Raw genomic sequence first — 144,179 nt, 5'->3', positions numbered from 1 at the left:
AACTTTATATTATTCCAGTCATTTTCATCAAAAGGTTATAAAGATCATTAGAACAGAACAGTGATTTTCACCTACAGCTGTGAGTTAGAATCCTGATCTCTGTACCCACTGCAGGTGACTTCCTCTTGCAACTAAAGAGATGTTTATCTTCCTAATCCTTGGTACATTAATCCCTACATTAAAAAGTGATACCACCGTTGTTATCAATCTAATAAGCACTGTAAGAATACAGATATTTGTAAAATGCTTTGATGAAAATGCTTTGCCATAAGGTGCTAAGTAGAACAGGTCAGATAAAGCACACATTTGACAAACATTGGCAGTACTTATGTTCATCAACAGATGGTAGCTTTTAAAAAAAAAAATTTACTATTATAAGCTATGCAAAAGTAGGCACCAAACAGTACCTGTATTCAACATCATGCAAGCTGCTTTGATTGGACAGATAGATCACGCACTTCCCAATTAAATAAGGATAACTCATAATTTAAGACATTTTAAATGCAAATTGAGTACTTGCAAAAAGTTAATCTCAAATGCGCTGTTTCTAGAAACCTACTAGGAAGGTTATTAAAACAGTAAGAGGAACGTGAAAGGGTCACAAACACAGAAAACATCTGTGTTGGAAATATTCATAGAACCCCCTTCCTCTCCACTTCCACTACCCATACAAGTCTAGTGAGGCATTACAGTCAACACAAAACTTCTGTAAAACAAAGTATCTACACATGAACTGCACTGGCCAACAGAGGCTATTAGTAAGCCCAAGTCTAGCTTTTATAGGACCAGCTGCAGTCTTTAATTTAGGAGTACTGTTATCTTATCTGCACATCCTTTTACAAACATTGTTTCATTTTGCTTAACACTAGTTAAGCAAAACCTATAAAACCAGTCATCCATTAAGGTGAAATTGTAAGAGAAGAACATACACCAATTTGGTATTTCACAGAAGGCACCAGTTCAACAGCTATGAAGGTTAAGTTAGGTTATTTATAAGCATTCCTTACATCTTCTCTCCCGCACCTTCTGCTATGCTCCTCAACTCTGACCCACAGGGCAGAAGCCAGGCAACTCACTTTTGTCTTACGAAAATCCCAAGCAAACCATGGCAAACGTCCCGTTGAAATTCTATGTAATACAGGCCAAAATACCCTCTACGAATTAGCATCGCTAGACTCAATAACTAATGGTTAAGCAAAAGCAGAAAATGAAGCAACACCTTTTACATGCAATAGTTTAAGAAACACTGCTACATTTAGGCAATTACATATAGTACATCCCTACTAGATATAGGATGAACAGATTCATCTTAATTCTTGCTTCATGTGTCAGTAACACCTAATGGAATGTTTGAAGGTGTTTACAAGTCCAAAGTAATAACGGATCATTCTTAATTAACACACAGTAAAAATTTCACTAAAGTCTCAGTGGAAGAAGGAGGTTGTTAAAGAGGTTGCTTCATATCTCAGTCACAGACTGCCCCCTCCTTTCCCTCTATGAAATGGAGAACAAGTAGGTTACAGGTTGTGAGAAACCAAAATAATAGGCTCAGCTACACAACATATAAAGGTAATTAAAAAAGAATCACACATTTTTCTTCTAATAATCTCTGAAACCAAGAAGAGTGGAAGTTGCGTTTGAAAAACAGAATACTGTTTGAAGATGCTTCTAAGTACTGAATGCTGAATATTGAAGACAAAGCACAGTAGCCTTATACTGGCATATGCCAGATAATACTAGGCAGATGAGTCAACTCTTATTTTAGAGTTCTGAGTAAAAATCAGGGTTTATCCAGAAGAAAACACTGTTTTCCAGTCTTCTCTCAATGTGGGAGAGATTCCAGATTTTACCTTATTAAGCATTAACATTCGTTCTAACAGAAACTGTAACAAAATTTTGTACTGTCCTCTGTAGTCACGACTTAAATACATTCAGTGGTCAAAGATTATGATAGAATCATTCAAACCTCAAGATATTTATCACACAAACATTCAAAAAAGCACATCTTCCCTAAAAGCCAGTATATCTTTTACAATTTCAGAACATAGGAACAAAATGAAATACTGAATACAGAAAGAATGGAAATCTCCAAACTCATCTTTTACAGGCAATAGCAAGTTCAATATTGTGACTATGTTTTTCCAGAAGCAGATTTATTATCAGTTTTCAACAAAAAGGCTACCAGGGTGTTTAGCATGGAAGAAATCAAGAGCACAAGGAGACGGAAACACAATGAAATTCCTACTGACACTTCATCAACCCACTCCATTCTCATGTGCAGCATTTGAGCAGTGTATCTTTTCTAGCAGGTATCGTCCTGCCTTTTAGCACTAATGCTAAACACATGCTAGTTTAAAAATGTAGGTACAATGTTCTCCACTCTCTCCGCCTGTTTTCCCTGTCCTATAGACAGCTAGGAGTCAGTGTCAACACAGATAAAACTTTGCAAAGATCCCCATACAACTATCAAAATACACTTGTCCTTTTTTCCACTGCAACCAGCATTAAAGTCCAATGACTTTAGTACTTTCATTTATCATCTCACCTTAGTGAAACCAAACAAAACCAAAGAGGAGCATCAGGATTACAATTCAGTCCTACCCAAAAGTACCAAGTAGGTGCCACTATTCTAGTGAGTAAAATTCCTCCTAAGAGGAATAGCTCTCCAAAACTAAAATACACAACTGAAACTTATCCTGAAAAGCAAGTAACAAGCACACACATTTCTGAACTGCAGCCATGTGCAAAAAACTCCTATTAGAATTATTTTGGATAAAAAATACTTTCAGTCACACCTACCAATCAAATGTCTATTTATAAATTTGTCTATATAGAACTGATGCTGGAGAGGAGAGAGACTAAAGCCTGGGAAAAATGCTGAAAATGTTCATTCTTTAAATGTCTGAAATAATGTTCAGTTCAGAATGTAACTAAGTTCACTTAATTAGTTTCAACCTTTAAGACTAAACATTTGATTCAACACAAAACAACATATTCTGTTTCTAGTGGCACTCTAATGGAAAAATGCCTCAGCTTGGTGTGCGACCAACAGTTACCTAGCTATCAGAGAGTCTATTACACCTGCAATTCTACTTAACATGTAGCAAAACCTAAGCACAGTGGCATGAGGCAGAGCCACACACAACGGGTTTACACAGAGCGTAAGTGTTCTAGCAGCAGCAGTTTATTTATCCCTGCCATGTAACTTTAACAGTCTTTCTGTGTGGATGCTGGCAATCACTGACTTCCATTGTCTCCCAAATTGTCTTAACAACATTTTCAGATGCTTTTCACATTTAGCAGATAATAAAACATAAAATCATTATCTTTTCCCATCCTCTTTTGATACTCTCCTCAAAAACTAACCTCCCCAACTCATAAATTACTTTAATAATAAAACTATATTCCTACGAGAACACAGCTACCTCAATTCGGAGCATCCAGACTCCTGCAGCCAATGAGTTTTCAAAATCCAGTGGTAAGGATTTCTCATCAGTTTCTCTGCAAAATGCAGACATTAAAAATAAATTATGGGTGTGGATGTGTCGCCTTCCCAGCCCCTCTCCGCACCACGTGCACTTCCACCCACAGCTTCTTTGCTGGTTTTCATGCAGATTTGTGCCAGACATTCAGCATCCTCATTAAGTGCTGTCTGGCAATCTGCCCAAGTTTTAGTGGGTTCTGGGAATGCCAATATATTAACCAGAGGACTTTTTGCATACCCTAGAGAGATTTTATTCTAGAAAAGTCAACCATTTGGCACAAAGAAAACTTACTTCAAATCTAGGAAAGCTTTTCATTGGCAATAAGAAGAGAAACTGCATTTAGAAATTAAGAAGAATCTATCTCCTACCTGAAAGAAAAGTTTGTTGTAGAGCAAGATCATCCCCAAACACAGTTTAAAAGGTCAGAGTGCTGTCTGTAGTAGGATTTTAGAGAAAAGAAAGGCAGATAGGAACAACACAGACACAGCACAACATCAAGAAAATTATTCATTTTCATTCCCTTGTCTCTTGTGACCAAAACAATCTTAATCAGGAAGATTAAATTTACCCGTTATTATGCCGAGTGATAATGAATGGTAATACGGGTACTTGCAAATTTCCATTGCTTAACTAAACAAAAAGAAAAAGCATTTAGTAAAATGCATCTACATCTAGCATATTCGAAATATGCTAAATCAAGGCATGCGCTACTGAAATGCATATATTAAATAAATACAGATGATGAACACAGAGACATTTTGCCAGCATGAAGTACAGAACATACTGTAATGTTGTGATCACTCTTATTCACCTGCAAGCATTCATTCTACTGCAGTCCCCTTACTGTTACTATTACTCAAATGACAGTCTCAGAAGTAAGCAAACAAAACTCCTCTCTAAAGTAAAGAGCTTGTATTTCTCTTTCAAATACAAGGTTCAGAAAACCACAATGGAAAAAAAGGTCAACAGCTTTCCTTCACTGGAATATTCTGCCTGTGCAGCACACAGAGAAAGTTAAAGTACACTGGACAAATGTGTCATTATTTCATTCTGAAACTGGTTTTGCAGCTTTATATACCTAAGTCAATCCCATTCATTTCAAGAATTTATTCAGGTAATCTGCTATCATTTAGATATTGCTATCCATTATTATTAGAAATTGCTTCCAACTGACATTTACTTCAAACTCATCATCTTGGTTTGCGCAAAAAATTGCCGACTTCCTGACAGCAGCTCCAAAATGTCACGATCCCTTTATAATGACCAATTAGCACCAAAGATTTAACAAGAATCAATTAAAATAAATTCAATTTAAATGTTTTAGTGTACATATTAAAGTCTGGCAAAAATAAGATTATGTTTGGTGGGAAAGAAATTTTTAGCATCTAGGCTGCCTTTGCTTAGATATCAACCTTCTAGGCAAGACGGCTATTCTTAAAAATAGCTGTCAACTGAGAAAAGAAAATGTATATGTGTGAATCATTTCACTACAGGGTTGGATTCCCAGCAACTGATGCACCACTGTTCTGGCATCAGTGCCTTTAACGAACAGCTGATACTATCTTGGTGCCATTGAAGAATTTCACGGTTACCACAGAACCAATCTGCAGAAAAATGCATCTCTAAACTCCTAGAAGTATTTGTATTCCATAGCTGGCAATTCACTTGCAAGGAGCTGTTTTAAGGCATCAGAAACTCCAGGCAGAAAAAAACTTTTCCAAGACCACTCAGAAGTTAAATGCAACAACCATTCCTGTCGATGCAAGAGTTAGTGGGCAGGCATGCACTTTTTAACACTTCATTTCTCTTAGAGATTATACTGAGTTAAATTACTTTTAAGATATATTTCAATAATCATTTACTTCTTTCTGGCGCATCACATCCTGAAAGTATTTCAAATTATTTTAGACAACATCACTTAATGCAACCAGTTCTTAATGGAAGGGCAGCAGCCACCAGACAGAGTAGTGTAGGGCAGCTGTGAAAAAGAGAACTAAATTTTGGTCAAGAAAATCAGAGAGAAACCTTCTCCACCCCCCCCCCCCCCCCAAAAAAAAAAAAAAAGACAACAGAGTACTTTCACTGCACAGAAAACTAACAACTCATCTTTTCAAGTCTCACCTTCAATGTCCTATGCAGAGAAAGCAGGATTTTTTCTACTTAAAAATAACAAAGAGACAGATTAGTTCTAAATTCTTAGGTTAAGCTACTGTTCGATAGTTTTAATCTTACCAACTTAACACAACTGTGCCTCAACCTTGAATCCCAATTTCCTTCTACTTCCACAAGTTTTCTTGTAACAAGTCTAAGATGCTGAAGACTGAATTCAAACTTCATCAGCCAAACACTGCCTAGTGCCTGTAATGTTTCAATTAACAAAAAACAATGGTCTGAAATATACTGTCTCACATTGTTAACTCATTCTGTGTTACACATTTATCATCATTTAGGCCCACATAGGCATCTGAATTTACTGGTGAATACTGATACGCCTTATGTGTATGCAACAATAGTCTTCACGTACCTAAGAGTCAGAATTAAATATACTGCTATAAACACAGAACGTATAAAAAGATGTATTTTTACTTCTATACACAACTGCATATAGTTGATGCATTCCAGTATAAGTTCTCCTCACGCTGGTTGCTTTACGTATCACAGTAACTTAATACCCAGGGCTAAAACACCAGTACAGACATGGATGTTTAAAGTACCATCACTATTTCAGCTAACACAGACAAGGGGATGTTGCTTAGACTGCTTCCCACCAGTGCACTGGTTTTCCAGCAAAACTTCCCTTTTATTTTCAGCCACGAAGCCATAACATTTATCTTCTCATTAGTGGAACCACACACGTGTGCACCACACGCACAGTTATTCAACTCTACTCAACGGTGCATCATGTTATTTAAACAACTCTAGATTCTTGCAAAGAGTAGATTTCCCAAAACATTATGCTAAAAATGAAATTGGAAGGCAGAATAAAATTTTTGTCTAACCAACATACTCAGGGGTTGAAGGATGAAAACCAAAAGACGCTTTCGAGAAAGGAACGTTACTGTGTGTTTATGCAGCATCTGTGTTCTTACCTCATCTCTGCCTACCCGTAATTGCCCCTCGGGCTTTCTTACTGGCAAAAACTCTCCCCCTTTTTGGCCAGCCTCAGATGTATGACGCTGCATACATTTCACTCCTCGTGTTATGTTGTGCACCTTTCCAGTCCACGAAGATTTTAATGCAAGAGTTTTTTGTTTGTAAGAACAGACAAACCTCTAAAGAGTTTTCCTTCCTGACATGAAGATGACCATGTTTTAGATCAATAAACTTTCTTAACACCGAACACTCTTTCTAGTGCCATATAAAATTATTCACCAGATTTCTGTTCTCTTGCACAACCATAATTTGCCATTCAGAAAAGGTTCTGAGCAATAAAGAAAAAAGTCCCACTAAAACCTTTATCATTCTAGGTGTTCAGTTAAGATCTCCTAACAAAATATCAGTTACTTTCGCGTTTTACCTGTTTATTCTTTAGTGAACTTAAACCTTCACACAACGGTGGTTTGTCTCTTCAGCAAGCATCAAATCATAACCCACGCGTAACTACCTACCCACCTACATGATGGAAAACCTGGCACACCACTCAGAAATTTGGGATGCACACGTTCAATGCAAGCAATGCAGGCAGGTGTCAGATACAGACAGGCAAAGCTAGACTTCGGCTAATAAACTTTTTTTTTTAAAAAAAAAGGCACTTCATCAAATATAGGCCACTCGTGCGTGAGCCCGGCAGCCACACCGCTGCTTCTCCTTCCTGTAAAAGTTGCCTGCTTGGAGCCGGGCGAACGCCGCTGCGCAGACATCCCCGTTAGGCTCTCTCCCGCGGGGCTGGGCTGTTCCGCCAGCGTTGCCCACCGAGCCCTGTTACATCAATCCTGAGGCGAGCTAAGCGTCCAGGCGGAGCTGGAAGCATTTACTTCGCGGCGGCCGCAGAGGACGTGCCGCACGCTCCGCGTTCCCCAGCGCCCTGCCCGCCGCAGCGGCTCCCCAGCCCCGCTCACCTCTGCCTCCCCTGCGGAGATCCGGCGGTCTCCCCTCCGCGCCGCCGGTCCGCCTTCTCCCCCGGCCACGCGGAGCAGCACGGAGGCGGCGGGGAGCGGCGGGGAGCGGCGGGGCTCCCCGCGGCCCGGGCCGTCCCCCGCTAACGGCGCTACCTGTCAGCGCTGCCCCTCGCGCCGGCCAACGGCCGCCCGACGCCCCCCGCAGGCAACACCCTCCGCGCCCGCCGGAGCACCTGGAGGGGCAGGTGGGCGACAGGCGCGGACGAACGCGCTCAGCCCGGCCCCGGCCGCAGCTCTGGGGGGCCCCGGGCACCCACCGCCGCGGAAGGGAGGGCGGACCGGGCGGGAGCCCCCCGGCAGCGGCCGCCGCCGCCTCGTCCCTCGCACGCTCCCAGACCTTCAACTCGGGCCTCCCCGCACTTTCCCCGGCACTTTCCGCCGCGGCGACCGCCGCCCTCCCCCGGCCCCGCCGCCGCGTGCAGCGGGCCGCTCGCACTCACCTCCCCCCGGCCCCCGCCGCTCGCCCCCGCGCCGGGCTGGCCTCCTCCGGAGCGGACGGGGCGCCTCGCCGCCTCCCCCTGCCTGGCTCCGGCAGCCTCTCTCCCTGCGCTGAGGCTGTGCCTGCCTCCAACTCATCCCCAGCCTCCTCCTCCTCCTCCTCCCCCGCCTCCCCCCCGCCCTGCCCGCTCCGCTGGCTGCCGCCTGTCTGCAGCGAGTCTGGCTCTGGCGGACAGGCGCGGGGGCCGCCGCCGGCGGGGCGGGGGGGGGGGGAGAGGGAGGGAGCGGGGGAGGGGCGGCGGCGCTCCCTCCCCTCCGCGCTCCCGCCCGGCTCCGCAGCCCACACTGACACCTGTCGGGCGGATGTGCGCGGCGGCAGCGGGGCCGGCCCCGGGCCGCCGCCAGCTACGGGGCGGGCTGGGGGGGGGCGCGACGCGCGCCCGGAATGACGGTGGGGCGTCTCCTTCGAGGAGCCGCTGCCGCGGGGAAAGGCCCGCTTCTCCCGTGCTGCTGCGCCAGTTCCCAGCAAGGCCCTGGGCGTGGAGATAGAGGCACGGGTCGAGGTGTAAGTTAGGGCGAGGAGGCAACCCGCCCCCCCCCGCCCGTGGGGCCCGGCCGCGCCCCTCCGCTCACCCCCGCCGGGCGACGGGCCCCGCGCCCCGCCCGCGGCCCCCACGGGGGCAGCCACGCAGAGGGCCCAGCGGGCACCCACCAGGCCAGAGGCAGCCCTGCTCTCCGCACCGCTGTTAGGGACGGGATCGGCGGGGAGGGGAAAGCACAAAAGTAGACTCTGTGCCATGCAGAATGAGAAATTTTCTGACATTTCAAAAAATGTTGCAAGACAGGAAAACCCAGTTCTAGTCATGGCCCAGCAGGCACGAACCCAAGGCCCTGCCTCCCTTCGCCTGCAGACACTGTCCATGTCAGGTTCAGTAACATAGTCCCATACAAAGCGGTCAAGCTTTCCCTTGCCATCAGTCTCCCCCTCGCTCTGGGAATAGCCCTTTGGATGTAGGGCTGTGGTACAGATTGTCAAGTAAATTGGACACCTTAATCTCGTTGAGAATGAGGATAACAAGGGGAAGGTGTGATTATGTGTTTAAAGGTAGAAATACTTACAAACACCATTTCCACAGAAAAAAAATAATCCCTAGTTGTGTTAATTCAGATCATCAGCCTCTGTCCACATGCCCATCCATGATGCACTCTGAAAACTTTTTCTGCCCCAGTTGTACCTACGACCCTAAGAATGACCCTAAGAATGAATAGAAGAAATAGCAGAGAGCAGGGAACATGATGAATTGTAAAGGTTGGTAACTTTAAGCATGCGCACTTTGGACTCAAATGTGCTTTTTAAGCGTAGTTTATTTCCCTTCTTGCCTCACCTCTCCCTAGTTGGAAGTAAGATGCAATTCTGCCTAAAGGACCCGGGAATCCGCCAACCCAGAATTAAGAGCACCAAACCATGAAGATGGTGGAGGTGACTTGTCCTGAAAGTTGCAAAAATCAAAAGGTCACAGGGTTAATAATCACCATAATCAACTATTTATAATCCATAAATTGGTATTTACAACCTCACAAATTGGGAGAACCTTGATTTCAAGTTAGCTCTATAGTTAGCCGTCAAGAGTCAAGTGCTCCATTTCCATGAGTGCCCCGGTAATCTGTATATGCTTCATAACAAACGAGTTTGACATGCTTCAGCTGTGTTCCCTTCAATGACTTCTCAGGGAAAACAAGTAGTGATTCACTTCCATCAGAGATTCTTGCCATGTGCAGAGGAATATCCCTAACCCATGGAAAACTTCGTAAAGCATAACAAAATCATGTATCAAGTAACAAATTATTTCCATACAATACCTCTTGAGTGGAAAAATTTGCCTGGCAGCAATTTGGGATATTTTGGGCATGTAGAAGGAGAACAGCAAAAAACAGTGAAAATGCACAGACTCATGCACATGCTCAGAAAGCACTATGTATGGATCCACATCTGGAAAGTGAAACACAGAGAACACTCAATGCTGCTGGTACTCTTGTTCCTATCCAAGATACCTCTGGAAGAGACAATGTGCAACCTAATGTACTAGCACCTGCCAGAGGACAACAATTCCACAGATATATAAATTCCTTTACCTTTTAATCACCAAAATTACCATTGTAAGTTCTGTTCGGTGTCTGGCTCCACTTAACATGTCTGAAGAATGTCAGTATTTTTGAAGCTTAAAGAGAGACCGTCTAAGAGGAGTGTTAACATTTATCTCCTGATAAAGTTATAAATCACAGGAGATCTTGGAGTTGTGTGGAGGTTTCATTCCAAAGAGAATCCCAGAGAGAGCTTGGTTATATGAAGAAACTTATCTAAAAAAACCCAAACGAACCAAAACCCACAAAACCCAAACCATCTCTTCAGTGAAAGCAATACTCACAGTGTCACAATACTGGGTTTTGAGATCCATGATACTGCACAGGCATCCTCACAGCTTGTTTCCTGGATAAATAAGAGAAAGTTTTTATAATTGATTTAAGGTATAAGCAGATCTGTGTATGATTTTCTTTCTTTTCTTTATGCTCCTCTCTAAACCCAGTAATGATACAGTTAATATTTGGACTGTTGGGGGGGGGGGGGGTGTTTGTTGGTTTGGGTTTTTTTACTTATCATTCATCTGGTAATAAAAATGACTTCAATGTTACTGGTAGACAGCATGGTGCTGTGTTGCTAAGAGTGTATCTTAACAACAGGAGCAGCCACTCACCCCTGCCATGTCCAGAACCCCAATGCAAGAACCAAGGAAACCTGGGAGACAGGTTCTCTGCTGGCTCTATAATAAATACTTGGCCCAATTGTGCTATTAGATATGGTGGGAGATAGACAACCTGGTGAAGCACGGGCCCTGGGTGTCTATATCTATCATCACTGGTAGGGCCCCTTCTCTGGGCTTATTACATATGCTGTCACTGCTACTACCTCTTCCTTTCCAGTCTTGCAGTCCACAAGATGTGCCACACTGCTAGGGAGGAAGCCAGTGGAGAAAGCAAGTATTTGAACAAGTAGACTGAGAGGAACAAATTTGAATCCAAGGACATAATAGCTCTTGGGTTTAGTTACTGGTGACTCATTTCCCACCAGGAAGCCACAGACCAGTGTATTTCAAGTATTACTGATTCCTATTACCTGTTACACTGAAAGAACAAGGAGAAGGAAATTAAAAACATTCAAACTGCAGTAAGAGCATAGCCAAATAGCATATGGGCACATGTAATAAGCCAGTCTTACTAAACTACATGTAAAAGCATGCTACAAATAAAACAACACCTAAAACTAGTTGGAAGAGTATTTGGTAAGGTTTTTTTATCCAACAGGTCAACCAGATTCATCTCACAGCTGTCCACCATGAGCAGATAAGCACTGTTCATAATCCAAACCTGCTGCTGTTTTGCCGAAAAAGACTGCAACCTTACTAGCACCTTGCAGTACATAGGGACAGAAAAATCTTTAATATGCTAACTTCCAAAAGACACTACTCAATCAAGTCCCTGGGGTGGGGGTTTGGTGGTTAGGGGTTTTTTTGTTGTTGTTGGTTTGCTTTTTTGTCATGTCAGAATCTAGTGAGGGAAGACATTACAATAGAGAAAGAGCTGACAATTCTCTCTCGCTAAAGCCAGGAAGTTATATTCTTGCTCTTGGATGATTCCCAAGAAGGTCATTCCTTTCAAGGGCTTCCACTGTCCTTCCTGATTAGGCTTAACAAGAGTACTTCAGGGAAGAAAATTTCTATATTAAGTGATTTATAGAACTAATGGCAAGCAAACAAACCTCCTCAAAATCTTAAAAATTAGTAATGTACAAAAAACATACCACAAACTTGCCAAAATGTTTTTTGGCCATTTCAAAGGAAAAAATTCTGTCAAATATTTTAATAAAAGATTCTGAAATTTGCCAAAGTGGTTCAAGATCTCAATGCAAATTCTAATGTTTCAGTCATAGAGGGATAGAGGCCTCAGCCTGCACTGAGCTTCAGAGTCGGTGCAAGGCCTTGACAGGCACCTCAGTGTCTAAGCAGATGTGTGCAGATGGACATGGAGAGCCCCTTGACCACACACACAGGGTTCCAGGACCCAGACTGTATTTCCAACAGCGTGTTACAGTGGTGTGCAATTGTGTCACGTTAGTGACTACGCCATCACAGAAAAGGACCATTTGGCATGCCTTGTTAAGTAGGTGGTAGGTATTAAAGCAATGACGGGGAAAAAGTATGTAAGGCAGGCAGCACAAGGAAGATTACTTATAACATTTTGCTATTGTACCAAATTCTGTGTTTTTTCTAGTCATTCACTGAAATTAGACTCCAGCTAGTTTTTTGTTCATGGGTGCACACACACACTCATTCTGCAATGTGTTGTTCATCTGTCAATTCTACCCACACACCTGCAGACCCCTCCACTAGATGTCAATCTCAGTTTTAGGTAATCACACAAACCTTAAAAGATGCTTTGGTTTTCTTGTCATGATGGACATAGCTAAAAAGGTTTTCATACTAAATAACATGCAATGTCAGACTGTAAACTTAGAGAGCACTATGATTATCTGGATTGCATCCTCAGGTTTTAACAATAAGGTAACATTACAGAGCATACGTTTCTTTGTTCTCGACAATAAAAAGGCTTGGAAAGGACATCATTAGACAAAGTACTATAGAGATGGCAATCAGCTGAGTCCAGACTGGAACTCTCCCAGCTACCGTACACAGTAATCAATCTAAAAGTTTGGGAGAGGCATGACAAAAATCTCAGTTGGACGCACATTCTACATCTCTTGTTGAAACTTCAAAAACTGTACTGTTGGTCATGATGACATTTCTAGAAGACAGCACCAACACACTGGTGAATTTGGAGCTTGTAAAAAACTCTGGCCACTCTTACTATCTCAGAATTTACACAACTGACACAGAGCTAAGAGAACCAGCACTCCCAAGACTTTCCAAACTCTAACGGCAGTAACGCTCTCCTCGTTTTCCTAAAAGAAGGCCTAATGCAAAAAAGCTCCACTGGGAATGAGCATAGATCAGGTTGCCAAGTCTACCTTTAGCTTCTAATAAATCAGCGAAGAAACCCTCTGTGAGGAACCAAGAGAAATGGACTGCAATCAGATCATATCACATAAGCTACCAAACACCACATACACTACCATAATAAAGAGAGAAATTTCATTCCCTGTTAAGAGGGGCTGGGATGACTGAACAGCAATCAAAATGGAGTTCTGTAACCAACGTCTTTTTATAGAGTAGGTAGCGATTAGACAATATTGATCATCAAATAAGAAACAAATTCATGTCTTAACCTGCTTATTCTTCTTTTACAAAAGAACCTCAAACCATTTTTCTTGGAGTTAGCAGATCCTTATGGATGCACCAAGTGTCTTATAAGGCAGCGTAGATTGAAAGAACAGAATCCTAACCTGAAACAGAATTTTTCTTTTTGGCAGCATTGCTTTCAAATAAAAATGGCATCTACAGTTCTGAATTGATTCCCTGACTTAAAAGTATTCGAAATACCAAACTGTCTAGTTTGCTGAAATGTCAATAGCACTACCACATTAAAATAGAAAGATATTTAGTAACTTCCATATGCTTTCACATCCATTTATCTGCTTTACAAATTAGTCAGTACATTTCTCAGATCAGGGAAAAAAGCCTCCAGTATGCAGATTAATAATGATAATAAAATGCTATTTCCAAACTCTCTCACAGCACTAACGCACTTTGGACAATTCTTCAGTAATTTAGCATATGAACTAATACACAGGATGTACTCTGTCATTATCAATTTACAAATAGATGTATTTTCTGCTTTGCAAAATAAAGTCTTTGCCAAGTGAAAGATACAAGATTCTTGTTTATAATAAAATTTGCAACTATGTTCTTATTTTTATTCCCAAGTCTCAGACTGATTTGTGTTGGAGGACAAGCCTTAGATTCTCTATCTGTATCATGGAAATACTAAGTCATAAAAGAAGTATGATTTGCCTTAAGAATGAGAACAGGCAGAATTGTGAACTGATCCAAATTCTCCTGTTTTATTCTACAGCATTCTATCTACTGGACCACAAAGCAGCTATTTGCTGCTTGTTATTCTACAATTTTTTATTTTTAAAGTACTATCAAAACCCCCTTTTTCTCCATAAACATAACCAGAATTACTTTCTTAGCTACCAGTCCTACTGTACTACGTTTATGTTAGTTGTGACGGAAGTAATTAGTTTGCAAGGCACTTTTAAATGAAAGAATTGCCTAATATTGTTGGATAAGATCCTAACTCTTTTCAGATCCACATCAGAAATCCCACTCACTTCAGTAGGACCAGGATCAGACTCATTTTACACACACAAAACCTATAAAAAAAAAGTATTCGATAAAGAATGCTGTGACCACCTAGTAGTCAAATGAAGCCATGACCCAAAAACCCCCAAACTTTGGATAGTCTTACATGAAAAGAGGGAAATCATATGAGAAGGATGCATAATAGAACCAATTATCAATAACAGCATCATCATCTTATGCTTATCTGTAATGGGAGAATCGGTATTAAAATCTGTAAGCTTCTGTCTTTTCTGTTCACTAATATAATCATTCCTACTCTGCAGCCCATACTCCTAGCTTTCAAATCCTTCCCAATAACTGGACACATCCACATGTGTTTAAAAGCGACTCTATTCTTCTTCTTCTTTAGGGCTTCACAGAATAATTCTATCTTTTTATTTCCACACTTCAAAAAAAATCCCTCATTTTTTGCGGTAAGGATCATCTTCACTGTGTACCTGGTACAGTACAGAGCACCTGGTCAATGCTTAAACTTTAAAATATAATTGCCTTCATTTTTAGAACCCTACGTTGCAATACATGTCTTTTAGTTCTGCCCTTCAGCTCTCCCCAAGGATAAAGCTGGAGAGCTCTGAAGTTCCCAGTGTCCACTTACAACTACTTCTTTTCTCTTTCTCCTTTTTTTCCCCCTGCTTTTGGACTCCTTTTAAATTAAAGCCTTTGCGTTAATGCAGCATTGAAAAATCTGAAGGCTTTATTATGACAGAAGACCATTAAAATTAAGGCAAAAAGGTTCGACAGATTACACTACTCAGATTGTATATATTGTCATATGAGTAGTAGGTGAGTGTTTTCATGCCTAAGAGACAACTCCATGTCACCTTCAAGCATCCCAGGCTAACACTGCCCACTGAATCAGATACCTGTATTGTCCAGAATGAGAACAAGTGGAACCTGCTGCTGACCGTATGCCTGCTTTCCTTCATCCGCTGCTGTGACCAAATGCATTTTTTCATGTCTGGAAAAATATTTCTACAGTTGCTTACAGAAATACTGCAAATGAGACTGTTATATTATTCCCTTCTAGCTTACGCCTCCCAAAGGGATCTGAGGAACTGTCTCTTCGCTCTTTCATGTTAAATGTATCCTAGTGACTTTTTATCCTCTCCGCTGCTTTTGCAGGTCATCTGTAATATATTTTTAATATTGAAAATCTGCATAGCATACACTTGTTTAATGCCTTCCATTAAAGGCTCTCAAAGCATTTTGTTGTCACTGATCAGTTCAATCTCACCAACCCAGACATACACAAGCATTATTCCTATTCTATAGACAAGAAAACAACTACAGAGAAGGCTGAGTGGCAGAATTCATTCCTTCATTCAAAGTCCAACCACTAGATCACAAACAGCTTGAAAAAAGACAAACAGTTCTCTAACGCTCAGATCTGTACGACTGTGTTAACAAGATTTCCTCCAATAACTTGCTGTCTCTTCTCTCAGATACCTCCTTAGCTACTCATTTATTTATAAGCAGGCTACCTACAGATCTTAACATACCTTACAGACACCAAGAACAGAGGCCAATTAAAAAAAAGCCATTAAAACGGACCTTTCCCAGTTATTTTAGCATCAATTTAACAAGTTCAAGAAAGCAAAATACATAAAAATGATAGATTTTTACATCTTTTTCCTTTAACACACTGACTATTCCTTTGGCTGGCATCTTCAGCACTCTTCACTGACAGCTGAACCACTTTAAACAAGACACTACTAGAAAAAATTATTCAAAATTTGTGGGAAAAAAAGATGTTTCTACATCTCAAAATTTTAACTCCAAAGCTCTGTATCATTATAGATACCACCCTAACAAGTCATTCACATACCTGTCTAGTGAGTGCTAAAGTACCAACATGTGCCCTGTCATGTTGTGCAAATGATATCCTGATTCAGAAGTTAATGTAACAAGATGCAAGAAAAAACCCTGTCTTTCTCTCTCAAATCTAAGGAGTGAGAAAGCACTATGTTCAAGTGTCTTCTGCAACTGATTAGAAATGCTACGCATTATACACTATGTAATACAGACTTTCACAAGTAAAAATGGAAATAGTTTTCCAAGGTTAGGAAACTATTTACACAATAAGTAGTGATGCTATATACTGAAGTTTGGGGCTTTTTTTAAATGTTAAGTGAAAGGATGGATTGCAATCCTAACATAGAAAAACTCCCGTTGCATATTAATGCAACTTCAGAAATTCTTCTGATAGAGTATCATCATTTGCAGAAATATGAGTCAATTTACACTGTGGCATTAACCTCTATTTCTGTTCATTTTCTATTATTACATGTTATCATTTCTATAGTAGTTTTCCCTTCATTGCATAGAATGGAGACTGCCCAAAGGATGAATCAGAACACATATGGAAGGAAGTTCCCCTTGGTAGAAGCTCTGCCTCACTTGTGCAGATTAACAACTTGCTGTCGTTTAGTATCATATTCACTACGCCACACTCTAACAGTAGGAATTCATGAACAAATTGTCACAAATTAAGCAAGGAAGTAAAATTTACTACAAATCAGTTAAACTGCAATTATCTTCTATAACATGTATACTCTGTCCCAGCAATGCATGCAAAAGAAGTTGGTCTTTAACCAAGAAAATAAATGGCTTTTAATTAGCTCATATTAACCTGACAATAACAATTTGCATACAGGCAGTTAATGCAAAACAGCTGACTTTTAGTAATTTACTTAGAATAAGGAGTTAGAGACCAAGCAGGTTATTCATGTATGTATACTCTCAATATACATGCACTTAAATTATGTCAGACAGTCTAGAAACATTTTTATAAAATACAGCCACACCTATATCTTATGCCAATCTAAATTACATTGTTTCCAGAAAATTTCACTTCTTCAAGCTATGCCTTTCTGGCAAGATGACAAATGTGTGAAATAATCTCTTTGTTCCTCAGACTTGAGACTTTCACCAGTGTGCATACATGGGCAAATACATATCTGCTTACGGTTTATTTGCAGCTATGCCATTCACAGCTTTTCAGCACATAACTATCCCAAACTGTATTGCTTCAAAACTCAACAATTGTAAGACAATAAAGTCTGTTCCTGCTCACAGGTATTAGAACTATCTTCTTAGTATTTATTTTTGTTTAATCTTTGTTTTCACAGTGCTATTTATTTATTCCTCTGCTGTACCCCATTTGTTATCCTGAAAGCATGAGAGAAGAGCAGCACTGAAACTTGAATTACACCACATGCAGTGAGGCCATGCAGATACCTCAGAGCCTCCCTGGGGGAATCAGACACAATGTTATCACCAAGCCCTTTCTCCCTCCAAGTATCTACCCTTCTGCTGAGGGCAAGGCAGCAGTGCAAAGAAGATACTGTTCTGTTCAACCCCATTCCTGGCACCACAGCCCAACAGCAGCACGGAAATCTTGGCAGGGAACACCAGCGCTTGGAGCATTTGAACAGTTGCATGGGGCATTCAGCCAGAGGCTGCACAGCTGCTGCTGGAAGAGGCTCCAAGCGACCCTCTCACCTACTGGGCCTCTCTGGTTTCACAGATCACTCCCTGCTACAGTGAAGGTTGTAGCAATATCAAGGAGATTTCTCCCCATCCACAAATCCTCCTATTAACTGGTATAGACTCTACTGGGTAGTTAACTGCAACGATGCAGCCACAGGCTAGATGAGTTCATTTAAAGAAGCCTCCGAAAACGTCAGAAACACATCTGCTACCAGAAATAAAATCAAAACCGCTTTGGAGTCAATATAGCTGTGATTTGTCTGTTCTTAACGAGCATAGGAATCTATTTGTCAGTGGGCAGTCTCAGCTTTGTACCAGACATATGATTTTATACAAAATCCAGATGTCATTTAGAACAGTGTCAAAAGTCAGACTAAATTGACTATTCATCGAATGACTTTTTTAAAGAAAAAATATGCTCTGCAGCTTAAAGAAAGAATTGTACAAATATCTCAGACTCGTGTCTCTCTTAGCAGTGTCATTGGGTTTTCTCTCATACAAACACATAAGCCTAAAGAATCAAGAGTAGAAATATTTTCAGTGTTTCCATTTGGATATGGCCCATAACTCAGGATCAGTTTATGAGTCTGTCATTCCCCCAGAGTACAGAGCTGTCCACCACTATAGTTTGATTTACATGCACAATATCTACCTACATGAAAAGCCTTGATACACTGGAAAAGACCAAGATGGGGTTTCTACATTTATTTAACAAACGAAATTACTTTCAACAGCTTTAGGTTTTCTTAGGCAATATTAGAACTGCCTGCACACTACTCTAGTAGTTGGTCCAAGCTGGGAAAAAAAACCACAAGAAACCCCCAAAACACATCCACATTGCTTTTTTTTTCCTGAGACAGCCACCCCAAAGCTCTACCTACCACTCTACAGAGTGAGTTCACCTTCATGCCATGCTGTGCCTACCCAAATTGTAGCAGTCACCCACTTTCACGGAATAAAATGGTGCTTTATTTGTTAAGATTTAAATAAAGCTCTCTTTGTTCATGAAAGATCTCTATTCTTTTCAGCAAAAGGCATGATCTCATCATTCTGATATAATTGTCCCATTAACTATGTGAAAGGAGCTTCACATTGACACAGCTGAGACAGATCACTCTAGAAGGTGAATCTGGGAGCCTAGAGGGATGTTTACAATTTACCTCATCAACAGGAAGAAGAATGTGTGTTATTTAGCTATTCCCTAAGAATGACAAAGAAAGCAAAATCAGCACAGGACTAGGCTGACATCGAGATGCCGTTCAAAGAATATCCAGCCCCAACAAGGTCTCAGCCTCATAATAAGCTTTTTACAATCAGTTGGCCCCCAGTTGCCTTGCAAAATTCCATCTCAGAAAGGGATTAAAGATGTCTTTTAGCCAGGAACATTCAGTTGCACCTTCTGGAGCACCTGTTCATTTTAGTGGTTGGTGTTGATATTTTCTGCTGCATGGTCTTCTTTTAAGTTCTACATAGACATACTATATGCAGTTTTTTGTTCAACTGCAGGTTTTTGATTAAAAATTGTTTAATTTGTAAATCACAGCAAGGCAAATTTCAGAAAGAAAATGGTATTATTATAGTTGAGGTTTTTTTAGAAGAAAACAACATTGTGGTCATACAATAAATAAATTTCTCTGTTGTAATAGATATTACCACTCTTAACACAGTTTTTGAGCTAGTGACTTTCTTCCAAGTCACTCATCCTTCCAGAGTTCTAAACAAAGGAGTAAGAGATGATCAGATACAATAGCTGTATGAAAGAAAAATCCTTTCCTTCAGATGCATCCCAGTAAGTAGATCGTTTCAGCAACTTAACACTGACACTTGAACTGATGTGAGTACTTGAGTCATTGCTAAAACAAACATCACAAGAGTTAGCTACAATAGAAACGTGTTACCCTTCTTTGCTCTGAGAGTTTCAATTTATCAAGACTGACAATCTACAGAAGCTTGATGCTGAAATAGCAGTACTGATCTGGATGCAAGGAGGCTGCATTAAACAGCTACCATGTTCTGTAAGTCCCACTAAGAAGCCTGAAGTCCTTGTGATCATACACTGTTCTTGGTGATTAAAGCCAGAGATTTGGGAATGTGGAATTACAAGATTAGGCCCATACCATAATCACTACAGAAGGCAAGACCAAGTAAAACACTATCTCCACCACAGGTCCTTCTACTTTTCTCAGTTGGAGGTAGTGGTGCACATCAACACTTCCTATGCCAGAACAGGTGAACAGACTTTTCACCTTTCTTCCAGCTCATACTCTTGTGGTGCTAAGATTGCAGTCCTACCCTTGTACTCCCACCACCTCCACTTGTTACTTCATCTAAAAGATTGGGTTTGCCTTTTTAGTTTCAGAGTTTGTGTCTGATATACCTGACTCTATAGGCATGGCTGTTTATCTGTTTTTGGATTACTGTGGATGACATGGACTTTTGGATGATGACTTCTTGGACTTTGGGACTGAGTACAAATATAACTTCATCTTCAAACAGTAAGATCCATTTGAGGGACCATGTATTATTCTGACCTGCTAGATCTTAGGCCTATTATATTAACACAGAAAATGGACCTCATCCTATCCCTGGAAAATCAAATAGGGCAAATTCTTGGCAAGGGGAACCAAAATTTGCCTCTTTCAGATCTCACTATTTATGATGTTTCATATCCTGAGATGATACACGTATTAACTAGGCTAAGCACTGTGGAGTTCTTCCTCTGCAGAAAGGAAGTACTGCCTCCCATACTAAGTTGTCCTCAACTCGTGCATCTTGAAGAAAAAATGCTTTAGCACACTGACCTGCATTGGCTTTCTTGGTTTAGATGGGGCATGTGACTTATTTCTGCACTGCCTACAGATCTGTTGAAAACTGCTGCTCATAAAAAGGTAATCTCACCATGGGCTGCTTCCCTCCCTGTTTAAGAAAAAGAATACCATCTTTTTCACAGACCTGGCCAAGTTTTGATGTGTCAAAGTGACTAAAAGAGTATTTTGTCCAGGTCAAAAAGGGACCAACCTCTGGCCGGCAAGTATTGGTGGTGCAGAGGTGCACCTCTTCATGCCTGGAATCTCTGACACAAGTCTTTCACATGACAAGAATCTGCCTAAAAAAGCAGTGTGGGCATCTGGAGCACAAGCCTTATGAGGAGCGGCTGAGGGAGCTGGGGTTGTTCAGTCTGAAGAAGAGGAGGCTGAGGGGAGACCTCATCGCTCTCTACAACTACCTGAAAGGGTGTTGCAGAGAGGTGGGTGTTGGTCTCTTCTCCCAAGTGACTAGCAACAGGACAAGAGGAAACAGCCTCAAGTTGCGCCAGGGGAGGTTTAGATTGGGTATTAGGAAAAAATTCTTCTCCGAAAGGGTTGTCAATCACTGGAACAGACTGCCCAAGTAAGTGGTTGAGTCACCATCCCTGGAGGTATTTAAAAGACGTGTAGATGTGGCACTTCAGGACTGGTTTAGTGGGCATGGTGGTGTTGGGTTAATGGTTGGACTTGATGATCTTACAGGTCTTTTCCAACCTTAGTGATTCTGTGAAAAGTGCAACATATGAAGCCCACTGTTCCCCAAAGCAATTGTGATCCAACTCCCACTTTATCAAATTAACAAAAAAGCATCTTAGGACAACCTTCATGTTATCACTTCAGCATATATAAATTGGATTACTGAGGAAGTAGGTTTTCAAGAACTGCAGTGCACTCCAGGGCATTAACAGACCAGACAGTCTCTGCTGTCACTGCTGCAGCAGCTGTTCCCCCTTTTGTTGCAGGTAGGGGATGAGAACATCTGGGTTTCAACCCAATCCCATGAAGTTCAGAAAAAATGGCACCTTTAGGTGAGCTGGTCTTCAGTCAAGCTGAGAAATGCATCCTCATACTTGGCATCACTGTTCCAAGCTGGCCTGCTTTCCACTCCAGCATGTCTTTCTGACCCGAACAGGCTCTGAATACTGACACTCTGCTCTAAGTCACATGCCCACAGAAGGAAGCAGATCAGCAGCATGGGTGGCTCCTGGCTGTGGAAATGACAGAAGCAGCTTTCCAGGGTGAGGGGTGGCTCCAAGACCCCCGCCCCTGCAGCAAATATGCTTGCTTCTGCCCAAGTTTTGCAATAACTAATGTGTCTTTAAAAACCTCCTCCAGAAGAGGTTACAACCTCCAGCCGCCTGTCATCACCCTTCTGCTAGAGATTATCTGCTGGAGGGGCTCTTACTACAAATGTTCCACAATCTGTTGCCTTCAAAGTGAACTAAGTTAACTTAAAAAAAAACTTCTTTCTAACCTAACTCATTTTGACAGAGAAGTTAAAAAATGACAACACACACAACTAACATATCTGAGACTATGATAATCACCAGTTGAAAAGACAGTGACAAGCAGCTGAGGGGCAGTTATCTCTTCTGCAAGCATAGCAAGATCCAGACAGTAACTTCTGCCCATGACTTCACTAAACTACAATTTTGTCTTCTAGAAGGCAGCTTATTTTCTACACATTGCTAGAATTAAGAAAAAATATATTACTCTATTACTCATCTGTGTTGTTAAAGGTAACATCTTCTACTTAGTTCACAAACAACACTCTGCATAGCCAAGTGTCAAAGTATCCAAAGTCTCTTCCCAAAATCTTTGTTTAAAAGACTTGGCAACTTCCATACCTTCAAAAAGTTAACATTTTTCACTGTTGGTCTCATTCTCTACTGCACCAAAATAAAAAAAAAGGTTTAAATTATTTTTAATGTTCCAAATGCAAGCTTCATTTCAGTATATGAATTTTTATTTAACTCTACATTCATAAATGTGCTTTTGCAATTACACAAAATAAAATTCATCTTTCTACAAAAGACTGGATAAGAACCTCCATGCCATAAGCTCCTTACTGAAGCAGTTCTGAAGTATCCTATCTAGATCCTTCCTAAGAGGAACTACTATACTGCGGCAGCATAGCTGGTTTCATTTGTGGTGATGCTAGTGATTACACTTCTTTTGAGTAATTCTGTATTATAGCAGTTTTGGGAAGCAGTCTCAGTTCTTCTGTGGGGTTTTTTTGTTCGTTTGTTTTGGAGTTTGCTGGGGTTTTTTTGAAACTCACAAACATCTTTTCCTGTTTACAGCAGTACTGGAAATCCTAACAGACCAGTTCCTATAGGCCACACAGAGATGCCTGGAGCTATGACAGTAGTTCCTCTGAGGACTCCAGGGGTGACCACAAGGGAGAGAGGTACACAAAAACTATATAGACTATGCAAGAAACACATAGCATATGGAAGAGACTTTGAAACTATTTCCTAACATACACGTGCTGCCTAAAACATGCTGCTTAAAACCAGGAGAAGCTATGCAGGTGTGAAGGGGCAGCAAAAGAGTTTTGGGGAAGTATATAATTTGCCTACATTAAATGGTTCATGCAATTAAATGGCAAGAGTAAGCACCAATTGCTGTTCTAGGTATGCAAATGCTTTGAAAATTCCATCCCATGACTTAAATTTACTTCATTTCTAAAAATACCAAACCTCTTAAATTATTATTCAACTACACAATAGGTTGCTAGCCTGTAAGCCAGCATTCGTCCCAGAGACAGCTTTTAAGCTCATGATCATGTTTTCACAATTAAAACCAGGAAAGAATCTTTATCTCATGATCTTAGGTTATGTTCACATCCTGTTCACACAATCTTGCTTTCTGTTTTGTCACAAGGACAATACAGCTTAGATACTTTGTACTACCACTTCTGTCTTTTCATTTAATTATTTTAGTTCCTTAATTCTTGCAATATTTATTCAATTTTCAGCCACTGTCAACAACTAAGTGTATCAAAATTTTCCTTTCTTCTTTTTGACTCTCTAGAGAGAAAGCTAAGAGGCTGGTAGATATGTGAAGTTTAAAAATTTAAAACTATAACCATTAAAAGTTAATGTTGTTAGTCCATTTCCTCAATAATTTTTTCTATCAAATATGCTACATTTAGAAGAAAGACTTTTTTGAATTGCCAGTACAATCAACTATAAAAAACCAAAAATAGGGTTTTAACTGTATTGTAGAATTATATCCAGATAATGACAATATACATATTTATATAATCTACATCTGTAAAATTTCTACTTGCAATAAAACTGAGATTGCACCATACTAGGGGAAATGCCCCTCTGATCCTAATGCATAATGTCTGTTTGTTCAATAGAAGAAACCATAAAGTACAGAAGGCAAGCCTTCAAAAGGCATGGTTTTGTGAGAGATTTTTATAGGTAACATCTGTTTAAGTCATCAGAAAATAAACTTTAACATTTCACTAAAATTTGTTTTGTCAGGTCATGTCTAGATTCTGTTAAATGAATCTTCTGTCCCTAACACTCAGCAAAACAATTTAGAAAGGAAAGCATGTTTGTTCAATAGAGGCTTAGAACAGAACACAAGGTCCAAATATTCTTGAATTTTGGAAAGTCTACTCCACACTGTTGTCTTTATTTACACTGGAAGAGAGAGAGAGAGAAAACTGTGAGGAGCTGTATCAATATCAAAGGAGGACATTTTAATACTTTGCTTTTGCACCCAGTGTTTCCCATAGAGAAAATAAATCAAGAAGCCACTCCAATACCAAACACTGCAATGAAAATTAAAAAAGAAAAAACAACCCACAACAAACAACAAAAAAAACGCAACACAACCCAATACTAGAACCTCCTAAACCCTACAGGACATACTCTCAGAGAATCAACAGGGTGACACACCCTGACTTACCTGAAAGGAAGAAATTTTGTCCTGCTCTTTGGATCTTACACATGCCAGTGGGTTAAATTAGGAGCTTTCGTTGCTTTGGCATTCCCTTCCCTCTCTGTGGAAGCCCTGGTCTCCAAATGCTGACAGCATTCACAGGGACAAACAAACAAAGAAGTTCTGAGATTATTTTCATACAATTGCTGAAAACCTGTAAGATAAAGGTGAAGAACATCTGAACAGATTATTGAAAAAAAAAACCTGCAATACAAGGAGACAAGATATTTCTTTCTGAATACAGAAACCCCACTTGCCTAGCTATCATCCTTCACTATGAACAAACTTTCAAAGACTGCTTCTCTCTAGTACTCATGAGTCATTTTCTAACATCGCGTCTTTGGCGGCTTGAAGCATTTTGAAAGTGGAAAGCAAACAAAATTGCTTTTAATGCACTCATAAGAGGGTACTTCAGGTTTTTTAAAAGCCATTTTTTCTCTATCTTTTAGCTGCTAGGAGGCTTTAAATAGGACCCCTGTAGGTTTTTGTCTGTAAACCATACGAGAGCATAAAAGCTTGGAAAACTTGCAGAGATTCTGAAGCAGGTTCACACAGCTTCATTGAAACCGTGTGTGGTTTTGAAGCTCACCAGGGCTCTACTCACCAGGAACCATTTAAAATTGCCAACTTAAAAAAATAGATTTCAAACTCATAAAGGATTATGATGAAAACCTAAGACTTATGTAGTAGGCTTCCAGCTTGAAAGAAAAAATACTATCTCGTAAATAGGGAGGAATGGGTTTTCATTCTCTAAAGGTTTTTGGGTATTGTTTCTTTGAAAACACATATAGTAGCCTGAAAAAGGGATCAGAGTAACCTCTGTAAACACAGCCTGAATTAACCTGCATCAAAGTAATTTATCTGTATCAAAAGAATCAAACTGATCAATCCATTATACCAACACATGGTGGCTCAACTATCCTAAAAGCACTTGCAGGATTGCTACAATAGAAGTATGTCAAATCTTTCCCTGTCTTTGGAGGTGACTCTTCTCAACCCATTTCAGTATCAATCAAAATAGCCAGCAAGAAAAGGCGGCTTGGAAAACCACCACTGCCATCCATGAATACCACGAGAAATGTGGAACTACTTTCTTTTATACAAAGAATCAGACAAATAAGGTTTTCTGACTAACACCGTTATCTTGCTATCACCAATTTCTCATTTTACTTTGTAAGGTTTACTAGAACTTCGTGCTGCAAAAGCAAATGGAGAAGTATTGTTTTGAAAGTTATGGGAGACATGAAAAATATATCACGATAGGGTCTAATACGGAATTTCTTCTACATACACAGTCATCATTGAAGCCTGTGAGAGTTCTGTGAGGAAAGATTGCCAGACGGGATTTTTACTTCAGTCAACACTGAAATTCTAGTAAGATACCAAGAAGTTAATGGACAAAAATGAAACTTGTTTTTCATGTTTTCTGACAGCAAATGGTACAATGGATGATGATGTTTGCTATTATTTAAATTTGTTGTGGGACTGATTTTGCCACTAGCAGTTGCTTTTAGCTTTTATACTCATTAGTTATAATCTTATACTCATGGATAGTGAAGAATACTCAGCAGTGCTGTTGATTTCAGATTAACCATTCAATATGTCAGCAGCTGTCCAATGCCAGGGAATCAATATAGCTGTTCACTGGGATCATAAAGAACATGGGGCTGGTCACAGAAGCTTATTTTTCCGCAATCACAAGCAGCCAAGGAATTAATTCCTAAGTCAGGAAGGTCTATGTAACATCTCTTCTCTTATATAATACTCCAAAATCTGTTGATATTTTTTTCCTAGCATGGCTAGGAATCCATTGGCCCACATTAAATGACCAAAATCTTTAACATATGAACCCTAGCATTAGAGCAAAACAGAGTAGAGATCATCAGTTTCCTAAGTCCTTGCAATAGCTGAGATTTTAAAAAGCTCCCAGAGGTACAAAAGAAAACATTCAAACCATGAAGAGGAAACCAAAACATTTATCCCTGCCTATTTGGACTGGAGGGGACAGAGGTCATGACCCCAAATCTAGTAACAGGAAGCAAGATATACTGACCAGGTGCTTAAAAGACTTATTGCCAAAAAAAGCACCAGTATCCTCTGCCAACCTTGTGTCTACACTTGTAGCAATCTTCAGTGCTTCAGAAGAAGGTGGGGAGGGGAAAGGGAAAAGGAAAGGGAAATTCCTTCCTGGATCCTACAGGTAAGTAGCAATTCTGAAGCATGGCATTAATCCAGCACAAGTGTAATGTAAACAGATACTCAAGTAGTCTCACTGTTTCAAAAAAAGAAAAAAAAAGAGGAGGGGGAGAGGCAGTATTCAAAGTACTACTCAGAGAGGAAAGTCTGGAAGAGCACGGCCCATGGCTGGCACCTCAGTATTTCTTTTCCATCACTTAAAACAATTTGAAGAAAATCCCTGCAAAGAAGCTTTCATAAGATGGCATTTTTGTGATTCAGTATAGCACCAATATTCCTTTTGAGTTTTATAACTGTTCCTAGAACATTCTTGGCAAAGAATTTAAACTTTTTGAAAGAGGTTGCATTTCACTGTAAATGGTTATCTGGTATTCACAACACAAAATAAGCATTTGAATATTTATTGTGAGCACATTGCATTTTAGGGAGAACACACAAAGATTCTTACCACAATTATCTTGTTCCAGCTTTAATATATTAGCTGTCACCTCTTTAATGGATCTTGTGAGAAAGGAAAGTTTCTTTCTTTAACTCTCTTTTCCCCCTGAACGCAATTACCACCTCATTCAGAGCTCTTTGTGTCCACCTAATCTCTCTGATTATGTCTCTGACACCATCACAATACTACATGACTGACATACCTGACAGCTGTGACTAGTGACAGAATACTCACAATGAAAACCAGCTCTATGCAGGATGAGTATTACCTACCGCCAGCCTCATAGAACAAACATGGAAGGAAGGTAAAAAAGGGGTGGGGGCATTTCACAACTAGCCTAACCCCTACCAATTTTTCCTCCTTTTAGAGCCAAACAGCATTGACAAGCAGAGCCTCTTTGTACATACCTACCTAATGAACCAATTGTTGGATGAATACAAAAGAACACCCATTAGTATTTTAATTTTGAATTTATAGAGTAGAAAAATGCATGTTTGGAGACCTGACTTACAAGTAGGACTTGATAGATCATTTTGTCTCTCTCCAGCCCTTTTATGCTTCTCTGGGTCATAACTCCCAGCTGGTGCTCAACTGTCAGATTTAGGCAGGTGGCAATAGATGAGAGCCTGTGAGGAAAGCTATACCTGAAAATGTCATTCCCAGACAACAAGCTGCCACTGGAATCAAGCACAAATGATTTCAGAATCCAGCATTTTGAGCCATAAAGACATGAAGTAGTATTACAAACAACTGGCTAACACAATAGCAGTAACGAATACACTAATCAGGAAAAATATTAAGGTAGAGTGCTTTACAAAGTGTCTTATACTTAAAAAATTCCAGGTTTTTAAGTGGTATTTCTACATTAAAAGCATCATCTTGTCAGCACTGACTTCCTTTTTTGCCCCCATTAAAAAAAAGGATGAGAATTTTGGGAATAGGGATGAAGCAGATTTTTCTAAATATATTGAATATTCAGAACAAACAATTTAATTGCATCTTTCTGAGCTCTTGAGCAGCTTCGGAAATTACACGTTCCCAGAATCAGAGGGAAGTGGCAGAAAGCAAACTAACATTTTCAAATTGGAATGTCTACAGTCAAAATGTGCCACTCAGGCATCCAGTTTTCAGAGACGATCAGATAATATTTACAGAAAATTAATCTAAGTGCTTTATAGCCATCTGATTTTACATCTAAAAACTCTCATGTGAGAGTTTCCTCAGACATTTTTCCTCATACAGCAAAAATAAAATGTGAGGTTGAAGGATATGCTTAGGAAAGCTTTGTGGTCAAACAGTATGTTATTGAAAGGTGAATTGTTCGTTTTCTATCTTAACTTTCTTAATACTGTAAGGTGTTCATGCTGCTACTACAGATTCAGCACAACATTGAGTTTCAAAAGGTTTAAAGAGCAGTTTAAGTAAATGAATAAAAAGCTTAAAGAAAACCCTCTTTTTAATCCATCATGTTCCAGCTAGCAATATTTGTTTATTCTGTACTTTAAGTTACCACTACCTAGGAATCTGTAACACAGATTCCATGTGACATGATGTATCAGTGAACTAATGCAGTGTTGTAAAGAAAAAAATTCATTAATGTTAATAAGCACATTGAGAAAAATCTCTTCTACTGTTAATGCCAACTCAAATTTTCAAATGGAAAGCTAGAATCAATATTCTACTTAACCAGCAAATTTGGTGAGAAAATTTCTATGATGCAAACAATGCCACTTAAATTATTAACAGTCATCTTTCTTACTCAATATGAGGCATCACTGCAGGCAGGTGGATTCTTCACACTTCATGTCTGTCTTACTGATTATGACATGCATACTCTTCAACTATGCTGTACAATGAAAGCAGTAAGGCATGAACTTCTATTATATAGTTTTGGGGGAAAAAAGAGTTAGAACAACATAGCTGTGAATAGAAGTCAGGATATTCAATTACAGTTCCAGGGACAACTGATCTTATGTCAAATGCCCACTCTTTCATTAGCTTCCAACAACTTTTGTTCCCATAATGCCTGTTTTCATTTCCAAAGATGCTACAATATAGAAACCTAACATACTTCACATAAATAAGATACATTACCTACCATCCTCGTAGTGAACTCTGATAGCCCTGTAGCCCCCCAACTCCTCCACAAATCATAGGAGCAAGAATATACCAGCATTTCACCTAACAGGCATTCCTACCACAGAAATACCCAAAAGTCTTTAATACTCTACTTCAAAAAGCCACCACTGCCATCAGTAACTTAACTTTACACACCAAAAAAACCCTCACAAAATTATCTTCACCATTTTAACCTTTTGTATGATGAAAATAATTTTCTAGACAGCCAGGCCTTAATATGCACCCTTACTAGGTTTTCTGAACACTAATTAGTTTCAGATGCCAGGGCAACAATCTCCAAAACACACTGAAGCACGTGTACAGAATGTATTATAACTCCATTTGTAGTTAACGATGTGAAAACTTTACAAAGCTGTTGAATAACTATGATTACTAATATCCCAATTAGGTTGAGCAGGTACAAAGACATCCTCAGTGTTAGTCACTTAATGAATTTTTAAAAATAACGTATTTCTGAATTTTCTCTCTGACTGGTCTTAAAACCAAGAAGTAAGATTACTATAATTAAAGAGACATCGTTTGGGTTTTGTTTTGTTTTGTTTAAGTTTGCCTGCTTGGGATGTTTGAGCCAGTCTTCGCAGTCTGAGGCAAAGGATTGCATCCAACAACAGGAGAAAATTGAAAAAAATTTCAAAACTGACAATGACCAAAATGAGAGAATAATTATACCCAAAGCTAATTATGATTTTTTTTATCAAAAGTATCATGGTTTAAACTCTTAATCCAATTTGAAGTCTTTGAGAATTGGTCAGAATTGTTCTATTTTTCTGTATCCCTAAAAGACAGAGACAGAGATCAAGGTTTCTTCATAGTAAGCACTGGACAACTCAAAGCAAGATTGTCTTGACTACAAAAGTTTACTACATAGATAAAGCAAACATGGGGAAAGGAAGCAGTCCTATTTTATGGACTAGGAATGGAAGCAGTTTGAAGTGACTTTCTCATGACTTTTGAAGTCCCACTGATGTTCTCGCTTTGCAAGTAAAAATACATTGGCTATGCTCCAGCTCTTGCACCTTCGTTACTGGAGAAAAAACTTCATCCAGAACTGACAAACCAGCTGTCTATCAAAGACTTAGGCTTCTACTGAAGTACTCCTTTCCTCTTCCTCACCTTCTCTGCCTCACCAAAGGAAAAAATAAACCAAACTAACTTCAAGTTTGCATTGCACACACTAGAGCTTTTCTTTTCCTAGAGATAATTTGCTTTACCCGTATATGACAAGGTCCAGGTCTAGAGATGATAATTATTCCCAGTAAATCCAGTAACTGTTGTAACCATACCAAAATAGTATGGTGGTACTTAAATTGAAAGAAAAAAAAAAAGAGTCATGCACAATTTCAGCGAGTAGGTTAATTACACGTGATGTAGTACTAATAGAAACTTCTGTTAAATAAACATTTGTGAAACAAGAGCCTAAGGGGTAGAACAGCTAAAATATTAGAAGGTTACCTGTCCTTAAATCACCTGGATTCATTTTGATTTGTCTTATGAATAAAAGTATAGCAATATAATTCAAACAGCCAAAACACCTGCTGGGACAAGCGCTCTAGGGTTGTTCTCCAGTACAAAGCACGGTCATGGCATTACCAGCCTGCAACTTCCTCTTCACACTGCAAAAGAAAATCATTGTTACTAGAAGTGAATCAAGCAAAATGGGCTGCGAATAGATGCCAAAATATTTAGCATCACCTGCAAACCAGGATTCCCTTGGATAACAAGGGCAGGTCAGTTGCTCATACTCATTCTTCAAAACATGTTTCACCCATACATGTATTTACCTATTTATACACACACACAAGCACAGTTCAGCAGAGAGTATCCATAGCAGCACATTCTGTGCCCTTTTCCTCCCTTACATCCAATCCAGGTGGCAACACAGGAAAGAAAGCATAATCATTCCTCCCAGTTCTTCTCATCTCGAGAACTCAAGAAAAGCCCATAATGGAAGTGTGAACAGAGCTGGAAGAGACTTCTGATTGTGCTTCTAAAACTGACCAACATAGGCTTTTGGACACTAAGGCCTTTCTCAAATAAAACAGCCAAGCCTGTTGAGGTAAGGCAGCAGACAGAAGATTCCCTCCATTCCAATTCTGTATTCATGAGAAGTACACAGGCATATCAACTAGGGAAACGTGCAAGCAACATCTGGCAGAGAGAAGGCAAGAAGAACATGGTCACAGTATCTAGCAGACAGGAGCTTACGTGTTGATGGGAGAATAAGGACGTGGCAAGTCTTCTGATGTCTAGTTTAATTTCTTTTTGTAAATCTTCCCTTCCTGGTTTCCAGACTGCTGAGAAACAAGTTTTTATGAAGAAACAGCAACTCTAGTATACTTTAACATAATACTGGTGGCATGTATCAAAGGCAATGCACTGGGTACTTCAGGTTTTTCCTCCCAGTTTTTTCAAATTTCAGTTGTTTGAAAATCCAGCTAAACAAATAATCTCATATTGAAAGGAATTTCACTCATACTTCTACCAACCTGAAGAAAAGAATAATGTACATACGCTATGACAGAACTATGCTGTCAAAAGCAACATTTCTAGCTGAAGACATACAGCTCCATGCTACAGAAATAAAATAGCAGACTGTAGCCAAAGGGTACAAAGGAATAGTAACAATGGGTAAGCTGACCATGGAACTGTTGTGCATTGAATCCTACAATATAAGAACTGGAAAGCACTCAGCAAAATTAGGAAGAAGCCAGTTTAGCACACAAAAAAATAACTTTTGTTAAAAGAGCACACAGTGAACTTTTAGAGCTTGCTGCTACATGAAGCTGTAGAAAAAAAGGGGTCAAAAAGGGTCAAAAAGGTGAATAAATTCACAAACAGGTCCATAAATGGAAAAAAAAAAAGGGATAGGTGGGAATCTATCTGCCATCCCTAATCCAATGACTGCGGATGCTGAGGAAATGCAAGCGAAGTGAACCAAAGGCAGCAGCCAGGCTTATGTCATCTCTCAAAGCAACATCTTTTCACCACCGTTAGAGACGGAATATTGGGTTAGATGAATCATTCTGGAGGGCTGAAGGTAGTATTGCTCACATTTAAATTTACACTGCTTTCACATTGTTAGAGTTAAAAACAATTCTTATGCCTGCCACTGAACTGTGTAAAAAGTTAGGGGCTGATTGTCAGATCATCAATCTGGTCCTGGCTTTACCAGATGGAGACATGATATTAACAGGTCAGCTTCTGTACAGCAATCCCTACCCCTCCTCCCCAAAGCCCTCCCAAAACCCCCAGCATTGCCTAAGAGGAGGCAGTTTAATCCCTTACCTACAGCAAGGAATCCTCTAACCTAGGACAGAAATCAGGCAGAATCAACTGTTCACACATAGATTTTATTTCTGTATTTACAATGCTTAAAATAAAATATATCAGTATCTAGCTATTCCTAATAAATGCAAAAATAGAAAACTTCCCTTTTCAACAAAAGTGCTGAAACATAAATTAGAACATGATAACTTTAAAACATACAATGTTATTTCTCAGTGTTTTTACTATGAAAACAGATTTGTAAAACAAGCACCATAATTCATCTTACAGAAGACTTTCCATCAAAGCAGCATCACAGGGCAAAACAAGTAGGACGTTAGTACAGAAATGTAGTAGCAAATCTTTGAATATTTTAAATAGCATAAACTGTTATAAATTATTATAAACAGTTATAAAACTGTTCTGACTATTTTTTTGCAATAGCTTTACCACATAGCCGAATATTAACTGAGCCATATTTGGTTGTCAGCACAACAAAGAGACCTTCAAATTTTCCTTCTGCCTTTGGCTTGAACTGGACTGGCACGTTGATGTAATGATGGGATCTGTAAAAAGCCAAGTATATGCATATTCATTGTTAATAAACAACTAAATCCTACTAGATAGAGAAATTCTTGTATAGTATATATATTGAATGTGCACTGGATAATCAAGTTTATTTTTATAGATTTGGTTATCTATTACTCTTCCGAGGGACTTTGATTGTAAAGGTCATTCTTTCCTACTGATTATACAAAGTACTACAATACTTTACTGCTGCTAGCTTACCTAGGTAAGTTTGGTCAGCCTCTTTGCAATAATATTGACAGTGCATAAACTATATTTAGAGCAAAGTTACTACATTGCTTCCCTTCTGAAGTCACATGACAAGTACAATAAAACTTCCAATTCTTTTTGAAATTCCACCAATTTGAAGCTAGTAAAATAATTTCAATTACTTCTAATTGCCTCCACATTAAGAAATATTTTGCTGAATCATTGCAAGTCAATATACTCATCCTCAAACAGTGTTTTAAAGATTTTACGTTACACGTCTTTAGGTTATATAATTCCTCTTCTATTCAGATTGCATAAAAACATACCAAATGTCATGGGTGGCTGTCCTAATTGTCAAAGCCTAGAGTGAATATTTTAAAAATGTAAGCTATACAAGCAACAAGCTGGAAATGCTGAGTGGCAGCCTACTGGACTCCATGGCATTCAATGGAAATATCCAGCACTAACAGACAGGTAACAGGAACAGGCACAAATTGGAATAAGGAAAAGAAAACAGCATCACTTAGTAAGACAAAGAAAGAAGAGACAGCTTTGTTTTCTTTTATTGTAGCTTCAGTTTTCTCCCCTTTACAGTATTTAGTATTATCTAATGTCCTCTGGCATATGCTTATTTTCCCTACTTTTTCTTATTTTGTTCCTACATCTTCATGTTCCTTTCCTCTACACTAATTCAACCTATCATAATCAGTCTGTGCTCTTATCCTTCTCCTACATTTGGAAATCATAATATTGGCCCTACATTTAAGCCTGATCCCAGCCTCATTTGTTTAGTACCATCCTTAGTGCTAAAAGTAGTAGCAAATGTATTTTGATTTTTTTTTTTTCCCCCTTAAAACAGATCCTGGTCAATCAAGTAACTTAAGAGTACACAGTTTCAGAATAAAGACTGGTATGCTACTGTATTTTTTTTAATTGGGTTAATACAAAACAAAGCACTAATTATATTGTACTGAACTACAATCAACAATACAGCAAAGGAGTACAGCCAGATCAGGGTTTCATGTCTCATACTTGATTGTTGAGTGTTGTTTAACAAACCTCGCATGCTCTGTCTCTTTATCCATCTATAATATATGGGATGAAGGTATTTACTCAGCTTTATTTTTAAAAATCCATTTTACAAATTAAGAACATCAGTATGACTATTTTATCTGTAACAGATGCATTATATTAGAAAACACAAATTCTAGTAAGAATAGAGTCTGAAGCTGCATACAACCAGGCCACCTGAGAATTTACAAAAATAAAAGTAAATCCAGTAGGAAGTCAGGAGGGATGCACAAATCTATATCATCATCTCCAAAATAACAGACGTATTCTTCCTTACATATCCTAACACTTACTCAAAAAGAACAATATAACCAAACTCAAACTTAGACTATCAAAAACTTGACAGTAAGCTATGTACTGCTCTTGATGACCACATCTGGCTGTCAAATATTGATTTCCAGAATATGTACTATATGACCTCAGTGATATTGAGGCAGAGCACAGTATCTTAGCATATGAAAGCTATATTCAGTTCCATTTGACCTCTAAATTCAGGTGTCCATTTGGTTGGTGCTATACACATCATCATTCTTCTCTAAAAGCAAAATTAGTCAGACATTACTTAAGAGTTTGTTTTGTAGCAGTCAGTTGATTTCTTACAATTGGGGTAAGGCTCAACACACTTGAATTCTCATGCTTCCTAATCCAAAGGGAAAGATGCTATTTTCATTTTCTTCAACTAACAAAATGGGAAAGTTCAGACTCCAGCTACAACAGCTCTTTGGGCTACTACATAGCATAAATGTTCTTAGAAATGAAGCAACCTGGAGGATTCTTCTCAAGTACAGTAGCCAGAAACTAGTCAAGCATAGTGTCAGGACAACCAGAATTCCCCTGCAATTAACTTACTTTTCTCTTAATGAAAAGTTTTACTTCATTCAAACTTTTTATTATGCCTGCAACTCAGTTACTCTATGAATACTATATGGCCTTTACAGATTGTTGCATCAGTTTCAAGTGGTATTTCTGAGAAGTCAGGTATGTCTGAAGCCTACTTCATAGATGAACTAATACTGTAGTCTTCTAAACATGGTAGCAGCAATAGGTAAGTTTATTAAAGACCAGTACGGGTAAGCTGCATCTAAGCCATAGTAACCAGACCTATCATTAATGAATAGTGACTCCTGACACCCAGAACGGTGGCTACTGGAAACAAAAATAATTAGTCAAGCAAAAAACAGTTTTACCTTTCAGTAGTATCTGAAATATATACTACCCTGTAATCAGCTTATTTCAGATGGCTTCTGAAGGCAATACAATAGAAACGCCTTAGTTTTCAAACTTATTTTAGATAGGCATAACCTGATAGTCCTTCCAGAAACAGAACTTAACCAAAGGTTTTTAAAAAGTCACGTTTTTTGATGTTTCATCCATATGTTTATATCACTTAAGAGTCATCTTGCTAAAGGTACCCTCTCTGCAGTAAAAAAAATTCTAGTCTGTCAACAAATAGAACTCCTCTTTTGAATGCGAATTCCAAAGAGAATTCATTCCCACCCATTCTTTCCAGGACTTATAATATCAGCTAAGTGACACCTCTGTGACTAAAAACCAAAATATATGCTTTACGATAGGTGGTGAAGATTATTAAAATTCTCTTTTTTTTTTTTTTGCTACAGTTTTGGTTGCAAGATACTGTATTTGCATAAAGCCCTTTACTATTTTCAGCTGAGCAAACTGTGGTAAAGGAACTAGCACTGCTAAGTATTGGTACTTGTATCACATAACCAATTGAACAAGAACTGGCAAGCCACTATACCAACTTCTGAAGGTCAGACTCTTGATACTAAATACAAATATAAACTTGCAATTCCATTATCCAGATTTAAAACTTGATTATACCATATTGCTTTCAAATTTGGCCCTCAAAGTGAAGAGCATGCAACAGACCATGTTTACTATATGACACTTTTTTGGTCCAAAAATATAGGTAGGTGGTACTTTCTATTTTGACATTCTTATCTACAGACTAATATTCCAAGTTCCTGAAAACAGTTTTCTTATCCAATTACTTTTGAACATTACTTTGTAAGATTCCCAGTTAACCTAGTTTAGATGGAAACAGTTAACATTGGCTTTCCTGAAACCCTCCTTGATGCTGTTCTCAAATAAAAGCCATTTAAAGTTCTTTTAAACCTTTTTTAAAAGCATCTAAGTCAAGTAATTCTCTGTGCTCTTAAATGGGAGAGCTTCTTCAGAGCGCTCTGTTGACTTCAGGTAAATAAATTTTAAAAAAGCTAGGAAAGGCCAATATTTATAACTGGAGAAAAAACAGCCAAAGTTACTAGAAAAAAAGGTTGTAGAATGTTATCAGAAAGTGCAGTATGTTCAGTTGATAACCTTTAGAAATGATAGACTGAATTTTGAACTTGTTAACTCTACTTTGGATAAAAGCAATAGGAGCTTATCGTCTCTCAGAAAATATATCAAATAGCTTTTACAGCATTCCTCAAGATTATTTTTGAAATATCAAAATGTCTTCCAGTGAAGTTACTCATCTTTTTCCAGGGACAATCAAGTCATCCTGTCCTTTGTCTGCAGCTGTACAGCCTCAGACAGATCTAGCTAGTTGTCTTTATTTGGATAGATTTTATCTTGGTCACTGCCTCCATAAAAAACCCTTCTGTGCCATCTGATGTGACATATTTAATAAAAAGACACCAGCTAAATAGAAACACTGGAACACATGCCTAGGTAGAGTTATAATACTTGACACTGAAAAGCGGCCTTAAGAATATCTTCAATACCTATGGCTAACACCACCACAGCCCTGTCTTTATAATAAACGCTAAGTATAATTGGCAGACACAAAACTAGATTAGGAGCCAGAGTATCTAGTTCCATTTAGGATTTTGCTCACAATTTCTGTTCTGTATACCCTTAGTTTTCCCATCTTTAAAACAGGGACCTGTTTAAACACTGAGAATGTATGCTGTATGACTTCTAATGAAATGGTTGCATTTCTGTCTTCCCAACAATCCCACTGTTACAGATGAGCATGTGAGATGCTGTACTTCTTGAAGACATGACTAAGAGGACTGTCAAATACTTCTTGTAATGAACTCCAAAGATGACTGGGTTTATTTTGAGGATTGTTATCACCAACTTGAAAATTCCTTTTATGCATATAATCTGCTGAAATACTTGGTATGACCAGGCAATTCCACCGGCTGCTCAAACCTTGTATTTGCAGAGAATCTTTGATGCAGCTCTGCAGGTTTGTCAAATTAGAAGCATGATGAAGGCAATTTGCTCAGTCTGTTGTGCAGAAAGTATAAATGGAAGGAATGACTTGATTGTGCACAGCATGCCAAATGGTTAAATGAAGCATTAGGCTTAGCATTAAAAGCAGCAGTACTGTTAGAAACTATTTGCAGGGAAGAAATTGGCAGATGCAGAAATAACTGTGTGGGCTCATTCTGCTTCTAACCAAGATTACAGAGTACATCTTAGAGAAAAAAAAAAAAAAACAGCCAAAAAACCTCCTTTAACTACACAGCCAGAATGTTGGTTATTTATATGAACATTTTAGCACTGTACTTAGAGAAGATATTTATCTTACTGAATTACATATTTAATTTTTTTGTTAGGAGAAAATGTTACCCTATGCATTACTCACCTTAGAGAGTATTTTGAGTGCTTGATGTAGAAAGGCTCTCTGGGACTTAGAAATTTCAGCTGCAATTTAATACAAAATGCTTAAAAGTGCACTATATCTAAGCCTATCATATTCAGTTTATGACATGCTTAAGATAAATCAGGTCACTTACAGATACAGCTTTACACAGACCCAGGGTTTAAAAATAAAGCATGCCCCAATTTGTTCATAGCAAGAAAAATTCACATCTCAATATTTTAATGAAGTTTAAAAATAAAATTAAAATAAATAATCTATGAAAACCATAATCTTTTTTTTTTCAGTTGCAAATGTAGAAAAAATACACTCAGTGATTCAGTCAGACAAAAGAAAAGAGAAAAATTACAGGAAAGCAAGATTCTTCAAATATAATATTGACTTTTTAAACTAATAAACTAAGACTTGTACTATTGCAATCTTCTGCCAAGAGTAAAAAAAACAGTGCAGCTGAACTGTTGGAAGGACTTATGAAAATGTATTTAAAATAAAGTCTGTCAAACTTACCAAGTGTGTTGTAAAGGAATTATTTCGCAAGTTGACCTTTAATGTGCATGATTCTCCAACTCTAGTTGGAGGAAAAGTGTACAGGTCTTCTGGTGCATATACCCCTCGAGTTATCTCATTTTGTCTGTTTTGAAAAAGGGATTAAAGACATTAAGATTTCCTACTTATATGGTCTGGATATATTGATTGCATACTTCAAGATAATAGGTGTATTTTCTGAGACTAAATCAGGAAAAATGGAAAGATCTTGAAGGCAGCAACTCTTTCACCTTAGATTTTATAGGCAATACATTTTAGCCAGAAAGAATAAAGACAGCGTCACTGTGGCATAAATATATGTACATTTACTGACACACTCTTTCACAATCTGAATTTTTCCCCCATATGCTTTACTAGAGAACTAGACTCTTCTCAGAGATGCCATGTTTAACCAAAACATTTTACTCCCCCTGCCATATTCACATCATCCCCTAGTGAAAAACTGGAAATCAAGACTGAAGAAGAGCAAGGTTAAGACATGCAGTACAGTGGTCTTCTCAGAAGTGACTTCACAGTTTTATGGAGTCTCCAAAAGAAGAGTATACAAAAAGTATATACAAGATTCTACTGCTGATACGTTCATTTACAACAGCAAATCAGGGTTAGGCAACTTAGAAACCCAACTAAGAAAAGAAGTATGAGAGACTGAACAATACAAAGCCATTAAGAGGTTTGGCAAGTGTGGTTTTTGCAGCTGTTTACTCTTTAACATAGAATCATAGGATAATTCAGGTCAGAAGAGACTCAGGAGGTCTCTAGCCCAGCCTCTTGCTCCAGTCAGGGTCAGCTGTGAGGTCAGACCAGGCTGCTCAAGGCTTTGGCCGGTCAGATCCCAAAAACCTTCAAGGACAGAGGCTGCACAGCCTCTCTGCACAGCCTGTTCTACCACATACCTGTCCTAATGGTAAAAAAGTTTTGGTCGTGGGGTTGGGTTCCGCGCCACCCACCCACATCCCCCACCCCACCCCCCCCCAACCCCCCCGCTGCTTTCACCCAGTTGCAGACTCTCTTGTTTAAAGTGTTGTCCATACATACCCTGCTTTATTTTTATGTGCTTCAGAGTAAACCTTCGTGTCTGGTATAACAGGAAGCTCAGTTTTTGTGAGGGCACTTGCAGAAGCTTTCACAATTGAAGTTTCATTTTCTGTTTTAGTACCCTATTAGCAAAAAATAGAGAAGCCTTTAAACTTTGCGTTCAAAAGTATTTAAGTATTCAAGTATGTAAGTCATCTCCCTTACCCAATCCAAGACTTCTTATTTAAAGTATAATCTTTCAGAACAGCAGAATCTGGATCATTGAGACAGGAGCAATGATTTAGGAAGAATACTCTAACAAGCTTCTGTGTCTTATGAATACTTTATTTGTTACGAGCCAGTTCACAACAAACTAGCAGTGCAGGTGGAATTTCAAGAAGGCTGCTAGCAATGAAGATTTTACTAAAAGCCAAAACAGGAAACAATTCCTCTGCACATATTCTACCCATATGCCTCAAGAACAGCAGTCAGCTAAACAACTGCTCAAAAGGAATGAAGGCATAAGTCATCATTATAGTTTGAATTCTCACAACAGCAAAAAGCTTTGTAGTAATTTTGTATTATGAACAATACACCCTTCTCAAAGAAAGGACTCTTCCAAGAGACAGAATCTGATAATGCACTATACAGTAATTGCTACATTCAGAAATTAGGCCAAAATATTTACCATCATCAGGACCTCCATTCAGCGTACTCTAACACAAGGAAACCAGATCACACTAAGGGAATACTTCACCAAATAGCCAGTTTCAAATTCTGCACTGTTTAACAAATCTAGCCAGATACTGTTTGGAGCCCCCTGAGAGACAACATCTTGAACAAAGCCAAAGAACCAAAAGAACCTCCTACACTTACGGTTGTACAACATTATCTCAATTTTTGAAATGGTGCTGACATTTTAGACAAGCAGTTGATTCCCTTATGCAGGGAGGATTAAAAAAATAGATTCATCTTCAATAGAACTGCTATGACAAACTTGTCTTTTAGACATTCATTTCTTCTATTGAAAGAGCTGCTAATCAGTCTATCAGAAATAGCAGCAGCCAAAAAAAAAAAAAAATCTTAATTTTAAAGAATATTTTTCAGTTGCAAGTAACTCATGAACCACAGTAGAACCCAATACATAAAGACAAGAAAGGACCTGTACATGGGTCTTGTTTCAAGAGCTTTTAATTTTCAATGTAGTGAAAAATGATGGGTGTCATGCCTCAGTGTTATCATTCAAATTTTAATTTATCAATAAGGCAAGTTTACTGCACAAGAATAAGGCACATTATGGAAAATGATCAGAAGTTCCCCTGGTCTTTATAAGGGCATCTTGAAGTACTGCATGCTTTACCATAGCCCATACTGACTTTTCCTGGTTCAAATGAAAGCAGTATGTTAACACTGTCCAAACGGTTACAATTGAGTGCTGTTGTTCCAAAGCAACCTCAGGAGCATAGAAATTTGTTTAGCTTTAAAATTGGAATTATTTTGCTCACAGAGCTTAAAAAGATTTTTCCTTCTCTCACTTCTGGGATACCCAAAGAAGATGAAGCTTTGTACTGCTGATAATAATAACCAATTCAGGATTCTTAGGTAGCAGTATGTTTTGTATTAAGTATTAAGAAATTCAGATCAGTTTGTTGCAAAATGAAACATTAAGAAGTCAGATAGTTACACAGTTAAAGTACATAAATGATGTAAATTAAAAAATGGTATGCACTTAACATTTGTAATATCTTCAAACAATAGCAGGGATTCTTTATGCAGTCCTCAACTTTCTACATGCTAAAGGAGCAATGGGAACTTAGGTGTTGCCTCAGCCTTCTGGCACGTTCTTGCTAGTTCCCCATTTCACCCAGAAGGGTGAATAATTAGACTGAAATACCAACCCAAGACTTTTGTGCACAATGACGATACTCATTCTTAGCTCAATGACCTTAGAACAATACCTGATAGCAGTCTAACAAATGTTTCTCAGGAAAACAAAAAACTAAGTTTGAACGGCCAGTACTGAGAGGCTGGGGCTGCAAAGCACATGTAGAATCCCTCCTTTCCTTGTCTCTGGGATCAGTTTTGGAGACATGATCTTCTGAGCTCCTGACTATGGTTTCCAGTGGTTGGGACTGCAAATGCATGCAGAGCATAATCAAAGTCACAGTTAATTGGTTTTTCAGGAAAAAATGAAAATTGTAAGTGCCACTGATTTTCCTCACTTCACTTTGTTCTTTTAGTTCTTTCCTGAGCTCTTCCAAATTTGTTATTTCTTTTGACGTGGTGCTATAAATAAACACCACTCAGTCACTCCGAATGACAGCCAGTCTTCCCATTTCATTCTATCAAAAGTCATATTAACCAGAGCCATAGCCCTCTGCCTCAGCAAACCCAGCAGGATCCAAGTTCTTTTCAAAGTTGTGGTAACACAGTCTAAACTCTTGATCCCCAGGACAACAGATTATAATTGACTTGTCTTCTCAACTAAAAGTGGATCTGATTAAAAAGCTGCAACAATTTAAGTAAAGGGTCTGTGTTCACCCCTCTTCCAAACAGATGTATAGTTCCTTACCTAGTTGATAAGCAAAGTATTTCCTTTTCAACTCTACTTCAAAATGATCGTGACATATTTCAAGTATTTTCTACAAATTTTTTCCCATATGCACAAAGAGATGCTGGAAAGATCTAATTGTTAACAGTTTTGAAAAGAATCAAGAGGAACAAATCTGACATGATAGTTCAAAAAACATTAATATCAAGTTGTGCTGCTCAAAGATTTACACAACTCTGACAACTCGTCACGTTTTAAGAAGAGAATTCTTCAAAACTCTAGACTTCTGATAAAGAATTAATCTTCTCTTAATTTTAGGTAGCTTTAAACAGACAAATGACACAGATGTTTTCCTCATTTTAAGGAAAATTATGTTCTAAGAATTAGATGAAAGCTGAATAAAAAACCCTCCCGAACCAAACATTATACATGTCTCATTCTTCATGCCAAAATTAGAAGTCATTTAACATACACTTTTTTATAAGTCCCCTTTTCAACACAATTAACTACTGGGAAAAACAAGGACCCTACAAAATAAAAGGTAAGGTACCCCGACAAGAAGGGTAGGTAAGGTTCCTACTACTGGAACAGGCTTGGTACGCTAAAGAAAGATTCCAAATCTGTATCTGGGCTTCTTGGAAAAATCAAGTCAAACTCTCTGGAGAGGACAGCAAAGCATATATAGCGATCATGCAATACTGAATGTACAAAGCTCTTCACATTCAGCTTATTTAACTGATCATTAGAATTAATTCTTCCTAATAGTAATAGAGTCTCTGTCCTATGTAGACTCCTCCTGTATGGATGGTGAGGTAGGGATTAAAAGGAAGGTAAGGAGAGAGAGCACAGAAAATAAGTTCTAACTCCCAAACCCTTCCTTCCAAGCCTCGCTGTAAAGTCAGAGCTGAGGAACAATAGGGGAGGCAAAGGAGAGCTCAAATCCAAACGCTCTCATTTACAAGTCTCAAATATCACCCCCACCTACGCTGTTACTCTGATGAAATACTCAGACAGATTCTATTAGAGACACACATCCACATCTCCAATATGGATATGTGAAAATTCCAATATTGCATTAAGTTACATATTATAGCAAAGGTCAGTAACTTTGCTATTTATTTACAAAAATAAAACCAATCCACTTAGTGTTGGATACAAACAAATCTGCATCTACAGAAACAATTCCCACAGAGGGAAGTTTGACTCAATGTTCCCTGAGCGAAATAAAATTTTACATCTTAGATGGCAAAAGATAATACATTATCACATAAGCAAGATAAAAAAGGTATTTTTGTAACATAAAAAAAACAGTACAGTTTAGTCCAACAAAAATACTTTTTTTTTTTTCAGAATACACCAGTGCATATGAGACAGAGTACTATATAGTAAAATTTAGATGTTATCAAAAATTTGTGCTCATGACAGCGTTTATAGCATTTATATACTCACTGCTCCAGAAAGCTGAAATCTTAACTTGTGTTTCCAACTAGGTTTTTCAACTGGGTGACACTCAAGGTCCCAGAACTGGGAGTAATTCCCTTTATCTCTGGGTAAAAAGATTACAGCAACCTACCAAAACAAGACAAAAATTTTGCAGAAGTTTATTGAAATAATCTGTGTATCTTCCAATTTTACCTACACAAAGTTACAGTTAAGCCAGCACAAAATTTGCACACTACAGAACGCACATTCCACACACAGGTGATCTTGCAGAACAATACAGCTCATCCTCCTTTGTCCACAAGAGATAAAGTTCTGATGAAATAGGTTGTGCAAGCAATCTTGGACAAAATTTGAGTTCAGCTAATCTGCTTTAAGCAAAGTCAGCAAGTGCTTGCACAATTATTTCTATTAGTAAAATGGAGGAGAAGGGGACCAGGAAGGAAATACGCACAGCTGAAAGACAGCAATACCTTCCTTCATCTGTCAGCTAAGCTGTGAACAACTGTACTCCTCCAGCCCCAAGTCTGTAAGCATACTGTGCTACAATTACTAGAAGGCCTGAAATTTAAAACAACTTGCAGGCTATGCATTTGATCATCCTTAAAGGTCATCTGTGTAATAAAGGCTTGTCTCTGTATAGTGCTGTACCATGTTAATTCAAGAGTAAACTTGCATTGTTTTCAGAGTTGAAGTTGGGGGAAGAAAGAGAAGGGGAGCAGCAGATTAGAATAGATCGCTACAACTATATCTAATTAGCCAATTATTATCATACTCACTGCAAAAAACCAGCAAATCATGATAGCACTGTACCTTATCAGCTCCAGCCAACAGCCTGACATACCAATAATGTAAATGTTATTCAAATAGGCCTGAACTAGGATTGTTAAGGCAAAGACAATTGTTTAAATTCAAATAGTATTATGAAATAACTATGAAACTGGACAGGAGTAAGTTTTTTATGTCTTGTAAACAGACTACAAATTGCATCATCACAGAAATAATGTAGTTAAGGAATGTCATAATAACCCATAATGATTAAGAGATAGGTGTTCATAAAGATGAACAGATAGAATTGAAGTAGTATTGAGGGAGAAGGTGCAGGACAAAAGCCCCACAGAAACCCATTCAGTATGTCCTTCGATGTGCTTTATAATTGTGGTTATGAAACCCTCTACTGGCCAGGAGATAAAATTGTAAGTCAAATGAAATCAACTTTAGGAACAGACAACTGTTCTTGAACAAGTATGACAAGATTGCTTCTAAGGAAGGGAAACTGGTTCTCACACCACTTTCATAAGAACTCAGTATTATTTGTGATTTTCTTGTGGGTTTTTATAAAACATTTAAAAACAATTTTCTGTTCTAGAATAATTTATCTTTTAAAAACAAACAAACCACAAAACACAAAACTACCACCATGTCAAAGTCAAACTACAGATTGCATGAATTCTTAGAATCAACTCAGCTGACATTAATAACAGCTGTGGTAAGTACATACTGACTACCTGATACACCCCAGAACCCAATTTTGGAAGGCAAATATTTTATCATTATCAGATAAAGTATGACCAGCTTCAAAAATTCAACGGTTATTTCAGAGAATTTCTCATGTAAGATCCTATTTTACCACTGGGATACAATAATATGCCTGAAGTATTTGTAAATTTCAGTTTACCTTCTCTTCTCCATGAGCTTCAAGAGTACCAGAAACACGGGAACATCTGAAAGTGGAGTAAGTAACCCTATAAACGCAACCAGTTCCATCCACATCCTGCAAATAAAGTTATGAGTCAGATTCAGAGGGGAAAGGGGGGAAAAAACCCCCCACAACAAAAAAACACCCCCACAATATACCCACACACACACCCCACGCTTGCAAAGGACTGAAGAAAATACACCAAATCAAGCTGTTTTCAAGTGAAAAATAATATTGAGTCCCTAAAACCAAATGAATAAAAACTAAAATTACTAAAACATCTATGCAGTCACCATGACTACTGACTTCCAGTTTAGAGGCATTGCACTGCCCCAAACATGGCATACTCAGTCTTCTGAGCTACAGCCAAGAGTGCTACATAACCATTTTTCTTAATTTCATTACAACAGACGATAATAATTCTAGCATAAAATCTAAGTGACCATCACAGCATTTCAGACTATCAAAAAATAGGGAAGCATTTAAAAATATCAATGGTACAGCTACAGTAACTGCACAGGTGACCGTAGTGTAATTCAAATATCCTTGACGTAACTTAAATTACCTCCAGAGATACCATGTACAGCGTAATTCCAGCAGCACAAGTCTCAAAAGAAAGCAAGTCTAGCATTCTGGAGCTAAAAGGGACAAACATCTTCCATGTATGCTTGACTACTTAATGCAGTCCGGATAATGACAGTGGATGAGCACAAGCAAACTCTGTAAGCCAGTAAGTGAACCACAAACTGTCCCACAGAGCGCGGATTCACAGTCAGGGAGCACATTAGAGATGAAAAAAGGAGTAAAACATTTCCCTGATATGGACAGAGGCAAAAAGAAACTCCATAACTGAGCTCATGCTCAAATATATATTCTTTCTTGAGAGGATGGAGGGAGAAAGAGAGAGCAGCAGGAAGAGAGAAGGAAAAAAACCCAAGAGATTTGCATAAAACTAACAATGCAGCTTTCACTCACTTTAACATAGGGTGGTGCAAAAGATGATAAATGCCACTTCACGTTTTCATCCCCTTTATTCTCCATTTCCAGATAACTCTCTAGAAGAGAAATACCAAACTAATACATTAAATGTCAGTGTTCAAGTATTTTTAGTGGGAAGAGTATAAACAGAAACTATGTTTCAAGACACACAGAAGTTTAATGGAAACAGTTCTCGTGATGCCAACTCCAAGACCTGACTCAAACAAAGCACACTGTCATAAAATTCTTGAAAGCTTATACAAAAGAAATCTGGAAGTCTTCTAGTGAAGACTCATATTGAAGATGCTTACACGAAACAAAGTGAGACCTAAATCTCACCCTCAATAATCCTAAACCAATAACAGATAAGCCTCTAAAAGAACCTGAAGCATATCAAAGAATGTTATGTGAATATATGGCTGGTAGTAGGAAGTTAGCTTCTTATAAATCCAGAACATGACAAATGGTAGAGAGATCTAAGTCACCTCTAATAGTCTCAGTTTATTGCATTCAGATTTTTGGCAGATACCATCAGATACCAGTATACAAAAAAATACCAAAAAAACCCCCACAAGATACCCAACTCCTTCCCAAGATATTTGACTGTTCAGGGAAAAAAAACAATGACAGTATTCTAGTTTGGGATCAAATAAAGTTGCATCAAATAAAATCTGTTCTCATCCTCGTATGGATTCGTTACTTGCATACATACACATATTCTATGTGTGTCTGTATATATACATATGTGTATGAAACCTCAATAAAAAGCTTATGCTTGACTTGCAGAAAGGAGAATAACTCACTGACAGTATCAGAAAATCCCAACTTTGACAGTATCAATAAGCATATTTCACACCTTGAAGTGTGCCTTACAAATGTCCTGTTGATTCTCAGCAAGATCATCTCAGTCCAGAGTAGCACTTCAGCAAGTTTAGCTGCATATATATTATATGGGACATTTATAAAAACAGGAAAGGGAAGGAGTATTATGTTATACTCCTCTTTCATAAGTGTAGCAAAAACCCCCAGATATAATTGATAAATTAAGCCCTGAAAGCTCTAAAGTCTGTTAAATAAAAATGTAGCGTCCATGAATCATTAAAAAAAAATCCTCATTACCTAGAAAACTAAGCACTACCAAAAAAAACCTGGTATTTAGATAAAAGAATGAGTTTCATACAGTAATTTGGAGAATTTTAAGCATTACTGGAATTAAAAGTATAGACTGAGGATGTGAGACTCCATTATCAACAGTGTTCTCCATCATTAAGTATAAGACAAGGATAGCCAGACTAATAGCTGACATCCCTATCATCTTAAAGAACAACATTTATTTCTCTGCTACACAGATAAATCTATCTCATATCTTAGGGACACATACACAGAGGAGGAGTATGGGTCTACTGCAGAAGTGCACGGACCCAAAAGAGTTTCAACAAAACACAGTAACCTCATAGTGCCCTCTTTGCCCAGGCACAGTATGGTTGCATTCATAATAGTTGTTTAAAATTGTCAACTTACCTGTCTGTATGCAAACCTATCTGTGGAAAAAGTGTGGCAATACTGCATAAGGAGTTGAAAAGAAGAAAAAAAGAAAAAAAAGACTTCTGAAAAGAGTTCATCAGAAGGAGTAACATTGCAAATTGAAGTCAGAAGAGGGAAACTGGTCAACCACACTTATCAGACTAAAAGAACAAAACACAAGTCAAGGCATTCAAGTTCCCAAACATGCAATACAGCAAACAGAAACTCCAAACACAAGATACTACAGATGTTACATTTACGAAGTAAGCAATATTACCTGAGCTTTGGCCAGGTCTTGTTGTAGGAAAAACAATGGTTCTGTTCTTTATTTCCATTTTTGTTAGAGGGAGCACTGAGAGAGGTTTTGCCACGTGAATAGTAGGACTTTCAGACTGTGGAGTAAATACATCATGTCTTCTAGAAGGAAAGTCTGCTCCAGACACACTGTGTGCAACTGCCTCTCGAATCTGCACTTTAATAAACTTTTGCACAATTTGGAGAAAAAGAAAGATTTAAATAGTGAACATTGATAAATTAACAAGTCAAACTATTTAGCTCTATTTCCTTGAGCTGTAAGAGCTCATGTTCAGCTTCACATTCCAAGAGAGAGAGTCTCATAGAGAAGACCTGGTGATTTAACCTAACTTCAGTTCACAAAGTTTAAAGATTTTAGAACAAGTTTAATTTAGGAGAACAGGAAGATTTACTGAAAATTTGCTATCCAGACATTTTAATTCAATAGGAATAATAATTTAAACTAGTTAAATTTAAAATTTGACAACTCCTACAATATTCTCTGCTCACAGAGAATAGGAACAGGGCTACCTCACACAGAATAAAGCTTTGTGTTCACTTCTGCTACATAATTTGCACTTCTAAAAACTTCACTAATGCTAGTAAAATCTTAGCACACTTAATTATCCAATTAAGAAATGGCAAAAGCATTATCAACTACCAGATCCCTTACAATTTGATTTTTTTTTTTTTGCTACATTCTCTACTTCCGTCCTAGTAGGTTTCTTCTCTTAAATCCTTTTCTCACATTGTAGAACATAACATATTTAATTATGTGCAGTCTCCATTTCCTTCTCAACTCACTCTTTTCAAGAACTTCCATGTCTGTTTGGCATTTTTTTAAGGCGGTTTCCAATTCTGTATCATACCTCACCTTCCTCCGTCAAGAAGGAAAGGAGGTAGATATGCTGTTTTATCCTTTCAGTATCTTTTATTTCTCTCTCCATGCATTGTTACAAGTAACCCAAAACACATACTGGCTATAAAAATAAAAAAACCCAGGTGTTTTATTTCTTTGGGGGAGATTACCAAGGAGTCTTTCTGCTTTTACACTGACGAAAGAAGAAACTGTTGGCTTCATAGATTTTACTTATATGCCTTAATCAGGGAAAAGTCTTGGATTAAAATGCATGAAGAGCAAGAACCTGTTCTAGACATTCTTTATTACAGACTTGTTGGCCAGAAGCTTAAGTTTACCTTAAGGGAGCTCAAAAGGAGCTATGGTGACTTGTCCAATAACCTCCTTTAACTTTTTATTTTAAAATATTATATAGGCTACTTTTATAGATGCATGTGTACACATATATATATATATTTGGTTTTTCTAGAAAATAATGCATAAAGCAGTGGTGGGTATACAGATGCAATTTTGTTGGCAATTCAGTCTAAGTGTTCACATCACAGCATTTCTTCAAGATGAATGAACCCAGTATCTCAGTTTGCAAAACAGCATCTTAATTACGTTTATTCTTTTCTTTCTTTTTTTTTTCCTTAAAAGGGAACTTTACAAATTAGAAAGCATAGTGGAAGTTGACAGAACTGCTGCCTCATACATAAAAGCAACATTATTAGGCCTTATCCAGCAAAGTAAAATAAACAGTTACAATCTCAACTCTCAAGTAAGCCATGTACCTTTTGTCTGTTATCACAATGGATATAGATTAGGCCACTCCAAGGAATTAACGAAGGTTTTGTGGCAAGTGATGGATTAGGACTCACCAGAATTAGTGTACTGCTCCTAATAAAAGAAAAAAAATATTAGCATGATCCTCATATTAGAACGAATATCTACAACAGATGTCACTAGCCACCCCCCCACCCCCGCCCTGCAAGAGGATGCACCTTTAAGATAGCAAGCAAGTGAAGATGATCTAGAGAATTAAATTTAAGGTATTCAGATACCCAATATATTATCAAGCTTTAGTAGTTAGAAACTTAACACTAACACACCTTATAAACTTGTCATTGATGGTTGTGTAAGGGGTCAAAAGGAAGAGTAAATCTTATCTATTGTTAACATATACAACCAGTCAAGGCTGTGTAAAGCAGACATTAAATACACGTTTCAGAAAAATAAGCTTCAATACTAGTCAACAAAGGAATTTTACTGTTCAAACAAAGTATACCGCACAAATTGCATTTCAAGAATCTTTCAAACTAATTCTAGTTTTAGAGAAGCAGCTTGCTTTCCTTCCTCCCAAGCGGAACAGATCTCGGAAAAAACAAAAGCCTTTCCATGTTATCAATGCTTTCTATAGTTATTTAGAGTAGGGGACACCGAAGAGTCTACACTCACTTAAAGCAGTTATGGCATCACACAGTAATTTCATCAGTGAGAACATAAATTCTGATTTACAATGTTCCATATTCTATACTAGAGAAATTTAAATAAAGGAGGGGAGAAAGTAAGCAATGAGTATTTAAAAAATGACTACAAAATTACTGAAGTAAAGGTCTTTGGTTGTATGTTAGCAAAAGCACTCAAGCTACACCTGAAGAATTAGCTTAAAATGTCATTAGCACAGCACTTTGAATTTGAAAAGCTTAGTGTAGAAACAAGAACAGTCCCCATAGGAAAGTCAGCTCCATTACCATTGTCACAATATGACCACCTCTACAAACTTCAACTAACAGATGTTAATGGCCTTAAAATATTAAATCAGGATACTGATATTTCCTTAAAGAATTGTAGGGTTTTTTTGAATCTCAACAGTTTTCAGAATCTTTTCACTCATGGTCCACTCTCTCATGTACAAGCTACATACGCGAAAATATGATTTATTAAGTACACACACTATCTGTTACTACAAACTATTCTACTGGCTTTGCTCCTACCAGCTTGTCTTTGACATTTACCGCAAACTTCCCATGGGGTCACAAACCACGTGTCTCTCAGGAGAGTCACAGTCAACCTAAAGACACTACCTCTCAGTACTTTCATTGCCATGGAAAGGAGCATAGTCTAGGGAAGAAACACTTCCAAAGGCTATTGCCGCCTTTGGAGATTCCAACAGTCCGTGCTCCAAAAGCTCAATTCCTTTCACAGCACTTACCAATACTCCCAACACTACGGCACAGCAACATACCAGGAGGCTAGTTTCAGCTCCCCTCCACAAGAAAATCTTTTGGAACGCTACCAAATTCAGTAGGGACTCAGGACTTTTTTATTCCACATTCAGGCAGGTTAGAGGTTGCCTTTAGCTCATTCCATGGAACTTAAGGGGTTTAGTCAAGGTCAAACAGGGCAGTGGCCTGCTTGCTCTAGCATGGCAGAGACAGTCCCTGATCTTAGGACCTTCTTTCACCATCACTGAGAAATCAGATCGTCTCCTTTCTTGGACTAAATCAGTTGTCCCCAGCCATCACAATGCATAGTAGAAAAGATTCTGGCTGTCTCCTGTCCTCACAGGATGATGCTCTTGGCATTGCAGGGAGATGGTCATGGAAAGTAGAAAACTGGGCAAGCACAGCTTGCTGTGCTTTAGTCAGCTGTTCCCACGGGTCTGTTCCCTACTCACTGGCCTCTGTTCTTGATCCAGACTACTTACTTGGACCCAACATGTGAGGTTTCAGCTCATTCTCTTCCCATGAAGGGAACACATTTTAATATTATCCAGTGCAAGAAAATTGCTTGCAGAAGGCCTTCAATTCCCTCTTTTTAAGAAATCATTCCACAGGCAGTCCTGAGCCTAGGGTATGAGACACTCAAAATGTCCTTACTTTCACAACTACTGGAAAGTTGTTCATTGTTACCTCTTTTTGAAACTGTTGTTCATGACTGGATCTGCAAGGAGTGGCAGATATCCTAGCCCTTCCAGAGAATCCTCTTTATTTTTTTCTCACTAGTGATGAAAGTTTCCCAGCAACACATCCAAGAATTTACATCTACATGAATATGGAATTAGGTGTTTAAATGTATCACATCTTGCACAGTGATGCAGGACTGAAAAGAAAGTATCTGCTTTGGGCAAACATCTACAAAGTTAAAGCAACTACTTAAATAAAACTCAGAAAGGAAAAGCCATTTCTCGTGGAACATGAGACTTTTTTTTTTTTTAGGTGAGAATAGTTTAATAATGGGGTCTTAAAACCCTTTCTGAACTGACCTTAAAAAACCCATAAATTTAGAAGTGAGAGGTGGTCAGAACGTTCAAGCATTTTATTGTGAAAGACTTTGCTGACATCCGTGAGAAGTCTCATACACACATGCAGTGATATTATGACTACTGTTCCAAAATACTGCTAATTAAGACACAGATGACCCGACACTGGCTTGTCATTCTTTTCGTACCTACAGAGAAGCCATGGGTTGAGTGGCAAAAAACAGTTTTGTCAGAATACAAAGAACACCCACAATCAAGTTCTGATGAATATTAACACATTTGCAAAAGAAAACACCAAGTCCCTAGAAGAGAAGCATTCTATATGAACTGTTATTTTGGGGTTTGTTTTTTGGGGTGGCAGCGGGGAGGAAATAGTTTTTGTTTTTAAACACACAGGTCATTTTTAAACAAAAACTATTGTGAAAGGAGATTTTTAAAACTTCAGCTTTGTTGACCATCCAACTCCTGGAAAATGATGCAATAATAATAATAATAGTATTTCCAGGCACAGAAAATTCCTGGCCTCCAGGTAACTTTATCAGTGGCAGAAGAACATTCCCTCTATACATAACAACAAAAGGATAAGGTCCTAAAACATAAAAGCTAGATTTGCATGTTAGCTGACAAAAAGACTATACCCTGGAAGTAATTTAAATAGCTAGTTCCAGAGTATAGTTTAAACAAACTAAAATAAATTCCTAAAAACTAAAATTACTAAATTCACTAAATTCCTAAACTAACTAAAAATAAATTCCTCCAAAATCTTACCACACTTTCACGTGTAAAGGAAACCTATGAAAAGAAACTTACTCTGGTTCAATAACTCCATGTTGTGGGGTTATAGTAAGGCAGTGAGCTGGCCATGAAAGCTCAAATGTCAACATCCTATTAGACTTGTTGACAATTTGTACCTGTCCAGTGTCCGCTGTTCCACCTGTAATACAAAAAAAAAAGCTATAGAAAGCTAACATGTACAAAAATTCACAGAAGTGCCCAAGATTCAGAGATGCACCAATTAAGATAAAGCATCTTCTGCCCTATTTTTACCTTCACAATGCTTTAAAATCTTCACAGGTATGCAGTGCATATTATATGTATACACACCCAGAGCACACTACCTCTGACACCTCAACCAAAACTGTGTTCAAACCAAGTTTACTGTTCAGACATAAAGCTACTGCAGCAAGATTATTGGCCAAGCCACATTTACAAACACAAAACAAACATAGTACGCAATACAGTTATTTTAATACTAGAATGGTTATTTTATTAACTTAAAAAAATACTTACTAATAGAAGGAGATGTCAAAGTCAAGTACTCAGGTTTAACAGCCCAAGTCTGTTGAGCATCTGATTTATTATGAATGAGATCATCAGTTTTTACAGGTAGTGGAGGACCCTGAGGTCCTTTAACAGGAAGGACATCCAAAGTTGAATTGATATTTTCAGATTTGAGAACTCTGTCGGACATAAGATTGCATTAAGCAAAAGTAGTAATAAAACCCCAAAAACTTATGATTAATTATCATAGCCTACTCTTAGTATTTCTCAAAATTTAGTACTGAAATACAATGTTCTTTACATGGGGCTTCAATTTAATTCAAATCTCCATTAATTCAGCAGACATATCATGACACAGCTTTTTCACAGAATGTTTAGAAGTGGAAGGTACTGTTCAGAATAGAAGGTACTAAAAGAAACAATTATCTTCAGGTGATAATAAAGCAAAATGCTTTCTCTATACATATTTTATCCAGATTAAGAAGGTACTGCAGAGAGAAATAAGGCCATACAAGTTGTATTTCAAAGAATGCTGGAGATCACCTAGTCCAACACCCCTGGTCAAAGCAGGGTCAGCTACAGCAGGTTACTCAGGGCATTGCCTAGTCAGATTTTGAATTTCTCCACAGATGAAGACTTTGCAACCTCTCTGGGCAACCTGTTCCAGTGTCTGACCACCCTCACCAGAAAAAAAAGAAAAAGGTTTTTTCTCATGTTTAAATTGAGTTCTTTGCATTTCAGTTTGTGTCCTCTTGTTCTGTTACTGGACACCACTAGGAAGACTCTGTGTTCCTCTTCTTTACTTCCCTATCAAGTATTTATACATGTTGATAGATCCTCCCCCCATTCAACACTACACAATCCCAGCTCTTAGTCTCTCCTTGCAAGACAGATGCTCCAATCCCTTCATCACCTTTATGGCGAGCATTTCACACCTTTGCTTGCAAAATACATGGAAGATAAGCTCACATACATGAAAGCTAGGAAGTTGTTATTTTAGGATTCAGCATGTTTTCTTAAGTTAAAAGCTTAACTTACAAGAAGTTTGATTTTAAATACTGAAAAAAGAGCAGAAATCAACAATTAAAGAAAAAATAGACAACTCTTGCTCCATACAGTGTTGTGCAAACATACAGCTCTTCTTCCTGTTTTTTCTACTTTTAATGCTTCTGAACTGAGTCGGGATTCTCAGGACAGCTGAACTAATAATACCTGTGAGAATTCATCCCTTAAGACAGCAATGGAACCAGGAAGGCAACTGATTCACGTTATTCCTTGATATGGAATTTCCTAACAGTCAGATTAGTAGTTAACACACTCAGATCTCTTCTAAGAATTACAGACTACTCAGAAAATGAAGATCCTCATGATGCTTAGCCAGGCAATAAATTCAAATCTGGAATAACTGATAAGGCTATCAAGTGGAAAAAAGCAAACAACCACCACCAAATAAGAGAAATGTGCTGCTTGCTGCTGCAGATTATTTGTTTCCAACCTCTAGCTTCGCCATCCCACTACGCCTGACAAACACCTTGCTAGCTAGCAAATCTGTCAAGTGTCCCAAAGTGTTCAGCATCTGGAGTTCAAGAAGTACAAGCAATTCCAAAACATCTACACATGTAGATGCTAAACACAACAGGACTAGGTAGGACCCTTTTGTCATCTATGTAACAGGATCTTGAGAAGAAAAAACATGAAGACTCAAGAAACAACCTATGCAAATATATTCCTTACAGTGTTAAAGTTAACCCGCCTTTATTTTGGTTTTATGCTGTGCTATCTTAGCAAGTAGGACTTGTATGGGATTTGAATGTTTCTTTCCCTTTTCAGGGCTCCAAATGCTACAGCAACCTATCTAAAAAGAAGTGACAGGTCCATTTTGAAGACTAGGTCTTGCCCAGTCCTCCAAAGAAATCCTCTCAGTAATGGACCACTTCATTCAAGGGAATGATGGGGGTGGGGGTAGCCTCAGCACTGATCATTCTTTTGATGAGTATAGTACACACCACATTGAAAGGCTGGCATATGGGCTAGATAAGGAAAAGGCCACTAAGCCTTCTTAAAGTATTTCTATTTCCATCCCAGACGTCAAAAATTCATTACAAGGATTGAAGTGGTTATAGTCCTATTAGGACTACAACAACATACGCACTTTGGAAGTGCCTATGGAAAAAAGTTTCTTCAGATGAAGAATAGGAAGTTGCAGATAAATTGAATGGCATCAGCTGAGGAAACAGTTTAAACGTTATTGTAACAGTTTAAACAGACTATATAGAGAAAAATAGTGAGAAGAGCCACCTAGATATACATTAGAGTCATTCTCATTACAGAGCCAGCTCTTTCACTTGCAAAGCAAGTCAATTTTCATCACTGACATTAAAATCTTCAATAAAAGGAGATGCACTTCAGTTAGGTGTTATTTGACAATTAGCCTTATATTACCTGTCTGATTCCAAATGACATCCAGGAGACTGCTGAAATCCATCCCGATCAAAGGTGAAATATCCAACCACAGAAAGGATAGCCTTTTGCATATTTGCATAGAAAAGATGGATATCATTTGTCCCCCGTGGGATATCACATACTAAAAATGACAGTAATAGAACAATTCTAATAAGAACAAATCTATAATACTCAGAAATTACACAACTGAGATTTGGGATATAGACCTAGTTAATCTGTTTGCTAAGATATCCTAGATCATTCAAAAAATTACTTATTACAAGTTCAGTTATCAGGCATAAATCAACATTAAAATGAGATGTAACATGTAAATCTAAATACACACCAATTTTAACTTTTTAATTATAAGATATATATTTTCCACCTTTATGAAAATGATATATACTAATCTGATTCTACGCCAAATTAAAGTTAAGCTTCACCTCTTTTACCCTGACAAACAAGACTCATACGTTACACTAAGGCTTCACAGAAAGAGATTCAACTTGAGAGAAGCTACTTTTCAATTACTCAGTCTATTCAATCTAATACTTTAGTATTTAATTCATTATACCTGTAAATATCCAAAAGGTCAGGAATGTAAGAGTATGATTTAAAAATAATAAAAAACTTTTCATCAAAATGTTGAATAATCAAGTCAAAGTTCTCATTTGCTTTGAGCCATTTCATGTTGAATAGACAGAATGAAGAAACGAACACTTCTCACACAGGATACATTTGATCCAACCATTATTTCCTTTGCTGCGTAGTAGATACCAGGGACAATTATTAATATTTGTATATAGCTTCTACAACTCAGCTACAGATAAGACAGAACAACATCTGCTGTAGAAGCGTTTTTAGTTAGAATTTACATGCATCCAGAAACTTGTTAACAAAGCTAAGTCTTGCAAAAGGATGTCTACCAGAACATGTTTTTTTTAATAAATAATTCATTTATTCTATCATGTATATAACAAAATTCAGTATGGAAATATGTTCTTTCTTTAGGATAACTATTATTTTTACTCTAAGTTTTTTTATTCCCTCCGCCACCCCCCAACTGAATTCCATTCAGTTGGGAAATGCCAATTTTCAAATATCGCATTAAAATATTTAACTCTTACAGCCTATCTCATTTTCAGCAACTTAAAATATCAGAATAGCTAGTTCGTTATATCATTAAGATAACTTTGAATGCCAAGGCCACAGTGCACACAATTCCAGACCCAAAAGCGTCAGACCCAAATCACAGCATGCAAACAGCACGATGGTGGCATCTTCACAATCACAACGATCTTATACAAAGGCTTAGATCCTATAAAATATAATGAAGTACATCACATGATACCTAGAAACGCACAAGAGGATCTTGTGAAGAATAGTCAATCAGAATTCCTTTCCTCCTCTTTAACAATACATCCATATGCAGACAAGATGCTAATACGCATTGAAAACCAAATTCATTTTGATGAGCCAAGTGCAGAAGTCACAAAACACTTCAGACTGCTTTAGAATAAAAAGTTGCTAGATGTTAAGTATCAACAACCGCTGTCTCTGTTCAAATAGTAATCGAAGCATACCTTAGCAACTAGAAACATATTATATCAGTATGTAAAAGATGTTCAATTAGTGCAGCAAATCCCCATTAGTGTTAGGGAGTAACTGAATCTGGTAGCCTGATAGAGGTGAGGCTGCCACAGGTCCAACCAGTAGCAAGGCTGACCACGTGTTCCCAGCAAGCACCCCCATGCACACGCACAGGCCCACAGAGCCAGCCACACAGACCAACACAGACAGAAACACAAACAGCACCAATGGCCTCATCCTGTCTCCCTCTGTGGTGGATCAGGATGAAGACTCATTACCGGGAACACACATAGGTACAACGTGGATCCCTCCAGCTGCTGGCCGTGGACCGTACCATACTGATGCATCAAGTGAGCAGATTGGTGAAAAACTGACACCACACTACTTCAAACACTAACATTCCTATATAATTTCTTAATAGGTTTTTCAAATAGCTCTGTGGATTAAAACAAAGAGGAATGGAGACCAAAACATTCTAAGGATCTAACTTTACATTAAAAGCAATCTTTATAGCCAAGACATTCTATTCTTCGAGCTTTTTTTCAGCTTTACCTCTTTAACAGTCTTTCATTTAAAAGGCCAAAAAGTAAAAAAAGCATTTAGATGTTGAAAAAATAACACACTTTTCACCTAAAAGACTGTATCTTACAGAAAAGAAAAAAAAATTAAGATTTCTTAATTCTAGGTACTACTGTTAGTTCCTGCAAAGTATTTGACTTACGAGAACATGTAACAAAAAAACCCTGCGGATATTCTCAGTGAAATGTCAGTGAACACTAATCTGTGTAAAATAAGATCGTATTATTCATGCCGGACATCACTGGGTGACAAGAAGGTAAGAAAAGGCTTGAAGTTTGTATCATTGTTAAAACAAGTAAGAATAATCTAGTTTACTTGTCTAAGAGCTACTCTTCCAGCACCCCTCCTTGAAGGCATATTTGCAGTGTTATACAAGTCTGTCTCCTATTTTTTTTTTTTTTATAACAGTCTTCACCTCAAATCTATTGATTAAGTACAGAAAGTAGTACATACAAGGGCAAGGATCTTTTATGTCCAAGATAAATAAGTTTGAGTAAATAAAACAATTGTGACCAAATAGGAATCAATAAGCTATATTTCACAAATTCAGCAAAGTTCACTCTCAAAAAGAGACAGAAAAACATTAGGATGCAAGAGGTAGGCCTTGTTTTCTACAGCAAGAAAAAAAAAATGAAGCTACCATTAGCAAAACTCTAGTAATAAGGCAGTAAGATAATCAAGGTTGTCTAACCTCTAACACTGGCTTAACAACTTCAGAGCATACTCCAGAACCCAAGTATCTTATCCTCACTAGGATTTCAACCTCAACCAAGAGGAAAAGTAAAGATTGTTGATCGTTCAAAGTAAAGACAACATACGATCCACAGGGAAAGAACTGGACTACAACATTTATTCAGGTGTAGTAGCCTTAGAATAGTAAAATCTTTCCATATGTGAACAGAACTAGATCAAGAAATAGGGTTTGACAGTAAAGTTGGTCCTGACGCTTACAGGATTGAACAGTTGGAGGCAGGGGGGAGGGTGGTTTGTTTGTTTTTTTTGGTGGTTTGGGGTTTTGCAGGATGGGGAGGGTTGGGTTTTGGATTTTTTTGGTTTTTGTTTTTTTAAGGACACCTTTACAATATATTGCATTCTTTTTTAATAAATTCCTTGCTAACAGGAGCAGAAGTACAAAAAAAATTATGAAGCTATTTAATTTGGGAAGGGAAATATATATTTTAATGTCAGCGAAGCTGTCTGCCTCTCAATTTTCAATTATAAGATTTATCTGTGTACAAGAAACTGAATCTTTCTCAAATGTTAATACGGCAAATACTCTCCAAATAAACTGAGCATTTTTAATGCTATTAACATGCATAGACTGGGGTTTCATTTTGCTAAGAGAAAAGTACAGTAAATTGTTTAAATAGGCAGGCATTGAATGAAAAAAAAAAACAAGTTCTGTTGTGGTGGGTTGACCCTGGCTGGATGCCAGGTGACCACCAAAGCCACTCTATCACTCCCCTCCTCAGCTGGACAGGGGAGAGAAAATACAACCAAAGGCTTGTGGGTCGAGCTAAGGAAAGAGAGAGATCATCCACCAATTACCATCATGGGCAAAACAGACTTGATTTGGGGAAATTAGTTTAATTTATGAGCAATCAAATCAGACCAGGATAGCGAGAAATAAAAACTAAATCTTAAAACACCTTCCCCCACCCCTCCCTTCTTCCCAGGCTCAACTTCACTCCCGGATTTTCTCTACCTCCTCCCCTCCAGTGGCACAAGGGGATGGGGAATGGGGTTTGCGGTCAGTTCATCACACGTTGTCTCTGCTGCTCCTTCCTCCTCACACTCTTCCCCTGCTCCAGCGTGGGGTCCCTCCCACAGGAAACAGTCCTCCATGAACTTCTCCAACATGAGTCCTTCCCCCAGGGTGCAGTTCTTCATGAACTGCTCCAGCGTGGAACCTTTCCCCAGGGTCACAAGTCCTGCCAGCAAACCTGCTCCAGCGTGGGCTTCTCTCTCCACAGGGCCACAGGTCCTGCCAGGAGCCTGCTCCAGCGCGGGCTTCCCACAGGGTCACAGCCTCCTTCAGGCATCCACCTGTTCCAGCGTGGGGTCCTGCACGGGCTGCAGGTGGATATCTGCTCCACCGTGAACCTCCATATGGGCTGCAGGGGACAGCCTGCCTCACCATGGTCTTCACCACGGGCTGCAGGGGAATCTCTGCTCCAGTGCCTGGAGCACCTCCTGCCCCTCCTTCTTCACTGACCTTGGTGTCTGCAGAGTTGTTTCTCTCACATATTCTCACTCCTCTCTTCTCCGGCTGGTTTTTTGCCCCTTTCTTAAATACGTTATCCCAGAGGCACTACCACTGTCGCTGATGGGCTCAGCCTTGGCCAGCAGTGGGTCCGTCTTGGACCCAGCTGGCAGTGGCTCCTATCAGACATGGGGGAAGCTTCTAGCAGCTTCTCACAGAAGCCCTGTAGTTCCCTCGCTACCAAAACCTTGCTACACAAACCAAATACGTCTGTCCAAACTGAGAATTTTGCTTCTACATTTATCAAAAAAGAAACAGCAGAAAAATAACTAGGATTCAAGCCTAAAGGCACATTTTTCCACCCGAAAACAAGTATTACATTTTTCTTTTAACAAGTCATAGGCTTACCTTCTGTCACAAGCTGCTCCCCTTGAAATTCTTCATCAAATACAATGTTTCTCAATAAGCTGTTTTCTGGGATTATGTGTTTTTCTACCTCTGGTTTATACATCATAGCTCTGTAAAATAGATAAAGCAACAAGAGTCATCAAATTACGCAAAATATTGGAAAAAACAATTTGAAAAGACTGGTAAGATTGGTAAGAATCCAGCATAATCTTACCTTTATTTCTCGAATACACGAAGCTCAAATCTGTAAGCATTTGTTTATAACTGAGATCTTTTCATAATCTTAAAATGCTTAAAGAAATACCTGCTCTGTTGCTGCACAGTAAAAGGAACCACTGAAATAATGGCTACCATACACTTGTCCTTCCAAGATACTTGCTCTCTGCTGTCCGTCACACCCACCTAGATCTGATAAGTACATCAGGCATCTGAGTGATTTTTCAAATCACCACAGGAAGGAAGCAGGAGAATGCTATTTTGGTCACAAATTAAAGCCTTGTAAGGAGAAAAATTGACTAGTCAATGGCAGAGTGGCAGCAGGTGCCAGCCAACAGCAGGAACATGGAGCAAAGGAGCATGACTGCCAACAGGACAGAAAAGACTGGGAGGCATAGGGATATAAATAGTCCTGGGAAAAATGGGAAGCTACAGGTCAGTAAAAGGAAACCTGGCACTCAGATAGGGTCAGAACCATGGAGGGTGGAGGTGCAAAGAATACCTCAGCACTACTAACTCTCAGGTCTAAGGAACTTACCAAGCTGCTGACTACGTATATTTTTGGAGTAAAGAACTTGAGCCACAAGTTGGCAGACTAGGCAGATTACTCATTTCCCATTCCTGCCCCCAAGTCCCAAATCATGTTCTTGTTCTAGCACACAATTACAGAATGGGGTTTGACTGGCTTACAGGACTCAGTCATTTCAAGAAATAAGCACCTCTTTCAAATTATCAAGGGAGACTTCAGAGAAGCTGCCACCAAGAAACAGCAAACTAGACCACCATGTTCAAGAACCAAATGCCATGCCTGCTGACTAATAAAATCAGCAACAAATAATTTCACTCATGTACTAATGTCCAGAGTCTGAATAAAGTTTCCAACACTACCTATATAGATGCATCAAGCTTCTTAATGGGTTTTCTGTTGATCAGTAGATCAAAGTTTTTCCCTAAGTATTTTTGCCCTTTGAGAAGAATTCAATGATAGTGAGCATTGCCTCAGACAAAAGAGTTCATACAAAAATCAGTAACAAGCGTCTTCTAAGATAAGCCAATTTTCTATCAAGAAGGTCACAAACCCAGCTATTCCATAAGCTTTTTATTCAAAGCCATACAGTTAAATTCAGCTATGTTTAATACTTTATTTGGATAACAATAAATACAATTACACTCAAATTTGCAGGCAATCACATTTAAAAGCAATAGTGAAATACTGCCATTCTGAAATTTTGCACTGAATGATGATCATCAGCACCTTAGTGCTCTGCCTATTCTTAACATTTCACACTATCACTATACACCATACCCAGCACCAGTCAAAAGTGCCACTTATGTCATTAAAAACAGAGCATGCCATTTTTGTGCATCCAAGCTATGCAAATTGAAATGCAGAGTAACACAGCCTCTATTTAAGCTTGGTAAGATATATTCTACGAATTTCCTTAGTGTGTTACAAGCATATGTGGATGTTATTTCTCTCACATACGTAAAAAGATGATAAAACCCTTAACTAGGATTGTAGCCACAGCATGTAAACAAAACCACAAATAAACAAACCAAACCCCCACCAAACAACCTACCAGGTGTAAGACTTAGTAGATCTCTTCATATCATCACTGTCTTTTGATTTGTTCTTGCTATTTTTGGAAGCATGTTAAAACCATACTCATGGTAGCACACACCTCTAGTTTTAACTTTTTATTAAACATCTGTCTCTGTGACAATAGCAAAGTACATCTTACCTACGATACTGCTGCCGAGAAACTTCATCTCCACAAAAAAAACATACCGTTGATACCAATGTGCTTGTTTTATGGAAGTTCTTTTCCTTTTCCATTGGATTCCACGTTATAGTAATCACCTGATAAAATAAATAGACAACATACTCGGAAAAAAAATCTTATTGTTGGTACTAACATTTGGAATATGAGTCAACAAATTACTGCAATACAAGTGAAACAGGATTTAACACAAGTTAAGTGAGATTTTAATAAAGAACTAGTCAGACATGTTCTCATTGATCACATTTATTTTAAATTAATAAAACTTGTTCAGAATTCAGGTATTGTACTTACTTCATGTGTTCCTTCTCTTAGTACAAACTTCTCTGGAGATACCATCATTACCTGAGGATCCATAACTGTTTTTGTCCGTAGGTTTGCAAAGCACAGTGCTTTAACATAGGCAGCCCGAGAACCTGTATTTCTTATGCAGAAGGAAGCTTTCCTTAATCTTGCAGGCAATAATGCATCCAGTGTTACCATGTAACTATCTGACAGTTTTTTAACATTTTCTAAAGTTATATTGCTTGTTCCTCCATATCCAGATAACGGTATCTGGGGGCAGGGGGAGAAAAAAAAAAAAAAAAAAACAACCAAACCCTTCTTACTAAAACTTCTGTACAACTATGGTAAACTATATAAAGAGTTACAGAAACACTTTGCAAGAAATTAAAAAGCCCAAGTTTATTCAATCTTTTTCAAGTTCTACTGAAGAGTAATTTAAGGCCTACCTATAGAACAGGACAAGTTCAGATTTTGTGAGAGTTCTAGAGTTAAAATCTTAGGCTACTTTTAATGTACTACATAAAATCTTTCTTCTTCCTTCACAAGAAGAAAAATTGCATGCAAAATTGAGACTAATGTTCAAACTGTAACATTTAATGCCCATACAATCTTTAACAAATATGCAGATATGCATAATGTAGATCTTGAAAAGTTTCAGCTTTTCGATAGAAACAGCTATGCAGTGCAAGATTTTAAACATAAATTTTTCAAAATTATTTAAAATTATTAGAAGTTAGGTTGGGACTCTTACAGTAAACTTAATTCCTGGCTGTGATCGAATCCCCAGCTGTTTGATTTCCAGCTTTGCAAAGAAGCAAGTTATTCGAGTAGGTGCAAACATCAAGTATATGTTAGTATCTTCTTTGGGACGTATTTTGAGTTCCCAATTACTAGTTAAGCGTTCTTCTGATCCGAATATACTTTGCAGCTATAAAAATGAAGAAATCAGAAGTGAGTGAGTACAGTAGCAAAAACACATAGCAATAAGACTTAATTCACTAGTAACCCAAAATTAACTTCTTCAAAATCTGGATTAACTCAGTTGACAATGTCATATATTTAAAGTTGCAACGCTTAATATGCAACAAAAAAGACCAAGTTCAAGATACTGTATATTCCCACAATAAGCATATTGATGCCTCTCAGTTTAGACCACAGAGTTTTTTGACTTCAATTCACAATATGGTAAGGCTGAGCTTAATCAGCACTACATTAATTCTCTCTAGATATCAGTTCTGAATATTTGAGGAAAAACAGGGGATATAAACGTACGTGGACTTCGTAACAAAAAACCCCTCTAGTTATGGTAATTACCAAAGGCTAATTCCAGTTTTTCTTTCTTCACTCCCTCACATACGTGGAGTCCTTTGAAGTGAGGTCTGGAATCCCTCCTGCAGGAAGGGCCACTGACTGATCACTGCACCAAGTATTGACTCTGTTGTGCTGCAGCAGCTTAAAGAGCTGTAAACTGAGCTCTAATTTGCTGCATCACTCTTATTTCAGCTCTTCCTCAGTGTAGCTTAAGTTCTGCTACCATGTCCGTCTTGGCAGTCTCAGAGCAAATACTCACACAGCCTGCTAGCCACTGACATTTATAAAGGAACAGCACTTCAGGGCAAATACATTTTTATTATAAACATATCCTGATAATTGTCATAAACACCAAAGACATTTTCATGACAGTTACCTGAAAGCAGTCTTGATCCTGGCCTCTTATCAACAGTCTTAAATGCTGGGTCACAGATGGAGAGTCATTTCTTAGAGTTAACTTCTGCTGGCTGAAAAATATGAAGTTTAGTTTTATTTTACAGCAAATGTAAATTAACTGCATATATTTATTCACGGAAACAATGGAAATGGGACAGTCAATTTTAAAGTCATTTCATTAAAAAAAAAATCACCTCTTGGAACAACAGAATATGTTAGCTCGAAAGTTATTTCTGTATTCTCAAACTTACAGACCTTACAATATTATACACCATTACACATCAATCCTCATAGAGCAAAACAATCCCAAAATATATCTATAAATACAGCTTTTCTGAAGTTCAAGTATTATACTTAACAGCTTGAATTTTTAAAGCAAGCAGCAGTTGTGTCAATACAAAAATTCCTTAAAAAAACCCCCACTTTAAGAAACAGTTATAATTAGATTATCCAGAGCCACTGAGTTATGCAGAAAGTGAGTCTTGTAAGTAGTCTGCCCCAGATTCACCGGAACAGTTGCAAAGAACTAAATTAAGGATAACTTCCTTTTCACGTACTTTTCAACATGATAGTACCACAGAAAGTTATGGCCACTTGGCAGCATTAGGTTGACCAAAAAGTAGTGTTTTTCCCTCTGACATATCCTGGCAGTGACCAGGCTCCTGGTACTCAGATCCTTCCTCAAGAGAGGAAGGAAACCTCTCCAGCAGGAAAAGCCAGTGCCTTTGTCAAAAAACACGTCACAGAAGGATGTGACAAGCCCTAAAACTGGTAAAAACATAAAGGAAGAAGGATCATCCAATTAGAATCAAAGGGGAGGATGGAGAGAGAACAAAGCCTCTCCCTGATTTTCAGTGGCAGACACTGTTTTGTACTCTGTTGGAACAAAAATTCTAAAAATAATTTCAGCTTCCTAAAACCAACAGTGCATCAAAACTATTTTTCAGGGGGAACAGAAAATAAAAAAGCTGCTGGATACAGGGAAGAGAAAGTAATTCCCAAACACCAAACAGCCAAAACTACAACATTAGAAATACACTATCTTAATAAAACAGAAAAATAGGAATACAGCTACCAGAAATGGTTCTTGGCTACAAACGTGGATCACTTTCAAACAACTGGGAACATTATTAGATTCCTCAAAAAATTCATTATCAAAACAACAGTGGATTAGTCCCTAAAGTAATACTTACTAGAAGTCCAGAGATCTGCAAAACTTGCAGCCTTTACACACAAAAGCAGCAAAGTATATCTAGACAAATATGAACAGTTTCACTAAATCATAAAATACCAAAGCTGTAAACTTGAAACTAAAAATGTTCAGACGAGAACTAGTCTGAAGGATAAGGTAATCATAATTAAGGATGCAATGGATTCTCCATCACTAAAAGCTTAACACTGGAACACATTCAAATTCAAATAAATTAAGGGACGTTCAACAGCCTATGCTATCCGGATGGTCAAATTACATTACCAGGCTGGATTCTTCTAGTCTTAATGGATGAACTGAAGAAAAACAAGCAGAGAGATCTATTTCTAGCAAGAGATAGGTGTCAAAAGAACCAACAGAGAATTTTTCCATCAGCTTACATGGAAAATATTTTCTAGTACATTTCTACTTACATAATACACTAATCTTAGAATCAGATATTATTCTAATGATAACAAAAGAGTCCTGAAGAATAGAAAAAGCTCAAACAAGATCAGTTTGTTTCAAAATATTAAAAAAATTCAAAAAATTCAAAAAATAATTGTAATATACTGCTTCTCTCACTGGAGTCATAAAACAGCTTAGTTTATCACCTGTGAATTATTAACGTGAATAGGAAGTTTTACTTCAAATTAGTGCAATATAAAATACCTAACATGATATTCTATATGAACAGCTGCCCAATTTATACTTACACTGATGCTCCAAGTGTTACTCCTCCCCAGGCAATGAACTGCTTGTTGGAGAGAATGGGTGGGATGTCTGAGCAGCCAGCAGCTGTAGACACAGGTCTATTTTCCTCAGACTCCACCTCACCTTTTATCACCACTTCATACTGAGGACCAGATGGCAGCACAAGGATTTTCAAAGTACTTTAAAAATAAATAAATAAATTTAAATCCCACCACAGAAAAAGATTAGCTGATGAAAACAAAACGTAACTAAAAAAAATTATAGATAGGCTTCTTTAAACTACCTTCTTAAGGGGAAAATACAAATACTTCTTTTTTTTTATGACAAAGACCAGCTTTAGGCATAGCAAAATTTAAATCTTTTGGGCTGTAAATATGCATGCCACATGTACCTCAAGCAATCTTCTGAAGTATTTCATCTGGAAACAGTTCAGATAAGTATTTCAGAGACTACAGCTAGGCAGGTTATTTTTTGCCCATGCTAACTTCTGACTATTTTGACAGACTAATTTTGGAGAGAAACAAAGTCTGGCTTTCCCTACATAGATTAAAAAGACGCCTTTTGAAATACCTGTGAAACTTCAATGAAGTTTTACAAGTGAGAGATACCCAGGAGCGTCAAAATTAAACTCTGAGTCCTATTAACAAAAGTAGTGTTTTAAGCCACAAACCCAAGATTTTTTTCTTCACTTTGTTTCCTGGGATTGCTGGGAGAAAGAACACTGAGCCCACAGACAGGGAACCAGCCACCTACAGCTGGCTTTATCACGATACAGTCTGTAGTTTATAGGACACAAGCACAGTACAGATGACTACTGCCTTCTTCAGGCAGAGCAGAGAAACAGATGAATGAGAGCATCAGGAGTACAAATTCTAATAATGAATTAGAAAGAAATAGGCTAATACTGAATAGGAAAGCTGGACCTAACTAGCAAAGAAAACAGAGAAGAAACTAGGCACACACACACAAAAAGGCATAGGGCAGGAAGGAAATCAAGCTTTAAAGAATAGGCTGAAGCATTTGCTATAGCACAGACCCACTTAGAGCCAGGAATGAAACTCAAGAACCTCCACTCTAGCTGTCATTGAATTCCTGTGATGCCTACTGACAGAGCCCTGCATCCCATCAGTAGAGAACATGAACTCTTGTTACTGCTTTAGTTAGTTTATTAGTCTTTTGGCAGCACTTGCAAGTGGACTGCAAAGTTTCCAACTCTACTGAGTACCTTGAGCCTGGAAAGCAAAGCAGTTATGCCTAAGGCCATAGGAGAGCAAAGACTAATCACTTTGCATGCCTATCCATTAGGATCATATTGTCATTAGCACAGAACTTGTCATTGTTTCATTTAATGCACTGGGTAGGCCCAGTTAAGCTAGACAGTGAAGCTGTGCATATTTTGGACAGATTCCTTTATCCATTCTTGCTCTATTATAGCAGAAACTGAAAAACACATAACAAAAGAAGAAAAGCTGCTCTGGAAAAATGACTCACACCCCTGTCATTGCCAAAAAACTTTTACATGACACCAGAATGGTCACTTGAACCAATCAAGTCTATTTCGCAGAATGAAGTTTGACTGATGCTAACGTGCAAAAATATGAATGCTGACATATGCAAAAGGAACATGTACATTAGTGTTTTACAGGATTTACAGCAAACTTTTATTTAATTATGGCAGTCAAAAGTAATGAATACTTTTTGATCCTGATCTGTGCTTGAGTCTTTTCATACGTAAAATAGAAATAACATTTCCCTTGTCTCAGTAAAGAGGGAAGCACCTGAAGAGGCTGCTGAAAATAAGTATTTTAAAGCTTTGCTGTACTTTAGAAACAACTACCATATACAGGGCTTCAGGGACTTCATTTATTTACACAAAAAAAGTCTCAGGATATCTGCTGATCTGTGATGGGAAATATTAGCTACTCATTAAGCTATGTACAGTGAAAGAGGCAGGTTATCTATGGAACAGGTGAACCCTAGCAAAAAACTACTTTGTAATGAATGAGGACTCTCATGAAAGCAACTGAAGTCAAAGTTTCCTTTGTGGGTAAAACTTTACATTTGTTCCTGACCTTAAGGTCAAAAGTAGCTCTGTTTAAGACAGGCAGCATAAAATCAGTTATGTTACCTTTCTGTAGTCATTATGTTTTTTGGAAAAAACAGGACAGTCACTTCTCTTTCTTCTCCAGGAATAAGGAAAAGATCCTCAGGTTCAACAGCAAAGCAGCTGTCCTGATCTGATGTCTGACAATGGGCAAGGGGAAAAGAGAGGGTTGGTTACTTATTCTAAGGGAGTAAACATTTCTACAACATGTAATACAATTTGGTTGTGCATCTGTTGTACATGCAGTTCAGACAATTCTAATGTACCTGGCACCTTCAGAACTTTCCCATAACCCTGCACTAGTTAAACTCTTCTGAAGTTGGACACTCTGGTACAAATAACTCTAACAGAAGCATCTTAAGCCATCAACTGTGTATACCACACTGAAGGGGCCACAAAGAGATTTAAAGAATTTAACAGTAAGTACAACATGGCAATGGTACACCACCAGTGAAATAACATCACTAGTCTCAACAGCCGTACCAACCATTAATGGTATCAGTTAGTATCCAGTATTATGATGTTAATGTGGCATTTGTGATACTAGTCATGCATCCTATTTCCATGGCCTCTGCTCCAAGAAATGAAGGGCTTAGAACCCTCAATTATTTTTTTTTTTTTTTTAAATGTAAAAGGGGACTGACTGCTCCTTCCATTGACTTTGAAATGCTAGTTTCAAATGTGTCTAGTTACTTTTCAGTCTGGGACCATGCTTTCCATGGATTCTCAAGAAATTTAAAGTCAAGTAAAGAGATCACATATCTGAAAAGAACTTGCTTCATACTTGGGTTGGCAAGATGTCCACTGAAAACTAATGCAGCTTTATTAGAAAATAAAGATGTTTCCCAAAGCTAATATTCCTCTTTGCTCTGAATGGGCTTTATTCCACTAGCTAATTAACATGTGCTATGCAGCACAGGATTCACTACTTTTACTTATTTGTTATACACTTGTTAAAAATCTATTTGTTAAAAATCATAAGAGTATGTTTGTTAAAACAAATGTAACTGAAGCTGAGCAACTAGCCTCCCATGTGCTTTTTCCAATAATGATGTGAGCTAATCTCTTTGCTATCTTTCATTCTCTTTATGTAAACTTGTAAACCTTTTGTCAAACCACATAGTTGAGCTAGGATCCCAAGGCTCAGCTCTGGTTTCAATATAACATTAACAGGGCAAAACTCATGATTACAAAAGAGAGAAGCCAACTTACCTTAACTTTCAAATATACACCAATGTTTCCAGCATTTTTCAATGGCAGCTGCTGTTTGGCTGTTGAACCCACATGAGTAGACAGATATATTGTCTTGAAAAAGTAAAGAAGTATGTATGTACGGGTATATACATATATAATAAAACCAAGCATTACAAAAGCAGACTAGGAGAGGCAAACTATTATTGAAACACACTTTGTAAATACATGCAAACCTGTAAGTCCTTTGGAGCATGTATCCTCGCCGTTCCAGCTCTTGCTCGGAGAGGAATACTTTTAATCACACTGCTAGGTCCTGGACTATCCACTTCCACATCAACTCTTGCCAAGAATTCATCCGCTGGACCCAAGGAATCTATGAACAATTCCATGAGTAACAAAAGCAAGCAAGCCTGCTAGCAGCAAAGGCCATTCCTATGGATGTGTGTCTCACTTCAGCTACTGTCCAATCTTAATATATTAATGTTGTTGTGGTGATATTAACAGAAGCTCTCCCATTACCCTGGCAACACTTTTTTTTCTTTTAAATAAAATCTCACAGGATCTTATTTAAGAGTTTCACCTTTTTGTCAGATGTGGCTGAAATTGTCCCTAAAGCAAACAAAAAAACCACTTGACATACTAGCCAAACTAGCTGATACATGTACTATTTACTATTTAGGAAGCCAGAAAAACCTCAAAGGTTTCTTCAAATTTCTTATCTAATTTGCAACCAATGCAATGTTTTTTTAAGTGATGATTTAATTCCCTCTGCAAAAGGAGTGAAGCAAATTCCACACATCTTGCAGCAGATAACCACATTGTACAGTTTGACACTGAAGTAGAAATACGCCTGTTAACATCTAAAAGATTAAGACATAGAAGTATTCTGCCTCCTTCAGTTACTAAAACTGAATGTAATACCCGAAATATTAGGACACGCAAACCAAAGGTGGAACAACTCATTTTAAGTTTGCAGCCTGTTCCTGCAATTCTAACACATGCATACATTAAAAGTCAAATTTGTTTCAGCTGAAATTAAAATCAAATTGCTATACCTGAACAAGAAATTTGTTTCTTAGGTGCATGGAACAGAACCCAAACTGTTAAAGCCTCAGGATCCTGAAAAAGAAATTAGTTGACTCATCTTATGGGAGGAAGAGAATTACTGAAGACAAAAAAAACCTAGCAACAAAACTATACTGCTCAAATAGGCAGACTAACAAAAATCATTACTGTGAACTGAGATATTCAGAATTGTCATTTCAGATGGTAAGTAACAGAAAGAATCAGCCAACTACAAACTACTCACTTGCCCATCATAGCTTGCATGTATCACATGATTTACAACTGATGGAGCTGCTATCTGAGAAACCGCATCCATTTGGAGTGATTGTTCATTAGAAGGATTAACTGGTTCCTTGGAAAATGTGAAGCAACGCCAAGCTACTGCATTCTGTCAAAGAAATAATATTAGATGTATTAAATCTCTTATTGTCACTAACAATAATGCTGACAAAGCTGAGAAATGCAAGGCAAGTTTTGAACGGTTTAAGTAGTTTGGAAAAAAACAATCAAAGATTAGCCTGTAGTTTCATTTGGTATGTGACAGTCCAGCAAACCCTCTAAAAATAGTCAGAAATCCTTCTGCAGTAAAAGGAGACAAGCTGGAGCTTGTTAGTTTAAGCCTTCAAGAAGTTTGGCTGTTCAAGACCAAACCTCACTAGTCACCAAGATGACCTGATCCAATCTTAACATAAGGCCAGTCCTTTCTTGTCCCCCCCACATAAGGAAACAAGACCAGCTCTTCCCAGAGCACAAACCAGCAGCCAGCCTAGTCAAAAATCTGAAATCTGCATTGCCACAGAGATGCAGAGGAGCATGTTATAGCCTATAATCCAGGCTATTATTGTCTAGTGGAAGACAAAGCGAACAGAGTGAAGAGTCCTGCTCTTGCACCTGCAGAGGAAGAGAGAATATGTTAAACTTGCTACGAAGCAAGTTAGGCTGCTTGTTTGAACAGTCAGCTGTTCCACTTGAACAGTGGAATACATCTCATCTTCTCAGAGGGAACAGGGGATTAGGCAACACAACTCTCTTGCTATCTGCTGCCCTGTACTCAAATCAGGCAACACAGACGCAGCAGTCCATGGCTGGGCTGTAAAAAAAGAGGGGGGGGGGCGGGGGGGAAGAAAAAAACTCAAAAGCAAACAAAAAACCAAACCACTAAACAAAACCCCACACCTATCCCAGAAGCATTGTTAGTACCATTATAGCTGAATCAGATTAACACCCTGCCAAAAGAAAACCAAAACCAACCAACTTGTTTCCTGACTAACCAAAGACTTCTTGGGAATCTTACATCTAGTGTCCAGCGTATGTTTCTTAGTGATATGTAACAAAGTGTTTTGATATTAAAATTCAATATCAGAAGTTAACTTTCACATACAGGAAGTTTACTGTACTTACAGCATTAATAATAAGCCTTATTGGCACAAAAGCATGGGTTTTGTTGATAAGTTTTAGTGGAAGAGCCTTCCAACTGCCAGAAGTCAAGTCACCAAAATCCAGACAATCTCTTTTTCCTGTTTCAACCTGGTTTTAAGGCAAAGCAGAACTTGTAAGGAAGGTAAACCCCCAAAACACATTACCATACAAAACCACCAGGAAAGTAAGGATGTTATTCACCTATTCCATCCTCTTAATGTTATACCCGCATACAATACACACCTCCTAACCAGGGGTAGGAGGAGTCTAAGAAACACGTCTCCTCAGATAGCCAATCGGATGTAACCCCTTTTGATATCTCCCACATATTCTGCCTCAATCAATTAAGCCAATCTTAGTGCAATATTTATCCACCAAAACCCAGTACACAACCAAACTATTTTGGCTAACTTAAAATAAAAATAAATTTAAACTATGATTATTGCTAGCAAGTAAGAAATGCCAGTTTTAAATAGTTAAAAAGTCATTTTAGCAAGTTAAAAGTTAAGAAAATAACTAAGTAGTAGTTAATTTTTTGTTAGCATAAAAACACTTAAGTGTCATGATCTGCAGCAAAATACAGCTTTTATCTGGTATTTTTTCCAGTCTCAGGAATATTAACAAGACATGCAGAGATACAGCATAAGGTTTAATTTTAATTTAAATATGATGCAACTTTGAATGAACTATACCATGAAGAACATGGAGAATGATGGATTTTGCCAAACTACATATTAAAAAATCCATTTAAAATTACCTTAAAATTTATGGAAGAAGCATTAAAAAATTATATCCATTCATGTGTATTCAACTAGAATATCATTATTTTAAAACATATACTTAACCCAAAGCAGGTTAATAGACCACCTTAAAATGGAAAAAAATTGTTAGCTGTGATTAATGACTAAAAATTTTACTTTTATCAGCGATGTCACAGACGATCCTGTAATTTGTTCAGTCACCTCCAAAAGTACCATCAAGCCCATTTCTGCCTGTCCATACTCTTAAATTTAGGACTACATAAAGCCAGATTTAATTCTTCATGTCACACTGTCTCCCACCTGGTGGTTCTTCATGGCAAGATACAAGACAAGGCATTTTATATATCCACTTAGCTTTTTTTTTTTAATTAGTCCAAAATAAGAAAATATTCTCTACAATCATAAATAAGGTGAAAGTAATAAGAAACCAAGACAAAGCCTACTTGATATAAAATATAAAGAAATCATTACAATTGGAAATAAATGCTTTTTGTTACATTTTAATGCCCAATGGTATCCAACATAGCAGATACGTAGAAAGCATTAGATGTTTAAGATCTCATCCACTATTTTGGTAATGAAAAAGCAATACCTTTTAATTTATTCTTTTCAGACAGTTGCATAATAATTCGTCATTTCCAGCTAGGTACTTTTCCACAACTAAAACGTCCTAGATAGTTATATAAGCGTCTCATAAACATTCTCCTATATTCCCTCCCCACTCCAAACATAAGAAATCCCAGGTTCCTTTGAGGAACAACCTTGCATTCCTATTCTTTTCCAGTGTCATTTACCTATTCATAAAATTCCAAAAAAAAACCAAAACCAACAAACCACACAGTAAGCAGCTACTTACTTCTAAATTAGGATTTTCAGCAACTGCTGTCAGAACTACCCTACTTGCCAAAGCTTCTGCCTGAATGATTGTCTCGGCATCTGCAGAAACTGGCCAAGATGAAACATTGAGAATACACTGAAAGATCCCCGAATGACAAGGTAAGAAAAGTATTTTCAGATCATTGGTAGAATAGGATCCTACGATGGTTTTGTTCTTGAAAACCAGACATTGATATTTCACAGGATCCACCTGAAAAACAAAATCTCTGTCATTTTCAACAGGCCTCTTGCCAGAGGACATCTTCTTTCAAAATATCACGTTTACCTGGCACCACTGCTCAACACAGACATTTTGTGTATGTTTTTGCTCAATATTAATTATTGCATCTTCATATTCATGTCTCACTTCCATCTCACTCAACTGTAGGCATTTTCTTTTAATTTAAAGAGTTAGATAAGTCAGCATGAAAGTTGCTGGGGTTTCTTTCCAGCATCTAGTGAAACATTAACACTGGGATTATATTATTTATTATATTTGGAAGTGAATTCTTAAGTAAACCCCTGATTTTTGAGAAAGAACAACAAGAAAATAAACAAAGCCAATTCTACTGGGTGCTTTCTGCCAAAGATGGGAGGAAGAAGAATGGTGGAAGAGTAATGGAAAGGTCAGCGGATGGAGGTCACCAATAAATCCTAGAGCAGATGCCTTAAAGCTTCTGTTGTGAACATACTCATTGAGAATCTTCAAACAGAAGCAACAGACTGCAAATCATATTCAGTATATCTCAGAGTTAACTTGACTGAAAAAACTGTTTTTTAATTATATTTTGCAGCAAACAAATTAAATGTATGTTTATTCATGGAAACAACTGCAAATGGGACTGTCAACTGTAAAGTAATTTCATAAAAAAAAAATCACCTCCTGGTACAACAGAATCTTAGGTCTGAAGAGCTGCGTAAGAGCCCCATGATACTGAGTGACTAGAAAAATATGTAAGAAATCTTAGATCTCATACACACACATATATATACGCACAAACACAGAATTGTGGTTTAGTGGTTTTTAAAGAGGAAATATTCAGAGAAAACAAGAGCAAAACCAGAAGTCATACTCCTGGGAAGACACGTGCTACATATGCTGGAAAAATATACGTAAGGAGGGATATGATAAGGATTTGTAAGACTTACAAGCAGCAATATATAGAGTGAATTATTGTCCATTATTTCTCAGTAATAAGAACCAAAACAGCAAGAAACACATTTAAAAAAAGGAAAAAAGCAGTAGTGCATAGAATCCACAACTGAACTGAACTGTGGACAACACTACACAATTTCAAAAGATCAACTGGTTAAAGAGCAGTCCACCAAAAACTAATAAGAACAGAAATAACATCTAGCTCAAAAGTTCCGAAGCATCAAACTGCTAGAAGCTCAGAGTATACTATGTTTGTTCTGTTGTTATATTCTTCTCTACTAAGTGTGTTCATCAGTAAAAGAAATTAAATTATACTGATGGACCTTTAATGTAACTCATTCTCATGTTCTTGAGATCTTTTATCTCTGGTACTACTACTATGATGACACAAGTAGATAGAATGTAACAAAATTAAAGTGCAAGATGTCCAATCTATGGCCTAAAAGCTACATGTAACCCACAGAATAACCCATCTAGCTTGAAGCCTCCTCCAAATATTTCTCATTCTCTATCACACAAGATGTCCTGATTTCAAGAAAAATGGGAGCAAACTGCACAAAATGTTTTAGCAGTAACAGTCTTCAGCATGGATGCTTTCTTTTCTAGGGCTGACTTTTCTTGCATACAAAGGTGAGAATGAGTAAGCAGTAAATTCAAACCTACCACACTTTACATATGCAAAACAATTCTATAAGTCAATCCCGTCATGCGGCATTTACGTCTCTACTCCTTCTTGTTGGAGTAAGTCAGGTGGCCTGGCTGAAAGAGGGTAGCACTGCTTTTGTGCATATTAACTATAAAATGGGAAAAAAATTACAAATCTGTACAGAGGGCTCAAATTTTACATATGTCATCTGGTAAGATTACAGCATTATTCCTACAGCTTTATTATAGAAATCTCTTACCTTTTCCCCATTAACTGAAACACTGAGTATTCCAATGCTGACCTGCAACCACCGTTCAGTTGGATTAAAAATGCTAAGAACTGTCTGTGAGGCAATTCCTACACAACAGGCATTAGGGAACTTCAATTCTTCTGGTACTTTTACATGTCCTTTGGAAGAAAATATGCTCCTGTTAGTTCCAAGTACCCAGAAGCAAATCAGCATGCAGGCTACCACCATGTCAAATTTATAAACTCATTCGACGAATGCTTCATTATGGCAAGGAAATGTTTGACTCCTACAGTTTTCGTAAGAATGTTCTCCACAAGCCTGATACTCAGAATTTCAATAATCGTTTTTAATTTGCATCTTACTTGGAGTTCTACTGTCACGAACAAAAATACTTATAGCACATCCCATGCAGACACTAACTCACGAAGTATATATATACACCTTACATAAAATACTCAGTGTTGACAATTTAATCAGTGCTAGCCCAACTCAGAAAATGTGAATATCAGTATTACATCCCTAGAACATTTACACTGACCAAAAGGAAAATCTTCTTTTACCAGCGTATAACTGTTACCTAAACAGATGTTCAGGCATTTTTTGCTACAGAAAACACTGAGTACTCCTACAGTAGATTTTTACTGTAGAAGTGCGGTCATCAAAAGTTATCACAGAATCAAAAAGAAATCCTGCTTCAAGTGTTTTGCTTCCAGGAAGTCCATACTTCTAAAATACTCAAAATAACTCTTTCAAAGGAATTGCAACATTATAATGACAACTCAAAACTCAAATGGAGGTAAGAGTTCTCTGGCATGCCAAGGATCAATCTTCATTACATCCAGAAACCCACTAATGGGTACTCAGTTAGACACACATACAATCACCTGAAGTAATTTTAGTTACTTGAGCAACAAGCTTTATTTTAAAGACACACACTTATTCTCCTCCAAAAAAGAAAATTTAGCACAAGTATGAAGGTGAAAATATCAACTAAGACTAGCATCACTGGAAATTGAGTTCAAAATCTCAAGTTTGCCAAAAATCAAGTTTAGACTACATAGATATTCAGAGTTCAAAAACACATACAAAAACCTAGGAATTATGTATTAAACCAGGCAAAAAGATTGTTCAAATTTTACTATTTTAAAAGGCACTAAGATTATTAATGATTTAGAACAATAAATAAAACAGAAAATAACCTATAAACTTTCACAAATTCAAACCTTCAACTTGACTAGCTTATCATTTCATCTGAAAGAATTAACCAGAAAAAATTATAGCAAAAGACAACTGAAGAGATCATAAGTTAAAAGAAGTCTTTAAAATACAGCAGAAAGTACAGAATGCACTTGTCAGCTTGTCTTTCCACTTCATAACCAGAAAATAAATTAAGCCCTTCACTCTCCTCCTCGGACTTTTTGGCTCAACTCACTGCTAATACCAAGTTAGGCTGGAGACAGAAATATCATCTACTTTACAGATAAAATACAACTGGATTTCTAGAGCATGACTTGTCTTGTCTAGCATTAACTGCAACTAGGATTTCTCTTCTTCCTATGAAAGACAGTTCTAGATCCTTTAAACAAACACAAAGCAACTGAATGCTGAATAAGAATGCTGAAGTTCTAGATTATGAAAAAATTATTTTAAGACCATTAGGGGGACTACAAGAATAGACATTGAATTCAGACAACATCATTAAATAAGGAAAATTAGTAATACCTTTTCTTAAAATAACAAAGTTTGCATTAAAAATAATTGTGGTTACATTTAGTAGTCATCTTAATTTTATCTACTATAATATTAGCATCATCATTATAACCATTCTTGTCCACAGCTGTATTTTAAACACACGCTAAAAAACACACTTACCAATACCAGGTGACTTTGGCAACTCCCACTCATTTCTACCAGCTCCAAGAGGTTGGCCAGTACATGATTTTATATTTAAGACATTCTTGCTCCAGGAAGTAGAGTGTGGATTAGAAAGTGAAGCTGCACCCAAAGAGCCAGGACCTAAAGGAATTCCTACCATAAGTGGATTCTCAACATGTCCTGCTGGGATACCGGAACAAGGAAGCCCTGCCGGAAGACCAAAACCTGCAGAGCTGCAGCCATGAAACTGAGACAAAACCGTATTTCCACTAGAGGGTATATTTCCCAGCTGCTGTCGTGCAAATGGAGTCGTTGCAAGAGAACGTCCTGTAAGCAATGTGGGAACAGAAGAAATTGCTTGACTCTCAGAGGCAGTGACATGGGATTTAAAGCTTGAAATAGGAACATATTGTTCACCAGATGAATTTTGACTGAATGGCATATAAGTGCTTAATCCAGGATACGCGGGTAGTATATTCAAGGACGGTAATCCTTGTCTCTGTGCTTTGCTTGTTTGATCTTGCCACACTTCTTGTGCATCAACATCAACAGAAAGTGGCTGAAAGATGGAGAATTTACTTGGTAAAACTGATTTAACACGGTGTAGCTCTTCATGACTTGCTGCTACATTTGAAGGAACAGATGCAAGCTGCTTTTCATTCTTCGGAAAATCTTCTTTGGACAGTTCTTGATCCAGTACATCATTAAGCTTTCTTTTAAGACCTGCAAGTTCATTTTCTTCTGATTTCTGGTCAATACTAAGCAGTGCTTCTTTTCTATTTCTTTGACATGAGTGGTCTTCTAGATTTTCATTCGTATGTTCCTGCGAAGGAGTTGGGCTGGCTCGAATTATTGTTGTGCTCAGTTCACTAGCATTTTCACTCTAGTAAACAAATATAATATGCAGTATTACAAATTTTTAAAAAGCAAACAGGGTACATAAAACAAGACAGACCTTAATACCGGTATTGCCATCCAATATAAATAACCAAGTTTGTCAAGTCTTGTCTGAAGTTTTGCTTTCGTAACATCTGTGGCTCCTCACCTTGAAAAAGAAAACCTGTGACTTCAATCTGTTTGCTGTCTAAAGTCACATTCTAGCTAGGTGTACTGGGTCTGGCTGGGATGGAGTTAATTTTCTTCATAGTAGCCCCTACAATGCTGTATTTTTAGATTTGTGACCAAAACAATGTTGATAACGCACCAGCGTTTTAGCTGTCACTGAGCAGTGCTTGCATAGCATCAAGGCCTTCTCCATTTCACACTCTGCCACTCCAGACAGTAGGCTGGGGGTGGGCAAGAGGTAGGAAGGGGGCACAGTCAGAACACCTGACCCCAACTAACCACAGAGAGAATCCATACCATGTAATAGGCTCAGCATTAAAACTGTGAAGTAATTTTTCCAAAGTAGCTGTTGCCTGGAGACCAGCTCAGCATTTGTCTGCTGGTAGTGAGTGACTGCTTTTGCACCACCTTCCCCCCCTCTCCCACCCCCTTCACATATTTAATTATCTTTATCTTAACCCAACAGTCCTCTACCCCACCCTTTTTCCCTTCCAATTCTCTCCTCCATCCCGCTGTGGGGGTGTGAGCATGCAACTGCGGGGGCCATCAGCCACCAGCAAGGGTCAACCCACCACACTAGGCATTAACACCAGAAGAATGCTCTGCTCTCTGAAGTTACCACCAGCTAAGAGATCTTCCACAGCACCAAAAATGTTTGACTTTCTATGATTTTATAAAGTTATTCTGTGGGAAAGTAATTGTACTATGAAAAAAAACTAATGGAGCAGATTCCTAAACTCACTGACAGGTTCACAGACATTATTATTCTAAAAAACAGAGACCTGCAGTGAATTTTCTTATTTATTGTGTTTGGATCCAATACCACGAAGATTTTCATGTTTAAAGATGCATGAATCATAGAATCATTTTGGTTGGAAAAGACATTTAAAATCTTCAAGTCCAACCGTTAATCTAGCACTGCCAAGTCCACCACTAAACCATGTCCCTAAATGCCACATCTACACATCTTTTAAATACCTCCAGGGATGGCGACTCAACCACTTCCCTGGGCAGCCCGTTCCAATACTCTATAACCCTTTCAGTGAACAATTTTTTCCCTAATATCCAACCTAAACATCTCCTGACACAACCTGAGGCCATTTCCTCCTGTCTATCACCTGTCACTTGGGAGAAGAGACCAACACCCACCTCTCTACAACCTCCTTTCAGGGAGGTGTAGAGAGCAGTAAGGTCTCCCACCTCCTTTCAGGGAGGTGTAGAGAGCAGTAAGGTCTCCCCTCAGCCTCCTCTTCTGCAGACTAAACAGACCCAGCTCCCTCAGCTGCTCCTCATGAGACTTGTGCTCCAGACCCCTCACCAGCTTCGTTGTCCTTCTCTGGACACGCTCCAGCACCTCAATGTCTTTCTTGTAGTGAGGGGCCCAAAACTGAACATGGTATTCAAGGTGCAGTCTCACCAGTGCTGAATACAAAGGGAAATTACTTCTTCTAGTCCTCCTGGCTTCCATAGTCCTGCTGGCCATACTATTTCTGATACAATCATTCCTAATCGATCCTAAATAGCAGCATCCAAGTGCAGTATAGATTATTTCTCTCCATATTCTTTATGACTTTCTTGAATGTAAAGGTGCTTACTAAGGTCTAAGTTTTTTCTAAGAAGAAATGACAATCCCCAGATATTAAGAGCCCACTAACAAAAAGCTGATTTGGTTGGGTATCAAATATGTACTTAGGGTTCCTAGTAAAAGCTAAGGACTTAGAAGCAGTAATTTACCATAACATCATAGCAGATTTTTTGAGAACAGAAAAAAACCCAAAAAACCACACCACACCACTAAAGACATACTTGACAGCTTTTTAAGACAAAAATTAAGAAGCTGAGTGGCCCTGACCCAAATCATTTATCAAAAAGGATTACTTAAGATGCATGAAAATGCACTGATACAAACACTTTCTTCATGTGCTCACACAAAGAAGTCATTCAAGCCCAATTCTATTTTGGCAGTATGCATGGTGTAAGTGGGATGAGTGCACCTTATCCTCAGAGTATTGGGATTTTTGTACTTGGAAATCAAACCAAGAGAAAAAGAAGTACAAACCATAAATATGCATACACACAAAGGTGTTTCAAGGTATCTCCTATTGGGTTAACTGTCAAGAGCAGAAGTGATTACACCCTCTCATGTACTGTTCATAGCTACTAAAAATAGCATTGGCACTGATCAGTGGAGGAGGACTGACCATGGGAGAACCACCCTCCTACAACTAGCATCGCACTCAGCAGTCTTCACAATACAGCTGATAGAACTCCAGTTATTTCCCTTACCGATCTGAAAAATGAGTGTTCTTTGATGTGCTACAAGAGTTAATTTTTTCTTGTGAAGTACATCCAGATCACAGATTCCTTTTTCAAAAATGGACTTTCAAAATAATTTTTAAAAGTTTCAAAACCAAAACTAGACAGTATGGAATCAAAGCAATCAGACATCAGCTCAGGACAAGTGTACCTAGAGAACTGTGACACAGGAACAAGAGAGCTACACAAAAGGATGAAGAGTATCTACAGTAAAAAGCAATTGTTCAGCTTAAGTAAATAGGACTTGGGAAGCAGGGAAAGGCATGTGAAAGAAGCGCAAAGAACAATAAAATAGCTGTTTGGATTGTTGTACAAAACAAGAAAGCTGCAAGTTACAATCCTTTAAAAAGGGCATTCAGGGCAGCTGCCTGAGGTGAGATGGCTCACCAGGCCAAATCCACCAAACAAGAAATAAAAAAAAATTAAAAAAATCATGCACCTTTGACAACCCGACCCTACTGTTAAAGGGAGAGGGCACCACTGGTTAAACAGACTGTGCTATAGTAAGTATTCCAATCTAAAGATAACACCAATACATTCTTGTTGTCTATAAGAAGCTTCAGGCACAGGACATGAAAGTGGCTCTTAACAAGTACAAATGACATGAAGATCATTTGGTCTCACTCTCTCTCAGCACAAGCAATTACTAACCCAAAGGTTAGTTATTAACACTGCAGTGTTATAAATGGCACTTATAAATATACTCATAATATAAATGTAAAACTTTGGCAAAGTACTTGAGGGGACTGAACTATCCTGGGGAACAAAAGACTACTCAAACAGTAACATCTCTTCAAGACAGAGGGGCAAACTAATATGTAGCCAGTTACATCAAAACATCAAGAGCCACCCATTTGCATGAGATGACAGCAATCTAGAACCACATGCATTTCAAACGTGAAAAAGACCCAAGAGCTGATGCTATGCCAGCATGGACTGCAAGCAAATACCCATTTAAATTTGCCCTTGGGCTCCTTCCTACGGGACTGCGATTCCCACTAAAAACATCAAGATGGAAAAGAACAGATATTACCTGTGTAACTTGAGCAACTAGACCTAGAACAAAATGGGCTATAGGCAGAACACACACTTCCTTCTTCCTAATGCTTTCAGCATGATTGAATATTGCTGCTAGTTTTTCTACAGGAGGAAGAGAAGGCTTCACTAAGCTTTCACTAGCTACCAGTCCTGAAAAGCCTCACCCTCTGCAAATGAAAAAAAATGCATAGTAGATAGCATTTCTATTCCCTGTGTTCAAGAAATCCACAGCTGATAAAGATATTACAAAACAAATGTAATCACTCAGGTTTAAACAAATGCAGAGACATTTTTCAGGTTTTGTTTTTTTTAAAGTTCCATCCACATTTCCACACACTTTGGGAGGGAGGAGGCATAACAGAAAGATTCCAGATTTCAAGGAAGCCATGGATTTAGATAAAAGAATGCCAATTATCTTAATCAACGTAAGACTGCAAGTCTGAACAAAAGTTTTACTCTCAGAATACACTCTTTGCTAAACCAGTAAGAACAGTCAGAACAACTGCAAAGGTAGAAAATGATAGCTTCAGTCCTGAAAAAGGAAGTTAAAGCTAAAATACATATTTATAAACATTTATCAAAAAAAAAAAAAAGAAAAATATTCTCCTAACAGCTGAAGCCGAGCAGAAAGGGAGCCTCACGGGTGATGAAAGCTGATACAGATCCTGCAAACTACTACTGGAATACTGCATTGCATTCCGAGAACAGAATGACTTAACAAGAAATTGAGGAAAAAATGAAAGGGGAAAAATACACCAACTCTAACTTTTTTCAAAAGTTAGTAGTTCTTTGAATGTTTTACTATGTTTATATTAATTGGAGTTTGTACATTTAACACAGTCAATTTCAGAATTCAAATTTCTGAAACTCAGGAGTGGGGGAGAAACAGAATACCTTTTCTCTATGTACAGCATGTCCTAAACTGTTCTGAAAGCCTTACGGCTTTTCTAACTTAGAATTATTTTAACCATTTAAGGGTGTGGTTTGGGGGTGAGGGGGAGGTGTTGTTTTGTTTGTTTGTTTTAAAGAAAGGGAATTAATACATATTTACAGTTCAAGATTTTCTTACCCAGTATGTCTCCGGATTATGTATTACAGCTGTGTTCTTAAGGGTACTGTCAGATGCAGAGACATATGTTAATCTGCTCATGCTAGGACTTGAGTAAACTGACTGAGGTAGTACACTCTCTTTGCAAGAAGATTCCTGATAACATGACATGCAGGTAAAGTCAGTTTCAGACCTGAAAAACAGATTCAAAGTATGTCGATATTAGAATATATTTCTAATGCTGTCCCCAAGAAAATCAATGCTACACATTAGCTATACTATTTTAAAAGTCAACTTACTTAGCCATTCTGTTTAGTACAGTCAGTAGAAATGAGAAATCAGCTCTCACTTAACCTTTCTAAGTTCTGGCTTTGATGTACGTAAAACTCATTTTAATTGGCTATAAATCCATACGGCAAAGCATCAGAGTTCCACAACTGAACTCAGATGCTAAGGTCACAGAAACAACACAACTTCTTAAAAGAAAAATAGTGAATCAATACACCTGTATCTAACTAGATGGAAGAATGTCAAATGAAATCATTCAACATCTGAGCCATCACACATTAGTATTTCCTATACACTGCTGAGGTCCTCTTCATTTCACACTTCACACACCTGAAAACACCAGATCTCTCACCACTTTGTCAAACAACAAGAGATAACATAAAAACAATTAAAGTCACTGACAATTTTAACTGTAAACCCTAATGTCTATATAACATGCTTGCAAAAATACACATACTTCTGCACATTTCAACTTCTGAGAAATACCAGACAGCCTGTAATTCTAATATCATGTACAACATACTAACCGTAGTTAATTATCAATATCAATAAATATCAATAAATATCCTCTTTTTATGAGAATGTACATAGCCACTGGCTACTGGCCATGTTTATGTTTACTACTACACGATCAACTTAGTTGTAATCTTACAGTTTATATAACACTTACTGTTATGGGCACTCATTTAAAAAAAACATTGCCCTTTCAGTTGCTGAAAAAGCCTTAAATCTTAGAGAGAAGTTGCAGTTTCAAAATATAAAGTGGTCAAAAACAATACAAATATTTCTACCCATCCTCTCTCACAACAAGCAGTGGTATGAATCGGAGAACCAAACTGAGTGAAATACTTCAAAGTTTAAAAAACACATCTTCCTTGGTCTATACAATGTCAAGCTTTGGTATCATATAATTAACATCATAACCTCCAACCAAATAGCTTTATTTGTAATAGATGAATTACACTAGAACAACAATTAATAAATATGGCATTTTAGAGCTCCATCAACACAAAGTTTTAGGTATCTGATGTATCTGACTAGCTAACAGGCTGAGTATTTTTTATTCTTGCATTACTGGATAATCCCGAGCAGAAACAACACTGTTCCTATCCAGCATCTCTGTCTCATCAAGCCAGCGAGGAAAATAAAAAGTTAACAATTGCTTAAGACTATTTCTCCATACACATAATAAAAGCAAACAGAAAGCTTAGTCTAAGAATGAAGTCTTAGCCTAATAAAGATATTCTATAAACTGAGATCAAGGACAACATTCAAACTAAAATTTGCTCCCTCAAAACTCCTCATGAAGCATTAATAATTCTTATAACCTGCACCAAGAAATTTACCCTGAAAATGCTGTTCCAGAAGTCTCACTAGGAGAAGAGTGGATTAGTGGTGAAGTTGAAGGTCTGAAGCTATACTGCTCATCCTCTAGAGGCTGCAAGTCACATTCAGGTAGAACGGGTTTATGCTCTGGTAAATAAACAGAATTTAGTAACAGTATTTCTTTAAGCACAGGGAACAAGTCTACTGTCAAGAAAAGCCTTTTCAACAACTGGTTACATTTATATAGGTTTACTTACCAGTACTATTCTGAGAAGTTGGGGAGAGCTTCTCAAAAGTTACATGTTTCACATTCCCACCACAAGAAGTACTGGCATCTTTGCTTCTCTTCTCTGTTTTTGCATTTTGCTTCTTTTCATCATTGTTCAATTTCTGCATAGGCTTTGCTTTTGTAGGACTTACTGAGACACATTTACTAGATTGCTTGGCAGGTTTTAAGTTGCTGGGTGATAGAGTGTTTCCTGTACTTCTTTCCACCAAATCATTACATGGTTCAGGAACAGCATTTGCTGCTTGATCTACTGTTTCTGTGTCTTCCCTGATACAACATCTACTAGTGAGATCATTGGTCTGGTAAGCAAGCAGACTTCTCTGTGCCACTTCCATTTTCGCTGCTGAAGGCATTCCACACGTCTGTGCTTCATTTCCAGTAGGTAAGATTTGGGTATCAAGCATATCTGATCTAAGATCAGCATTCACTGACTGTAAATGTTTACTATTTACTAAACCTGACAACTTTTCTGAATATTTAACACTATTTGCAGTTATGTCTTCATGGTTCGGAACACCAGACAGAGTAGAGAAATTCTGAATATCATTTTCTTCATTAAAATAATCCAGAAATCCCTTCTCTACTTCTTGCTGCTTGCTGTGATTATTTATCAAGTCTTCTGCAAGAGTATTCTTATTTTTATCTTTACTCAGTATAAAGTTATCAGGCAGAAGGTTCTGGACAGATGCTTCATGTTTCACAACACACTCATATTCATTTTCATGTCCAATCTCATCTGTTTTTTTAAGGTATTTTTCCATATCAAATGCACTGTTTTCCACATTGCTGGATAATACCTGGTTAGCAGGGAGTTCTGTCTCTTTAACAATTCCAGGAAGGAAACACATTCTTTTACTTTTATTAGAGAGTGCCACCATCATAGCAGCTAGCTGGGAAGGATCAGCACTGGAGGAAGCATTAGCAATAGCAGAGGCAATTGTGCTAATACTCAGGACAGAGTCAGAATGATTAGATAAGCCGTCTTCAAACTTGTCTTTATGAATTCCATCCTACAACAAACCAACATAAGTTAAGCACTAAATTAAAAAATTTTCGTTTAGTGTTTTGGGTTTTTTTTAATTATTTTGCATTTCTGTATATGGTAATATATTAACATTTCTAGTTGTCACATATTTAATCGACTGTCAAGAAGGCATACTGCAATAAGCATAATTCTCATTGTACTGATTTTTTAAGTCTACTCCACAAATTTTTTTTAAAAGATATAATAAAGATTGCCTGCTAGGAAGCCTTAGTTCCTGTAAAACTTTTTAAATCCTAAAATGTTTTAATTCAGTTGGAAGAACTGGGAGTAAAATACCATCAGGAACAAACACAACAGAAAAGAAACTACCATGACCAAATACACAGTATCCTCCCAATTAACTTTAAACTATCTGCCACTCTACAAGGGGAAGACAAAACTATTTCTACAGTTTTCTCTATCACTCAAGTCTGATTTCCTCTTTAGTTTTCACATTGTCTATTCTTAGCAAAGGGCGTGGAATAAATAGACAGTCATGTCCAGATCACAATCTCTACCCACCTCTTAGATACATATACATTCAGGAATAAAAGACAACATCTGTCGCCCTGTAGATACGCATGCATGTCTTCATAACATCCTCATAAAAAGACTGATGAAGTATGGAGCACATAAGTGGACTGTGACTGCACTGAAAACTGGCTGCTCAAAGGGTTGTGATCAGCACCACAAAGTCCAGCAGGAGGCCAGCCACTTGATAGTGGAGCTCCCCAGGGATCAAGACTGGGGTCAGTACTGTTCAACATCTTCATCAATGACATGGATGATGGCACAGAGTGCACTCTCAGCAAGTTTGCCCATCATACAAAATTGGGAGGTGCAGTTTATACACCAGGAGACTGGGCTGTCATTCAGAGGGACCTCAACAGGCTGGAAAAATGGACTGAGAAGATTCTCACGAAGTTCAAATAGAAATGCCAAGACCAACACCTGGATAACCCCATGCACCCGTACAGGCTGGGGACCGACCAGCTGGAAAGCAGCTTGGCAGAAAAGGACTTGCAGGTCCTAATAGATATGAAGTTGACCATGAACCACCAATGTGCCCTTCTGGTGAAGGACACCAACAGCATCCTGGGCTGCAGTAAGAAAAGAGTTGCCAGCAGGCTTAGGGAGGTGATCCTTCCCCTCTAACTCAGCTCTGGCGTGATCACATCTGGAGTGCTCTGTCCAGTTATGGACTCCCCAGTACAGGAAAGGACATGGACATACTGGAGAGAGTCTAGTGAAGGGCCAGAAAGATGAGTAAGAACTTGGAGCATCTGTCATATGAGGAGAGAGCTGGAATTATTTAGCCTCAAGAAAACAAGGCTCAGGAGGAAATCTTACCAATGTGTATAAATACTTGATGGGGAGAGGAGGGGGGCGGGGAAGAGTAAAGAAGACGGACCCAGACTCTTCTCTGAGGTATCCAGTGAGAATAAAGGAGGCAACGGGCACTCAAAAAGTGACCAGACCTTGATCAACCTGCTCTATTTGACCTGGCTTTGAGCAAGAAGGGATGGACTAGATGATCTCCAGAGTGCCTTCTGACCTCAACCATTCTGTGATTTGTCTGTGTTTGAGAACATTTTAGCATCCGTATCAGACTGAGGGTGACCTAAACTTGTACAAATCAAGGGTAGGGTAGATTAGAATTTCGATATACATTATCAAAACCCCGAATTACTCATTTTGTATCTAGAACAATAGGGATAAGGACAAAATAGAAAGAAAAACAATTATGGCAGTACATAGTCAGATGAGCAATCCAACCTGTCCTTCTGCATTTGTCTGCAGCCTCCAATATTTGATCAGCTGAATCAAGTCAAACTTGCTAGCCACTAATTCCTTCCACTGACCATGTAGAAGGGCTGTTTCTGTAACTGAATTGGTCTGTATGTGTTATGCCTGATCAGAAAAAGAACATAACACTTTAAGGAGGAGAAGGTAGGTGTCTAGGATTACCAAATTGAAAATACGCCTTTTTCAGATTTACACCACAACAGTATTTTTGACTTCTATCAAGTAAAAGACTTAATTCACATGCTAAAGACAAGATGTTTCATTAAAAAAAGGGGAAAGACATAGCTGAAATTCAGAAACTTGATCACAGAACAAAAAGAGCCTAGGAATCTCTGAAAAACTATGGGCTGACAGACCAAGTAGCTCCACAAGTGAAGGAGGGCGAAAAAGGAAAATGAGGTGGTGATAGTAACACCTGACTCAATACAGGATCATGGCATTCTAATGAAGCTATTCTAACAAACAGTGGCACCTGCTAGCATTCAAATGATCAATATAAAAAGCAGTAAGCCAATATGAAAGTCCAAATTTAGCCACATCCAAAGAAACAGTAACAATTGGAGTTATTTGAATTTTGTTCAAGTTCATAGTTGCACCTAATAGAAAATAAAGGAAATACCTTTGCTTCACTTTTGGTAGCAGCTTCTGTACTAATTGTTTTATCTGTTCCAGCTGCAGTCTCCATCCTATGCCATGCACCTTCACAGCTGGTAGAATATGCATGCTCTTTTGTTTGTGCTTCTAAGTCGTCTAAGAACAAAGAAAAAGACAGGGAATTAATTTATAATAAATAAATTATCTAGACACCTGCATTCTTGGGATACACGTGCTTCTTTAATGCTCTATGGAAAAAAACAACTGTTTTAACGGCACAAATCCAAATGCTGCAAGCATCAACTGTTTCCTGTACAGTACTCAAAGGAAGTTTACATTCAAGTCACAAAAATTAGCTGACATTATGAATACCATGCTTATACCCCTTAAATTTTATTTTCAGGTAGCTTATCATATTAGCACAAACTAAACAAATTTTTTATAAAATGGTGTTTGCAAGATAACATGAACATAGACCCAACTCCAGTAGAAAACTAGAAGGGTTTAATCTGAATAAGGCGAATTTTCTTAGGCTGGAGACAGGGTTTGACTGAGGTAGATAGCAGTGAACTGGTGATTTTGAAGGATTATGTTTAGGAAGGACAGGCATGTTTCTGAAATCATCAAAACCAAGAATAATCTTCTTGATTAAGAGATCAAATCCAAACTAGGAAGTATTTTTCATACGAGATCTAGAGGCCACCATTTCAACAAAGGAGTTCCTGCTTGCGGGAAAACATCTGGACTCCCTAGAACACTAAAACCAACTTTTAAAGATGCTCTGCTTAGTGAGAAAACAAGTATGAAACAAAAAAAATTTTTTTTGGGGGGGGGGGGGGGGTGGTGTTGGTTTGAGTTTTGATTTTGTTGTGTTTTTTTTTCTTTACTTCTGTTCTGCTTATATCAGATACTTGGGGTTTGGATATACTTCATATTTCAAGTAACACCCTCCTCAGGTTGACGACCTCTCAGCTTCCTCTCCATATGCTGCTCCTTAAAGAGGAATTGCATACTGGTATTGTTGATAAAGGTGATTATTGCAAGTACTATTGAAAAATCAGATGGCAGTAACTATTAATATCTTGGCCACAAAGTGACCCAAATACCTACTTTCTCTAGCTTTTATAGCAACCCTCATATCAAAATAACTGCAGAGCACATTAGGATATTTTTCTGTTATAATTGTTGCTTTGAATAATTTAACTGAACAGAGGTCATAAACTCAATTAATTCCTGGTATTTTTTTGACAAAAATCCAGACTATTGTATAGCGAATTTAAGCACACTAACACTAGGTTAAAAAAAAAAAAACACAAACCAAACATTAGAGACCCTTTAGAAATATTTGCAAGGTCCCAGCATGAGGAAAATTACAGCTGTAAAGTTGTTTCAATAAAGTGGGCTCCATAAAAGCCTGATGGATATTTTTCACCAATGCAAAAAAAAGTACTCAAGTCACTGCACTGACAGTACAAGCAGGTTCACAAAGACTGATGTTGCCACAATTTTATCAAGAGCAGGAGTGATGCTTTAAAAGGCACTCATCCTTTGAGCAAGTACTCTCAATTATTTCATAAACATACCTTACATAAACATACCTTACTAAGTTGATGCGCATATATATGCACCAAAATGCATGCTGTGATCTTTACATATAAAATTTTGGAGGAATGTCCTAAACTCTTACTTTAACTTAAAGCAGGTATCATATCAGTGCAACTTTTTTTTTTAAAAAAAAAAAAGGTGGCAGGAAAAAATGTAGACAGTTTTATGCACACGCTGTCAGCTCAGTTATAACCGAAATTGTTTTCCTTCTTCCCCTATATCCTCTATACCTATATGAGCAAACAGACCAATTTTCTGGTTGTTTGGTTTTTTTTTTTGGCAACACATTTATATATTTTCTTCAACAGGGAAACTCTGAACAGACTTTATTACAAGACATTCTTGTAGTCATCCAGTATCTGGAAATGCTGAAATATCCAAGACAATTTAGGCTTGTACTGGGTATTAGAATGTTCTCTCTTGTAAGTTCTTAAGTTCTGCATTTTCCTGCGGCAAGTGGGGAGAGGTGGGAAGTGCTCACAGTAAAAAAAAAAAATAAAAATTTGGTGAATGAAAACTAGAGTCTTTTTATCAAGGATTACTCTTAATAGTCTTTAATAGTTATATACAAGTAATTCTTAAATACTGTTATAACCACTGTTTAGGGCTGACCCTTCTGTTCTATAATTACCTGGAAACACTTCAGACAGTTGGGAAGTCTCTTGGCCCATGTCACCTCCTGATGAATCAGATTGCCTCAGCAAAGCAACAGGTTGCCTTTTCTTCGGAGATATAATATAGTAACCAAAAGATGGCTATAAAAAAAACCCATAGCCCAAATACAGAATTAGTAAATTTAATCATTAATAAACAGGTTCAGTGCGCTTGCAAAGCAGTTTCAGCCAGTGTCTCCCCAGTTGGTGTTTGATTTTCATACCACTAAGAAGTAACATTGCAAATACCTAATCCAAATACATACACTTCTAATACATACATAAACAAGAAAAACCCTAACAACTTATCTATACCAGTTAGACAAAAGGAAGTACATATGCTGTTATCATCTCTGCCTGGAGGCATGCTCTGCCACTCAGGCTCTGAATGTACTAGGACAGACCATGTGCACTCTACCAATTCACCAGGACATGAGGAATTACACAAGCACATTTGACTTCTTCCTCCCATTGTATACACTTCCCTGCTTTTTTTTTTGTCTGCAACACAGAGATACTGTCTGAGATACTGTCTACCAACAGTAGATAAGACAAGAGACACGTATCAGACAGATGCAAGAAGCATACAGAAGTATGTTGCTAAGTTAGAGTCTAGATGACTACATTTTTACTGGAGTTGGGCATTTGCCTAGGTAGCACATCAACTATGAATAGCCATTCAAAAATAAACTCACTGTTCAAATACCCCTGTCTGAGCAACATTTCATTCAACTACTATGTGGATCGTTTGCTTGGACCTCCAACGAGCACACATAATTAGTTCCTGACCAAAAGGTGAAGATCAAGATTCATTGATAACACCAGCCAGCCCTTCACATCAGAAATTCCAAGTGGAAAACAAATGCCCGTCCAGGCCTGTCACACATATAGAATTTCCTTCACAAGTGAACTTAGAGAAGTAGTTCTCAGAAAGAATTAAGTTATAATATAAAAAACAAAACTACTGCTAGCTGTTGTTGTTGTCTTTTCCTTGAGTCTTAACATTAAGATACATACCCGTTTCACATCACTTCCTCCACCAAGACAACCAAGAGCTTCAGATCTCTGACCAAAGAACTCCCCCAAAGACAAACGTAAATAACTAGCATCTTTATGAAGATCAGATGTTCTCAGCAGAACGCAGCTATTGGCAGATTTCCATGAAGTATCTGCTAATTCAGATGCATTTAGAATGTCTACTTTTTCTGCCTGCAGACAAGAGATTTCAGAAGTCACAACTTGCAAATAAATTAGAGAACTACTCTGTTTACATCGAGATAATTAGTTACCTGCACAAGTCTGTGTGCTTTCTCAAATTCCTCCTGGTCTTGCGCAATCATAGCTGCTGCTTCAGCTTAAAACCAAAGAGAACATTCTGTTAAAATAAGGCCTAAGTTATTAAGTACTGTCATGACTATTCTGCACCATTAAACTAAATTTTGAGAGATATTACAATATTTAATTCTATATCTGAGACAGTTTGGGACACACTATGAGTTATTCCATCCCATTATGGTGAGAAAAGTTTATGAAATTCGTTTTAAAAGAGTACTCCCTGTATCTTCAGGGGCCAAAGTAAAATCAGCATTTAGTTAGCAAACTTAGAGGTGAATAAAGAGAGTCTCTCACAGCCTTAATTCCAAACCAAACTGTAACTTTTTATAGGTTATGCTACCCATCCTAGCTAGAATTGAGCATCATATGGCTACTTCCAAACAAATTTTTACTACAATTGGTTTTGAAAATTTCATCAAGGCAGTACCTGTGAATTGAAGCAAAAGAAACACACTGGTTTGTATCATTCGTTAAATACCTGTGCAAATTAACAGGCCAAATAAATCAATACTACTTTTAATTCAAATGCTTGTATTATTTTCACAATTACCATTTACAGAACAATGAACACAAAGTCTCTTCACCAAAATGATGTGAAAACTGCTAATCGAGAAATATTGCTCTACCACCTTATTTCAATGTTAATGTATCACTAAGCACATCAAAACTTCTAAAATACGTGGCCTTGTACACACAGCATCCCTAGTCAAAGAGGATACAAATTTGTGAAGTGAATACAGCTGTTGTCCATAAAATGACTTATGGGAAGTCACAATACATACTCTGAAGAAAGAAACAAAGTTTAAATACATCTTTATCAAGCAACCCAACTGCATTTCCTGAAGGCAGCTTAGCACTATCAATGACACACTGTTACATCCAGTTGAACTCTAAATCAGTATCAGTTCTTCCTTAATCCTCTGTATAAGTCATACAGCTCTGAGGACCTCCTGAAGCACCAAACTCTGTCAAGAGAGCAATCTTGCTCTATTCCATACAAGAATACACTGTGTGCACAGTCTGCTGACAGAGATAGATATGTCATAAATGAGACTCAGAAGTATCAGATGTAACATTTCCTTTCTGTCCCTACAAATAACATCCCTCAGCTGTCAAGCATCACACCTGGGCACCGCAGACAGGCAAACAAGCAGTCAGAAAAATGCTAACCACATTGAATCCGTAAGTGCATGTCTTCTACCATGTGAACAGGTATGCCAATCAGGTGGAAAGCAGAATTCCTTTAAAAACCTACCAGGTGGGAAAAAGTTAACCGCCTTGGAAAAATTTACAACAGTAGAACATTCTAAACATTTGGCAACCTGAGTCTGAGATGCAGGAAAGTGTCTGAAATACCCTGGCATTTGAAAAATAAGGGAGGAGCTCTGCTTTACTGACATAGTAGATAGGGAAGTTTCTACCAAATTGGGTCATATTTGCTTGTTCCAGCAGAAAACGACTACAGTGTTGAAAAACATTAATTTAAACCATCAACCCTGTTTGATTACTCATTCAAAATAAACAATTCTAGACAACACCATACACAGCATCCTCTTTGAAAGAAAGAATAACCTTGAGTAGACCAAGGACATCTTTAGAATACATTAGCCTATCTGTATGTCAACTTTAGAAATTAGAAGAGACTAGGAGAAATACTGTTGCACACATTGCTCGAGTATGTCTAGCAATATGACATTTTGGTGCTAAGGAATTGATTTGTCTGCAGTACTACACGCATATTATCCAAGCCTGTATGACAAACATACAGACTCTCACGAAGATCGGTCTGAGATAGCTTAAGGAAAATAAACTTTTTAAGTAAACAGAGGTTCAAAAAGCCTGGAATTTGTTAGAAGATGAGAGTCCAGTAAAGCCCCTCAATAAGCTCCAACATTTTTCAGTACTAGTACCATTTTTCAGCATCCAGACATTCCCAAGGGGTTCACAAAAAAATCACCAGCTAGTGAATTCAGCAGCTCTTTTCACATTCTGGTTGATTTTGTAGTAATTTCTTATTTACAATTATTTCCTGCCTTATAAACATAATGCAATACAGAATGACTACTGTTTCCTCTTCTTGAAAGAAAGGATAACAATAATTAAAGTCCAAAGGAAAAATTGTGGAAATGACAGATACAGGATTTATTTCTGCTCAAACAATAGGTACCAGTGACACACGTTAGAACACTTTTTGAAATAAAAGACTCTTCGTGGGCAGAGTACAAAACATGGAAAGAAGCTATCAACTACAGCTAATGATAATATCATTATAGGCTACTATCAACATCAGCTTTCAAGTAATTTGCAGTATCTAAAGCCTGGAGGCTTTGCAACACCAAATACTGATTTGTTGAAATGGAAAAAAAAAAAAGGAAGAAAATTTACTTAACACTATTACAGATAACAACAGCTAACTAAAAAGGAAAAGATTACATACATCCAGTTATGAACTCCTCATTTATTTTATCATCTTCAGACAGATTTATATCTTGTTCTTCATCAAATGAAGTATAATACGCAAGATCAGTCACCCATTTGCCCTCTTCATTTTGATAGACAATGCTGTGTGGTAAATTACCTGAAAGATATATCAAATGCTACACTGTTGATTAAAATAAAAAGGAATATGACAAAGTCTCTTAAGTTTAGATTAAGGAGTTCACTTGCCAGAAGTCAGCAACGAGTTAAAAAAACATAGCTCAAGTTGCTACAACCACAAGCTTAAACTAGTTTCATCAACAAATAAAAACCAGTTAAGTGGAATATACAACAATCAGCATTTTTTAAAACAAAAACAAGTCAAAAATTATTTATGCTACATTAGTTTTTAATACTAACTTGCATAACTAAGGAAAAATGCATACCTTACAGTTTTATTTATTTTTCCATGCAATGGAGTCTGGTCACATTTGTACAGATGGGTTTTATCTAAAGCAACCTACCTTTGTCTGTTGTAGCTAAACTTATGTTCTCACAACTGTCTGCTGTTGGAGACAGGTAAGTATCAGCAAGACCAACTTCACATTCAGTTGCATCTATCTGAGGTGCGTTTGCACTAAGAAGAACTTCAGGAGTGGTGTAGTGCCCTCTTGCTGTGTGTAGTACTTCTGCATCAGAAGCAGCAGCCTGGCACTCAGAAGACTGTATTTCTTGCTTTGGAAGGACATCCGAGACATCAGCTTTACAGTTGTCCATGCACTGAAGATACAGTGAATCTAATCGCAACTCAGCAGCAGTGCGGGAATCTAGCACGTCTCCAGTAGTCATGGAACTCTTAGAAAACAATAATCATTAAAAAAGTGTCAGAAGCGCAGTTGTTAACTGTTTGTGCTAATAGTTCTAGGTACAAAATAGTCCAAGTTAACTATGTTTGAAACATATATCTAAAAACAGAGTGGTGTTACTAATTTTTTGTAAAGAAGGGTTGGGTTGCTAGTTCAACCTCTAACAAGTTTTCAAATGCGCTGCCATCTTATACTACAGTCTTACTCAGAAATTTAAATGACAATTTCATACCAGTTGCCGTACTGCTCTGGGCAGCATCTGTCTTTGCACATGACATGCAGTTATCCCTTGATTTTGTGAATCTTCATCACTAGCATTTCCAGAATCTACTCCTGTCACAGCCTGGTAGGTATCAGGAACCTGAAAGTTCTCCTTTTTTAAAAAAAAAATAAGATTTAAGTTACACTAGAAGAGATTTACCAAAGAAAAAAAAAAAATTTAACACTACAGTTGTTTTTACAATGTTAAAAAAAATTCTCTAGTAAAGTGATCATCATGCTTTGTTCGCTCATGTGCCACTGCCAGAGGTATCTCTAGCTGCTATCACCACCACCAAGGACAATAGTTCCTGGCTATGCCAATCCATGCATCTGCCTCCAAGGGCATACGCAGCAAGAATATGGAGAATCTCTTCTTATTCCTACTACATCCTTTCATTCCCTTAACAAAGGCATCACGCTACTCGTCTTTCCTTTCTGGTTGACCCACTGCTGGATGAGGACTCCAAATCCAACTCAGAACCTGTTGTACGTACCCCTCTGCCTATCTAAAATGGTAGTGAAGCAGGAACATCTTACACAAGTAGAGAAGACCTGAGGTCAGAGAGCTGAACTGTGTTATTCTCTTCAAACAACCACCTATTCCTTTCTTCACGTACAGCTGTAGATCAGCGACTGGCAGCCTATGCAGACTGCTTTTACAGGGTTAACATACCAGTTCCCACAGCTTGGAAACTCTGATGTCAGTTGGGACATTTCCGACATTTCATAAGCTACAATTCATTTAACAGTTTAAATGAATCACACTTTCCCATTCTGGTCAAGCATGCAACTGCCAGAATCGCATCCATCATTGCAAAGCCAAGAAAATGGAAAGGCACTTAATTCCCAACACTGTTTGTAATGGAGCTAACTCCTGCTGAAAAATAAACCACAAGCCAGCCAGTTGCTGCTCTATGCTCACCTTTCACACACTGACCCATTATTTAAGAGACTGACTTACTCTACTGGAAAAATGAGTCTCTGTGATACTAAACACTTAATAAAATCTTGGAGATTGCTACCCAAGATAATAAACCAGTGATCAAAAAGATTTTATAAACTACTTGTATGATAGAAACTAAGTGCCAGCATGTTACCTTAATAATTACAGAAACAAAGAATAAAAGAGAATCTTTTGTCAGTAGTGAATTAAATTTCTTTCCAACAAGTTTAATCAATGTCTTAAAAGAAAATCCCATTCTGTCATTTGAATTTTGTTGCAGTTAAAACTGTAACTTTAATTAAGAATAGCCAGAAGTTAGACTACTGAAAGTAGTTTTGTCACAGAAGCATCAGATTAAAATTAAGCAATTCCTACATAGACAACAGGCCCATCAGCTCAATATTACAAACAAGTTCCAAGTGAGATAAAAAGATGGCCTTAGTTTCAGTTCAGCTGACCAACTTGCTGGGGCTGGAAGGGACAAGCATTTTATGGATATTAGCTTTTTTATGGAGAATTATCTTTCATCAAAAATTCTTTGCATTCAGAGGCTGGTAATCAAAATTAAAATCATGCCATCAGAAGGCAACGGTATCAGTAGAGCCTTCTGTTTAGTTACCAATGATATAATTTCCCTTAGTGGATTTGAGAGGATCCCAAATGCTTATCCACAAACATCTCACCATCTCTGACACTAAAAACCACCACTAGGAAGCCGATAGGGGAGGCAAGGTGTTAAGAAACATTCATACCTTAGAGCATTCAAGAGAATGCCTTAGAGGTACAATAAGTTCAGATCAGCATAAACAATCCAAAACTCTAAAAGCAAATTTTACTTTTGTAATTAGGATTAAGAAATGCAGTATTAAGTAGTCCAGCAGAAAAAGTCCATCTTCAGGAAATACTACTGATGCTATACTAGTTATTACGGGATTTCTCTGAGGTCAGGTCTCCATCATGCCAGAGAAGGGACGGAAACCCGGTCTTAGGAGCTTGGGGTTTTTGGGTTGGTTGGGGGTTTTTTTTGTTGTGTTTTCCCCTTTGCAAGATCAAGTAACTGAATTGACTGCACAAGGTTCTCTACTAGAGCTGCTTATCAGGAGAAAGGAGAAGGCTATGCACAGGACAAAGAGGAGTGTGAGGAGCACGGTTAGACAGGGTTGGGAAACCTGAATGGAGACTTCAATAAAGGAGACACCATAATAGGAAACTCTTCAGCATTGCTGCAAGCCTTCCTGACTAATGCCTCTTGGGACAGCCAGCTACTTACTTACCTAATTCCACCTTATCTCATGAAAAACAAGACCTTCTGTGACAAGCAGATGAATCAGCTGCTAGCTCTCCACTACAGGGAAGAGGAAAATAAATACGAAAATAGCTACCCAGCTTCTTTCCTTTTCTTTTTTTTTCCAGAGAAAACCTTGCAGAAGGAACAGAAAAAGTCAGCTGCTCATTCAAATAGCTTTGTTGCTAGTTTAGAGCTGTATTTGCTATCTCTAAATTTAACAAGAATACTTTGCCATCCAGGCTACCTGTTGGACAGTATTTGGGTTTGTCAGGAAAGAAATAAAACATAGTTTACCCTGGCAGACAACCCTCAATGATGCTAACATATTTAAGGGCCATTGGGCATGCTGAACTTTGAACTTCACTTTAAACATACTTGAAGTAAGCCATTTTCAGAAAGCTTCAGCGCTGTACAGCATTCCGAGAGTTTCTGTATGTCAGTGTCTCCTCTTGTAATTTCTGGTTGTATCAGCTGCTCAAAATAGGCTTCTAGTTGGTTATCAAAGAACTCTTCATCATCAATATCATCATCTATTGAAACAAAAGAAAACATCCTATTGACCTTTCATGGACATTTTGTATCACTTGACATACTATCAGAGCATCTCCGTAATTTTTAATACATTGAGTCTCACCGCACCGCACACTCACACAGTCAGAGCAGAATTATCCTGTTTTTCCCTTAAAATAATTGGGTCACAGAAACATGTAACTGTCTTACTCCGTGACTAGTGATGTATAGCAAAACCAGATGACCATAAGCTAGCATTTTAACTCCCAGGCTATCAAATGACTCATCTTCCTTCACATGATCTATACACCACCACATTCCAACTAGCAAGTCATATACACAGTCATAAATTAAAAGTAAAATATATGTAACATTTTCCAAACTTCACAGAAAATGATTGAAGCATAGTTCTATTTCAATGGCAAAAAATGTTAAGTGCTGTTACTAAGAACAGCACTATTCCTATTTGCCAAGTGAGAAGTTTTCTAAGACACAAATTTTCTTGTTTAGGGGCTGGTTTTTTTAATTTGTGGGGACTGGTGGGAGAGGAGAGTTTCCAGGGCTTTTGTTTCTCTGGTTTTTAAAGACCCAAACATCAGTCAGCTTTTTAGGGCATGGTTAAATGCACTCTTAAAATCATTGTCAAACGTATTCCAAAAATAACTTTGGCATCTTTACTTTTTATTCTTTCATTTCCAGGCAACAGTATCCTGCTTCTGTTTTTCCTTTGTCAAAAACAGTATACTCAAGCAAGCCTTTCATTTATAAATTCACAACTATATTTTGTTTTCCATCTAATTAAAGAAATGTTCATTTTCATGTTGCTGATGACAGTTTAAGAATTCTCCAGCAATTTTGCCTTTGTAATACATTTCAATTCTTCTCTCCAAAAATGTAATTCTGAAGAATCTTCTCAGTATTTCCTTCTGCCAATGAGGTCTACACAATGCCAAGAATGTACAGGAAAAAAGTACATATATACACACACACACAGGTAAGTCATCATTATTTTTGCATTGCCAGTTTTGCCAGTGCCCTGTATAAAGAGCCTGATTTACAGAAGCACACTCTTTCAACAAAATGCGATTTAGTTGAATTGGAAACTATGGATACTCTGCAACTTTGATATTACAGAAAAGCCATCAGGATCTGTTACATTTGAGAGTCAATAAATGGAAAATCCGAACCATAGGTCTGTTTCCACGTATGAAACTGGAGAAGGTGGAGGGATTACAGCAGGCCAAGTTTCTTCAATTTTTGAAAGAGGACTAATACCTATGGACATTTGTTCGCAGGATAGAGTGCTTTAAAAATTATATAAGGATTAGTTAGTTACCTGAATGGTGGACAAATACCTACAATTCAAACTCAAATTAACAACAACACAATAATTGTTTTAATCAGATTTACCTATGTCTTGATTTCTTCTTTGTGAAATTTGAAATAAATAATCCACTATCTTCCAAATAATGAGAAAGCAGATTCATGTATTCTACCTCAGATACCAGAGAATTCCTCCTTATTTTTAGAAATACTCAGCTGCCAAATTCACACCGAGTACAGAATTACATGATAAAAATCAGTACACTGCACACTGACCAGGAAAAACAAAATTATCAGTTAGCTTCACCAGTACTGGAACCCTGAATAGACAAGCATTTCCAACTAAAGACTAGCAACACCTGATGAGGGCGGTGAAAAGTAATCCCATCCCCTTGGGTGGAAAAAAATAGTATTGTTACTCAGCAAACTATTAACTTCACTTGTGCGTTAAGCGTGTAAAAATGAAGTTATGCAACAAGAAAGAACAAGAAAGAACATGAAGACTTCAAAAGACAAGTCATGACATCTGTAGAATAAACAGGGAGAAATCCAGTAACCCTACTTGAATGCAGGGCTGCTCGATCTCAAGATGGCAGTAAACCTATTTATCACTCTGCCTTCCTCATTCTTGGTGCATCTGAAGACATACCCTGTCATCCTTCACGTTATGTGCAAAGTCAGCTGCATTAATAAAGAAGAGCATGTTTGTCCTTCAGCAGCAGTCACTGGAAAGGCACAGAAATGTCAAAACTTTTCTTTAGTTCGACAGAGCTCAAGCTCTCCCTTTTATCCCTGCAGGTAACTAGACTTCTGACTTGGGTGTCACCCTGCACGTGTGGCATCTAAAAAGAGTTGAACTGAAACGCAAAAGTTAATTATAACTGCATATACATGTTCTTCATCAGAGACGTTTATCTCTATTAATCTAAACTGAAACTACAGCTAGGGTTACCGCTTTATTAAACGAATGCCCACATTTCTATCTGTATTTTTGATTCACAGTAACTGAGGACTGCTGTTCAATTTTTTAGATTAAACTTCCAATTGTGATCTTCTCTGACGAATTCCATAGACACCTACTCCTATTACAATTTTAAAACAGCCAGTTTCCCAATGAACACAGTTTTCTTTACTACTCCTAATATTAGTTTTTGATCAAGCATAATCCTGTATTAAATACTTCAGTAAAACAATACTTTTCTTCTCAAGTACACAGTAACATTGAGTCAGAATTCTAGACTCAACTACCCAGAGTTATAAAAATACACTTACCAGTGGAATCTTCTTCTGAGCTTGCAAGAGACAAGAGTTTCTCATTTTCCAAAAAACTTGAAAGGCTATTGCTAAGATGATCACTTGAAATTTCACCTTCCATCAGCTTTTCAGAAGGCTCAGATGACCCAACCTATGAAAAGCATCCATACAGAAATGTTTCTAGGACTTACTAGCTATTGTATAAATTCAGTTAATAATAAACAATTAATGAGGATAGTACTATTCCAAAACTCCTCCCCCCCATTTTTTTTTTCCTACTTATCCCAGCAAACATTCTAGTTCCAAAGGATTTTGCCTGCTAGCTTCCAGGATGGATACATGCAAGAAACATAGGAATCATAAAGGGGAAAGATGAAAAAAAGCATCTGAATGACACCAAACTTAAAAGACCTCAAAAATAAAATACTGAACCATTGCATTAAAAAGTTTTCACCTGAAAAAATTGGGATGCCCCCTTCATCAAGCTGCAATCCCAACTTAAAGGTACAAAGACAACTCTCAATAGTTTCCTATGCTGCTAAAACAGTGCTTCTTCAGAAATCGTACAGCCAGCTCAACCCTTTGTTGATAATTTCTTCAAACAGCATACTAAATTACTTCTAAAGTACTATTTCAGCTGAATCTAGCTAACTGTAAATATTGCATCTTTTATATACCTGAAAGATTCTTAAAAACAGCACGATGTAATGTCTGTTTTGGATTTAATCTCACATTCTTTGTGATAGACAGATCGTCTTTGACAGCCAGCAAAAAAGTAAAAATTTTGAAAGTGACTTGAATTATGGTTTTCAGATGACAGCCTGTGAGCATTCAACTGCAACTCACTGACCATTGTGGCCCCTAGAAAATTCAAATGAAAGAAAACTAAATCAATTTAGTAAATACCAGCTGACACATTAAGGAGTGCATATTGGACAGCATCTGGCTGCAGCCTGATGCATATTTTCTATAAAGGCCACAAGTTCTCCCATTCCTGCCTGCCTTGTATCTCTGTGCCCATAACTGTCAGCTTCTCTAACACAGTAGATAAAAACACCTGAAGCATAGCCCTACCTGCCAATACCTGCAGCTATTTGCTAGCTCTGGGATAGACACACATACACAAAAAAACATACAGAGGCAGCAGGAAGATCGTGTTCTTACAAATGGTGCAGTTTTTAATGTTGAGGACACTGAAGAAGTCATCTGAACTAATATTCCTCAAAGTAATTAACAAGTATGGGGCAAGTAAAATCAGGTTGATACTGTCTTCTTCAATTTCCAAAAGCATTCCAAAAAGTTCCTCAAAAGGCTTTTCACTAAGCTAAACTACAATTGGGATAAAATGTAAGGTCCTTACATTGATAAAGAACTACAAGACAGCAAAGGCTAGGAGTAAACAACAATTTTCACAACTGAGAAAGATTAGGTGGAGTCATGCTCCCATGGTACTAATTATGTAAAGCAATCTGCAAAAAGGAGGCAAAGTGAGGCATGACACATTCAGCGTGCTAGCACTGTTACAGTAAGCATAGTTCAATTCCCTCCCTCCTCCTCTCACAGAATTAAGTCTATAACAAGATTAGTATTAGAAAACCTTTAATTTCACTGTATTTATAAAAAGCTTTCACCTTGTTATTCTTACTGTCTGGAAGAAAACATATTCCAGTTGACAGATCTGAAACAAAAGAATGTAGCGCAATCAGTATTTTATTATGTTCTCATGTTACACTACTAACTATTCTGTAAGACAGCAAACTGAACCTCTTGCAGGTCTTGGCATACACCATAAAAATAACCCTGAAACATACACGTTATCACAATACCAAAGTTTACATGTTCTTATAACAATGATCTAAAGTATCTGGGAGTAATTAAAAAGGCAGGGCTTCATCAGGGCTAGAACTGTGAAAATTACGCAAGATAATTACTGCATTAAGGACTTCTATGAGGCAGTGCAAAAAAAGTAAGGAGTCCCAGGTTGCACTAGCAGAAGTAAGAAAAAGTGTTCTGTTCCACTGTTGCATTTCACCTACTGGGCCAATTCTTTTTTTGGATCACTTGTAAGCAGCTTCCACTTGTCTTTGTGTTATATCCACCCTTAATCCAATTTCAAGTCCCACAAGGCAGAGAACATTTTAGACATGCACATACAGATTTCAGCAAACTAATTCCTGAGTAATAAATCGGAATAAAAGGCAGTTTCCAGACTAGAATCCTAAACCTTGAATAAACAGCAAGTTAAAACCAATTAACTAAATCCTATCAGACACTATCAAGTCCAAACACTGGGCAGTCCCAGTTTTCCAAAGCATGATGATTTTTGTCACCATAGTTACTGCCACTTCCTCAAGACTACTATAGTAAATGACTGAAGTCAACACTTCACTGTTACAACTGTGTTTTATACGGGCCCATCTATATTACAAACCATAGTACTTTCTAATTGAACATGTTCTCTATTAAATTATTAATACTCACCTCACAAAAACCTAGGCAAACATTCAGATAAAGCTTAGAAAAGGGTAATGACTAGAAGTATACATTTACTAAGTATATTTACTGAATTTTAAGGAACGAGCAGAATTTAATCACAGGACTGGCATTAGCAAAAAAACAAAAAAGTTTTATATCGATAGCCATGCTTTTAAAATAAGTTACAGAATGTTATTTTGCTTCCACTACTCTATTTATACTTCAAAAAAGCAGTTTTCACAGCAAGTATTCCAAACTACTTTTTCATGCATCATCTCACTAGAAAAGTACGTTTCCAGTTTCTACAGCTGCAGTTAAAGATCACCTATTACTGGTTGGAACAGGCGGGGAATTTGGATAATGAGGTGGGATTCCTGTGCACCAAGAACCATTAAGACTGCCCTTGCTATCTCTTGTGCGACCCAGGGGAGTGGAGACTCGCCTGGCTAACACAGGATGCAGATAAGGGGGGGCGCCCTGTGGAGGCAGGACAGCCCTGCTTGTGGTCAGCAAAAACAGTAAAATAACAGGAATCTGAAATTGTTTCTTCAAAAGGCTTCGTGTTTGATAACTGACCTTTGCCTCATTAGCGGTGAAATGCATATTACAACTCACACCCCTGCATATGCTAATGAAGCTTATAGAGATCATGCTAAACATATATGATTATACCACTTGTCTCTCTACCCAAATCATGCTACACGTCACATATGGGGGGGGAAAACCTCATAGTTTTGGGGATAAAAGACTGAGAAAATGATTGTTAAGGTGGTAGAGAAGAACCTCGATACCTGACGGACCAGTCAATGGGCTGCGCTCTCCTCCTCCACCCCAGGCAGGGACGCCTCTCTGGGTAAGCGCTGCGCCTCTCACCCTCTGGGTGAAAGTTATCCCCGGGTTCTTGTATTACTATCAAGTTTGCTAGCAATATTAGCCTTAATTAGTAGCACTATTGTAGTTAGTGAATTTATCAACGGCAATCTTGAATCTGTTTCTGTCACTCTCAATAAGATAACTGATTTCGATTTTTGTGCATCTGCTCAGGGCAAGTCCTTTTGCTGGGGCTCTGATAAATGAATTGGTGAAAGTCCTGGGACTCTGACAGACAAATTTTGAAACTACATTCCTTTTAACGCGACAAAGAGGGCAAAAAAAGAGACATTAGTTAAAATATAATCTCGTAGACTTACACCTACTGAAAGAGAAGGGGTAGGAAACAACTTACATACACTTTTTTCACAAGTAAAGTTCCTGAAATTAATTCACATTCCTACTAGCATTCCAGTTATGGTATTTTATAGCAAATATTATTTTCACCAGCTTCCCATCTAGCTTTGTACTTTGGGGAGAAATCTAAGAACACGATGTCAACCACAAGCCTTCTCTGTTTTCAGTTTGTTCAGATCAAAGAGATTCTTTTTCTAAACCCATTTACACTATGCCATAAAACAGTGAAAGGGTCAAGAGAAGACATCTATAGCATAAAAACCTAATAACACTGAGAATAAGTATACATTTTTTCTCAAATTTTAATACCTTCCAATTGTTCAAGTGGCAATACCTCAAGTAAGGTATCTTGACTGCAATTTGAATGCTCACTGACATTCCGATATTGCTCTCCATATACTGAGTGGGATTCTTTCAAACTAACAGAAGTTGGCTGTGGTTCTTTAACTTGTGTAGCAACTTCCCTAGAAAGAGAATTATTTCAATGAAAAAAATCAGTGAGATATATAGATCAACATTAGTATACAACATCTCTATATATAAAGACTTGATAAATTCTCTATTTTTAATGCCTTTGTCTCTAGCAAGTCAGCTGTTCCCATTAACATATATTCTACAGACCTATTACCTGTCATTTTACAATAAAGGAATAAATATCAAGATTACAAGGGCTTCAGATTCACAATCTAAAGTGTGAAACATATAGTGCAGTTTAATGTAACATATGCCTCTACTTTTTTGTTTGTTCCTTTCTCTTTCATTTCTGCAAAAAGAGGGAAAAGTATAAGGGGAAAAGGGTCTATGCCAGCCCAGTTCATTGATCCATTTGAGAGCAAGTCAAACCCTAGACAAGATTTTCCTAAGTCCACAATATCAGCACACCTTTTATAACATTAAATTAGGGACTGAATCATAAAGAACATGACTTACTGAAATTCCATATAGTTCTGTTAAAAAACAGCTTTTATAATTCTGCAGGAAAGTTATTTTTCACTTCTGGTTTCATAGGACTTTTGCACAGGCCGATAAGGTAACCATGTAAGGCGTAAAATCTCCACATTGAGTGAACTGAACCATACTTTTGCTTTAATATTTTAGATATATAGATAAAACTAACATTTGAAAGTCTAAAATGGAGTTATTTGATGTTTCGTATGTTTTTTACTGGAGTACAATCAAGAAGCCAACTCCCTCTCTTAAATCTTATATCCTTTGATTTTATAGGGGCATACTGCCTACAGTGCAATTTTATCAGTGAGAAAGATGCACATTATGGTTTGTAATTCAACAATGAGAACAAATTTGACCTTGGTTAGAATAACCTATGCAACAGCTTCCAACACTTCCGCCACTCAGTAACGCTCTCTAAATTATTTCACTAACACTAGTTATTTCTTAAGAAATAACAATCACTGAGGCTACAAGGAATCTAAATTTAATTGAAATTGATGTTCTTTTCTGTATGCAAACTGCATGATACTTGTAACAGATTTACATCAGTGCAGACTATTATTCACACACATGACATCAACCAGAAACATCAGCTTAATTCTAGATTATGTAATGTAAACTAGCTAAATACAAGCCAGATTCAAATAAGTCAATTAATCAATCACACTTATGAAATTTTTAATTAGCATTACAACAATACATCATAGTTTAAAAAAAAAATCACTTCTAAAGATTCATTCCTGTCATGTACATGAAGCCCAATCAGTCAATTATACAGCAGAATGCTGTTCATGTAGGGCTGCACAGGCTAAGTGGTAGCATTGCACAGGATGCTTCCACACAGCCTGCCACTATCCCTCTTCAGAACACATGGAGGAGCTGTTTCAGTAGGAAAAGCTGCTTAGGCTGCCAAACACTGTAAGCTAACAGGTTAATGCACAGCTGAGCTTTCCACCTACCGCCATCAAAAGGCCAGCAGTAGAAGCTGCTGCTGAGGTGGGCAATTCTAAGTATTCCAGAATTAGCTTATAGTACATATAAATCTACATACTGGTATGTGCATTTTAGGATAGAACTAGATTTTAACTATCTCACTCACTTGTCATCATGAAAGCTGAGGGCAAATCTCCCCATTGGCTCAGGATCTGACTGACTACTGTGAGAAGTTCCCGATGGAGGTGAATGTTTCCCTTCTAAATAGGATGCACAGATGTCAGAAAGTCTGTAAAAATGGGGAGGAAAAACACACAACAGAATCATTCTAACATGCACCTCTCCTTTTTTTCCAAAGAATTGAAAAAAAAAAAAAAACACGTATCGATGGCCACTCATCTCCTTTAAGTTCAATTATTTGAATATTTTAGCATTTAGCATCTTCTAGCCAATCTGTATTTACAGGCACACCTATGTACCCAGAATGATCCTCTCCAGTCTTCTGTAGTTCTTTAGAGAAATACATTATCATTTTTAGTGGATATTGCTGTCCCATTTGGAACGCACAAATCTGCAAAGACAGGGTATAAAAGTCTCATCTTACTTCTTCTTAAGTCACAGGACAGCAGTTCAGTGAGCAAAGGATTCTAATTGTTACTCTTTGCTCTAGTCCTTGCTGAGCAAATCATTATAAGTTGTGTTAAACTTTAATTTGTATCCATAACACTAGTTCTTACACTACCCTTTCTAAAATGAGCCAGATTCAAGTAAGTTAATAGAGTTAAGAGAACACACGTGTAAAAAATGTTATTCTCTATATGACTTCAAACTTGAGTATACTAAGCTGAAGAGTTAAAAGAAACTTGATTGTTATCAGTCTAAAAACTAAACTCCTCTTTTAAAGGGTCATTTTATTAAGAGTTAATATTTATGAGTTATGAATGTAATGCAGATTTTTCCCTGCTGATACAACCAATCCTATGTTCGCTGATTAGTACGCTACTGATTAGTAAATAGTTTTATCTTCTACCAAATAATCTGTCAAAAGAATTTTTCCTCTCCAAAGTTAAATGTTTCAAACCAGTCAACTGCTTTTTATATTATTAAGTGCTATTAACTGATAGTCTCACCTGTTGTCACAGCTCGTTTTACTCCTGGCAACAGTTGAAGCTGCAACAGGTAAGCCAGGGTTTGAGGAAATAGTAACGTTTTCAAAAACGACACTTGCACTGCTACTCAGTGAATGGCCCAAGAAGCTTGGAAACGTCTCATCGGCAATATTTCTGAAGTCTTCCATCATCGTGCACAAGCTGCTTAAAATAGCACCCTGCTTGGCAACACGATCAGCCCTGGTCCAGCAGCATCTGAAAGTAGGAACAAAACAACTACACAGTTACACAAGTCACAGTAATGCCGTCAAAAATACGGTATTTATACATCACGGCCAATATTCTTTGGCAATCACCACACTTCACCCACAAACGTGCTTAAAAATTACTTCCAGTCCTCTCCCCCCCGACGCCTTTCGGGGGCTACAGAGTTTTGTAGCCTTCCTGGACTTTCTAGAGAGGGCAGCACTCCTGCAAGTTAGAGTACCGACGCTGCAAAACGAGCCAACCTATATTTAGCCTGAAAAGCTGCTTGGACCAAAACAGCCTTCCTCCATTTCCACAGCAGCGAGCACCTGGGGAGTTACAAACTCCGTGACGCGATCATCTCGGGCCCGTACTTGGCAGGCGACAGCCCAACCGACTGACCTCAAGACGGGAGGCCTGGGCTCCACCCCCCGCAGCCCTCCGTGCAGGCGCAGGCACCCCCACCCCCCACCCGTCGCGGCCCGGGAGCAGCACGATGGGCCGCCGAAGGAGGCGGCCGCCGACACTCTCCGCCGCGCAGGCCGGGAGGGAGAGCGGCTCGAAGGCAGCGATCCCTTTTTTCCCAAACCGGAGGCGCTCTGCCCTACCCTCTCCCGAGCTGCCGCGGCCAAGACTGAGGGGCCCGTCGCCCCATCCCGCCGCAACTCGCCTGAGAGAGGAAGGAGGAACGGCGGCTCAACCGCCAAAACTTCAAACCGCCGCTCCCTCCGCACGCGCCGTCCCCGTCCCCGCGCCCGCTGCCCTGCCCCGCCCCGCCCACGCTGCTCCGCCGCGCAGCGCCCCCCGGCGGGCCCCACCCGCTCACCTGGCGCGCGACAGCAACAACAGCCCCCACCCACGCCACCGCCCCCCTCCGGACCAACCCTTGGCGAGGAGCGCGTGCGCAGCGCCGCCGTTCAACTCCCAAACTTTCCCGAGCCCGCCCGCGCGCGCGCTTCGCCCTGCCGCCCGCGCCCCGCCTCGACCCGCCGCCAGCCAATAGGCGAGCCCCAGCCAGAGACGGCGATTGGCCGGCGGGGCACGGCAGGAGGAAAAAGTTGGAGGGGGAAGAGGAAGGGGGATGCTGATTGGGTGAGGGGCGCGCGGCATCGCCCAGCACCGCCCCCCGGCCGTCCCCCGTCGTCCGTTAGGCGGGAGGCGGGGTAGCGGTTCCCCTTCCTCTCCGGGAGAGCGGAGCCGGAGGCAGGTAGTCTCGCGCTAACGCCGGCTGTGGTTTTTGGAAGGCGACGATGAAATCGGTTATTTCAGGTATTTGCTTACGGACCGGGGAGGTTGGAATCCCGGTACCGGTGAGTAGCTCGGGGTCTTTCAGGGAAACGGCGGCCGCCCCTGAGCCCCCGCTGAGATGCGCCGCCAGTGATGTCTGACCAGCCGGTCCGGCCCTACTGCCCCGGGCCAGGGCGTAACCACCTAGAAAGGAAAAAGCTTTAGTCGGATTTACTTACGTGACATTTTTTCTTTATATGACAGGCGTTGTTTATATTACTGACTTCTTTTCTGTCGCATTTTTGCTGTATGAGTCACTTTAGATGGGGTTGAGCAATGTGCAGTTTATATACAGTACCTGGATAATTTTATTTCAGTTTTGAAGCATAAATGCTACATTAAGTAGAGCATGAGAAGGCAGCCGATGCCTTCCAAACAAGGTGCATAGGAATACATGTATGTGTGTATGACAACTTTGAAATATCTAAATCAAATTCAGTGTTATTCCAGGACATTTTTACAATGCGCTACTTCTACGGTTGTATTCCTAGTATGGAGATTGCAAAAAGTTAGAATGAGAGTGAAAAAGCACACACTCAATGCCATCAGGATTTCATACAGTATTCAAATATGTTCAAAACAAAACGAAACAAAAATAACAAAACAAAAAACCCACCAAAACCAAAGCCACCTCCTGGCTACAAGACCCAGAAACCTCCAGTCCTGGAAGTTCAAGCTGAGATGTGCTCCAAGCACAGAAACAGTATACGGGCAGGGTAATGCATATCTTCTTTCAGAAGAAAAGGGACAGCAGCCTTACAGAGTGCTAGATAAATTTAAAATACTGTTGGTACCTGCTGTAATCATCCCTTTCTAAGCCCTTCTATAATCTCCCTCCCTCCTAGGGGTTCTGCTGCGTACATTCAAGGGCCCAGATCCTGCACAGAAGTACAGTTCATAATTTTGGGTCATGGCAGCAAGAGATAGAATAAAGAGGGAAGCATGAGTTTGAGAAAGCAGAGGTGGACAGTTAAGGATATGGAGTGAAAGGTCCTAGTTTGGAGAGACATCAGTGCAAAATGACGGGGGGGAAAGGCAAGTATCAGCCACAAAACCAGCATCATTTCATTTGTTGAAATCAAAGTATTTGGCCAGTCCATTGGAAAAGTGACTTGTTTGCACTGAAAATGTAACAGCATGTTTCGATTAGTAAGAAGTGCGACTGGAATTACTCAGGAAATCTAATAATAATACATGTTCAGCACAGAGGAAAATAATGTGATCATGCTGAATTAACTAAATAAATGCATTAAAAGCTGCATAAAGTTGTCATTTACTTTACTATTACCATAAGCGGATGTTCTAGGCTCCAAAACGACAACAGAAGCAAATTAAAAAAAAAAATGCAAGCAGGAATCTTTTCCTTAGATCTGGCTTACCAAGGACGGTTATATGTAAAGAATTATCTTTGAATATATTTTACACTTGTTTTTGTTACACTGCAGTAATTGGGGCATATGTGAGACACTGTACGGTCTCACAGCACAAACTAAGCATTGGGTAACAGCAGGATATCTATAGACACAGCCACCTTGCTTTTCTCGATGGCTGCTTAGAAAGGAGCCCTATATTTTTCCTGGTACAACTAGAAGTACAGTAAGGAAAAGATCAATTGCTGTATTGAAGGGAGTGACCTTTTAAAGAGTCCAGATAGAAATTCTGGAAGTAGCTTAAACCTTCAAAAGTATATTCTGTTACTTGTGTGCCCAGAAGCAGTTTCTTTTGTTTTAGAAATAAAAGGTTTGATCCCTTTTTTTTTTTAATGACATTCTCCCACAGAGGAATATTGTTACTCCCTACCCCCATTTAAACCTTATTTTTTAAATCATGTAACGTTGTTTACCAGACAAAGTATGGCATAGTTCCAGAAAAGCTAACTTTTTGATAAAAAGGTCTAAGTACCTGCTTTTACTAAACTTTTTTTTTCCACAATTCTGTTCCTGCTGGCTGAAAATTATCAGCACGCTACCTCCACACACGGTCAGCAAGCGCTCTGTAACACCATTGTTATCTCTCATGGGTTTTTAGTACATTAAAACTAGAATCACAGAATCACTACGGTTGGAAAAGACCTGTAAGATCATCAAGTCCAACCTGAAAAAAAAAAAAAAAAAAAAAAAACCACCAAAAAACACCCACCACACAACAAGAACAACAAGCCACAACCCACCCAACACCACACAGCACCATGTCCATCAAGCTACATCCCACAATGCCACATCCACACGCTCCTTGAATATCTCCAGGGAGGGTGACTACCACCTCCCTGGGCAGCCTATTCCAATGTTTCACTACTCTCTCAGTAAAGAACTTTTTCCTAATATCTAGACTGAACCTCCCCTGGCGCAACTTGAGGCCATTTCCTCTAGTCCTGTCACTAGTCACTTGGGAGAAGAGACCAACACCCACCTCTCTGCAACCCCCTTTCAGGTAGTTGTAGAGAGTGATAAGGTCTCCCCTCAGCCTCCTCTTCTCCAGACTGAACAACCCCAGTTCCCTCAGCCGCTCCTCATAAGACTTGTGCTCCAGACCCCTCACCAGCTTCGTCACCCTTCTCTGGACACGCTCCAGCACCTCAATGTCTTTCTTGTAGTGAGGGGCCCAAAACTGAACACAGTATTCGAGGTGCGGCCTTACCAGAGCCGAGTACAGAGGCATGATCACCTCCTCATGATTTTTGATTTTTTTTTTTGAGGCATGATTCCTCAGAGAGAAATCAAGAAACAGATGGGGTGTATCCAAGCAAAAATATAGCATATGAGCAAGTAAATTTTCCAGAATACAAAAACTCACAGGAACTTGCTATTGCTTTGGAAGAATGCAGGTTGCCCTCTCCATTCCCTTACACTAGTGGTCTAGTCCAGGAAGTAGCATAAGCCTATTTTGAGGCACACTGAAATACACCATTACACTTTGGGTTTCTGCTGCACAGAGCCCACCTGTATCCTTCCTCCCCCCAAGATCTGCTGAACACACTCAACAATTATGCCCTGTACAGTAATGCTACTCCCTAGCAATACCATGTAGTCATTGTCCAGTTTTATCCTCCCGCCCATCTCACACCAGCCAAAGCTTGAGTCCATGCCAGGATCCTGATCCACAGCAATAACGTTCCTGTGCTGAGACACAGGAGCTTAAAAGGAGGCTTTTAAGTCAGTACTATTTCTTAAAAATGTCTTAAGTGAATTATTCAATCACTGAAAAATAATTACAAAATAGTTTGAAATCCAACAATTCTAGTAGTCTCTGCAGGCCTTCAACACACCCATGAGAAAAGTCAGAGCACACCCTCTGGGAGAAAAATGTAATACGCAACTGCATGTCCAGAATGGCACATGACTTCACAAAACCAAAGCTATGAGAACAGACACCTGAATCAAAAAGCTCCTTGATCAGGAGCCTGTTAAAAAAATTTTAAAAGCCTATTACAAGAAAAAGCATACTAATACAGACCTTTTAGAATAAGTTTATTAGTCAACAGCATTATAAAATTTAAATATTTATACAGCAAGATGGAAAATTCTTAAGTAACCATACACTCCAAACTATTTTGCTGCAGTATACGCAGGAATGGGTTTGTTTCTTTTATGAGTTGATCCAGCATCCTCGTTTAGTTACTCATCAACTTCTTGAAGGCGTATGTTTGAGAACATTTGTCAGTGCAATATACAAAAAGAAAAAAAGTCAAGACCACACTAAATTGATTCCAAAAATAAGAGAAAACAAAAAAGGACAGGCACATTGAAGTCAGCTACTCTGTAAATAGCTCGTGGTTAATACTGTTTCTATGTGTTGCCATAGTTCAAAGGGTGCAGATTAAAATGTCACTTTGATACACGGACATAAATAACATGTTCCAAATGTTATAGTTTTTTTTGGAAAACATGCATGAAGTCCCCAATTTTTTTAAAATCTTCTGTATGAGAGAATAAATACAAAGGCAGTCAGCAACGGAAGCATTCACAAACCAGAATAAGGCCCTTCAGAGTTTATTTAAAGAAACATGTTAAACCCCTTCATTCTCAGGTAATAGATTAAGAGGCCGAGATACACATCGTCTGCGAGGGTGAGGATACCGGAGGTTGGCAGTGTCAGCATCGCAAGAGTGCTCTATCAGAGGAGGAGGAGGAAGGAGCTGGGCATGACTGGACCATCTCGATCCAGCCCGTGGGGAATCCAGAGGGGGAAAGAAATACCTGAAACAATTAAGAAAGGAACAAAACACCAAAACAAAAAAAAAACCAAACAAAAAACCAAAACAAAAAACAAAACAAGAAAAAGAGAAAGGTAGTAAATACAAGGAGAACCAAAGGGGAGAAAAGACATGCTGGAAAAAAAAACAAAGGCTTTAGTATATCCATGCCAAAACCAATAGAACATAATAGCAGAAATCAAGGCTTGTAATTCAAAACAAGACAAATCTGGAAACTGTTCTTTAAAAGGAAAAAAATAGTCTTCTCCACTGAAATTCATAGAAAAGAATACTGTAATAATAATCCTAGTATACATTTTTACAAAAGAACAGATTGCTTTGGAAATCAAAAGGATGTTGCAGCACAGCTATTAACAGGCTTTTGTTCTCCCAGAATTCCTGCGATGTGTTAACAGAGCTTTTAGTAACGCTTCATTTGCAATACAAGATATACATTAAATATTATGTGAGTACATTTTCTGCATACGCATCTAATTCAGATTTAACTTCACAGCACTTCTAAATAGAGGTAAAAACATCATTGTTTTTACAATACTTTAATAATATACATTTACAGATAATAACTGCTTTCAATGAAATACAGTCCTTGTATGTATTTACATATTTCTGCAAAATCCTCAGAGTAAATTTAAGATTCCTGGTGAATGCAAGACTCAGAATTACGCCATTTCAGTTCATTCTTTTGCTATTTTTATTAGAACTTACCCGTAATACTTGTGCATTTTAGTATAACTATATTAGATACCTACAGATGTTTTCTGTCTTGTTTACAGTTCTGTGGACTTACATAAAGGAACACCTATATGATTAATGAAATTATGGGTCAATTCACAAGCTGCATTTTGGTTTCAATCTTTGTATGGCTCAAGTGTTTGCGTTTTTTAGGCTACTATGCTTAGAGCATTTTAATTACTCCATGGAATTATTACCATAGAAATGTACAAGTACATATCAGAAAAAGTACTTCTCTTAATTAGGATGAAGAAAGTATGACAGTACTTACAAAGCATTTATTTGAAGTCATACTAAGGTATAAATGAAGCAATACCAAACTATTAAAGGGTACCATCTGTACAATTCTCAAAAGACAGTTTTCTTACTCCTTTAACAGTTTCATATATTACAAAACAGTTACAGACTTGTTATGTTTAGGAATCTTAATCAAATGCTGAACACCATGAAATGCAAAACAAATCAGTTATCAAAACAATTTTAATGAAAATTATTTTAATGGTCACTTCCCTCCTCCCATCCCAATCAAGGACAAAAATTCTCATTTTTAGTCATGAACTAGTCTTTTAATTTCACAAGCTTTCAAAAAAATGTTTTGATGGAAGTTTTTGGGTTTGGGTTGTTGTTTGTGGGTTTTTTCTAAACAAGAAGCCTCTCCAAATATTTTTCTATCAGGAGTTCCAACAGTATCAAACACTGCGGGCTAGTACAAAAAACGTACACAACGTGTTTTAAAAAGGCTTTTTGAACAGCAATTTAGTAGTTAGCAGGCTGCTGGTGTCTTGGGAGAGGTCAAACGGCGTTGGGGAGGGGAAAAAGGAGTTCGTTTTCCATTCCTGTGTGCATGCAACAAGCAGCAAAACACCAAAGTTACTCCAGTTAGCTTGGTATCAGCTCTGCTTTCTGTTAAAAAGGACATAATACAAATGGAGAATGGAAATTGTATCATAAATCTAGACACACAATTACATCAACATAACAATATAGCCTTACTGACTTATTCTCCAACAATCTACATCATCTGTTCCGAAACTATTTTGGTTACAAATCCAGTTTGGTGGTCATGCTTCAACAAAATTTTCCAGATCTGCCTATGCTTTAGCTGTTTTAAGTGTTTAAATCTATAGATACTGAAACATAGCATCTACAGTCACAGACAGACAAAATAAATTCTGTGTAGCATATCAATTTAGCCAGATGTCAGTACATAAATCTTTATTATAAGTGTAAGTACACTAAAAACAGTTAGCAACTGTGCTTATGCAATTCAAGCCAATGTGATTAAGAAAGAAAACATGTAGTTATGTGGATCTTTTCTCATAGTAAGGCTCAATCCTAGGACAAGACACCATATATTTTGAAATTCCACAGCCATGGACTTAATTCTGTAACAAAACATTAATTCCAAATTGGAGCTGAGAATAATTTATTTTAAAAAACAAACAAAAACATAACACCACAAAAACCACTTTCAAAATACAGAGCAATGGAGGGAGTCTAAAATAATGCTAGAAATTTAAGTTTCACAATGGCTTACTACCAACTTCAGGGAGAGGAGAAGACCAACCAGTGGGGTACTGCTGGCAGCAGCAGCACAGTCTTAGGTAAGGAGACTGTGAAACCACACCCTATGCTAAAGAGGTATAAAATTACCTGTATCTCCCTATAGGACCCCAACCAAATACAATTATATAGCTTTGGATATCACATTTCCAATATAGGACTGCATTTCAGCATCTTTTGGCACACTGCGAGTAGCACCTGGTACTACATGACCAGTATCATTTTGGCCTTCTTTCTTGCTGGAGACTTGGCCCATTACCACCTCTTGCTCTCCCATTTATCTTGTGAGGGAAATGTGAAAGCCCTTCTCTGTTCAATGCAGCTAGGGATCTGGAAGCCAGAACTGCCATTCAGGATTGACTGCTGAAGCGGGGGTGAAGGCTACTCTCCAAAAGCAAACTGTCACAGTACTTTACAGATAAGCATTTTAAACTGAAAAAAAAGGCAATTAGTAACTGCACATGGATGGAAATGGAGGCTATCCCAAGGCCTTTGAAAAAAAATAAAGGTGGCCAAAAAACTTGGAAGATGCTGCTATGGAATTTGGCCACATCTAGTCCTTCCATAGGACACATCCTGTAAAGCTGATTGTACACACTCCATCATACAAATGCAAGGCTCAGTGTATTTCTAGATTTCAGTGTGCACAAATGCAAATGTTTTTCAGAAGAGGCAGTTTAATTTGCTTTCTCTCTTGTGTTTTTATTCTGGAATAATTGCTGTTTAGTAGGTAAATTTATCTGCAATAAGAATGCCATATGAGAAAGATTAAAAAACCCGAAACTTTTATTCAATTGATGTTATACCTGCAAAAATGCAAGTAAACTAACAGTAGTATATGATTGTTGAAACCATACATTATGAAGTATCTTTTCCTCCTTCTTTTCTGCTACATTATCCCAGTGAAAAACAGAATTTGTTCCTGGTATTTTTGCTTCACTTTTAAACATGCATCTAAAATAGAAGGGCAGTTACACAGCAGTATGAAGAAGTTTCTCCTTGTTTTAAACTATTTCAGAAAAGTTATTGTCAATCATGTGAAAGGACTAAAAGTGAAAATAGTTGTTTACATTGCTTATTTATACAGACTGATTCAGTATGGCTTAGGTTTTGTTCATTTTCCTCTTATCACTGGCATAACAGACACCATCACAGAGCAAAACTAGAATAGCTTGTAGAAGTATTCATGCAATATATGACACTCCACTTCAAAAAAAAAAAGTATAAAACAAACATGAAAGCTAAGATAAATTAAGACGATTCAGAGAACAGACTATTTACTGAAATTCAATCTCTCTACTAATTAACCTACCTGCTGGCAGATGATCCATTTAGTGAATTCTGTAGGCTTGTATTGGCTGAACCTAGAGAGGCATTAAAAATTCCCTGCTGAGAACTACCGTTCACTGGACTCCCATTACCTTTCAGTATACCAGTACACTTCCAGTTGTCCATGTAATTAGCTGCAAATATAGATATATAAAACTGTTAGTTTCTCTTCTGAAGCTCAGCTTTTGATATAACTATGATGTTTCAACTACTACGCACCTGGTGTGTATTAGAATTGAACTTCAATACCAATAGATAAATTCCAAACAGCTGAGGATCTGGCCCTTTAGCTGTCTGACATTCTCTGCCTATCCACAATTTACAACTCAGTTTTGTTCAGTAGCAAGAATTGAGTTTCCTTTATTAAAATATTGAGAAACAAATGAGAATGGATGAGGAAACTGCCACTGGTTTTTTTTGTCATTGCTTTTGGAAATTTAAACAGAAAAAAAGCCAGTTTGCCTCAATGCTGTGACTGAATGTAGTTTTTCTGGTTTTGTCAGCAGTCAAAGATAGTAACACAGTACATACGTTAATTTTAAAAAATTACAACTTTACATAGCTCTGGTCTGGTGAAACAATTTGAGGGTACAGTAACAACTATTCACAGCAGCCTAAATCATGCAAGTGTTCCAGCACAGAAAGTTATTTCCTTTTTCTGAAACGTAAACAGAAATATAAAAACCTATCATTCACAAACCTAAAATGAAATTTTACTCCAAAATTATTTTTTGAGTAGAATTTCTCAAGTATATTCAGCATACTATAAAGCTAATGTATTTCAGATGGGTGACCTTACCCTTCCAGAGCCTAACACAGCCATCATCACCAGAAGAGGCAAGCACTGTGCCCGTAATATTCCAGCTCACTCGCCACACCTGGGAGTTGTGATTATCAAACTGTGCCACAATATGAATTTCAAATTTTGTTAATCCTCCAGATGAAGTCAATTCTTTCCTGTTTAAGAGAAAAGTGACAGTTCTGCACACAACTGTTCAAAGGTCTGGGCTTGAACATGATGACAGAAAGAGGACTACATCTTTCAAGGAGTTCACGTAATACTCCTAATCTAGTAACAATTGTTAAGAGGTATTCGGACAAAATTAGACACTTGTTCACAATCGTGCAATCTTAAAAATCAGGCTGCTAAAAAACAATCCTGTATACATTAAGTTACTACTTTTGCTTTGCAGATACTATTAAAATAAGACTATATAGTATGCACCACATCATACCAAACTACCTTCTTTTTAAGCTCACCTTAGAGGTTTTAGTGTGAAAATTCGTACATCTTTGGTTGCTACAGCTAAGATGTGGAAGGATCTTCCCAGATTTGGAGCAAATGCAATATCATGTACAGGATCTGTGACTGTCATCAGAGCTTCTGCTTTTGCATATTTCCTGTTCAGCATAAGAAACTAACTTTTAGTGCTTTCAAAATTGCCAGTGATCCAAATTATATAAACCAAATATAGTGGAACAGGGAAAAAGGGGTTAGTATACATGATGAGACTTGCAAAAACAAATCTATTTTCTTAACATAAATTTAAGTAAAAATTACGAGCTGATTTCTTCAGAAATTGAATACATCAGATACAGTAACTACTAACAACAGTATGCTAAATCATACAACAAAGAACATTTTTGTCTACAGTTGGAAGAGGGAAATAAACAAATTCTTTCATTCACAAATCTAAAGGGAATATGTATCTCAGTAACTTACTAAATTTTCTGTGCTTGCAAACAGACCACTATCTGCCTCCTTTGCTGTATGATAAACATGTATTCTATTTTCTTATTTACCACCAGGTAAGTTACAACAACTTTTCTTTATTGTTAATGCAGAGAGAACAATGTCTGAAGCCATGCATAAATGCACAAAACACCTTGGCTCCTTTCCCACACCAATCACACCAAGTGAAATACAAGATCTCTATCATTTAATTGAATGTGGTTGTGCATATACTTCCTGGCCTTTTCTGGTTCTGAATTTTTAACTGTACAAATTGAATTTTCAGAGCATGCTAGTGATTCACAGGACTTTCTGTCATTATAAACATGCTTTTAAAAGCATCTTAAGATCACCTTGAACAAAACAGTGCCTAGTGCAACACGATTCAAATTTTGACTTTGTCCTGTTAATTCCTTGTGCAAAATTAAGCATTTAAATTAGTAGAAGCAGAAACAAAAATTCTCGCTTTAAAATGTTGGTAAGAACATGGGCATTTCTGCACTGAGATGGAACAAAATTATCAATATCATGTCTGTTAATATCAGTTACCATTCCAAGGTCTTCCTCTCCTTTCCCATCCAATGGCTCAGAGACAGAATTAAGGTATTATTATTTACTACTCCACTCCACATCTAATGACAGGAATAAAATAAAAGGCCATACATTGCAAACTACTTTAAGATCCCACAAATGTTATACACTGTCATTTAGCATACCTGGTATTTTCATTATATTCATAAATTTGAACCTTAGCCAATATATTTGGACTGTTGTCATCACTTCCTACAGCTACCATCGGAGAATGTGCTCGAGAGCTAAAATGTGAAAACAAATACTGTTATATTTACAAATTATTTCACAGAAAGTACACCAAGCCATTTTTTACATTTCAGACACATTATCTATAAAGGAAACAAAACAGTAACAAAAAAGTATCACAAGGGGAAAAAAAAAAATCACAAGGAAACATGAATAAGTGCTATTCACAGTTACCAGTACAATCTCCATTCTGTTATTTTCAATGCCCACTTTATACACCCACTAAGGAGAAATCATTAGGGACATTATTTGGCAATTCAAGATGATGGTCCCAGAGAGTAGGACTGATTTTATACATGCATCTGCAGTCAAGTATTTGCCACAAGTTTCATGGCAGAGTCTGCATTCTTTGCAGTACTTTTAATGATTGATTTAGTAGAATTTCATTCAGATTTTGGAAGATAGATTATAAAAGCTAAATGTAGGCAAGTTCTAGTTTTTAGATCAACTTCTAACCCCATCCCATGCACTAAAAAGAAAGCCTGCACTCTGAACCTTCAGCACAGACTACTACTAATGAACAGAAGAATAACTGGATCAGCAGGACACAAACCACTACATCTGTAGCGAAAGCCATTAAGTGCTTCTGGACAAACAGAATCCAAAGCAGTTCAGCCCTGAATGGTTTTTCCCTTCCTGTTATTGCCAAGGGAGGATGAGAGATGGAAAGCGAAGAACCTCGGCTTGTATGTGTTCTTCTAGGTGGGGACTACCCAACCATCACACTCCTCTCCGATTCCTTCCTGTTCAAGAGGGTTAAGTGTATCATTGAGCCCCTGAGGATATAACTAAAAGAACAACTCTTAGGCTTTGTATTTGTGCTGGCAAGACTTCTGTGGTTCCTAGTACTCTGTTGCAGTGGCAAGGGCATTTGTCCTTGTTAGAGTTATCAAAATTATTACCTATTGCAACATCTTTCTTAAGGAAAGAAGAAAGAGACAGGAATTGCCCCTTTATAAACACTTTCTCTTATGAAAATCCCCGTTAAGTTTTGTGGGTTAACTAAAGAGCACTCCATAGCTCTTTAGCTCCTTACTTGCTAAAAATAATTAAGCTGGGAATATTTCCTCACAGGGCACAGGACTTCTAACACTTCTCTGTCTCTGCCAAACTTGCTTTATTAAAAGAAACATTAGCAGCTTTTTTTCAGATCTGAGTAATATGTGCTCAATCTTCTCCATGCATGTTTTAGTCTACAAAATTTCAAAATTAACTCTTTCGACCTTCTGCTTAAACAGTCATAAAGCAACACCTACAGTTTTAATACCATACCTTGAAGGGTTCCAAGAAATACAACTGCAGCTTAGCTTACATGAGATTTCATGCTGCAGTGACCACTGACTGAGATTCATCACATCTGGAGCTTCATAAATCCTTACAACTCCATCTGCTGAACAAGTTGCTAACATAAGACCCATATGCTTGGGAGCAAACTTCACATCTGTAACAGATGTCCTACTGTCTACTAGAGTGGTCCTCTTTACCTGCAAAGAAAGGCAGCAATTCTTGAAGGAAGTGCTAGAAATTTCCATCAAAAATTTGCTCCCTAAGGAAGGCTAATGAAAGTCTGACAACACCATTTCATAGGATCGCTTATCTCTTCCATCAATAACTTCAAAAAAAATTAAATCTTTATACACCAATGAATTGGAGAAATGACAGATCATTGCACTGATGCAATTACAAGCATCAAGAGATATACCCACAGTGGTATCAAAGTTCTGATACCAAAAAGAGTTATTTAGATTATACTCTTCAGGGGGAAAAAAAAAAACCAAAAACAACCCAACCCAACACCCCCCACCCCCCCCCCGTAACGTAACCATAAAATACAAGAGTATTGGCCACAGGCAGTTTGAAACTGTCCTCTTTATTCATACTGGTGACAATGTTAACTGCGATGGCTAGCAGCGCCTCTTTCTAATTTCAGTGCTGCTGAAGTTTACCATGAACTATTTTCCAACAGAATCATCAAAACAACAAGTACTTCTGATAAGGGAATGGGTGAATACAGCAGACATTTGACAGGAAGATTAGCTAGGGTGAAAGAGGAAAAAATTGTAAACGTTTGTTTTTGAAGTTGTCTCCTGCCAAGAAAGTATGAGTTCGAGCTGAGAACTACGCATCACAATTGCCACCTGCACACAGAAGTCAGCTTTCATACCCCACTGGGTGCCAAAGGTCCTGACAACCCAACTCTTCAAAATTACGTATTTTAATGTTAGGTATCTTTAGTAGAAAGTAGAAAACTGCAGATATTTTAGCAATCTAAAACCAAATAAAACAGTAGAGGCAGGAATACTATACTGAGCTATGTAAGATTACACATGAAGAATAGCTGCAAAATAATCTGTTTAGACCTAAAATCCCCTTGATGAAATGCTACCCAGAAAATCCACTTCCAAGCAAAATATTACCCCCCCCCATGATCTATTGTTTGAAAGATGAAAAGAACAGCATGAGACAATTTCAAATGAGCTCTTGTCACAGAAGAAAACCCTCACAACTTTAATTTTACTGTAGATGGGAATTCATGTCTGCAAGTCATTTGCCAGGGAACATCTTATTTAGAAACACCAATAGTAGTGACACTAATTGGCCTGAATGTTGCCATTTAGCTGTTTCACCAAACACTTTAAAAATACTTACTCTATATTGGAGTATTGCCACAAATTAACAAAATATAGGCAAAGTCAGGAACACTTTATATTAACAGAAGAAAACAGGGTGCTTTCTCTGTTTCAAGAATAGAGAATATGTTGCAAAACCAGAAATGACCAGTAACTTGATATTTAGAACAATTTTCATGTTCAGTCTTCTGTTTAATTCTGGAATTTAAATAGTTTAAAGCTTCAGCCCATTATGATAAGCAAACAAATCAATAAGGGACAGTAAATCTGTTTATATAAGGGCATATAGAAACTGTAATTGAAGTCTCACCCAGTGACTCTGGCCTCGGAGTTTATCATTTGACTCTCCCACTATTTCTTCCCATACAGCTGCTGTTCTATCAAAAGAGCAGGAAGCCAGGACTTGCCCAAATTCAGGATGGGCCCATGTCACACGCCACACAGATCCACTATGTGTCTGCAAGATAACACCAAAACACTATAGAGAAACATACTTACTGTATTAGTCCAAGCGATCACACATTTTCATGGCTTTCTGCTGTAAAGCAGCAGCAAATTCTATGTAGTAGGACTATTCCTTTGAAACCTACATTCTTTTATAAAACTCAGAGTTACACAGCAACTGTTGAATTTGTTTATTACTATAAGCATTGCAAAGTTTAGTTGCTATTAGTTAATGCTTAATAGGTAATTATTACAAGTGTATTTCAAGGCATTATTTATTACTCCTCTAAACCGTAAGTTCCAAAGTAAGATTCTGCCTTGACACAAAAAAATACAGCTTTGTTTTCAATTTTCAGCCATTACCATGCTCACTTCTAGCTTGCCTGTACTTTTCCAAAGCATATACAGAGCATTACTTATGTTCTCCTTTTTCACACGAAACTCCTCTTTCATACCTAGCCAACCTAATGCTGCTTTTTTTAGAGAAGGGGAATTCAAAAGCTTCACTTGCATTTCCATTTACAGGAATTATTGTATTGTGCTCCTATTAAATACAAGTTTAAGGACAATTTGCAAGCGGAATGCACTAATTATCCTGATGAAGCAGCATCTCTACATGACACATTTCTCAGAAAGGTTTCGAAAAGAAAATAGAGGTCAGATGTCGTAACATTTAATAGCCAGACCTTTTTCTTCCTTTAATTTTTTTTTAAGTCTTACAATAAGCAAAAAGGAAATATCCAATTAAAAACTAAGACACTGTTTTCTAACTCCCCAAACACCAGTTACTGCTACGTTTACTGATAACAAAGTCTGCCAACATAAGGTAAGTACTAATAAGACTGCATGCTAGCCTCTGCTTTAAGTGAGAGGCATTAGAGGTGTTTTATAAAAGCAGAGAAAAAGTGTTCTACCAGAAGAAATACAGAATCTACAACAAACCAAAAGTATTTCTACTTTACAAGTCAGCAAAAAATAAGTTATGTTTCTACAAAAACAAAGGAGATATTATGGTATAACTGTGTAGTTTTTATAAATACAAACCTTCCAGCTGGCAGTGCAATGCCAATCCCCGTTTTCACTTTTGTCCCAGACCTATTGAGAAATCAAAATACAATCATACAATTTGTATATAAAGCTTACTAAGTAGTAGTAAAAACCACAGCCATTTAAAAAAAAAATATATATATATATATATACACACCACTAAACATTTTCATCTGGAAAACTCTACCTGGCTCAGCACACAACTGCACTTCACTCAACCTTGAAAATATCCCTACTACAGGTCGGGAGAAGGGGCATACACCTGCAAAATTCACTATTGTATGAAGTCCATCTTTTCAATAATGAATTCCCAAGACTCCATTCACTCTGTTCCATGAGTACACTACTCAGTTTTACTGTAGACACCCCATGGTCCTCACCACAGCACCTGCTCAGATGTGGTCCCAAAACCCTGACGCAGCTTCTGACAATCATCCCAAAGACAGAAGAGGACAGCAAAAAGAAAATCAAGCTAGTGGGAGAGCAGATCTTGTTTCCGTTTCTAATATTTCTGCCTTGATTTTTAACACACACAAGTCATGTAACCTTCCTTTCCCTTGATTTCCCATACATCTTTATCATCTTTATGACTTTTTTTCTGAAAAATTGACAATTTTTTCTCTGAAAAATGAAAGTCATGAACCTAACCAGATGAAAAACACCTCTAGAAGCCTGGCATCGACTCCTGTTCGTCACTCATTCACTATATAACTTTACAGAAAGTCACCTCACGTCCCCCATTCTGGATCTCTAATACAACCTTGGTTACCATCATCCAGCCCAACTTTGTAACTTCTCCTCAACTGCTACTCTGCAGGGCCCGTCCAGTGAGAATGGGACCTACATCAGATATACCACCGCTGTTTTACAAGTGTTGTAAAACTCCTGTTAGGGTAAAACTTCTTAAGACAGTCTCATAAAGGATACTGTTACGACTGGAAAATAACCTTACATTGCTAAAGAACAGAGCTTCTGAGTTCTACCTATCTCCTGGCAACTTTCTTAAGAACATTCTTTTTAGGCTGCAAGTTCTACATAGTCCAGACCAAAGACTGACATGGTTGTTGGCTTACTTTTTGGAGAATCTTTTTTTGTTGGTGTGGTTTTTTCATTTGCTTTTTAATATGTGGTCAGGGAGAAGGGGCTGCTTGCTTGTTTATAAGCCCGATCTACATTCGACATAGCTTTAATGGAAAAGCAATTTTCTCAACCACTTAGCTGGTCTAACAAAAGATACGACTACTCTCTGCAAACTACACTTCTTAAATCTAACTAGGTCCTGAATTGTTGTCCACCTTCTCACTATGCGCAAAGAATGGAAAAAGCAATTAACTTCTCATTTTCTATTATTTTATTTCCTCTAATGGGACGTAAAATTAAGGTTTCTAGTATTTTACAGTCTTCCTAATCTGCCAGAGCACACGCAGAACGTTTCAGCTTTTTGCTTACTGGCACTTCATTATAAAACCGTAGCGCCGTCCCTCAGTACCCTTAAATACAGATTTTCAGCTGAAGCCACAAAACAAGCAGCACTGCTGTGGTCACGGTACTTTGAGGACGTCTTCCCAGCTGCTGCAACGCGGCGGGAAGAAGTTGTGTTTCCATACGCGTCTGTGTACACGCGCACATACCAACAACGTGCGTTACGTGCTCCACAGCCCCCGCCGCTACAGCCCGATACCGCACGCGTTTCGCTACGGGCCGCAGCGGGCACCTTCCGCGGAATTCGCCCACGGCTGCGCCCCGCGGACACGGCGGGACGCGGGCGCCGAGCGTGGCCCTTCGCTCCCCGGCCCCGGCGGGGCGCGGCAGAGCGGAGCGGTCCGGGCCCCTCCCGCCCGGAGGCCCGGGCCCAACGCGAGGGGAAGGCTGCGCCGCGCCTCGCCCCGGCCGCGGCCCCGCCATCCCGCTGAGCGCGGGGCGCTGCTCGCGCCCCGGCGCCCGCCCGGCAGGCCGCGCCCCGCCGGTGCCGCGCGACCGCCGGCAGGCGCCGCGACACCCCCCAGCACAGGGCCCGGCGGCTCCCGCTCACTTTGACGCTCTGGTCGCTGGAGCAGGTCGCCATGCGCCGCCCGTGGAAGTCGAAGGAGACATCGTGGATGAGGTCGCGGTGATCCGCCGCGATGCTGCGCGCCACGAACATCGCGCCGCGGCGCAGCCGCCACGCTCCCGCTCGCCCGCCCAGGCACGCGCCCTCCTCACGCGGCGGGGCGGGGCGGGGCAATGGCCGCCGCCGGCTCGCGCGCAGCCGCCGGAGCCCGCCGCGCTCGCTCGCTGCTTCGCGCGTGCGCGTTCCTTCCCAGCCCCGAGCAGCTCGCGGTCGGGCACGCCGGGAACGCGCGCGCGCGCTTGGTCACGGCCGCCGAGCAGAGGGGCGGGGGGCGGAGCGGCGCCTCGTGCTTGGCCGTTGCCGCGCCCGCAGCCGCCAGGAGGCTGAGGCGGCCGCCGCGCTCCAGGGCGGGCTGGGCTGGGCTGGGCTGGGCTGGGCTGCCCGCCGCGGGAGCGGGCGGGGCGCAGCGCGGCGCGGGCCGGCTTGGTTCCCAGCCCGGGGGGTGCGGCCTGCTCCACGGCGGGGCGCGGGGCGCTGCGGGCTGCGGGCAGGGCCCGTCCGGCCAGGCGGCCGCCTGCTCTGCTCTGAAAACAGCCCCCGTGCGTGTTGCGGAAGCGTGGGGCCGGGCTGTCGAGCGCGCCAGATGACTTTAAATAGAGAATCTGTCGTGTGAAACAGCAAAGCGGCTGGCACCGCCTGCGGGCTCGCTGGATGAGGTCGGTCACGGCTAGGAGTCGCGTCATAAAGTTAATATTCCTCTGCAGGTGACGGGGTGAGCTGCCGTGAGGAGTCACCCAGGCCCCGACAGCTCCCAGAGCCGTGGCCGTTCGCCCCGGGCCGGCCGGCCGGCCTTCCCCCGGCCTGTGTCACGCCTGAGGCCTTCTCTGCCCGGCTGGAGCCAGGGATAGGCCCTGCGGAGGATTTCTTGCTCCACGGCCTCGTCGGGACGTGCGTGAAGCGGCCGGTGGCCGCAGGTTGGGCGTAGGGCGGCTCAGCCGTGGCTGCTCCGCTCCAGCAGAGGGCGGCAAGCGGCGGTGCCGGCTGCGCTGGGCTGCCTCGGGCAGCTGCCGGGTCGGCCGGGCACGCCCCGCGGAGCGCTGGGGGTACCCCACGGCCCGCACCGCAGCACCGGCCCCTTTCTTCTTCTCCTGAATGCCGCTGCTTTCACCGCCTCGTAGGAACCCGTTGCAGCTGTTTAGCTCACCCAAGTAAATCCCGTTTGCTTTCTGTCCCCACCATCGCCACCTTTACCCCTGTCCCCTGGAGTCTAACTGCTGTCTCCTGACCAGTGCTGCTGCTTCCCTCTTCTCCCCTCTTCCTGCCAGGGCCATCGCCATTTCCCTCTCTTAACAGGTGCTGTTAAGTCTCTATAAATTACCTTGCTTACAGTGTCGGAGGCGACTGTAATAATGCAAATCAATAAGCAAGCAGAGGAAACATTCAGCACGGCAGTGTATGATTTACTTGGTTTACTTCTTCATGATGTACTGTACTAAAGAGTACTGTCAGATGAGCCCTGAGAATACCATGGTGCAAAAGAACAAGACCTGCTTCTCTCTGTTATTTACTAGCTATTCTGAAGCTAATTACAGTAGCTGATAAATATTAACCAAGAAAAAATAAATAAATCATTCACTACAATCCAAATAGTGATAATGCAGTGAGTAGATTTAAGAGACAAAAATAAATAATAATGAGATTATAATGGTGGTAATAAATAACAGCAAACACATTTGTATTTAACTGTCCTTTATTTCACTTCTGAAACAGTATTCAAGTCATTAGAACACCACCTCTGCCTTACAGCTACGATCCAGTTTTCAAATCATACATTAAGTGATTAAGGAAGAGAATCAAATGTAAATTTTCCGGAAATCAGATACATTCAAATCCTCTTGATTCAAGTCCGAGTCAGACCTTCTCTAGAACATTTTTTATATCTGCACCTTTAACAAGAATTTAGTTTTACCATTTTCAAAAGGACTTTTGATTCTCACCACCTCATTTAAAATTTTTATGTTTGGTCATGGCAATAAGGACTGAAATTGTGTCCACTTGGTGAAAAGAATTTGTTCAAGGATGTCCAAATAGTTAACGGAATTATAAAGAAACCATTACCTGGAATAAACCTGACAGATTGGGTTTGATATTTAGTGCATTTATTTTTACAAACTGTAAACTACATTCCATAGCAACTGGTGGAGCTGCTGCTATCACATGCCATAGAGATCACTGTTTTCTGCATAATATGCAAGCGTACTCAATATGCAAGCATTTAACACACTAATGAGTGTGTTTCATTAGTAGATTTCATGTTAAGACTAGATATGCTAGTACCCAACTGTGATACAGAATGATAATAGATTCATGATAAAAGATTGAGGTAAATGACAACAAACTTGGACTTGAAGAGACACTATGGCATTAAGATGCTAGGATTTAATTATTTTAATGGTACTGGGTAAGGAAAAGTTAACATGTTGAAAAGTATTTTGTCACCCAAGTACAGGGAGTATGATAAAAATGTTTTCAATTACAGAGAATGGAAAATGCGGAAGGATTTAGAAGAAAAATTACCAGCTGACTTTACAGTCTTATCTTAAGTTGGCCAATGATAATTTTAAAATTATATTTTTTTAAATACTAGAGAGCTAAAGCTTAATGGAGAACATGAGATGGAGTTGAAGAGAGGAATTTGCAAGATGTCAAGAAAATTAAGACATCTAAGTTTTACCTGTTTATATTAGTGGAGAATTTGGTTTGGAGTTTGTAAATAACACAGAAAATTTGTAAGGCATTTTAAAAAATGAGCTAATGAAAGGAAGTGGGTAACATTTTCTTGTTGCTGAAAATGAACTGGTATTGCACAATTCCTCTCCTAGAGACAACCTTGCTGTGGACTGTAGGGCCATAGTCAACATACCCTTTTTTCCTCCCCTGCAATCACATGCAATCACTTTGGAGGTTGAAATTTCTGTATTTTTTAAATAATAGATAAAATTTAAGTAATACAATAGGAGAAGGATTGCTCCTGATAGTTCCAGTGCTGTAATTAGAGAGGTATTACATTTTTCATGCTAGAGGGAAAACACTTATATTTAAGAATAAAACAAACAAAAAAACCCCAAATAATATTCATGCATTTATTTGGAATGCTAAGGAGAAAGATTTTTTTAATCTTCTTTCAGCATGATTAGAGACATTTATACTTTGAACCTTCAGTTACTGCCTCATTCAAATAACTGGAGAGACAGTGCCTAATAAAAATACTAAAGCTGTTTTATAAGTTCTTTAATTCATGGCAGTGTCTCTGAACAGCTCATTTTGTTAGCTATTTTTGGGAAATGTCTTTTACTGTAAACCGTTGATCATATTTATAAAAAATTGTGCCTTTTTTTTCCCCAGAAGAATTGTTTCCAGTCGGTGATTCAGCTGTCAAAACCCCGTTCTTTTGCAATTTTTAGTAATGTACTGATTTGTCAAGACTAAGAGTATGTTACAATTAGTGAGTTCATATTTTTCACCTGCTTAAATTTAGTTTATTTCTTCAGCCAGTAATGTCAGTATAGTTGGAGCAGGGCAAAATTGTCAGATTCACAAATAACTGGCATCAATCTGTTTCATTTGAATAATATATAAATATTTAAATGTGACACAAATGCGTGGTTTTGTTTGACCTAAAAAGTTTATTTTCTTCGACAAGACAACAAAAATTCTATGCTTCATATCATAGTCTAGACTTTTTTCCTTACATTTTAATTTGTTAAGTAAGCAAAAAAACCCTTATCTTTTTTAATACACATACAGTTACACAATTATTTATTCATCTAAATACAATCTACCCCCATCCTCAGTCTCTACATTCAATGCAGGTAGATCAGTTTACATTTATTTAGAAACTGGGTCCAAAATCTTTACTAACTTTAAAAAAATCCAGGAAATATGTGGGGGATTGTGATCCCAGAATGTTAATTTACCATTCCGTCTGATTTCAGCCAACACCCAGCAATGAGATAAATACATTTATCCCATGTAGACATTTGTATCGGGTGTATTTTGTTAGTGGAAAGACTGATACAGAACTCGGGCTCAATAGAGGAAACACTTCATAGTGAAACATCAAAATTAGCAAAGGGATGAGGGGAGAAGATACATCCTTTCTTAGGGCAAGCAGTCATTAAACAGACAACCAAGTAGAGTGGATGACATCCGGTCTAACGAAGAGGCATTCGCATCTTCTGGGAAATGAAACAATGCTTGTTTAAATTCTTTTAAATTTATTAAAAGTAAAATAAAATTGTGTTGAATAAGAGCAAACCTCTCTGGACATCTTCAGGAAGACTTCAAATGCTATAAAAGAAATTGGCTATAAAAGCTAACATGCTACATTAGAAGAGGGATTTTCCAATGATGTAACATGAGTATAAGATACCTAGGACCACAGAAGTCTTGACATCTAGGGCAGTGTGGTAAATCAGATGGAAATAATGTGAATAGTATGTGTAGGTTAAACCTTTTATTTCCTCATTTAGGTCTAATAGAAACCTTTGTTATTCTGTTGCCTATTTTTAATCTCGTGAATAAATACTTCGATTTCTTTTTACCTTAATCTAGATGAACTTAAGAATTAATTCAAGATTACTGCCTAGCAAGACACTCCCCTTTGAATGGTGTAACAAATCTAGAAAGCAAGGCACTGAGCGCTGAAAAGTGCTGCAGCTCCCTACTGCATTTCTGGAGTGTCCGGAGGGTAGAAAAGTTGGTGCATAATGGGATGATCCAAGCTGCACGGCGATGGTGGGCAGCCAGCATGGCCGCAGTCAGGAGGGCATAAGCATCCTTCATTACTGATGGTGACCAGAACGCTGGGTGCCGTCTAGCAAGGAAGGGAAGCATGCTTGAACTCATGGAAACCCCAGGAAATTTGCAGCTTCCAGTTGCTGAGCCATGAATTAGGATTCAACTATTAGCTAACCTCGGTGACTTCCTCTTACAGCTAGGGCTGAACAGTAAAGAGAAACGTTCAATTCATGGTGATGGTGTGCAGGAGGTGGGAAAGACCAGGAGGTGGTATTTTAACCTTAGTATTTGCTTGATCACGTGCAGAGGAAGACCATACTGAATCCTGACAATCTCGATACATATTTTTGAACATTTGGGTTCAGTATTATCTCTAGATTAAATTAAATTGAACCACAGCATAGGAGAAGAAAGAAAAGGTATCTGTAACAAGGTTAGTTTTTCACTTTTGACACAGTAGGCCAATTTTGTTCTCAAATTGACTCTATAAACCTGCATAACTTCATTCACTTCTGCTGGAAGTCTAGTGCAACTGTGTTAGCATTGGTAGAGATATTCTCATTCAAAATGACTATAACTGACATTGCCTTGGATTGAAAGAAAATACGGTTAGTACCTTCCTTTTTTCCCTTTTGACTACCTTCTTCAAGAAAAGGTGCTCTTGCCCGTACAGGGAGATTTTAAAAGATACAAAGGCCTGCCCAAAAGAAAGTAAACGATGAACTGTATGCATTAAGGATGTTTATATTGGTATAGGATAGAGGGTGAGGAAGCCTCTCATATATGGCTATCTCTGTCATATGCTTCGGTCCTATCTGCACTAGAAGCTGATCCATTACGAACAATCATGGAGTATCATGCTAACAGCAAATAGCTTACAGCATACTTAAAGGTTCCATTCCTGATAACCATTTAAAAATTTTATTGTTAACAGAGACGACCTGCCTGACCCTGTGAAATTCATACACTTTTCTGTACCACATTTTCCTTAATTTAAAAACTAGATTCCCAACAATTTATGATATTCCATAGGGAGTAAAATAATATCTATTATTTTGAGATTACTGGATTAAGGCACAGTAGAAATACAAATTGGTATTATCAAGCAATTAGATTAAGGGAAAAAAATCTAGTAAACCCAGTCATTAAGTAGGTTGCTTAGCTTTGAGAATCTGAAGCTTTGAAAATGTTAGGCATGCTGCCAGCAAGTGGTCTTGTATGTGTCATGTACTGTGTCATACAAACTAGAAATCTAATGGTGGATGTTTCGGGGGAAGGCACTCATAATCACAGCGGTGTGTGAAATTAGTAGCAAAACTAGATTTCATGGGCAAAAATAAAGTCCCCCAGTCTTTACGTGAGTAAACTGAGAGTAAAACTCCTCCAGGCATTTAAAGAAAGCAGAAGAGTGAACCTTTCTTTATATGTTACCCTGCTTTGTTGCTGCCTGCAATCAGAGTTCCACTTACAACCTGTTACTTGTTTTGCTAGGAAATCAATAGAATGTCCCAAACTGAAATTAAAACTTACTGTTTACCTAAACAAAAGAACTATTAGAAAGATGCAAGAAAAAGATAAGCTCCAACTCCATAAAACTACATTTTACCATGTAATGTAAAAAAGAGTACAGGAAGACAAAGTATTTTTTGTCTAATTGATTAGCCCAAGAAATGTCATTCAAGCAAAACAGTTACCCAGTCATGATCAAGTGTAGCTTTGGCAGCCCATAAAAGATGAGTTGAGGGGAAACAGAAGTGATGCTATGTAAGTAAGTGGCTTATGGATGGAAAACTATTCTCGGTCATATGAATGTGCAAAGAAATGTAAGGCAAAATTGGAATGACAGACTGACAAGCAACATAACTGACAGCTAGGAGGGGAATACTAATGGCTTCATAACAGATGAATATGAAGTTTGATCTCATATCATACAACTACATCAGAGCTACCTTTAAACTAGTGATCTCAGGTTGGGAAATAGAAGCAGAGCTTGCAGGAGTAAAAATGGAAAATCGCTGGCCCTGAGAGTTTCCACAGAACAGACAGAAAAGTCTAAACTTAGCAGCAGTGGCTTTCCTCCATCTGTTTTGGTGTGCAGAACAAGAAGTATTAATTGCTGACAAAATTGAAAGCTAACTCATTTTTGCAGACTACAATTATGATTGAGTATTAAATGCAGTATTAAAGCTGTTTACCTAATGGGTATTTATGCTTGTTTATAAGCTAAGGAAGCCTTTAATGAGTTTACTGCTGTATGGTAACATGGATCTTTCACTACCTTAAAAAAAGATTTCACAGCACCACCAGATACCGTAGTAATACTTAGTCATTTGGACAGCAGGGTCAGACAAGGTTTGGTGAACTGTGTTTGAAGAAGGACGGTGCCCCACCAATTCTTCTTCTCCCTAGGTGACCTGCCCTTACTAAGGCCCCGAGCCTGCCCTTCTGCATGGCAAAAGCTGCAGCATAGCATTGAACTATCCCACCTGTCCCACTCCTGATGGAGGACCCTCCGGCATGTACCCTTTCCCCAGTGAATACCCTTCTGCCTTCTGGAGTCCATAGCGTCTCAGTGACCCTGCACACGAGCCAATTCCCATTTCCTTCAGCAGTCTGCTCACGAGGGGGAAAAGTGGTGCCGCTGAGGGAAGGAGCAAATCTTACAGCCTTTCCTCTTCGGCCTCTTGCCCATGGGATGGGGACGCTCTGCAGATGGCAATCCTCCTACGCGGAGGAGGCAGAGGCACAGCTGCGGTGGGGCACACAAAGCAGGGATGGGACATGTTCCACAGGGTGGTTTCTCACAGGGTACTCTGTGATGCCAGATACACATCATCATGATGCCATCCATCCTGAATGTGACTTCATTTCATTTACCATAGGTATCTTCTTTAGATAATTTTTTCCTTTATTTGGAGTTTTCCTTTCTCAGATTTTAGAAGTGAATATTCAACTTGATGTGATCTGCTTATTAAACTGGAAAATTTTAAGTGGTTGGTTACTTACTTGAGCCAGTGGAGCTGACTCAAGGCTTCTCCACATACAGGAAAATTTGAATTTTGCAGCAGTTGTAGTCAGAGTCTGTATCAAAAGAACATGAGGGCTGTGGAAGGTGGAGGTGCATGAAGAACATGGAGGAAAGAGAAGAGGGAGGTGCAGGGAGATAGGCTGAGAAGACTCAGTGGGGTTTTGGCTGACTAGCAGTAGAATTAAGAGGCCTTCTTTGAGCATCACTGGATCCCAGCCCTCCAGCCTCTAGATTCAGGAGGCTGTGCCTCTCCTTGCCAAGCTCCTTACCACTCAAACAGCAAACAAGTCATCACTTATGTCTCCTCCGCTGCTGCCAGGGCTCAGCTGCTCCCCTAAAGGGAAGGGGCAGAGATAGGACTGAGTCAGAAGGGTCAGGTTTGCTACTGCTGCTGGCACATACTCACTCTCAGAGTAAAACATGTACAAATATGGTATAACACACATATATATACACAGTATAAAAGTATAAATTACTCAGGCTGAGTTAGTTTGCTGACAGGAGGTGGAAACCAGTTGTTCACATAGCATGAACAGCTCAAACGTGTGGTCTTCCTCTCCACAGGAGAAAAGGCCTTGGTCTTGGCTCCAAGAGCGGAGCTTGGCTGCTCTTTATTGGGACCGTTTTGCCACCCTGAACATCTGCATCCGTAGGCAACCTGCCTATGTTGCCTATACCTGCAGCTGGCCCTGCTGTTCTCTATTCAAATAAAAGAAAGACTCTAAAGTTAAAATGGGAACTTCAGCATTGCCTATCAGTAGAAATAAATGTCTTTCAGCTTTTTTTTTTTCAGTTGGAAAAAGAAGAATAAATGCTTATATTAGGGCATAATATCTGAACATATGTCTGGTAAAAATCTGAACTTCTAGTGCAGCTGAGGTGGTACAATGCAGTTTGAAAAATGACAACACGTTATCATTGCAGTATTAGCTATGGAAGTAACTTGCTCATTACTCTTGTTACATGATCAATACTTCTGTTGTCAGTACGTGTAACAAACATGCTTCATTAAAACACTATTTAGCTATAATAGGCTAAAGAGCTTTTGAAATTAATGTTTTAGGAAAACCACATATTCCCCAAACCCAACAGGATTACCCATTTAAAAAAAAAATTTAAGCAGCTATACAAGGACATTAATATACTTCTGCATCTACAAGGGCAGCAGTTTAACAAACGCAGGGCCCATCCTAAAAGCAGCCTTCTGACTTCCAGCAAAAGAATAATCCTTGGGGCTGTTTTCATGTGTCTAAAATTAAGTGCTTAAGGAATTACCATCTATTATGTGTTCCGGAGCTAACAGGAATCCCAGCTAGAGCAAGAGGCTGTACTTACAGACAACTTTAGACTTCAAGGAATATTGTTGAAAGAGTAATGTGAAAGGGCATAGCCAATGCTTTCAAACTGTTAAAAAACACTTTCATCTCTTCTTTGTAGAAGAGACCCTGTCTCTCTCTCAGATTTCAAATTTCCGTATGGCATATGGGTAGACTATGTAATCACCTATTTATGAATACCTTATGTTATATATAGCTTTTAGATCATTGTGAGACAACAAGATGGAGTTTATTTAACTAAGAAACAGTGTGGGGATACAGTCCAGACAATATATATCAGCAAATGTTAAACAGACAATGCTGGAGTAATTTTCTAGATTGACCACCATTAGGAGAAGCTAAACTTACCTTTCTAGGAAGGTTTTGGACTCCAGTAGAGAGAACACCAAAAGGCTCCCTAGAGATCTGCTAAACGCTCGTCCTCCCTCTGACATTTCTAAAAGCAAAGATGATTAATTTATTCTGACAATAATAATCGTTCATTGTTTCCAAAGCATTTGAAACATCTGGGGTAAGAACATGTAATGAAATCCCAGACAAGATTCCAGGGGAAGGATACTTGAATTTCTAGAAGACACATGACTACAAAAGCTAGTTTCTCATTCACTGCAAATTTTGAAAATGTTTTGTTGTGTTTACTTAAGGCTTCCCCCGCACCAGTGAAATTCTCACTAACAAAAATGCTGTCTTACAGTCAGCTATAAGGGTGTGCTGTGTGGTGATTTTGTACTCATCACTGACCACTTTATTCATCACATGTCTCAACCCAGTGGTACTGCTAGATCAGAATCATAACAAGGAGACATTTCCAACAGGAATTGCTGAGGACCGATTACCCAAGGGACCAATCATTAGATGCAGCAAATAATTTACATAATTTTAAATTGTTATTGCGTCAACTGTATGGTCACAGTTTATGTTAACATATTTTCAATTAAATTATTTCTAAACTTCACTGTTGAAGACAAGAATGAGGTCTGCATATTGTTAAGTCTCTTTTCCACAGACTTGTACAAATTAGCATGATTGGTTGGCCTTACAGGAATAAGGGCTGTTTGTGCTGTGACAGATATTTAAACCGAAAACTCCAGACACACGTCAAAACAAACACAGTCCAAAGCTAAGACAGCATCCACCAGATGAACACACTGAAAAGAGCACTCGAGTATTTTAAGGCATGTTCACATCATGCCTTAGGATTAATGGCACTTCAAACATTCCCACACAGCTCTATCGTGAAGGCTTATTAGCAACTGCTGAACAGTGAATGCTCTTTTCAGCAAAGGTCAGATAAGTGACACTAATTACCAGCAATTGCTTCCTGCCCAAGGTAACTCACATGCTATGTTGCGGAGAAAACAATGTATGCCTAACAGACATAATTTCCACTGACACAACTTATTCAACGTTTCAAAAAAATTATCTGCTTTTGAACAAGCTGAAATGTAATTATTTCAGATTTGTGCATCTTTGTTGAGTGGCTGATGTACTGTCCCCATGTACTAAGTGTAACTTTTGAGCCTAACAAATGTCCTTGAGACAGCTGAAATACAAAGAGACTATGCAGCACATTGCAGTGCTCTGTGGGAGGAGAGCAGGAACAGATTATATTTATATACAAAAGTATTGTGCACAGAGTAGAAACACACGCATGAAATGCTGAACAGAAATCTTCTGTGCATGGAGTTTACTTACCAACTGTCTCTTCAATTACACAGATCAGCCAACGAAAATATTATTTCCATTTTCCCCCAATAATGCAGTATTCTAGTGTTGAAAGGGGTAAACTTCAAAGAGTTAATCATGCAGTTACCTGCATGGTTATTAAAAGTATCTGCCCTACTTTTTATAGAAATATTTTTATATTATTGAGAAAAATATAATTCAGCACTTGGTAATTCCAGCTAATTTAATTTCCATCACATTTGGTAACACTTGGTAGATTTAAATGTATACATATATGCAACTCACATTATAAAACAATTATAAAATGCTGTGCATGTAAGTTTCCAGCTAGAGTAACCAGGGGGGTATAACTTGCAGCACAGACTTCATTAATCTTACTCATTATTGAACCTATTAATGAATCACTCCTCTGTGTGAACAAAGCACTCGCAACTCCTTCCTTTCTCAGGAAAGTGAGAGGTGAAAGAAAGAGAAGGGAAAGTTTTCATGTCACCCTGAAAGGCATATATATTTATGTTTTAAAAACATAATCATTGCATTATCTCATTGGAACCTCCTTTCCAAAGATATTCAGGATTTATTCCACTTGCTGTGACAGAATTGTGTAAATATGCACACTGTTGATGCATATTTGACAGCAGATTTAGCTGTAATGCCTAATGCAGTTACCTCCTTTAGCTACCTGCCTCATCCTACTTCCCAAGGTTGCTGAAACTCTGGAAATTAAGTGAGAATTATCCTTACCACTTTTTATGGGACCAGGAAATACTGGTATCACAGGATTTGTGGCATTACGTAGAGAAAACCCCTAGAACCAAGAGTATATGTGTGGCAGAGTTTCACAAGTAATGCATCCCACTTCTCGTTTCATCACTGCTGCTGTCACATTTATTCCTTATATGGTATTCACATGCCAAAATATATTCTGAATCTAGAAATTAGATTGTGCATTTGTAACTTCTGATAACATTATGTATAAGGTATTACCAATACGTTGAGAAGCAATGGGAAATCAGGAGCGTGATTGCAATAGAAATGTTAATGTAACAGCTTGTTGGGGTATGCAGATATGGGCCTATGGCAGTCATATGTCCTAATTCCCTGACTTTGAGTCTGAGTGACCTAACACACAATTGAGACATTTCTGATATAAAAGGGTGGCAAAGTAAAGAAAATGGTGTACTGAGGCACCTTAAGAGTTTTCTTTGTGACAAATTTGCTTCCAGTGTATTTAGAGAGTCCTACCATCTGCCACTAAAGAAGCTGCAGTGGTCTGTTTGAGAAGTGGTGCCACAAGGTTTTTAAAAAGAGTATCTTTTGATGACTAGCGATATCTCTTTGCATGCAGTGAGACAGTAGGAAAAAAAAAATCCAGAATTCAAAAGATCCAGAGAATTTCATACACCCATTTTGATACTGGACACGTTCTGTGCAAGGGCGCTTTTCTCCCCAGGTTGTTAATTCCCGTAAGTGGTAGTGTCATGACTTGAGCCGCTGGAACAGTTCCACTGGCTAAAATAAGATGTTAAAGACCTTGACAGCATTCCAGTTGGAAAAGTTGTGTTATGGATCCTTCTTTCAGTACATTATACTCGTTTTTTCTTTTATTTGAGAAAACAAACAAACTGGTTTAGCAGTTACAGCAATTCATATGCCATAGGGGTATGAATTAGAGATCTGAAATGTCTGGACCAAAGAAAACATAGCATGCATTCAGAAAATGTAATATATGTGTTATGCAAACCAGATTTTTTTAAGACTCCTTACTTTGGTAGGTTAGTTTCAAAGCCATTTTTATAAGAGGCATTATCAAAGAAAAAAAGGAAAGATAAATTTTACATGCACTACTAATGTGTTTTTGTTAGGAAATCATACTGCCTGAAAAACTAACAATTTCTTCATGGCTCTTTGCCACCTACAGGCAAAATCTCTTTTCCTCCTTGCTTTCTGATTTACTTTGAGGGTAAAAAGAGAGGCGCATCGATTATTGCAATCCTGCCTTGCCAAGTAAATGTAGCTATGGGAATTCTTACCTAGTATTCTATGGTCCTTACAAGCTTCAATGCCTTTACACACTGACACAAGCATGAACACCTTGCTCCATGTAACATACCAAAGGACATATCAGCAGACAGAACTAGCCACACATTCATGGAACCCTGCCATCCAAACAGTGACTCAGAGAATGTGGCTCCTACAGGGCTGCTGATTATCTCAACAGGACGAGCTTATACGGGAAATTGTATGAAATCAGATATATTAATGTCAACTTAAAAACAGACACAGATATCACAAATCTTGCACAGATCTACCTCTGCTAGCACGGGAAAAATAGAAGTAATTATTGTAATACATGTTGAAGGCTCACCACCACGTGGTAGATTTAAGTGTCTATGAACTTGGTAACAATAAGATTTTTTAAATCATTATTACAGCTAGTAGTAAAAGAAAACCCTTTCCTGTTATTGGCATTTCAGGCTGTCTAGCACAGAATCATAAATTACAAAATGGATTACAATCCTAAATCACATATTGCCAAAAAGACTTTTATTACTTTATTTAAAACTATTGGGGGGAAAAAAAAGGCAAACAGAATTTTTACACCCATGAAAGTAGGCATCATTGCTTTGTTCAGATGCTGGGAAACCCAAAGAAAAACTGGAACATAAAACTGAGAACACAAATTTGTAACAGAAACATTTACCGATACTCCTCAGTACAAAGTCGTCTTCTGCCAAAACAGTATTTTCTTACAAGAACTTCTCCTAGCAAATAACAGTGGTATGAGTCGTGCATTGCAACCTTTTCAGCTGTAATTCAGAGAATGCCCTTAATTTTGTAACTTGGAAGATAAGCTTGAAGGTAGATGAAAATACGTGTAATCAAGCATGTAAGCCACTAAAATACAGAATCTGTGCTATAGACAAGTTAGAAGATCATGATAACATGATTTCAAAAACATGAGAGAATGTGAATTAAAGACTCACCAGGCAACATAAAGTTGTTTCCAGAACGGCAGTTTAGACACCTCTTTAACCATTATACAGTACCGGAGAGTGATGCCTTGAAATAATAACTGTGAGATTAGAAATGGTCTAAGCATGGAACAGCTCTACTCAGTCTGTGAGGAAAACAATTTTAAAATCTAATAAAATGGTGATCTTGAAACAAATGCAACTGTCAGTGAACTTTCAATGTGAAAACTTTATGTTAGCTATAGGCAGTTTCTATTGATGCAGTTTCTTGTAAAAAACTACCTTCTACCCAGGAACGTAGAATGCCATCAAGCCACTCTGGACACTCACTGAATTAGACTTTCTCACTTGCAAGCTATGATTTTAATAAATGTCACTGTAGCTAGGGGTGAAAAGGAAAGAGGGACAGAAAATCAAGTAATGTATACAAGCCATCCCCAGCAAGCAAGATCCTCTCTTTCTCTTGGCAACTGGCTCTTCTCTTCTTACTGTAGCCGTACCCCACACCCCCTGCATTGACTCATAGGCATTAGGTTTTGCGGCTGACTCCACACCCCAGCTTAGGTTGCTGGAAGGGTTGCTTCACAAAGCCACAGCAGAGCCTAAAGTTGTTCTACCCATCAGACATCCTGGCTGGCTGCCTTTTCAGCTAGCTAGTGTCCCTTCGCTCATGACAGCACTTTTGCCAGTTGCCATTTTCTTTTCACACTCCACAATTATTTCAGCTTCACCATAGGAGTCCAGTGCCATACAGACTGGCACAGATCTCTGAACTATAAAACAGACTTCCTAAATAGACCTTAATCTTTCCTTTCTTCCTTGGCCATGAATTTCTTCTACCCAGAACTCCAAAGTACTGTTTGGGCAATCATTTAGTCTGGGCACAGCTGTGTTGTCCTTCTCTTCATAGCATAATTACAGCTTCCATAATTCCATCACTTTTACTACATGGCCATTTTTTAACAGGCATTGGACACTAGAATCCCACTGTTGTGGACCTATGACTGATGTGACAGACTTCCTTAGCTGAATGCAAACCTGTTAGGGCCCCTTGTGCTTCTGCCACTGTTGCTTCTACAAGGATTTGTATTTTGCTATATACATTTTGAAGTTATTTCTTTTCTTTTGTTGTATGCCAAAATACAGTTTTGGGCAGGGGGAGGAAATCAGTAATTTAGCTGAGGACAAGTATTTGCACTGGCACCCACTTTCAGGGACAGGAATTTTAATGTTCACTTGAACAAGGAATACAGTCCCCAGAAGTCTGAAATAGGAAGACTCCACTGTAAATGCTCAGAATAAATGAAACCTGTTTCATCCTGACCATTGGACCTTTTCATTCAGCTTCTCCTGCTCCCTAGCAGATGCCAGAAGAGTGGCCAGCCTTTCTGGGTTTCCAGTCCTATCCAGTTCATGGGGGAAGGGAGGTTCCTCTTCTCCTTGAGGCCTTGGGCTCTGAGACTTAAGTCGGGAATGATATGTTCTCATCCTCTCACATTGTGGCAAGCTGAAGCACATTACAGCTTTCTTCTTTAATGGCTAAGATTGATATAGAGTGTATCTGTGAATAAAACCACCTCAGGGAAGAATTTGTTCTTCATCTACCAATATCCAAAATGGTTCCCAGAAAAGCAGCACAAACCAGGTAATTTCCAATAAATGATACTTCAGTAATTCCAGTGAGTGAACCAGAAAATGTACATGTGGAGGAACAAGCACTTAGTCCATTCCAGACTGGTACTAAAGTTTATTGTTCAGCCAAGGTCACTGGACAAACACCATTTAAAATTAACTTGATATTGGTCTTTTTCATTCGGATGAGCAAGGACATCAAAACCAGTTTTGAGATCAGAAATGCTGTGAATACCAACTACCCTGGGGTGATTGTTTTGTCAGCACAGCAAGGGGCTTCTCAATTTATCAGACATTTTAATAAGAAAACGTTGCAATAACTACTTGTGTTTATACTAAGACAGAAAACACTAACAATATACCACACATTCCAGCAACTCCATTATCCCGCTTTGCATCTATCTCACACTATCTCAAGGGTTTAAGAGTTTATGCAGTAGTTCATCTGGGTTTGGCTGCACAGCTAATACAGAACTGGAATATACTATTGGCAATAGAATAAATAAAGTTTTCTAATGACTGTACTGTGTTTATGTTGTGTATACAGTTTTCCTCCATAGACCATTATAACTGTAGTCCTGGGCCTATCCTGGGCTCAATTCCCAAAAGCCAGAGAACTGGTACAACATTTTCAGCATATTTGCAGTAAAAAATAACAACCAAAAAGCAAACAATGGCAATTTCTCCAGAAACCCATGGTTTACCCGTTATTGCTCTTCTAAGCCAGTTGTAAATCACCATTAATAAACACTTCTTTTAGTTTTCCATGAGCTGTCTCTAGGCACTGGTTTGCATTACAGATCCTAAATATAGCTGCTACGATAAAAACCCCTCTCCTAATAACACAATTACATTGCCTTCCCAGTATGAACTACATCCCCAAGTATCACAAGCAATGACAAGCACAAGCTTCTCATATGCATGACAGCTGCTAATTAGAAGAGCAGAATACATGTTCCTGTGTTTATATATCAAAACTACCACTTCTCCTGTGTCCTTCTCAAAACGCCAGTGTCTCAATGGCCCACTCAGTGATACATATGGGTCGCTCCTTAGCTGATAAGAGCTGTCCTTGAACACAATCACAACATCTTCTCACACTCCACAGCAGCAACAGCCAAGTCTTCCCTGGCCTTTGCACTAGAATAAAGAGAAAGTAACATGTCATTGGGCAGCATCACTCTCTGTTCTCTGGATGGACAGGACAATGACTGGGCCTCCTTTAGCTATGATCCATGTTGAATGGTTTCATGGGCATCATGATGTCTGTGACCTACAGGTAGCTCCAGCGAGGAGTAAAAAAGACTGTAATAACAAATGCTACAAATACAGGTCGGTCAGCAAATTCATGTCCAGAGAAATGCCTACTGAAGACTAACATCAGTGAGGAAGTTGATTATTTTAATTCCTTTATTAAAATTTATTATTTGGCAGACAGTTTCTATGTATTTATTTACTTTCTTACACCGAGCTTGTGCAAGATCAGTTTACTGAGGTTAAGAACACTTTTTGTTCATTGAAACATAAATTCAAAGAAACCTATTTTAAATTTAAAAGAATCATTACCTTGAGAATGGGCACTTAGGTTCTTCTCTGCACTCCTAAATCACAATCATAATTCACAGATGTTGTCTTAATTTACTTATTTCACAACTGATCACATGTGGCACACTGATTAACTGGAGAACACCTGCAGAACTATAGACATAGCCTGTCCCTCAGTCTTGTGGGCAAAAACATCCAGAAAAGCTACTCCCTGTACTGATTTCAAAGCTTGAACCCACAGTTCAGGAAAATCTTATGCAACATTTCCTTGAGTCACCTGGGAAGACATGCTATGAACATACTGCTGCATACTGTCCCATCAGTTGTGCTTCAGAGGTGCATCACACAAACCCCCAGTGTACAAGATACCAGCTTTTACCATAGGACCTGAGGGAGCACATCAGCCGGTGGATTTGGAGCGCTGTACTGCACTGCAGCACGCAGGCAGGAAGGAAATGCAACAGCTGATGACAGGTATTTGGATGTCAAAACCAGAAGTCTGTTGAAAAATATTTGCCTTACCTATGTAACCACACATGCATATCTCATGTCATGCTGAGTGACCCTTGTCCATGTGTTTTCTAGCTATAGAACGCCTCGGTGGAGGGGAGCACGTACTGTGCTCACCCAACACAGAGGCCACACTTCTCCAGCAGGCAGCTTTCGGCCTTTAGGTGACACGTGGGCAACGCTCATGTCAGGCATCGGCCCTGGCTGCCCATGCTACTGTGGCCTTCGCGCTGTGCTGCTTTCACGGCGGCCAGCACGCTACCTCGTCAGCAGCTTACCGATGTAACTGCATCAGCACGCTCGTGGTGGGGCGCCTCGCCCTGCCGACCTTTCCTCCTCACCTCGCACCCCTGAAGCAGTCAGGAATCAGCCGAGGCCCAGCCCTGCGCCACAGCAGGGACGGGACGGCGCGCAGGCCCGCGCGCACGGCAGCGCAGCCGGTTATCGCGGGGGCTGTAGACGCCCCGCTCAGCCCCTGCACGCCTGTACGAGCCCGCTGGCGGGGCGCTCTGAGGGGCCCCGAGGCCGAGTGGGCCCGGCGGCGC

At 38.6% G+C, this 144,179-nt stretch overlaps 1 protein-coding gene across 1 annotated transcript; it reads right to left on the bottom strand.

Moving 5' to 3' along the window:
• Window positions 1-32,934: 32,934 nt before the first annotated feature.
• CEP192 (centrosomal protein 192) lies at window positions 32,935-126,220 on the bottom strand. The gene is made up of 55 exons (XM_059815635.1): window positions 126,104-126,220; window positions 124,069-124,119; window positions 122,891-123,037; window positions 121,223-121,434; window positions 119,848-119,946; window positions 118,660-118,800; window positions 118,199-118,356; window positions 117,383-117,533; window positions 113,575-113,758; window positions 112,583-112,681; window positions 110,034-110,049; window positions 109,584-109,706; window positions 108,678-108,945; window positions 108,051-108,284; window positions 107,087-107,209; window positions 105,371-105,500; window positions 101,353-101,485; window positions 98,623-98,777; window positions 95,988-96,128; window positions 95,414-95,744; window positions 94,909-95,049; window positions 92,426-92,490; window positions 92,154-92,345; window positions 91,115-91,238; window positions 88,904-89,034; window positions 85,423-86,464; window positions 85,186-85,312; window positions 83,573-83,744; window positions 78,082-78,967; window positions 76,219-76,367; window positions 74,138-74,368; window positions 72,503-72,628; window positions 71,346-71,489; window positions 71,092-71,155; window positions 70,270-70,409; window positions 70,055-70,147; window positions 68,867-68,982; window positions 66,741-66,917; window positions 64,816-64,906; window positions 63,880-64,056; window positions 63,138-63,398; window positions 62,805-62,923; window positions 60,847-60,956; window positions 56,067-56,208; window positions 53,634-53,803; window positions 53,154-53,277; window positions 49,873-49,978; window positions 48,224-48,428; window positions 46,420-46,499; window positions 45,424-45,519; window positions 43,755-43,874; window positions 39,776-39,897; window positions 38,702-38,825; window positions 38,180-38,238; window positions 32,935-33,278 (listed from the first exon to the last, which is right to left on the bottom strand). Exons 1-55 carry the CDS (start codon window positions 126,212-126,214, stop codon window positions 33,140-33,142), a joined length of 9,372 nt encoding a protein of 3,123 aa, XP_059671618.1. The 5' UTR covers window positions 126,215-126,220; the 3' UTR covers window positions 32,935-33,139.
• Between the last annotated feature and the right edge of the window lie 17,959 nt (window positions 126,221-144,179).

The sequence above is a fragment of the Gavia stellata genome, chromosome 3 (genome assembly GCF_030936135.1).
Source record: "Gavia stellata isolate bGavSte3 chromosome 3, bGavSte3.hap2, whole genome shotgun sequence".
NCBI lineage: Eukaryota > Metazoa > Chordata > Aves > Gaviiformes > Gaviidae > Gavia > Gavia stellata.
This window is presented reverse-complemented; position numbering and strand designations above follow the sequence as displayed.

What these genes read in the sequence shown, in the direction of transcription:
- CEP192 (XM_059815635.1), bottom strand. Translation starts at nt 126,214, where the DNA reads ATGTTCGTGGCGCGCAGCATCGCGGCGGATCACCGCGACCTCATCCAC. An exon ending in TCTCGGCAGCAGTATCGTAG is followed by an intron (nt 60,957 to 62,804) that starts GTAAGATGTACT and finishes TCTATTTTACAG; the next exon opens with AGCTATGATGTATAAACCAG. An exon ending in GGAGCAGCTTGTGACAGAAG is followed by an intron (nt 56,209 to 60,846) that starts GTAAGCCTATGA and finishes TGTCATTTTTAG; the next exon opens with TATGTGATATCCCACGGGGG.